Source organism: Cydia pomonella, chromosome 14 (genome assembly GCF_033807575.1).
Source record: "Cydia pomonella isolate Wapato2018A chromosome 14, ilCydPomo1, whole genome shotgun sequence".
NCBI lineage: Eukaryota > Metazoa > Arthropoda > Insecta > Lepidoptera > Tortricidae > Cydia > Cydia pomonella.
In genome coordinates, this window is record NC_084716.1 from 19823900 (window position 1) to 19944559 (window position 120660).

Below are 120660 nucleotides of genomic sequence, written 5' to 3' on the forward strand. Positions count from 1 at the left end.
AAAATGAATTAATTATGTCGTAAACAATAAATTCGAGTGATTTTAGCTTCGAGCAACTCCGGGAAGGGAATCGGCATTCGCACTATTTCCACTCTGCCGAAGCGCATGCCCAACTGGGCATAGCGCGGTGTGTTGTGACTCGTCCGTACATAAGATGTGTGCAAGATTTGTCTTTGACGTATATCATTTTATATGTATTTGTGTCATTACATATTGGATGTTGTATGTAGTGAGTGAGAAGTGCGACTGAGGGCAGGTTCCCCCCGCAAAAACTGGCAGAACGATTTGTACGGTAAGATATCGCTGGCGCTCCTCCCTTAGGTGTCAGAAGCCGTTGTTGCTCGAAGGTATTTAGACTACATACCTATAAATATCGGTAGCAGAGTTGAGGTACGTATTACATCACGTACGTATGTATTATACGGAATGATTGAAGAGCCGTGAGTAGGAAGAAGCCTGCGCATTTAGTAAGTTAAAAGCAACTGTCTCGTAATACCAGTATTTGTATTTATAAAAATGTTTTATTTTATTTACGACATTTATAGCCACACTCTTTGTTTTATCCATGACAAGTGTCAAATTGAATGACAACGGAGTCTGGTTACTTTTGAAAAATGGTATCTTACGCAAGTGTGACATTTTATTTTCTTCAAACAACTATATACATACGTATATAGATAAATACATACTTATATACATAGAATACACCCATGACTTAGGAACAAATATCTGTGTTAATCACACAAATAAATGCCCTTACTGGGATTCGAATCCGGGACCATATATCGGCTCTAATTAACGAACACTTAATATATCGACATCGAAACATTAAGATATTGCTATCCTTGTCTAACTTACCATAGAATGTGATGCATATCAACAACGTCAAAGAGACAAGTGTATAGACAATAGACATATATTCACAGTTAAAACAAACCTTAGCCTTACGCCAATAGAGTTCAAAATTGAATACACTCAATTTGTACATACCTTGGTTCTTTTTACATACTGGCCTACATTACAACAATAACACGAAGATTGAAAGATATTTATTGATCAATATTTATTGACGGGCAATCTTTATTGACAATAACATTGTTATTGAGAGGAAAGTGGACGACCGCTTTCCTATACAAACATAATCCCCCATTTTCCTCCGATATTGACATTATGGAATATTTTTACCTTCGTTCTTTTTTGCCCCGATTTTTTTCGTTTTTTTTTAGTTACAAACAAAAAAAAAAATGCGTGTGGGATCTATAAGTTAGATAGGGTACACACTGAAAAGTACAGCCACGTCTGAAAATATTTATACGGACAAAAAGCCAAAAATATGTATACACGACCATATTGCCCATATATCAAGGTAGTGTATACATATTTTTGGAACTTTGTCCGTATAGATATTTTCCGTCCGTATACCAGTAATTGGCACCTATATCTGTAGTAGCCCAATATTGATTTAGGTACCGAAGGGTTTATGCCACTTTGAGCTAAATTTGTATTAAATCTTTCATTTCATTTTTCATTTCATTTTTCATTTTCATTTTTCAAATAGCTAACCATATCAGTAGAGAAGAAAACATACTATCATCCTTACAGTAGTAATAAGATGGATATGTTTTAAATGCTCTTTATGGTTTTTACGACAAAGTTGGTTAGCCTGACAAATTAAAAAAGTAGTAACCCGTTTTTTAATTCAAACGCCACTTATTAAATTTCATTCGTAGAAATACACTTAAAATCAAAGTTTCACAGACAATATTGGATCTTATAACAGTCTTGCTTCCACAAATGAATAATTAAGCAGGTGCGAGGGAGTACGCTAGTAGAATATTACTCACACCGTAAGAAAATATGAGTGCATCCAGTCATATACCTATCTCTTTCCCGTACATGCTTTAGTTCAGTGGGTGGGAGAGAAAACGTTTGTAGAACAAACCTAGAAAAGAATCCTTTTTCTTCTCATGCACGCTCCAAGGACCAACCGACAAAACAATGTACAACCGTCTCTCTTCCGCATATTAAGTGCGAGGAATAACTAATAAAAGAGGAAAAAACACTTACTCCTAGTTAGATGTAGTACACCAAAAACTATAACCATCTCTTCCTCGCATGAAAAGATCTATAGTAAAAGTGCTGATAAGGAAAAGTTGGTCAACCATATCCGTCTCCTTCTCGACATAAGAGGATGTGAGCGAGATCCGTAGAAGAGGAGATTTTACTACACTGTTCCGGAGTCGACGCTAACCATATAGCCTAGTAGAGGCTAACTAACCCTAGTCGTCTCCCTCTCGCATATGTAGTCGTAAGCGGGTGTGAACGAGATCAATAGAAGAATAGGAGACGTTCTTGAGCTGTGCCGGAGAGTAGGCGCCAACCGCGTTTAATGTTCAGGTATTGGATGATGGCGCGCACGCAGATTAAGATACCTGGAAGAAAATAATAAAATAAAAACATTTATTTGTAGGTAAATTAAGCTTATACCTTGAAGCCTTGGTAGCCTAGCGGTAAGAGCGTGCGACTTTCAATCCGGTCACGGGTTCAAACCTCGGCTCGTACCAATGAGTTTTTCGGAACTTATATACGATATATCATTTGATATTTACCAGCCGCTTTTCAGTGATGGAAAACATCGTGAGGAAACCGGACTAATCCCAATAAGTCCTCGTTTCCCCTCTGGGTTGAAGCTGGGACGCCGTGTGACAGAACATCATCATATCTTACCGAAAGCCATGATGAGCCACCAGAGCCACGAGTTCTCGTGGCTGGCGAGCTCGGTGGAGTGCTTGACGATGAGCGTCCACTTGGCCAGCGACAGCCCGAAGCCGGCCAGCGCGCCGTAGCGGGACGCCACCGTGTGGCAGAAGCACATCAGGAGTAGGAACCCGATCCAGTTGAAAAGGAATGCCACTGAAATGGAAGATAAATGTTTTCACCACACTAACTGGTAAAGGCCCTCTTGATCGTTCAAAAACTAATGAGAAAGTTGAATTTTATCCACATGTGGGGCAAAGCAATCAGATGCTAATTTTGAGAATCCTTATGTTAGCTAGTAGAATTGACTTTTAAATGATGATTTTGAATGATTTGTTTTATTACGTTCATTTGGATTTGATTTAATTTGTTTTTTTTTGTAGTTCATAGTTAGTAGTTTCCTCGCGTTGATGTGGTGAAAAATTTTGTGTTTCACTCGGAGGCAAAGTTTGTTTAACCCTCGTGCCTCGAAACCCTCGCAACGCTCAAGATTCCAGTTCTCGAAACACTCACTACGCTCGTAGTTAATTCTGGTATCTTTCGCTTGCTCGGGTATCAGTATTAGCGCGAGCGGTTAAACAAAAACTTTGCCCCATTGTAAAACAAATAACTATTTTTCTTGAGTATAACCCTGGTTATGCTTGATAAATATTATGGTTAAGCGAAGAACCCTTTGCGGCGTGGCACCGCTGAAGTTTTGTATCGCAATATAGGTGATCCGCCTCGATACATTAAGTGACATTTGACAGGTAACAAAATGTAAAACGTTGAAAGTGAAGAATTGAAGTCAAGTCACACTTCGGTGTAGGCGAAATTACGTTATAGTGACATCGGCGAAACCAAATGTTCTTTATACGAATATTTGCACGCTACATTGCCAATTTACCAGCTATATTGTTTTAAGTGGTTTTATTGACATTCAAACTCAACATGTTATAATTTATTTTCCAACCGTCGTTTACCAATTTAGACCTTATGAGAGATTTCAATGGGGTTGGTTTTCTTCAAGAACGTGTAGTTAAAACTTTGGGCAATTTACAGCATGATTATAAAAAGTAACAGCTGTTAATATAAATTAAATGTTTGTTTAGGTATACAATTGGTTTAGTACCAACAGAAAAGATCAACTCATCTTTGCTTTCAATCGTAGTTCGTTTTACGTTACTACTGTTTTTTTTTACCACCCTTTTGTCTCAAAGAAAAATAAACGTTAGCTGGTCATTAGTTGCGCTGCGTCTTGTTTTTTAGGGTTCCGTTGCTCGACAGGAAAAAACGGAACCCTTATAGGATCACTTTGTTGTCCGTCCGTCCGTCTGTCTGTCTGTCAAGACCCTTTTTCTCAGGAACGCGTGGAGATAATAAGCTGGAATTAATATCAAATACTCAGGTCTACTTGTCCCTTGGAGCTGTGAAAGTTCTAAGCCAACGGAATCAAAAGATACAGCCGTTTATGCCGCAAATTTTCGACACTCGCAAGGGAATCAAAACCAACAGGGTACTTCCCACGAACTCAGAATCTTGAAATTTGGTACGAAGCAACGTCTTATAGCACAGATAAAGGAAAAATTGCGAAAACTGTAAATTTTTAGTTACATCATATAATAAAAATATTTTTAATAATTGATATGACTCGATTGTCGTGATGGGTGAACTTTTACTTATATACCTACAGGTTTGTACGGAACCCTCGGTGCGTGAGTCCGACTCGCACTTGACCGGTTTTTTTTAACCAAAGTGTCAATCACTACAGTTCGTTTTTTTTTAGCATAAGAAAGAAGGTAAGCGATTTTGTCGTGTCTTTGATTTGAAAAACACTTTTCAAAAATATGTCACAATTATAAATCATGTAAGATCATTTACAATATTTTGCTGTTATAAGTAATAGTTTCTGATGAAAAAAAAACGTTTTCAATAAAAAAAGGACTATATCTTTTCGAACGTCCGAACGGAGGAAAACGAACATTTAAGTGTTATCCATCATTTTTCTACGTGTTTGCTGCCGTTCTTCAACCCACCAACGTAGCGGCAGCTGACGTTCACGAGGCTTCATTGTACATCTTTAACTATTTTACAAGTATTTTATAAAAGTCAGCACAGGGGAAATTGTGACATTAACCTGAGGCGGGATCTAAGAAGTTAGACAAACATTGTTTTCTTCCTATTTCACAAAGTCTGAGTAAAGTATTGGATAGCAAATTAACAATAGTACACTGTGCAACGAGAGTCTATATATTCACGATAGCCGCAGGAATTAAAGACTCGAGTAACAATATTCTTGCCTCCGACAATACTTTACACACAATGTTTTTCATCACACTTGCGAAGAAAAAACTATTTTTTAAGCAAAATCATTCTTAAATATCAAACATTCAAACAAACAAAATCAAATCAAACATTCAAACAAATTTTATCAAATTTCAAACATTCGTCCGCCATATTGTCATGTTTTGATAAGTTACGCATAGAAGGCACAGACTTATCCGACATTCAGCCTCAATTGAACATTGTATAAAATTATTTTGAACGGCTATTAAATTAATCAAATTAAATATTTTAAAACATAAACACATATAAAATTATTAACTTTATATTTTAAAACTAAAACTCATTTATGCTACTTGGTCTGTATGGAAGAAAACTATAACTCCCTAGGGAGTTATAGATATTTTTTCACACTCCATAACTCCCTCGGGAACAAAATAGGCCTTTGTCCTTCAGTACACCTGCATGAAAAAGATCTTTATGCAAAACTTAGCACTTTATCTACCATTTAAGCTTATTGGAAGATTGTGAAACGCCAACAATGACATTATTCGTCAGCTAAGTGGCAAGTAGTTTATTTAGGACTTTACTTGGACATTATGAAACAGACCCTAAGGGAAAATAAATGGATAACTGACTCACCGAAGAACGAAGTAAGGAACATGACATCAGTGCCAAGCAAGCTGTTCTCAGGGTCCAGCTGTTCGCCGGGGCCTTCTGCAGGCTCTACTGTGACAAACGCGGCGAACGTGGGGAGGGGCGGCGGTAGGGGGCCTTGTATCTGTGAAACAATATAAAGTCATTATTTATTCCCGGTTATTTATGGTCCCGGGTTCAAATCCTGGTAAGAGCATTTATTTGTGTGATAAGCACAGATATTTGTTTCGGAGTCATGTATGTTTTCAATGTAGTTAGGTATTCATAAATATTTATTTATTTTATATATATATATATATATATATCGTTGTCTAAGTACCTACAACAAAAGCCTTATTAAGCTTACTGTAGGACTTAGTCAATTTGTGTAATAATGTCCTATAATATTTGTTTATTTATTTTAATGTTATTGCACAAAATACAAGAATAATGTACAAATTGCGGACTTAATGCGTAATGACATTCTCTACCAGTCAACCAATGGGCTTAACCAGAAAGAATGCGCCTCTTTTATGCGAGCGGTGGGCTCCTGTTTTGAGCACGTGCCAAAGCAACATAGTCGTTTAAAAAGCGGCTGTATCGTGGTGGTGTTAAGGTTCAAATCTATGTACATGAAACATGGTTTGGTAATGTAGGACGATCGACCACCTCAATGTAGGCGAGCGCTCATATTATTATATAGATTTGAACCTTGAATCTTGAAACCACCACAATACAGTCACTCGGTCACCAGTTACGTCAACCAGACGTTTCGCGATTTCTCCAAAAAACTTGTGCGCACTGGGACCCCATGGACCTAAAGTTTCAATGCCCAATGGTACAAAATGGTACTCTCTACCAAGGCTCTTATATTTATTACGTTTCAAAATTTCGGCGCTTTCCGCCGCTTCGCCCGCTTTTACATTAGTCCGTTGGAGGTGGGACGGTGCCAGTGTGTCTACACAGGTAGCATCCCACACTAACATCCGTCCCAAGTTCCAAGGAACTAAGGACACCCCATCAGGCATCTTGCCATCATCCCTGATTATGCCAGTCGGCTCAAGAAGAGCAGGCACATTGATGGTGGCAAGAGATCGAGGGATTATGTCATTAAGTGACGCATTTCTCTAAAAACGACCTGCACTTTTTTTGACAAGATAAAATTATTATTATATGTGAATTGTAATACGCATACCTGTTGTATCCCGTCCCCTTCCATCTGCTTCTCTCTCTGCACTTCCTCGTAAGTGGGCAGCTTCGAGTTGGCCGCCACATCGTACGGCGGCGGAGCCGAGAAGTCGGCCTGCGGCGGGGGTATGTCTTGTGTGTTGTCTGAAACAAATATATGTAACTCTAAATGGGAAGGCAGGTGGAAGGTAATGGACATAAACGCACAACGCTTATGAGGAAAAATGACGGAGTACGTGAATGCTTCACCACACACCCTCCTCATTTTCCTCTCTCAATATTAATATTATAGAAAATATGTTTACGCATTCTGATGTACAATCATGCTCCGTGACAGTTGAGCCATTTAGGTAGCGTAAGTACTGAACAACTAGTTTAGCTAGGATCCTAAATTGCTCAACCATGTTTTGACGACCGGTTTGGCCTAGTGGGTAGTGAGCCTGCCTACGAAGCCGATGGTCCCGGGTTCAAATCCTGGTAAGGGCATTTATTCGTGTGATAAGCATGCATATTTGTTCCTGAGTCATGGATGTTTTCTATGTATTTAAGTATTTATAAATATTTATGTATTATATATATTGTTGTCTAAGTACCCTCAACACAAGACTTATTGTGCTTACTGTGGGACTTAGTCAATTTGTGTAATAATATTCTATTTTTTTTTATCGCGGAGCGTGATAGTATTCCCTTCGATCGAGGCTGCAACCCAATATCAACCTTTGTACATTCTGACAAGGTTCTCGATGACGCGCCGCGCATTTCTGGCGTGGCGTTCAAAGTGTTAAGGAAAATAAATAAATAAATATTTGGTGACAATCTTACACAGATGGAGCTAGCCCCAAACTAAGCAAAACTTGTACTATGGGTCCTAGGCGACGATATACATACGTATATAGATAAATACATACTTATACATAGTAAACACCCATGACTCGGGAACAAATATCTGCTCATCACACAAATATATGCCCTTACCGGGATTCGAACCCGGGACCATCGGCGACATAGGCAGGGTCACTACCCACTATACCAGACCCGATCGTCGGTTGAAAACCCCAAGGATATTCATATTCATATATTTTATTGCGCCCATGATCATTTTTACATAGGATGGTATTAAAACATTATAAAGTCGGTACAGTCACGTTTGATTTGATATAGATACGGAAAAAGTGCCAAAAATATGTAAGCAGAACCTTTATACGTGGGCAATAAGGTCGTGTATACATATTATAGGCACTTTGTCTGTATCGATATTTTCAGACGTGACTGTACATGATACCCTGTTAGGGCATGGCAATAATACTAATGGTGACTATTTACAAGAGTTATTCAAAAGAAATATTCACATAATAGCTATTTTTGTCATTGTATTTGTTACCAAACACTATTTTATTGATGTTTTGTTTGCGTGTACGTGAGATACTCGTAAATCGCGTAACAAAGAGGTCACGTCAGGATGACGCTTACGCACCGCACCCTTTCCTGTTCGTCATCAATGTCATCATACAGAGAGACATCATTGTATAACATGAAACATGGAACTAAATTGATTTTAATTTTTAGTGGAAGCAATGATGCCCCGATTGGTGACACACAGGCTGTGTGACACAGCACAGATACTAGCATTACTCGGTTAACACACTGATGCGGATCTACATGCCGCTCCGGATGTCTGAGCGAGACAGCGCTATACACATATGTAGCGATGTCCCTCTCGCACACCGGAGCGGCGTACGGGTCCACATACATTGTAAAGACCGCCTAAAATACCATTATACAAAAAAAAGCATCCTTGTTTGTAACAGCACATACTTTCATTAATATACTCTGACCATGCTAACTTTGCACAAACGTGGTATTGGTAGTAATAAGTTTTTGGCAAAGATTAAATTATTGGTACAAGGTTCTATGACTGACTGTACTTTTCTTACCACAGACTAATACTATTCTAATAAAAACCCCAAACACAATTAGGTTGCCTTGTTTCATTACAGAGTTCCAATGGCCACCTCCTGTCTCCATATCAGCTCGATGGTACTGTAATATTACATTGTCACCTGACTTACATATGGATCTAATTAAGCTAAGATTTGACTCACACTAACTAACAAACTTACATACGTACTAACACGGCAAGTTAAATAAATGCTTGTAAAAATTCTTACATATAAGCTACTAGTATACAATGTATCATTATAAACCTTATTAGAATATGCAAAGGTTGATATTACACTCTAACCATACGCATCTGTTAGAGTACTTGGCGGTCAAAATGTTAAGATTTTTTATATTCAGCAGAAAGAACTAGAGAGAAGAATAGTGAATGGGTGGAGTACTGGTCCCTGAAAGATGTCTTCAAAGATAAACAACTCCACTCTAAGACAAAGGGTAAACTATTCAACACATGTATTCTTCCTGTCCTAATGTATGGTAGCCAAACCTGGGCCCTGACAAAAGCTACTACATCCCATCTAGCATGCTGCCAGTGCGCCATGGAGAGGAGCGTGATAGGTGTACAGAAGACTGACCGGCAACCAAACACCCTAATTAGGAATAGGACGAAAGTCCAAGACATTAGAAGACTTAAATGGAATTGGGCCGGCCATATCATCCGAGGCACAAACAAATGGAGCAAGCGAGTCACCCAATGGTACCCAAGAGAGGGAGAGAGAGGGGTGAAGAGACCTCTAATGATATGGGACAATGACATCGCGCAGGTAGCTGGCCGTACCTGGAGCAAAGTGGCAATAGATCGGAGAGAGTGGAGAAGATTGGAGGAAGCCTTTGCCGAAGGGCAAGCAGGCAAAGAATACAAAAGATGGGAGATAATAGACGGATAATTTCTTTGTTCTTTAAATAAAGGCTATTTTATTTTATTTATTATATCTTCAGTAATCACGCACAAGGATGGACATATGCAGTGCCGGATTAAGACATTTTGGTGCCCTAAGCATTTCTAGACCATGGTGCCCCCTCATCAAGATTACATTGAATTTTATTGGTAAATTGAGTGACGTTTATTGCCGCATTACTGCTGAGAATAGAATTTTCAATGCGTCACATCATTTTATCACGGAAATTGACAGTATTGCAGCAGTATTGTTCCAAGAGTAGGTAAGGTCAAGTGTAAGCAAATTCGAAGACCGTGTTTTGCATAAGTCCGGAGGCCAAGCCAACCATTGTCCAAGTGTATGCGAAGACGTAAGACATAGGCCGTTCTCCGCAGGGTTTTGCAACCTCTAGAGCTTTCCTGCGAAGCTCATTCATGTGAGGCCGAGCTTCAGTAGAGGCTTAGCCATTGGCCATTGGTTCTTGTCAGAACCAGTACCAATGGCAACAAATGTCTTAAATAGCAAATTATTGTTTACGAAAACGGGACTTAATAGGGTACGGTTAAAAAATAACCTCTGACTAGACGTTTCAAGGACGGCGTTGTCCCCATGGTCTCGGAGAAGACTGTGTAAAGTCGACATCATTATTTTGACGTTGGAGGTAATTTTAGAACTTAATCAAACGCAATTAAGTCCCGTTTTTTTTAATAATAATGTGTCACAATTAGGCCAATACCATTAGATTTTATCGACTTACAAATACGTGTAATCCAAGTTTGCTCCATTCCAGGAGGTGTGCATAAATGTTTCCTTATTTTCAGTTTTTTTGCTTGTACCTAAATCGAAAACGGTACGGCCGACGGAAAATCTGTTCTAATTACGAGTATTATTAAAATTGATATCTGAGGATCCGAAATGTAATTTAACTATGTTCTTACAATAAAATATATTGATTGATTGATTTAAGGTAAGTACCTTCGTAGTAAATTGTAAAAAAAGGTCGACATTTTTTATTTTTTAAAAAATCATGTTAATGATCCGAAAACGCTTTCTTAACAGTGTCTGATCCACCAAGTGCTATTGTAATTGATAATGGGTTCCTTCTACATCGAGTGGTTTGGCAATCCAAAGGAAAAAATTATCTCCTAAGGATCCCAAAATGTTTGCACACCTCCTGGGATAGAGCAAACTCGCATTACACGTATTTAGGATCAAATAAATGTATTAAAACAATTTCCAGCTTGCTGGGAATTAATTCCTCAAAACGCTATTTTAGGATCTAATTTAATTGGCCATTTAGGCCAACAGTGTTTTTAAAGGCAACTTCTAAGGCTGAATGCGCGGAGCGTTCGATCGGCGCTTACGGATGAGGCCAAAGGTCGAGCTGGAAGAAAACAAGGCTTGAATTTGACCAATGGCGAGGTATGAATAGCTGGACGTCCGGAGCAGGGATCGGAACCGGTTTTTTGCAAAAACATCGAAATAACCATATATTTCGGTTTATTTTATACTCTAAATGTAGGACTCAGTTGTGTTTTCAGATAACGACTTCGTATTATTAGATTGCCTAATTAGAAATGAAGTAATTAACAAAGAACGAAAAAATACCGTTTTCGTTCCCATACAAAAAATACCGGTTTCCGATCCCTGGTCCGGAGCCTCGGATCGCGGCGCGTTATCGTATAATACAACCAATGGCGAGGTGTGAGCAAGGCAGCTCAGCTGCGAAAGAGGACAGCATGGATTTGGATCCGTGGCCAAGCAAAAGTGAGGCAGTTTGCATAAAGTAGAAGGCCTGGCGTCGCATAAGACCTAACGCCGAACTGCAAAGGAGTGGCTTGAAATCAAACCTATGTAATCCTACTGCTCGGCCTTTGGCTTAACTCGAAAGCGCAACTTGATAAGATGCTTTTGTTTTTCGGCCTTTGCAGGGCCCTTTATTACACTTTGACAATTAGGTCGCAGGATCGCGGCTCTGCAGCACTCGGCCTGGCCGATACATCTGGTGTGTAAGAGAGCAAAATACGCTACAAAATCGGTAATCTACGTCGAGAAAATCGGGTGGCCACAAGCCCGACGGTAAAATTTTTTGGCCATGAACTTTGATGGCCTCCGCGTAAGGTTGGAGATGTGCTTACGTATTCTCACTCTCTTACGACCCTTCGTTATTAGATGGGTACTTGCACACGTATAAAAAAGTTTCGTGTACATAAGTACTACACTACGACTGCGATGCTGATGCAGCCTGCGCGTTTTTTTTTCCTACGATTTTGGTGCCCCCCTAGACGTGGTGCCCTAAGCAAGTGCTTATTTTGCTTAATGGTTAATCCGGCACTGGACATATGGCCATGCGTTGGCCAGACAGAACAATGTCAGAGACAAAAACCACTTTACAGACTAGCATACACTGCACCAAAGAGCGGCTTAGAGAGCACTGGTGAAGAGTGTCCTCAGTCGTCACATCCCGCAGCCATCAGGATACGACAAGGAAGATCATAATCATAATCACAATATTTAGTGATAATATAAATTACAGCAATCATTTAAATATTCCTTTCTTAGTGTTAATGTTTCAAAAGTATCTGAGTTGTGCATGATGATATTATGTAAAGTACGCCAATTCTTTTTTTTTCAAAGCATTCTGATTCATCCATCCATCTGATTTACAACCTTATTAACGAGGCACAAAGTCGCATTTTTAACGTAAATCTACTGAACGTTATTTTATTTTATGCTACGGTTTGTAGAATTGAATTGTTCTTGCTCATGAAAGGGACAATGTTTACTAAACAGGGTGATTCATATCTAATGCATATGTAATACGTATCGATGAAAAATCGATTACAATATTATCAACGCAAGTACTAAATCGCTGATAAGAAAAACATAAAACAAATTTGTAAATACTTACTCATATCGATGAAATGTGGCTGCATATTGGAGTCTATTGACGCTGGTAATATGACTCTTAAATGCGCCGGCGGGCATATATTATCCCCTTGAGGATGGTTCTGTAAAATATTAACCATTTCACGTCACATAATGCACGCAAATAAGTTACATAAATAAATTAGTACACACAATCACAATCGTCACCAATGTTCACGTACCATTTTGTTATCGTCGAACATGCGGCAAATCGGTTATAACTGTAAAACTAGAACAATACTTTGAGCTAGTACACTCCAACGTAGAATTGTCTGAATTATTGTAGAAGTTATAGGACTTTAATATTTTAATCAATCACTAAACGGCGTACAATAATCGGCCAAACACCTCAATGTACTCTATGTACTCAGAGAAGGGTCGTTCAAATTGTAACTTAAGATTATTTTTCTGATGGTCTTACAATATTTTTTCGTAATTTCTCATATCATTGGGGCTCAATATATACCAACTAATTTACTATATATTATACATACTATTATATTCACTTGATCTCCTTAAATAGTTCAAATTTAATTTCATATTTTGTTTATCAAGTACTTTAATAACAAGTTTTAGAACGTGCAAAGTAAAATGTCAATATTGTTTTTGTGTTGCTACTTCAAATAATCTTGTTTGTATTTTTCTGCTACAACTCTTTAAGAATTGTATGTCTATGCTTTAAGAAAATCATTCACTATCCAACTTTTCTTATAGCTCCTAGTGAGTATTATATTCTTTGCTCAGCTCGTCTCGGTAAACCAATGAGTAATATAAGTAAGATAATAAGATATGACAAACGAATGATAATGAATAGTAAAATATAAATAGAAAACGGTTGCTCATTGAATTTAATCTCAAGAAGGTTTGATCTTAAGGTCTTTAATAAGTGATACATTTTTTTACATATATTTACATTTTTTTTTCATTTATTCACTTTTACAGCAGGATAGTGAATGTCTTTCTTCATCATGAATGTCAAAATTGTCAAAATCAAATGATGGCGGATGTATCGGATCTAATCATCAATGTGGGAGCTCGTTTTATGCATTAATTCACTATGAAATCTGTATTAATGGTGGCTGAAAAGCCATCGTTGGCTCAGAACTTAGCTAATATATTGAGTAATGGAAAGTGTACCACTAATAAAGGTATGTGTGTGTCATTAGTGTGTGTATATTTGTACGCTGACGGCATGTCCAGCAATTTTCTTATTAAGTAAATCTTAATTTCTAGGATCAAATTCTGCATGTTCTGTTCACGAATGGAATGGTACATTTAAAAATGAGCCGGTGCATTATAAAATGACCTCTGTATGTGGTCATGTGATGAGTTTAGACTTCACGGGGAAATACAATAACTGGGATAAGGTGGACCCGGTGGAGCTGTTCAGCTGTAGCACGGAGAAAAAAGAAGCGATGCCGCGTTTGCGGATTCCGGCGTTTTTAGCCCAGGAGTCCAGGGGCTGCGACTACCTTGTGCTGTGGCTGGATTGCGATAAAGAGGGGGAGAATATTTGTTTTGAGGTTTGTTTTTACTTTTAAGGTTTATATTATATCTCGAATGTAGAATACACATTATTATTATATATGAATGCACAGACAGCTTATAGCTGATAATTGCACATTAATATCCTACACTTGTTTTGTCCATTTATAAAATGTTTCCTAAATATACAGTCTGTTTTCAAAAGAGTTCACTGAGGGTCAAACACATGATAATTTTTCTTTACAAATATAAGGTATATTTGAATTTGTCTGTTTCCAAAAAAACAATTGGGAGCATGCATGTGACAATTCTGGACTTGCAGGAGTTCATAGGTTATATTAGCCGCTTACTTATGGTAAGGTATAAAAAAAAGTAAGATATTAACTGTCTTTTTTATGTGTCATGATTTCCCTTGTGTTCGTTTCCTTTAATTCTTTTCTTTTAAATTTCTAACTAGAATCTAGCATTATCAGATTTTTTTTTATTTCAGGTCATGAGTTGTGTACAACCATACATGAAAGGAGACGTCTGTTCCCCAAACGTGACCTATAGAGCCCGGTTCTCGGCCATTACGGATAAAGACATCAAAGCGGCCATGTTGAATCTGGTGCGACCTAATGAGAATGAGTCCCGCAGTGTTGATGCTCGGCAGGAGTTGGATTTGCGTATTGGATGTGCATTTACACGGTTTCAGACTAAATACTTTCAAGGTAATTCAAAGAAAACTTAAATCTGTGGGAATTCTTCTTTAACACATTAACTTACAATGCTAGTGTTAAGATTTGTTATCCCTCAAACATGGTCTCAAGCTGAATCTGAAAAATCCAGACTCAAGGTTTACCAAAGAGCTCTGTGTATATAGAGAATGTATAAAATAAGGTTTATAAGTTAAATAAGGCATTATGTGTCTGCACTGTGTTTTTTCTCATATCTTAACACATTCACTGCCAGGAACCCACCTGGTGCACGCTCATGAACTTTGTTCAGATGCCGGACAACCCGCTGGGCAGGTTGTTTTGTACGCACAGCTATAGACGACCGGTTTCTGGGGTAGTGCGCCGTTTTTTGTCTAGCAGTAAATGTGTTAATTTCTCCCGAAAGATCATGTTTACCACTACATTTTGCAATTAAATATATCTTTATCGTTTACTAAGACCTTGTAGGTAAGTCCTAAGACATGTGAAATTAATTTACAGAATAATATAAAAAGGCAACATTAATAATTATTATATTTGAAAACTTAATGCTCTAAACTAAAAGAAAGAGGCCATTATGACTGGATTTATTATTATTATTGGGGTTTTGTGGGCTCTTGAGTGCCACGTCGACCAAGCAGTGATCTATTATGACAGCCCTTTAGAGTTCATTACTAATGCCCGTTGAGTCCAGGAAATTCCAGATTCTTTGGGCTTGGGTAATGTTCTGTACCTCATAGGGTTGCAATACGTGTCGCCCTAAATGGGTACTTCTTTGTGACATTAGTGGTCCACAGGAACAGAGAATGTGCATTGCATTACTGCATTTAGATGTAGAATATGGTAGAAGCTATAAAAATTATCTCATTAGGCGGGTCCACACAGAGCGAGCGAGCACGTATGTGCGAGGCAATGTTCTCACACACTAACCGGTCAGTTTAGACGTGCCTCGGCCGAGGCTGCGCGCGCGTTTTCCTCGCCTGAGCAGGCGGCCTTAGGCGAGGCAAGTCTACACTGGCCGTTTTATGCGCGAGGAAATTGCCTCGCGCGTATGCTCGCTCTGTGTGGACCCGCTTATTAACCTCATAAGGCTTAATGTCCTTTTTGAGACTGTGACTGCATTTAGATGGTCTTAAAAAGTACATTGAGCCTTATGAGGTTAATGAGATAATTTTATGTAGTTTCTACCATATTCCCTATTCTACCCTGATAAAATATTCCATATGGGTCATAAACGTAAGCATGGCAGGCCCACATGTAGAAAAATATTTCTTAAATATTTCTTTTTTGACGACCGTTTGGCCTAGTGGGTAGTGACCCTGCCTACGAAGCTAATGGTCCCGGGTTCAAATCCTGGTAAGGGCATGTATTTGTGTAATGAGCATGGATATTTGTTCCTGAGTCATGGGTGTTTTCTATGTATTTAAGTATTCATAAATATTTATATATTATATATATCGTTGTCTAAGTACCCTCAACACAAGCCTTATTGAGCTTACTGTGGGACTTAGTCAATTTGTGTAATAATGTCCTATAATATTTTTTTTTTATTACAGGAAGATATGGTGATTTAGACGCCTCCCTAATATCGTACGGGCCATGCCAGACCCCGACCCTCGGTTTCTGCGTCCAACGCCATGATGAAATCCAGACATTTAAGCCAGAAACATACTGGGTGCTGCGAGTAACTGCCTCGACGTCTGAAGGGAGAGAGCTGCCGCTAGAATGGAAGAGAGTGAGAAGTTTCGATAAGGACATTGCTAATATGTTCTTGTCAGGGATCAAGGAGATTAAGGAAGCTCAGTAAGTTTAGGTTCATTTCTTCTTCTTCTTCTTTAGTCCTTCTCTACCCTTCGGGTGTAGGCCTCCTTCATTTTATGCCACTCGTCACGGTTCTGTGCGACTTGGAGCCACTTCTTCCCCGCAGTCCTTTTGATGTCGTCGTCCCAACGCATCTGGGGTCTACTTTGAGGACGTTCCTCCCCCCATGGTCACGACTCCAGTAGACATTTGCTCCACGAATCGGTTTTTCGTGCTATATGACCATTGGGTTCATTTATAACTTTTAAAAGTTCCTGACTTTTTACTACAGGATTTTTTTTTATACTACGCCGGTGGCAAACAAGCATACGGCCCGCCTGATGGTAAGCAGTCTCCGTAGCCTATGTACGCCTGCAACTCCAGAGGAGTTACATGGACGTTATCGACCCTAATCCCCACTCTCGTTGAGCTCTGGCAACCTTACTCACCAGCAGGAACACAACACTATGAGTAGGGTCTAGTGTTATTTGGCTGCGATTTTCTGTAAGGTGGAGGTACTTCCCCAGTTGGGCTCTGCTCTAGATCTGGAATGACATCCGCTGTGCTGTGCCCTACCACACAAAGCGAGATGACATTCACAATGCCCATACCTCTCTTTTGGACGTAGTTTACAACTCAGATATGAAATAAGTTATAATAAAGAATGTAACAAAAATAATGGCGATCCGTTTAAGTAATATTCGGTGTATTAGAGGTCCCCGCCACGCCGGCGGAGGCACGCCGGGTCGTCAAAAAAGTCATGCCGATCCATAGATGGTAGGATCGTATAGATCTACTATACTATACTATTTATTTATTGCATTCATGTACAACATACAAAATAATATATATATGAAACATGAACCCTAACAGGGTGTAGCAAATTAGTTATTTATATACATCTTAATACTAAATACATACTAGTTTTAAATATTTCAAAATAACAATAACAAAGAATGGAAACAAATGAACATAACACAAAGGCAACTCTAATTATATCTATAATCTACTCCTAAATAGTACATTACGATACAAGTGCGAAAAATAGGAAATTCGAAACGAGTGGCGATAAATTAAAACACGACCGAAGGGAGTGTTTTAAATCGACACGAGTTGCGAATTACCTATTCGCACATGTATCGTACAACGTTTTACAGTACATATGGCCCTTTAAATGTTCGACACAGTAACATAATATGCTACTTCTCGCACTAGTGCTATAAAGTAGCCCCATATGTACTGTAAATAATATTTTTTTTCTTCTAAAAATTCATCTATTGAGCAGTAGGCTTTATTTATTAGTAGTTGTTTCAATGTATTTACAAATATGTGGTATTTTACTTCTGATTTAATGTTATGCGTCCGTGAGGGACAGAACATACGCAATGCGATAAAATTAAAAACACGTTTTATAGAGTTGTGCCCGCTCGATCTTTAGAAAGAGCGCTCCGATCTCGGTCAAACGAACTAGTTCGTTCTTTTAGTTGCTTTAGTTCAGGAGCAAATCTCGAGATCTGATGAGGATGATTAGGTATGTATCTTGCTGTCGCTCGCAAATAAATAGAGCGAGAGCGCGAGAGAGCGACTTTCTTGACCTTTACTTATTCCGATCATTGGCTCCCGACCGATTTGTTAATAGGTACCGACGTACCGACTACAGAGGGCCTACCGCGAACCACGTTCGACGTGTTGCCTCCCTGTCATACTTACGTACGAATTTACAAGTGCGATAGAGAGGCAACACGTCGAACTAAAGGACCGAGACCGATTAAGAGCGCTTAAGATGAACGTTCCTTTCGGTCGGTGGTGGGATTTCGTTCCTTTTAGTTCTTCGGTCCTGACCGACTCAAGCCTAACGTTTTAACATTCCTGGTAACATACCAAAAACAACCTACGTAATTTGGTCGGGTTATTTATTGCCCACCATAATTTGCGGTGGGGGGTAAAAAAGAACCGGACGTGCGAGTCGGACTCGTTTCGGACTTTTTGTTATAGCAGCAACAGAAATAGGTCATCTGTGAATATTTCAACTGTCTAAGTTCTATCATGGTTCATGAGATACAATCTGGTGACAAACAGACAGACAGACGAATAGCGAAATCTGAGTAATAGGCTCCCGTACTGTGACAAGGACAAACAATAATAGCGCTTTCTCTGCTACTCCTATTAAAAGTTCCATAAATGCATCTCGTTCGGTTATCTAGCCCCTCCCCCATTCATCTCTATATTATTGTACCTCTATGCGCCGATCTGAAAATTTCAAATTAAATTAGAAAATCCATTGCGGCAACAAAGTTCATGTTGTCGGCAACAAACCAACTTAAACTAAATAATAAAAATTGGTATACAACAATCGATCAAATTAAAGCTGGAACCAAGTTATCTTTTGCTGATTGATTATTTATTGGTGTTGGTTAATTAATATTGTTGTTGGTTAAATAATATTGTTGTTGGTTAAATAATATTGTTGTTGGTTAAATAATATTGTTGTTGGTTAATTAATATTGTTGTTGGTTATATAATATTGTTGTTGGTTTAACAGAGTAATACAAGTCCAGGCTAAAGAGAAGGTGAAAGCGCGGCCGACGGCTCTGAACACCGTGGAGCTGATGAGGGTCGCTAGCGCTGGATTGGGAATGTCTCCACATCAAGCTATGCAGGTATTCACGTTTTTAGGGTTCCGTAGCCAAATGGCAAAAAACGGAACCCTTATAGATTGGTCATGTCCGTCTGTCTGTCCGATTATGTCACAGCCACGTTTTTCTTTAATATGATCAGGGAATAAGTGTGAGTCGGTCTCCCTCGGTGGGCGAGTAAACTAAATGGAAATTCAAATATTTTTTCCTTCTCTAGGTGGCTGAGCGGTTGTACACTCAAGGTTATATCTCGTACCCGCGTACTGAAACCACGAGCTACCCTGAAAACTTCGACTTGATGTAAGTCTTTGTCTTAACCTGCCAAAAAATTGTATATTCAAAATAATTTTTAGACAGTTGAAACATAAACCTCCTTATTCATAAACGTGTACTAAAGTTACGATGCCGCTAATAATCGTTTGTCCCGCTCCGACGTATTGGTATGATGGAAAGGAACAAACGATTATTAGCGGTATCGTAATTTTAGTAGACGTTTATGAATAAGGGGGAAAGAGTTTATTGATTTTAAATTTAATTCATTACCAACTGGGGTCTATTTTAATGGCTTTTATGTATTTTCATTTTCAATTGTGTTTTTATTTTTTTTCTAACTTTGTACGCATGTGTGTGTGCTTCGACTTAGCATTACTTTTTTTTTTGTATACTTTGTAATTACTTGTGAGTTCCTGTAATTGGCTTTATGTATTAATCTTGTTGTCCTATTGCAAGAAGTGTGATATAATATATGAAAAACGTTGTCGCCCTGCCTGACACTGCTTGTATAGTCTGTAATAGACTCGAAGGCCAATGATGATGATGATATAATATAGAGCTTTTCAGTCGAGTACTGTGTTTAGGTCACTAAGTTTGCTGGGTTGCCTAAGTAGGTAAGAGATTAAAAAGCATGATTATATCACTATTTTATACAATACTTTTTCTACGAGTCAACTAAAATAATGCTTTTTTTACTTTAGAATTTAAATAATTTATAAAAATTTGGTAAGTATCTCAGTAAGTAGATAAAAAGATAGTACAAAAGACATCAACGCACTTCTTATTCATTAAATAATGGCGCGTTGATGTCTTTTCCTCTTGATCGCGGTGACATGTGATTGGTCGAATTCATTATAGTTGTCTATAGCGTTTCGAAAGAAGTCATTCAGTTGAGTTGGGAGCCCATATTAAAAAGTATGCGATTACAGTTTGGTATACGAAGTCTTAATCCAACCCATTAAAGTCAAACTAGTATTTTATACAATCTTAATATACTAGAGAGCTTTTCAGTCCAGTACAAGTGTCCAGAAAAGCTTGATTATATCACTATTGTATACAATACTTTTTCTACGAGTCAATAAAAAAAAAATTAAACTAATAAAAACATACAGGTAAACAAGCTAAAAGTATATAGCTATTTAAGAAACGCGAGCAGCCGCGATACCTTCATACTCGTCCGCGCCCCGGCCACCGGGACCCGGCGGGGTGGTCGGCGACACCTCGTAACTCATGAGGCCCTGGTACTTGCTCTGCGCTAAATTCAATTTTTAGACAGTTTTTTCTCCATTTTTGGCAACCGTAGCCTATGGAAACTAACAAGCTATGGTAAGCGGTTCTCGTAGTCTATGGATGTTGCTATATTAAGGGTGTCACATGTGCGTTTATGACTTATGAAAGTTATGAAGCAATTGTTTCTACTATACAACCTAACAGAAATAATTAATTTGAGCTATCGTTTTGTTTCGTCCTTTTGATCGCGGCGAGCTATGATTGGACCATTTCATTGTAGTTGACTAAACCGTTTCGAAATTAATATTATAGTTGAGTTGGGAGCCCATACATTAAAAATAACCCACAGTTTGGTATACGAAATCTTATTCAAACATTACAGTCGACGAGTAGAAAATAGTACATTACGATACAAGTGCGAAAAATAGGAGATTCGAAACGAGTGGCGATAAATTAAAACACGACCGAAGGGAGTGTTTTAAATCGACACGAGTTGCGAATTACCTATTCGCACATGTATCGTACAACGTTTTACAGTACATATGGCCCTTTAAATGTTCGACACAGTAACGTAATATGCTACTTCTCGCACTAGTGCTATAAAGTAGCCCCATATGTACTGTAAACTATATTTGGAATCGTTCTAAAATATGTCTTCCTCCGGCAGGGGCACCCTCCGGCAGCAGCAGAGCTCCAGCAAGTGGGGCGCGGAAGTGCGGGCCCTGGTGGCGGCCGGCATCAACAAACCCAAGAAGGGCCACGACGCCGGCGACCACCCGCCCATCACGCCCATGCGGCCCGCCTGTGAGTCAACCGACATATTGTGCCATAGAGTCTGGCTAGCCAAATATCGTTGACAGATATTTCCATCTTGTATCACCAATTGGCTATGATTAAAAAAAGCTAAAAGTCTGTTGTCAATTTATGTCATTCATTCAAATTGTTCGCGGTGTATAGATTAGATTAGATTAGATGATTTATTTCACGAAAGACAATTACATAATAAATTTGCATTGATGTCAAAAATATAAGAATTTCTATCATGATCGTCAAAATAAAATAAAAATAATAACAGTACTAATGAAATAAAATTATAGCTCTAATAAGGAGTTTATTTTAAATAATATTAATAATGAATTAATGACTATACTGAGTGAGGTCCGCAAACTGTTATTTAAGCTCATAAATAATTACGATCATGTGCGAAGTCGACGTGAAGCATTGTATAGCGAAAAACTGCTATGTTTACAAGTCGTAAACAATTTTATCTACACACATATCATAAACCCTCTATGATGCCTCCAAAATACGTAAATAATGGCCAACATTACGATTAACTGTTTTGTTACAACAAATTTCTTATCTGTGATGATGTTGTAATTGCTTCATTACTACATCAAAATCGATGTGGTTATACATTCAAATTTGGAACATCTCGGAAAAAATAAGCAATTCGATGTGACCTCTATTCTAATATCAGTCGAGATGCCTTTTTGTTCGAAATGAAATGTCAGCTGCTACAATTTTGACATATCTCGCATGTTAGTTTGTATCGAATGATACGGAAATAGGCCCCCGACTCTAGTTTGTCTGTGAATTAAAAAAAAAAACGAATGCGTGACATGCGTGAAAAAAAATTAAAAACTCGTGTATTTTAATGCCTTTTATTATGTAGCAGTCACATAAAGTACTATAGTAGGTTGGTACTCTACTAGTTCAAAGATTTGCCTATAACTTTGATTAAGTACGTGAATTTATTATTTGATAAATTAAACTTTTTTCTGCAGCCGAATCGGAGCTAGAAGGCGACATGTGGCGTATCTACGACTACGTCACGCGGCATTTCATCGCAACTTTATCTCGCGACTGCAAGTACCTGAGCACCACCATCACCTTCAAGATAGGCACTGAGACCTTCAGCTACACCGGCAACACTCTGGTGGACGCTGGCTACACCGAGATCATGCATTGGCAGGTCAGTTGCATCCCTCATTTCCTCCTAGAACATGCAGAATGTGGAATGAGTTCCTGAGGTATTTCCTTTGCGCTACGACATGGGATTCTTCAAGAAGCGGGAATTTAGGCTTCGCAAGGGTCGGCAACGCTTAAGTGGCTCTTATGATGTTGCTTACGTTCATGGGCCACGATGACCGCTTCCCATCAGGCGGCTCGTCTGCTCGTTTGCTGACTATACTATAATATAAAAAAAAACACCGCTCCGCCAAAAATTAACGAAATTCAGTTTTAGATTCTTTCGCTTGCTCGGGTATCAATATTAGCACGAGCGGTTAAACAACGTTGCCCCCTTGTAAAACACATAACTATTACAGGCTTTCGGCAAAGACGAGTTCGTGCCTCTGTTGTCGGTGGACGACATGCTGCGCGCGCACGAGCACCGCCTCGTCGAGTGCCAGACCTCGCCGCCAGACTACCTCACCGAGTCTGAGGTAAGCTTCCTTCTGACTACCTCACCGAGTCTGAGGTAAGCTTCCTTCTGACTACCTCACCGAGTCTGAGGTAAGCTTCCTTCTGACTACCTCACCGAGTCTGAGGTAAGCTTCCTTCTGACTACCTCACCGAGTCTGAGGTAAGCTTCCTTCTGACTACCTCACCGAGTCTGAGGTAAGCTTCCTTCTGACTACCTCACCGAGTCTGAGGTAAGCTTCCTTCTGACTACCTCACCGAGTCTGAGGTAAGCTTCCTTCTGACTACCTCACCGAGTCTGAGGTAAGCTTCCTTCTGACTAGCTCACCGAGTCTGAGGTAAGCTTCCTTCTGACTAGCTCACCGAGTCTGAGGTATGCCTCCTTTAGGCTACCTCACCGAGGCCGAAGTACGCTTCTTTAGGACTACCTCACCGGTCTGAGGAATGCAACCCTTTAGACTACCTCACTAATCTGAGGTATGTCTTCTTTAGGCAACCTCACCGAGGCCGAAGTACGCTTCTTTAAGACTACCTCACCGGTCTGAGGAATGCTTCCTTGAGACTACCTCACCGAATCTGAGGTACTTATGTCTTTTTTAGGCTACCTCACCGAGGCCGAAGTACGCTTCTTTAAGATTACCTCACCGGTCTGAGGAATGCTTCCTTTAGACTACCTCACTGAATCTGAGGTATGCCTCCTTTAGGCTACCTCACCGAGGCCGAAGTACGCTTCTTTAGGACTACCTCACCGGTCTGAGGAATGCTTCCTTTAGACTACCTCACTGAATCTGAGGTATGCCTCCTTTAGGCTACCTCACCGAGGCCGAAGTACGCTTCTTTAGGACTACCTCACCGGTCTAAGGAATTCTTCTTCATGCTACAATAGGTATTATTGAATATGTATTGTGTCTCAGGTGATCACCCTAATGGAAAAACACGGGATCGGCACCGACGCGTCCATCCCCGTGCACATCAACAACATCTGCCAGCGGAACTACGTGACCGTCGGCAGCGGCCGCCGCCTCGTGCCCACCAACCTGGGCATCGTCCTCGTCCACGGCTATCAGAAGGTATATCCTCTATAACATTCGTTTCATTTGTGGATTCTTTATTGCCCTAAGGGGACATCCATTAATTACATCACACGTTTAGGGGGAGGGAGGGGTTCAAGAAAATGTGACATGTTGTGACAAGAGGGAGGGGGGATTCACAAACTTTGTGACGTCACTTTAACTTCATCAGTATTTATTTAATTTTTTTATTCGTTGTACGGTACAGTTAATTATTTAATTTTCTTTCCTAATCGGTTTTGTGTTATAATTACCTACTAATATTTCTTTTGGCAAAAATATAAAATATGAATAGTACCTAATTCTCATCGCCGATTTTGTTGAAAAAATTGCCAAAAAAGTAACGGCACACCAGGCGGGGGAAGGGTTTGCCAAATGTGACCAACTGTGACAAGAAGGGGGAGGGGTAAAATTAAATAAATACTGATGAAGTTAAAGTGACGTCACAAAGTTTGTGACTCCCCCCTCGCCCTTGTCACAACATGTCACATTTTCTTGATCCCATCCCTCCCCCTATACGTGTGATGTAATTAATGGATGACCCCTTATATCTTCACCAATGTATTCTTCAAAGTATTCTATATTTTTGTATGATATTGTCGTAGATTTAGCGTCGCCGTTCGTCATAATACATTTCGGGGTTCATTTGTAAACCAGTTTTTCTACTTTCATGATGTAAAGTTTTCAAGTTTTTCAACATGTACACGAGCTCGTCTTGGTCTTTTGTCGTCAAAACTATATCGTCTGCGAAACTCAGGTGATGAAGCCGTTCTCCATTTAGAGAAATACCACAGTTTTGCCAGTCTATTTTTTTTTATACTACGTCGGTGGTAAGCAGTCTCCGTACCCTATGTACGCCTGCAACTCCAGAGGAGTTACATGCGCGTTGCCGACCCTATACACGCCCCCCCCCCCCCCCCCTCGTAGAGCTCTGGCAACCTTACTCACCGGCAGGAACACAACACTATGAGTAGGGTCTAGTGTTATTTGGCTGCTGTTTTCTGTAAGGTGGAGGTACTTCCCCAGTTGGGCTCTGCTCTAGATCTGGAATGACATCCACTGGCTGCGCCCTACCACACAAAGCGAGATGACATTCACAATGCCCAGTCAATAGTCTTCGAAATATGTATTCTACGAGAGCAGTAAATAATTTGGGCGAGATTGGGTCTCCTTTTCCTACGCCACGTTTAATTTCGAAGTACTCTTTCTTTTCTAATTTAATTAGACACTCCCCTGCTGTATATTTCTGAAATAATATTTATAAATTTGCTGTCGACGCCCTGCTTTATAAAAATAAAAACACACATTTTTGCAAATTAACTCTGAACTTAAACGTACTTTTACTCATACCCCGAAATTAACGGAATTAAAAAAAAACGCGGCGTATACAATACATATGTTTAACGTTCCTTTCAGATCGACCCAGAACTCGTCCTACCAACCATGCGTTCAGCCGTCGAAGAGCAGCTCAACCTCATCGCAATCGGTCGAGCCGATTTCCAAGCAGTCCTAGCTCACACCACCGAGATATTTAGAAGAAAGTTCCAATATTTCGTCCGCTCCATTGAGGGAATGGATCAACTGTTTGAAGTTAATTTTTCATCACTAAAAGCGAGCGGGAAAGCACTTAGCCGATGTGGAAAATGTAGACGTTACATGAGATATATACAGGTACATTTGAGTCTTATTTACAAAAACTTATATCTATATTCTGAAAGCGGTGGTAGCCGAATGGGTATGACGTCCGACTTTCCATCCGGAGGTCGCGGGTTCAAATCCTGGCTCGTACGGATGAGTTTTTTCGGAAATCATGTACGAAGTGTCATTTTATATTTACCACTAGCTTTTCGGTGAAGGAAAACATCGTCAGGAAACCTGCATACATCTGCGAAGAAATTCAAAGGTGTATGTGAAGTCCCTAATTCGCATTGGGCTAGCGTGGGGACTATAGCCCGAGCCCTCTCGCGCATGAGAGGAGGCCTGCGCCCAGCATTGGGACGTATATAGGCTGAATTATTGTATATATATTATATTCTTGTCTCACCAAAAGAAGGATCCAGAACTTCGTGAACAGTCGTCATCAGATATCGGACCGGCCAAGGTGTTCGGGACATGAAAACAACTTGTTCAGATATTTTTGAGCGCCTAGGTCGCTCCGGTATATCTGATAGCGGCTGTACCAAATAGGCACAATGGTTGTCGATTTGCGGAAAATGCATTTACGCATCTCACCCCCGGGCTAGGGAAGCCCATTGGGGGGTGGCTCGTGGGACTCGCTGCACCCGTAACTCCCTCTGCTAGCCGGAGGGAGGGGAGGAGAATGCCCACTACCATCCCCTGCGGCGTTACCCTCTTTGCCGTTAGGGGAGCGTCATGGGATCGCTTGCGGCATTCTATCCGATGAAAAAGAGAACCAGGACGCTTGGCTCTCCTCCCAGACGTGCAGAGCCGTTCCGTGTGGACCCCAACCCACTGGCTCCACGAGGGGGGGGAACTAGCTGTTGGCTACTATGGCTAGGGTATATTGCCTACCTCTCCTCCCTCCGCCTACGCCGGAGTGGTAGCGCATCTGCTTTATCTTCGTGGACAGCTCCGCTGCTTCCTTTTGGGAAATCACGGTTTCGCAAGAGGCCTCAACTTCCTTCCGTGCCCTCTTGCCGCGCAACATGGCCGACATGAAGTTGTGCAGCGAGAGGTCCCCACTCTTGATTTCCGCGGCCACCACCATGTTTTGGCGTTCCACAGCCCATCGCCTGCACGATCCAAGTGTGTGTTGGCCTCGTAGCCACATTCTCGGCAGATTTTCGTTGGCTCCCTCTTAACTCGAAGCAACCGTGACCGGTCATTACCTACGTCAACCTGTAGCCGGGCACCCCGTGTTCTATATCGAGCGAATGACGGGAGGAGAGCCCCTATACTGCAGACTCCATAGGAAGAGTCCTCCAGGTCATTCTGCCAGCGGTCCAATGGAATGAATACCTTACCAAACTATAATAAATGATATATTCCAGGCGAAGCCCACCCGCCTGCACTGCTCGCACTGCGACGACACGTACGGGCTCCCGCAGAGCGGCTCGGTGCGCATCTACCGCGAGCTGAAGTGTCCGCTGGACGACTTCGAGCTGCTGTCCTGGTCCACCGGCACCAAGGGCAAGAGCTTCCCGCTGTGCCCCTACTGCTACAACCACCCTCCCTTCAGGTTAGTATTTTTTATTTATTTTATATATATATATATATATTTTTTTTTTTTTAATTGATAGAAATGTTTACATGACATTACAGTTGAACCAATGCGTCACGAAACTTAGACTAACAGCAATAATAATTATAAGCATTAACAATTATAAAACAATAATGGCACATTAACTAATTAAATTGGAACAGTTGAGCACCTAGCATCCATCGCCTCACAGAATCTCAAGCATTCACTATACAGTATGGCACAGGGCACTGCTCTCACTGCGACACGTACGCCACCTCCTGTCTCCATCATCAGATCAGCCTGATGGTACCATAATATTGCATTGTCACCCGACTTACATATGTATGCAAATTTTCAGCTTAAATTCAAGGTCAAATTTAACTTGCAAGATTTGACTCGTACAAACATACATACTTACATTACAAGTTAAATAAAATCTTGTAAAAATACTTAGTTTGTTGAGTCATTATCACGGCGAACTCGCAATTGTTTTAAGCACCATAGACCAGTAGTTCCCAAAGTTGACTGGGCTCCGAACCAAGTACAAAAACTGCCAAATTTGAGATCCAATTCTTTATATTTTTTAGAGATTCCACTTATTTATTAGGGATTGAAAATTATTAACAAAACAAACAAATACTGTTCAAAAAAACGGTGATCTTCGCTAACGCTCGGTCAATTATTAGAGATCGAAAAACAGTAAATAAACGATCTATCTTAGCATGTAATCCGTTGATAAAACAGAGCTGAGGCGAAATAAAATCAATCATTTACATGTATGTGCCCGCTAGCACTAACGATCACAGAGCAAAGCCTCGGACAGACAGAGACATGGCGAAACCGTAAGGGTTCCTAAGTGTCTACGGAACCCTAAAAATTATATCGCTTTTTGCCAAAGACACGTCGTTTTGCCTCCACAAAGCATTTCCGCTACATACCGGGAAATCCATGTTATCAGCTACGACCGTAGCTCAGCAGTTAATGTGTTAACTATATGATGATCATATATTATTTTATTGTAATCTAAACAGTGCAGTTAATTGACCAATTGTACACCTTATCATATTGACTTAGGGACTGTAGTTGGCCATGTAACTGTACTGTACTATATCTACTTGCTAAGTTAATTAATAACTATATCTATGTAAACAAAAACGTAAGCAAATATTGTCCTTTATTACTGAATAAAGATACATGTTTATTATATATATTTTACCAGGTAGATCGCTTCACCCGAACCACGCGCAAAGTAGGCGCGCAGCTCAAGGGGACGACCTTTGCCCTTCAAAAACTGTTCCGCCCAGTGGGCATAGCCGAGATGTCATCAAGGCCCAATAATTTCCTTACTCATTAGATTGAGGCACGACGAGCGCGTGCATGAGCTTCGCCTTATAAAATTACGATAACACAACGATAGCGCCATCTAACTGACGTGCAGAGACATCTAGCGGGGAATTGGGGAAACTTTATACTGTTGTTTGTTAGATGTGTATTATCGAGGTTTACTGGCGCTATACATTAATGCCTCGATTATTGTCCTTAACACAATCACTGCCAGCGACCCGCTAGGCGGGTTCTCTGTTCAGTGTTTCTTTAGTTGATAAATAGTACATTACTGCAGCGGCCGGGAAAGAAGGGCTTGTCAGCCGAATAGGTATAGACTGAGCGTAGCGAAGCCGGATAGAGATGAGACTGGCAAGCCCTTACTCATCAGCAACCCCTTACTGCGCCTGTAGTAATTAATGTACTTTTTCATCACACTTGTTCGAAAAAGATCTTATTTCATGCAGGTGTGCTGAAGGACAAAAGCCTATATTGTTCCCGCGGGAGTTATGGATTGTAAAAAAAGCTATAACTCCCTAGGGAGTGTAGTTTTTTTCTTTAATTATGTCACTTATTCATTAGCATAAATGAGTTTGACTTTTAAAATACTGACGTTTATAATTTGATATTTTTGTTTATAGTTAAAATTATTTAATTTGATTAATTTAACAGCCGATTAAAATATTTTTACATACTCATAATTTTCAATCGTGGCTGAATGCCGAATAGGTCTGTGCCTTCGATGCTTCACCTGCCAAGAAAATACAAAATGGCGAACGAATGTTTGATATGTCACCTTATTTAAGAATTAGTTCGCTTAAAATTTAGTTTTTTCTTCGCAAGTGTGATGAATAACATTGTGTGTAAGTCCGGGGGTAAGAATATAGCAAACTCGGGTCTTTAATTCCCTCCAGACTACGGCTGCCGGGAATTACCACTCTCGTACCCACAGTTTCACTTACCCCCCTCGTTGCACAATGTACTATTTTTATTGTGTTTTTTCCGCCTTTTCTTTGCTCTGCAAATATTGTCTGAAAGAGACCGGTTATTAGCGATAAAACCATCATTAGTTTACCTCTGTTTATACCAGTAATATTGTCTTGTGTGCAAGGTAAAATTTCTAGCCGAATATTTGGCTATTCGGCCGATGGCTCCGCCGGATATTCGGTATTCGGCCAAGCCACTATTCATTGCATCTTTAGTTCATATTATGTATAAAGCCGATGAAATTTTAAATTTTAAAAAATTCTAAATGGGGGTTTTCGGGGACGAAAAATCGATCTAGCTATATCTTATCTCTGGGAAAACGCGCATTTTTGACTTTTTTGATGTTTTCTGTCTCCCAGATATTGTTAAAAAACGCGGTATATTTGTCATTTATGTAGCTTGTACATGTTGTTACAGGGACATGAAGAAGGGCTTCGGTTGCAACTCGTGCACGCACCCGACGTGCGCGTACGGCGTGAACTCGACGGGCGTGTCGGGCTGCGTGGAGTGCGAGCACGGCGTGCTCGTGCTGGACCCCGCCGCGCCCAAGTGGAAGCTCGCTTGTAACAGGTCTGTACCGATGGTCTGTACGGCATGAACCCGACGGGCGGGTCGGGCTGCGTGGAGTGCGAGCACTGCGTGCTCGTGCTGGACCCCGCCGCGCCCACGTGGAAGCTCGCTTGTAACAGGTCTGTACCGATGGTCTGTACGGCATGAACCCGACGGGCGGGTCGGGCTGCGTGGAGTGCGAGCACGGCGTGCTCGTGCTGGACCCCGCCGCGCCCAAGTGGAAGCTCGCTTATAACAGGTCTGTACCGATGGTCTGTACGGCATGAACCCGACGGGCGGGTCGGGCTGCGTGGAGTGCGAGCACTGCGTGCTCGTGCTGGACCCCGCCGCGCCCACGTGGAAGCTCGCTTGTAACAGGTCTGTACCGATGGTCTGTACGGCATGAACCCGACGGGCGGGTCGAGCTGCGTGGAGTGCGAGCACGGCGTGCTCGTGCTGGACCCCGCCGCGCTCAAGTGGAAGCTCGCTTGTAACAGGTCTGTACCGATGGTCTGTACGGCGTGAACCCGACGGGCGGGTTGGGCTGCGTGGAGTGCGAGCGCGGCGTGTTTGAAATATTTTTTTTCCACGAATAAGGTAAAATACTAAAATCGTTTTAAATTATAAGTCCAAATTGCAAATTAAATATTGAAACATGGGTAATTTCTTATCTAAAAGTTTTAATTAAAATTTAAATTTCACTGTACTCACAATTCGTTATTTTCCAGATGCGACGTTATAATAAACGTGTTCGAAGACGCAATCCGCGTGTCGGTGTGCGAGCAGCAATGTTCTCTATGCGGCGCGCAGCTGGTCACCGCGGAGTACAGGCCGGAAAGGACGCCGTTGCCGGCCGCTCTCACGGAGATGACTGGCTGTCTTTACTGCGAGCCCGCGTTCAGTTCACAGGTACGTAGAATATAATAGTACATTCCTACAGAGGCCGGGACGAAAGGGGTTGCCGGCCGAAGACACAGGATAGGTCTGAGGCGGGCAAACCCATATTTCCCGCCGAGGTATGAATAGTGCTTTTCTCAAACATGCAATGAATAATAATAAAAATAGGATAATGATGATGATTGTTTCATGTCCTAATGTGATAGGTTATTCAGTGCGTGGGGTATTGAAGGGGAACAAAAATCTGATTATTTGGGCGCTTCGACGCATGCCATTACGCTTTTTTTTATTTTTTGTGTTTTTTATTATTACTTTGAGGTCTCCTAAAGGGGAACAAAAATATCTTCATATGGCTGTATCTCCTAAACCGTGCGTCGTAGCGCAAAAATAATCAAATCCCATCAAAAACAATACTTGTCAAAAAAACCAAGTCTCGCAACTCAGTTGTTCTGCGGTAAAAAGTTGTGAGATCCATGTAATACCAAGTCGGTTATTAATTTATTCAGTCTCTACTTAAGCGACTTTCTGTCTTAATACGTCCAGTCTCTAAGACCACGATCGTGGTCCATAACAATTGAAAATCAATTGTGTCTGGAATCTCCGTACTCGAAGCATTAAGTTGTTACGTAATAATTAACAGCATCTTATAGTGACGCATATCAATATTAAAATTCTTTAATGTTTTATATAAATATATTGAGACTTGGCCATCGTACCCTGAAGCGGTGGTGGCCGAGTGGATATGACGTTCGATTTTCAATCCGGAGGTCGCGGGTTTAAATCCTGGCTCGTACCAATGAGTTTCGGAACTTATGTACGAAATGTCATGTGATATTTACCACCAGCTTTTCGGTGAAGGAAAACATCGTGAGGAAACCTGCACACATCTGCGAAGAAATTCAAAGGTGTATGTGAAGTCCCCAATCCGCATTGGGCTAGCGTGGGGACTATAGCCTGAGCCCTCTCGCGCATGAGAGGAGGCCTGTGCCCAGCAGTGGGACGTATATAGGCTGAATTATTATAATTATTACTGTGTTTTAATGCCTTTCATTATGTAGTAGGCACATAGACTACTATTGTCTATGGAAGGTAGAGTTAAGGAACGCAATCTCCATAGGCAGAACTTATGCAAAAGTGTCCCGTGGTCAGCTACGAGTATAAATAATAGTTCCAAACCTCTCCAGAGTAGCGCTAGAGTAGCTAAGAATCTAGGCGTTATTGACGGAGTGAAGTGCGCTGTCTACGATTTGTTATTTTTTTCAAGTATTCTAGGTATTGTAGCGCTACCTATTTAAGGTTTTTTGATGACACTTTTTGGTATACGGAGATTCCATTCCTTATCTCCACCTTCCGTACTATTGTCATAGAAGGTTCTTATCGTCGGTGCGAATAAAAAAATCGCTATGTGTTTTTTTTATGATTTTTTGATTATTTCATATTTTAATTCCTTTTTTAATTCCCCGTCGACCCATTAAACACTTTTTTTGATATCTTTATTAGTTTAAAAAATAACTAATTCCGCTATGTGCTCGCAGAACAAAGTTAGGAAGAAAAAAGTAGTTATGTGGTATTTGGCACATAGCGAATTTAAATGCACTGTTTTCCGTCGAGGGTCATGGCAATATGTTGCACATGGCGAATTTTTGTGGAGTGAATTACCTACCGTAGTCCTCATTTCCCTCTCTGGATATTAAAATTATTGAAAATATTTTGACACTATTTGTTGGACATAAACCACAGCTCTGCCCCTACGTTAGAATTATTGTGAATTTCTAATTATTATAAGATTTAGGAGTATTTAAAAAAAATGAAATCTGTTTATTTGTTTCTGTCTGTTTGTAAATATATAGGTAGCCTATTTGTCACATTATTTAAAAAAATAGAAAAAAGTCAAACTTAGGGGTATAGATATGGTTAATATACATCAAATTATTTAAACATATTTTACAAAATATCAATATCCAGAGAGGAACCGACCGTCCCCTTTTCTCTTAGGAATTTAAAGTTCCACCCCAAGTACCTCTTAGATACGTAAAATTAATAGGTGCATGATTCCAACATCAACACCTAAAATTTCTAAATGTAGATTTGTGGACCCGTGGCTAGAACAAGTGCCTGTTGTCCCTAGTCATTTGTAGACGAGACAGTATTTGGACATATGTTGAGAGAACCTTTTTGGGGTCAGTTACACGTAAATTATTTATTGAAAATTTAAAAGAAAAGAAAATGACTAATTTCAAACCGAGGAAAGATTAATGTGATCCATGCATAGGCTATAAGGAAGATAATGTACCCCAAGAAACCTACGATTTACACATTCTTCAACGGTTCTAGTAGTCACAATGGACATGCAGAGTGCCCTTCCCTGCCCTAAGCTCTTGGTGTCTGAGCAACAAACTGAACGATGAACAGAAAATGGCAATACATAACTAACTACATGCCCTATGTCAAAAAAGATAAAAAATATCTATGAATATATATGTATAGCATGAAAGACAAGGCGGTGTGTGTGCAACTTGTTTTGTGGCTGAACAACATAACATAATGTTGTATAACATAACACGACTTCTTCTTCTTCCTCTTTGTCCTCGCCTTGTCCCATTTCAGTTGGGGTCGGCTCTCCTAATCAATCTTCGCCAGGCCATTCCATCCTGGGTCGTCTGTGGATCTAATTGGGCTAACTTTAGATCTTGGTTTATTTTAGATGTCCACGTGTCTCGGGGCCTGCCTCGTCCGCTCGGTCCGGTTTCAATGTCAAGCACTGTTCTCTTTTGGGCGTCTCATTCCATGGCCGTACCATCTGAATCTCCACTCACATATTTTCTCCGGAATTGGTCTTAAATACTCGGAAAGTATGTACTCGTTTCTTAGTTTGTCGAGCAGAGTAACGAATTTTTATTTCTGCTACGTGCAGTTGATCTTTCTGCTTCTTTTTAAGGGGCCAACATTCCGCACCAAATAGCAAGGCTGGTCTGACCGCAGTCTTGTAGACTTTTCCCTTTACCTTTTTCTCTCCACTTTATCCATCCGGTACTGATGCGATTCGAGACGTCGGGTTCTATGGTTCCATCGCTAGCCAGGATAGAACCGAGGTATTCAAAGGACGACGGAAGGACCTTTGATAGAGGAGTGTCCTGCATATGTATGGTTGCGTTGCTCGGAGACTTTGAAAAGTTACAGTGCATGTACTCCGTCTTATTTCTGCTTATTTCCAGTCCAGCATTTTTCAGTTTCTCGCCACTGCTCTAGTGTTGACTCCAGTTCTTTCAGGTCTTTACTAACAAGTACTATATCATCCGCATACAGAATGTTCCATGGTGTTTTTTTTTGGATATCAACAGTGAGGTAGTTGATAAATTAACACGACACTGCTTATAAAAAAGTTTACCTCATATCTGATGGTTGTTCTTCCTAGCAAAAGAAACAAAGTCTTGAGCATTGCTTTGTCTAATTTTTTCGGCTTCTTCGAGTACCTATCAAAATTGAAAAACTCATATTGGAGAAAGGCCACACTATGATGGAAGTTGACAGTGTCCAATTTGAACCTAAAATTTATTAATTTAACATAATTCAAACCTCCAATTTATTCACCAACTGACTAGGTACATAACCTGCATGGGGCACGCAAGGCCTACTCAATCTTACAATTATAAATTATTTAGATCCCATATTTTTTTATTATTATGAAACTTTGCCAGATAGTTTCTTGAGTATTATGCCTGATAAAAACAAAATGCGACAAACCGCCACATTCAAGCTCTTACCACAACGAAGACATGAATAGAATGAAGCTAATGAACCAGTAGGTACCATATTTATTATACTCGTCCAAAAATTGATCCAGCGAGATATAGTGGCTTACAATCATTAAAAACATATATTATATAAGTACACAAAGTTTACCATTACTTTTACGATAATCTTAATGTGTAAAAAATGTAAATCAACTTGAGTTTTTATAATAATAATATTATTAAATACTAAAAAAATAAAGTGTGGTTTGTTCAATGATTCTGAATAAGAATACGGGATTTCTTAAAATAAATATAAATTATATATAGGTACCAGGTATCTGGATTTATTCCTCTAGTTTGAGTATATATCTTACATTTGTTCTGACAGTAATGATACTTTTACTGATTTAAGTAAAAAAGGAAAACTTCACTTGTAATTAATAACTAAAATACTTTAAAATGATAAAAATCAAGCAACAAAACTTGTATTAACTCATTATAATATCCGCTATGTAACATCTCCTGTGCTACAGAACGTTGGCAACAAATCGCCATGTATCAATTTCGCACATGACTATTTTAAGTGAACCAAACTTAAATCGCTATGTAGCCAAATTCTGGTTTTTAATTCCTATAATAAATTTCTACGAAAAAACTGTTTGTTTTCTTCATGTTTACCATGTAAAAACTATAGATCGTTTATATAAAAAATAAAGGTGTAACAAATATGATACGTACAGAGAAATAAACAGTTTTTTTCGTCTCCTGAAAAGTAGCTCAAAAACACATAACGATTTTTTAATTCGCACCGACGTTATGTATCGTGTTCGCGCGCAGTTGGAGAAGCACCGCGCGGTGGCGGCGCGCGCGCCGGCGGGGCGGGGGCGCGGGCGCGTGGGCGGCGGCGGCGGCGCGCGCGGCAAGCACCGCCCCAAGCCGCCCAAGGACAAGATGGCGCAGCTCGCCGCCTACTTCGTCTAGGTATACTAACACCATTTACACACTTACATCATTATTTTTCTATCGTATTTTCTCGGAAACGTTCGTAATCGTCACGCTATTTCAGTCAACCTCAGTACAGATGTAGTGAATAATCCTTTCCCATTGTATTTTCTCGGGATCGTTCGTATTTTTTTTTATACTACGCCGGTGGCAAACAAGCATACGGCCCGCCTGATGGTAAGCAGTATCCGCAGCCTATGTACGCCTGCAACTCCAGAAGAGTTACATGCGCGTTGCCGACCCTAACCCCCTCCCCCCCCTCGTTGAGCTCTGGCAACCTTACCCACCGGCAGGAACACAACACTATGAGTAGGGTCTAGTGTTATTTGGCTGCGATTTTCTGTAAGGTGGAGGTACTTCCCCAGTTGGGCTCTGCTCTAGATCTGGAATGACATCCGCTGTGCTGTGCCCTACCACACAGAGCGAGATGACATTCACAATGCCCATACCTCTCTCGTATGTCATGCTACTTCAGTCAACCTCAGTAAATTTTGTACCGAGACTGACTGAAATAGCATGACACATTCGTAAGTTTCCGTGAAAATACGATGGAAAATAATTATTCGCTCGCAAAATATTAATCTGTAATACGTCTCCTAGGGTCATTTCGCTACTTTCCGTCCAGCTGTAATTTTTGTCCACTTGACGAACTTGAATATAAACCTACCTTACCGCACACATTTGAATTTATTACAATCCTTAATCTATAATACAGTCACGTCTGAAAATATCGATACGGACAAAATGCCAAAAATATGTATACACTACCCTAATATATGGCCCATAATGTCATGTATACATTTTTTTATGTTAGAAGAGGCAAACAAGCAGACGGATCACCTGTTGGTAAGCGATTACCGCCGCCCATGGACACCATATTTTTGGCACCTCGATCGTGTTGATGTTTTCGTACATATATTTATAATAACAATGATTTTTCTCAAGTGGCGAATTGAAAATAAAATAGTTTTGCACCAAAACTAAAGCTGGGCGGAAACTAGCGCATACATCGGGATTTTCGGTGCAGGAATGTTTGACATTAGCCAAAGAGAAGGTATCAACTTTAAAAAACAGAATGTATTCTAGCAAGTTTCTACCTAATGAATAATTAATTAAGAAACAAGTTAAATTAAAAAAAATATATTTTATTTATATCTAAGCAAACTTTGTTATCAATTGAAACAGTTTTTTTCACCACACAAACGCTAGGAAAATACTAACTGTAAAACATTAAAAATCAAATACAAATGAAAGTTATTGAATGCCTATCGTTCAAAATCATCATTTGAAAGTTAATTCTCCTCAAAATTTGCATCAATTTTTATTCAAGTGTTTGAAAGATAAGGAACTTTAAGAGCTTGTGAGGTGAAAATAAAATGTATCATAGGATTCACAAGGTGTATTAAATTCGCATAGAGGTCGTTATTCATTAGGCATAATATGACGTTTTTTCAGACTAACCTATCTGTTTATCTCTACTCTTACTCAAATCATCCCCGCACCGAAAACCCCGATGTATGGCAATGACTATACGCTAAAAATAGTAACGATGAACTCGAATACGTGATCAATTGAATTACCTTATCATTATCACATTATTGCTATATAGTCTCATTTCCAGAATTAAAAACATTAAATGGACATTTCCGAGACGCGTACGGCCACGACTGAAAATATAGAAACAGACGACAAAGTGCCAAAAATATGTATACACCTTAACTGATGAGCAATAAGGTCGTGTATACATGTTTTTGGCACTTCGTCTGTATCGATATTTTCAGACGTGACTGTACATATTTCGTGCGGCGTTCAATTTTCTACAATTTAAGGTACTTTTATTTATGTGGCTCCCTGCCATCCTCGATCATGTTTTACACAGATCTGCACAAGTAAAATAAAAATCATTTTGTGCTGTCATTTTACTCTTCTAATTCTGAATTAAAGGAAGTAGAATTTTGCCAATAGATTGATTTTAATCTTCGAGCAACACCGGCTTCCGACACGTCGGAAGGGAGGAGCCCAAGCGATATCTTACCGTACAATTCGTTCTGCCGTTTTTCGGACGTGCACACAGTCGCACTTCTCACTCACTACATACAAAACTCAATCTGTAATGACGACACAAATACATAGAAACTGACACACGTCAAAGACACATATTGCACACCTCGATCTGTTTTTCTGTACGGACGAGTCACAACACAAGTTGCGGAAAGTTTCCAAAAAGTTGAAAAGTTCTCGAAAATTTCGTGAAAATTTCACAGAAATATAAGAAATTTCCTTTTAATGTTTCGGAAACTTTCAATCCCCATACGAAAATGAGAAAAGTTTCTGAAACTTTCCTATGGGGAAAATTTCGTAATTTTGGAAAGTTTCCTTCGGCACATCAGTAGTTGGGCATGTGCTTCGGCAGAGGGGAAATAGTGCGAATGCCGACTCCCTTCCCGGCGTTGCTCGAAGATTTTAATTAAACAATGGCATTACAATATTTGTTACTAACAGATAAATTCTGCTAATAAATCTTTATATTAACTCGTAAGTTCGCAGCTGGTTATATGTATAATTGTGTACCCCTAAATTATTTAAGTTTCGTGTTTTTATGAAACAATTTGTTTAAGTACAGGGTGGCCAAATAAGAAGTATACATTTTGTTTTTAAATTTTAACTGTATTAAGTTCAAAAATTATTAAGTATTGTTTTAAAAATATATTCTTCAGGGTTGGCAAATTCATGCGAAACATAATGTCTGACATATGTCCACCTCTAACAGCAGGCAAATGTAAGCCCTTATCATCCCAAATGTTCAGCATCTATTCGCACATTTTTGGCATTATCTTAGTACATTTGTGTCGAATACTCGGTTTTAACACTTTTAACTGTTTAAATTTCATCAGCTCGTTAGCATAGACACGTAATTTTAGATAGCCCCACAGAAATAAGTCGCGAGCTGCAAAATTTGGGGAATTTGGGTGCCAATCACAATCACTTTTTTTCAAAATTAATCGAGCAAACAACGTGTTTTAAACAACAGAAACATTTGACATAAAATTGCTTGCTGCTAGTGGTAGACATTTGGCAGAAATTATCTTCCGTATACAATTGCCAACCCTGAATAATATATTTATAAATAAATATTTAATAAAAATTTGTCCACCCTGTATAACCCTAACTATCGCATTCGGCATCCTTTCTGTGATCCTAATCAACCTTTCATTTAACCTTTTGAACGCCAAGAACACCTAAAGTCGTCGTTACTAGTCGTGCACAGCGCCAAGGACAACTATAGGTGTTATGGCGGACGGTGTCAAAGTAACCTTCACACATTCAAGTAAGGCTTACATTCGCTCGCTTGCGCCCGTGACCTTGGCGTGTAAGTGACTTTTTGACGTGTAGCGTTCAAAAGGTTAAAATATGTCCAAACCGGAACAGTCAAGTGCAAAAATATGTATCGAAAGAATCGTCTCATAAATATGGTACTACGCTCTTATTACACTGGAATAAGATGCTGTGGGACATATTTTTGAGTAAGATGTGTACACCCATATTTTTACACTTGACTGAACAATGGATTAGACGAAACAGAAATTAACTTTTTTGTGTAAAAACTAAATTTTGACACACTTCAGGAGGATAAGTGTAATGAATTTTCAATCAAGTCAAAAAGTCGATTGTTATTTACCTTAGATACGTTTTGTATTTATTTTATACTAGTTTATTAAGTTAAATAAACATGTTTCTAACTTTTACATTCGTTTCTTTTTAACCCCATCCCGTAAATTTTGTAAATAAATACAAGTACCCACCCTTACCGGTTGTAAGTCCACCATTTTTTTAATACTACGTCGGTGGCAAACAAGCATACGGCCCGCCTGATGTTAAGCAGTCTACGTAGCCTATGTACGCCTGCAACTCCAGAGGAGTTACATGCGTATATTACACACACCACACACTATTATTGAGAAAGTTCACTACTTTCAACGAGCGACTGATAAATATTATAATTAGTAAGTAAAAATTAAATACGTCAGTTCCAATAAAGTACAGTCGAGTACATAAATATTAAGATGAAGAAACGTATACATATTTATGAACTCGACTGTACAGTGTAGAGTTGTTAAATTTTAAAATATAAAACAAATTCACATTGTATAATTTATTTACAAAAAAACATATCAAAATATGACCACTTCGCTTACATCATATAAAAATATACATCCAAAAATATCAATAAAAGTTCAAGCTATAAATATGAAAAATACAATTTATATTAGAATACAATACCTACAACAAATTTTGATTACTACATGCCTGCGACCAAATCCAAATCATACTTTTTAATGGGTTTTCACATCGAGGTATTGACTGGATTAATCTCTCATTCAGAAAATTATAATGGTGTCATAAATGTCACCCAATACATGTCCTTCTTCTAGGTTCCTCGAGGTATTTGACATATAGATCTGTATATAGCTCTTTTACGTCTGGAACGGGGGCCGCCTCAGCAGCTTTCTTTGCTTCTGCACATAGTTTCTTTGCATTCTTGTTAATTTCCTGAAGAGAAAGGAGAAATAAAGCAAATCAGGGATTGGAGACGCTTTAGATGTCCTGTTAACTGAAATTATTATAGACTAACGATTCGTGCAAGCGAAAATATCTTCGATCATCATCAAACGCTTCTATGTAACTATAGTAAACACCCCTATAATGGAACTGGCACCAGTACTGGGATGGTATAGACAAATCCTGTGAAACAAGTATTTACTATCAGTTTTCTCGCTGGCAACATTTTACTGTAAACAAGAGCCAAAGAGCTGCTTAAGTTTAATTTTTCATTGATATTTGTTAGTTTTAAATTGAATGGCGCCATACATCCCATGACTGGAGCAAAAAACTATAGTTTTAACTTGTTTATAATATTGCAACCAATTGCAGTAGCTTTCATTAAATACATAGAAAACATAAAGGGGAAATATTGGACATTCAACTTTTAAAGCGTTAAGCGGTAGAAATTTTACAGGCGTCGATGAAATATCAAAAATACACCAAATTTTCTCTTAAATGTCCCATGATTGGTGCCGTTAACATAGATGCATTTGGTTGATCACAGCAATTAACATTAGATTGAAACGATTCACGCCCAAGAACAGTGAAAGCCGTATTTTAAAGAAGCCATGGTCCAATCTTGCAAAACTATCGCAGTTGGGGCGGTATAGTTGACCAGAATTATTGTAAGTATACTTATAGGAGGGTTTCGGCTGAGATTTACGTATCTGACGTTTCGCATCAAGGTCAATGAGACGGGCGTCCGTTCCTTACGCTCACCTTAACACGAGAACGCCATTCTGGCCGCTGAGAAGCATACTCCTTCCATTTTCCAGGTGGTATTGGTGGCGTTAACATAGATGCACTTGGTTGATCACAGCAATTAACATTAGATTGAAACGATTCACGTCCAAGAACAGTGAAAGCCGTATTTTAAAGAAGCCATGGTCCAATCTTGCAATATTGAAATGATCCACGCCTAGTCTGAAGAAGGTTGAGCTTCGAGTAATGGTTGGTTTACTGGTTCTCACCTCAATTTCATCCTCAGTCGCGAGCTGTGTGTCCGCGAGCGTAGCTTTTAACTGATTAAGGGGGTCCCTGGACTGCCGGACTTCCTGCACCTCCTCGCGCGTACGGTAACTCGTGCCCGGGTCCGACATGGAGTGTCCGAAGTAGCGGTAACATTCGAATTGGAGGAGTATTGGGCCGTTACCGGCGCGGCTGTATTCGCTCGCTACCTTGGCTATCTCCTGAAGGAAAAAAACGAAAAATTAGTTGACAGCTCTGCCGATATCAAACTTCATCTCAATCGTTACTTTGTATTATGTGTTAGTAGTATATACAGCAAAAAAAACTGAGCTAAAGATACTCTGCACCCAACTTGCAAGACGATTAGGAACGCAACTTTGAACAGCTCTGGTAAATCTTCGTCTTAGCGATCCCTTCTTAGGTATATTGAGTACATCTTAAAGCCGTGTCTACTTTGGCAACCTTATTTCGTGTATGGCCAGGCCCAGGTGCTAGTTTTTACCAAAGCGATTACCATCTGATCTTAATCCTGGGTCAAAATAGGCCTTATTGAGAATAGTCAAGTTTTCCTTCACAGAAATTCTGCTGGTACCAAATTATGTACGCTGCGTGATCTGATGATGCAGGCGTGAGGAGAGTTACAGGGCTGCTCTACTTGAGTAAACGGTTACGCCCTAATAGTTATGATGTCCATGCCATCGACCTTGATCCAAGACCCTGCCCGGGTTGTATGGAGGATACTCCAGGATGGATGGAGACCTTTTGTCCGCGGTACCCATGCCGTATAGCTGACACTAATACTAGGCATAGATCTATGAGAGAAATATATATATATATATATTAGGACAATCGGAAAGTTACATTTATACTTTGTGTACATTGTATTATATTTAATTATATGAAATAGGTACTTGAACTAAAACAATTTACGTTTATATATATATATATATATATATATATATATAAACGTAAATATATATATATAAACGTAAATTGTTTTAGTTCAAGTACCTATTTCATATAATTAAATATAATACAATGTACACAAAGTATAAATGTAACTTTCCGATTGTCCTAATACCTACCAGATAATAGAAAAAAAAAATACAACATATCCGATAATTATTGAAACAGACAGTAATGTCAAACCTGCTTACTGTATTACTACTTATTGTATTTTTTTTTTCCTGTGAAGACTAGTAAATAGAATTTAAGTATGGCTCATGATTTCATTTTCTTTATGCTGTTATTATGTATGTTAACATTATGTACTTAATAATGAACCTCCAGGTCTATGATTCTTAAGTATGTTAAATACTCTACATTGTACTTCAAATCCATTTGTATATGTGACTGTTTGTGTTCTAAACAATTTAAAAAAAAAAAATATATATATATATATAGTCATCCATGCCGTAATCGGCACCGGCGACCCTGGCTAATTACAAGCGTAAGCTCTGATATGGCTTGCAAAGACAAACTTACTTTTAAAAACTCTATCGCAGTTGGGGCAGTATAGTTGACCAGAACTATTGTAAGTATACTTATAGGAGGGTTTCGGCTGAGATTTACGTATCTGACGTTTCGTATCAAGGTCAATGAGACGGGCGGGCCTTACGTACGCTCACCTTAACACGAGAACGCCATTCTGGCCGCTGAGAAGCATACTCCTCCCATTTTCCAGGTGGTATACCGCAGGCAGTTAGGTGTCGTTTAAGCACATCCTTGTGACGTAGGTGCTGCCCACCTTGCCTAAGAGAGATATCTAAGAGACTACATGGATGAACTAGTCATACCCTAGTAGTAATCACGTCCATGCCATCGGACTTGATCCCAGGGATAACCCTGCCCGCCTTATAGTACTCCACGCTGGATGAAGACCTCTTGGCCGCGGTTCCCATGCCGTATAGGTTATTCTCGCACACGAAAACCACCGGCAGCTTGAGCAGTGCCGCTATATTGAACGACTCGTATACCTGGTCAATGGTATTAAGGTCACTACTAAAAGTCAAATCAAATATAACGTAAACTGAGATCATAAAAGCCAACATTGTGCCTCTATGAGGAGAATTTAACAAGAAAAAATATAAAGGCTACCCCACAAGCCCCACATACATCTGAATACAGATCCTGGATACCTTACGGCTCTAATTAAAGTCAGATCAGAATGCCTAAATCACCGAAAATCGGATATTTACATTTAAGTAGTTCTAACTTCTGAATATATTCAACCATGAATATTCAGCGGCGGTATCATGGTTCCATTTTTATCACTCGTCTCTATGCCCGTCACTTTCGCGCTTACATACTTGTTAGAACGTGACAGGTATGGTGACAAATGATAAAAAGCCGACCATCTTAGACCTACAGGATTTGCGTTAATCATGATTTTATCGTGAAATCCCAAACGCGCTTAAGCGCAACCAAACGACGTCTGTAAATTGTCTGTGCTGGTAAAAAGAGATTAATATTATTCAATTGAGATCACCTGTCCCTGATTGGAGGCCCCGTCGCCGTACAGGGCGAAGGCTACGCCCCCGTCGTCGGAGTACATATGTCCAAAACCCAGTCCGATGCCGAGTGGCACCTAGGCAGGACAAACGCAAGGATAGTAAAATTGATTGGTAAGTATTCAATCTGATATTTCAAAAAAATCTGAATGGCTAAAGGAAGAGAAAGGAGAGGAAGGATTGCTGTCTAGGATGTGAATAAAGTGATATATGAGTGAATTACGAGTAGCTCGCAATTTGGGCAATAATTTGGCAACATTGCCCGAGTCACCCCGAGTTCACGAAAATTGGTAACAGAATTTTATTTATATAAGGAGATGTCAAAGCAGCGTACAAATATTTTTTTACCACACAAACTGGTAATGGCCCTCTTGATTGTTCAAAAACTAATGAGAAAGTTGCATTTTACCCACATATTATGTGGGGCAAAGTAATCAGATGCAAATTTTGAGTTGTATTCTTATGTCACCTGGTAGATTTGACTTTTAGATGATGATTTTGATTCATATTTTTTGTATTTGACACGTCCATTTGGATTTGACATGGTTTGATTTTTTGGTATTTTATAGTTAGTATTTTCCTCGCGTGAAAATTTCTGTGTTTCCCTCGAAGGCAAAATTTATTTAACCCTCGTGCCTTGAACCCTCGCTCGTGGTTCAATTTTGGAATCTTTCGCTTGCTCGGGTATCAATATTAGCACGTTTAACCGCTAACAACAACTTTGCCCCCTTGTAAAACAAATAACTATTAGGATTTGGGGCCTAAAAGTGCCTAAAGGAGACTGATATACCTCTACGACCACTATTCCCTGGCCGCCATAGAAATACGGCGGCACGTAAATTTGCATGGAGCCTTTTTTGCCTCCCGATATCCCATCAGCTTTGCCCGCAAGTTTTGACATCACAGTATAATGTTACCTACCTGTCCCCCGACTATTCCCTGACCACCATAAAAATATGAGGGCACATATATATATACATGGAGCCTCTCTTGCCTGCCGATAGTGCCGATATCCCGTCAGCTTTGCCCGCAAGTTCTGACATCACGGTATAATGTTACCTGTCCTCCGACTATTCCCTGGCCGCCATAAAAATACGGCGGCACGTAGATATGCATGGAGCCTCCCTTGCCGGCCGATATCCCATCAGCTTTGCCCACGAGCTCCGACATTACGGTATACGGTCCGTTCTTTTTCAGTCTGTTTTGGAACAACATGGCGAAAGCTGTAATGCAAATTTAACAATTTAGCAAACTCCGGCAGAATTCGACCTTGCGACCATTGGAAAACCGGTCCAAACGCTTCTGCCAACTGAGCCACGGAGTCCTACCAGCTGGGTGCGAATTTTTGGTGCGAGAGTTGGAATTCGTCTGTAACGATGTGCTAACCCATAACAGAGAATTTTGAAATAGGAGTGGATTGTCAAAGAAAATTTTGTAGCCACAGTAATTTACTGCCATCTTTCGACACATGATTAAAACTTTTACAACTCCATTTGACTTCCTTACTGTGCGCTATAGGGACCGTGCGCATTGGAGGGTCTGCCAGCTTGTGGCCTGAATCGGAAACATAAACATGTACATTGACACTTCACGCCAAATCAAGGAATTTACCGTTCTCGTACGTTTTCTTGTGCATCGCACAGGTTCTGCCATCTTGTGGGGTACATTGGAAGCATAAACTTTACATTTACACCTCGCGCCTATGCTGGTCCCTACATTTTATGCGGAAATTCATAAAAAACTTTATCTATCGACGATTTAACTTTAATGTCGTTAATAAAATATTATAGACTTACCATGGCATCTGTAAGAAGTGATTAGATTATCAGCCGGCTTCATATTCGCGACTATGCCAGTGCCCACCGCCTCCGTGCCAGCGTAGAGATGGCAGAACCCAAACACCTTCTTCTCCTTATACAGACTCGCGATTTCAGTCTCCATGCGCCGTATGAGCACCATGTTCTCGTAAAGTTCGAGAGCATCTGCCTTTGTGATTTTTACTTCGGTAGGAATTTTTCTTGCGTCGAAACCATGGACTTCTGGGAGCTGGGGAAGTTTTGCGGTTTAATAGGTACAGTCAAGTGTAAAGATATATGTGTGCACACAAGTTGCTTAAAAATATGTTCCATAGCCCTTATGTCGGCGAATTAAGAGCTATGGGACATATTTTTGAGTAAGTTGCGTGGACCCATATTTTTAGAATTGACTTGTACAGTCATGGACTTTAATTGTTGAGCCATTCGGTTGTCAATATTAACGGTATGAAATGTCCAATGTAAACTCTAAAAGGACTCCGTAACTGTACATCTCAGGTCGTAAAATTGTGTGTTCGTAGGGTCTATCTATTTCTGAACAAGCTCGAAACGCGATGGATAAAGGTTTACATACTGAAATTGGCACTGTGGCTTCAGCAGCATATTGTCGGATCGGTGACTGTAACAAATTAATTTCGGTAAAATGGGTAAGTTCTATTGATATGATATAAAAACAAAAGTTAAAGGTAGGTACAGTCACGTCTGAAAATATCGGTACGAAAAATGTGCCAAAAATATGTATACACTACCTTAATGTAGGGGCAATAAAATCATGTATACATATTTTTGGAACTTTTGTCGTATCGATATTTTCAGACGTGACCGTACATGTTACCAACCTGTATTTCATAGCCACTTAACAAACGCATACTAAAGTAAGCACCTATATTACTGATTAAATTTTCTTTCTGTAAAAAAAAAACGAAATAATATATATACCTATGCATGTATCTATAGTTCCCTGGCCTCAAAACACAGCCGGCTGAGTGGTGACACGATGTTTGGATCCTCGATGGCTTTACGTGGACAGTGTTGAGGGCTCGGGCTGCCTAGATACACTGATATCAGCTCCAGGAACCGATGGAAGCGACGCGAGCGCGATGGAAAGGCTTTCTAGTCGTGAATAAAGATAAAAATAAACGCGCTAGTTTATATATGTATAAGAACTCAGAAAGTGTAGGCTCTGTAACCGACGTCAATAAAAAAACTAGAAACAGCTGTAATTGTACATTTCGATGCTAGTGCGGAAAGTATGTCATTACTTTCCGCGCGTGTAACGAACGACGTTTTTTAATATAGGTTGCGAAAAAATAAGAAAAACAACAAGTGCTTTTTTATGCATGTTTTATAAGACACAAACAATTGTAAATATAAAATATTATACTATTATTATTTAAGTATCGTTATTTACGATTATTTGTGTATATCGTATATTTAAATTGTATGAAAACAATATCGAATGTTGCTTTTGGAAACTTAAAACATTCTTACGGTAAGAAAAAACGCCTCTGCTTTGACAGTATCGGCAGCTATTCCGTTCCATTCAGACAACTTATTAAGAACAGTTTTTCAATATTCAATATTAAAAAATAAACGTGTTATAATGATGAAGAGGTAAGTAATAAAATATGAAATATGCTTGTATTTATTATTTTTACATTAACAGTAGTTTTTTATATTGATTACGACTTTTAAAGGAAACTAACATTAACACTCATCAAAAAGTAGTCATGAATTGGAACAAGTGGAAAAGTAAAAAGCACTAGTTCGCGAAATCCAACTTTCCGCGCGCTAAACAGCTACGTAAAGTAGCACTTTTTGAGCAACTGTACTAAAAAGATATTTAAAACATAAATACCTCTTAGTCTCAAAATTTAGCTACCTTCTTATCTAGAAAATGTCCGCGCAACTGATTTACCGACCGTCTGAGATATGTTTTTCCATAGTAACCTACATGGCTTTTCGCTAGTCTTAGTCGCATGACCGACTAAATTGAAATGATCTGATTACTTCCTGTGTAGGTTTTCGATGGTAGATAATTAAATATACAAAACAACAACAATGTATACCTACTCACCAAAACATATTTTACTAAATCTTTGAACTTGCTATGAAACTGTTTGCTGCATCTACCTAACATTTTATTTGAAATTTAGATTTAAATTATTTAGCAATAAACTGTTTGAAATGTTATGAAAGTGTCAATTTAATGTCAATGAAAAAACTTAAAGAAAAAAACATAAATGGCAAGGAGGTCCCTTGCGCTTAAACCGGAATTAACCGGTTTTTTGCAAAATTGTGTGAAAACAAAATCATTGCGTATAACTCTGTATCTTTAGGTATATAAATAAAAGTAAACAGACAATTTCTACATTTTTGGGTACTTATAACATTTATTGGTTAACCAACCAAATACAAAACCGCCTGGATCTGTGACTGAACTGTGATATATGTACATGTATAGTACCGAAGGTATATACATGGGCACGTATCACGGCTGATCGCTCGGTCAGTGAACTCGCGGGTAGGTTAAGATTTTCATTATTTTATTCAATGTCATAATTTGGTGGTAGTTTTACTTTTCTTCCGAAATACATCTTTCAATACGAACGGACGTGCAGTTGCCTTTTTAATTAGATATTCCCGTGTTCCTTTCCTGGCTCCTATATATTTCATTTGGCGACGAGGATGGGATGCGCAATTCGAGTTGGACGAGGCATCTAAACCATATACGGTGATCAACACACATAAAGGCTTATATATGTATAATAGGCTTATTTATGTGCTATCATCGAGTCCGGGGATATTTCAAAGGAAACTAGAACAACTTTTTGCAGACTTACCGCGAGTAGGCGTTTTCCTGGATGACGTAATTATAACAGGAGTAGACAGGGAGGATCATTTGCATACATTACATCAGGTGCTAGGACGCCTCGAGAAATTTGGGTTGAAAGTAAAGAAAGAAAAATGTTCTTTCTTCGCGGAATCGGTGACGTATTTAGGGTTTCGTATTAGTAAACAAGGGGTTCACACGTGTCCAGAAAAGGTTAAAGTCATAAAGGACATGGCGATTCCGGCCAATGTAACCGAACTTCGCTCATTCATAGGAATGATTATGTACTATGGGAAATTCGTTAAAAATATAAGTATGACGTTAACACCATTGTACAAATTATTAAGGAAGGGGGCTGCGTTTATTTGGACCAAGGAATGTACGGAAGCGTTTAATGCCGTCAAGCGTTGTTTGGTTTCCAGTTCGGTGTTGGCGCACTATGACCCTGAACTCCCTTTATGTCTAACTACAGATGCGAGTTCGAGCGGCGTGGGGGCGGTGATTTCGCACCAGATGCCAGATGGAACAGAAAGGCCTGTTGCGTACGCGTCCAGAGTGCTCAATGCGGCGGAGGTAAATTATTCTCAGATTCAAAGAGAAGCTTTGGGAATTGTGTTTGGTATAAAAAAATTCCATCAGTATCTCGAAGGTTTTTGCTAAGGACCGATCATAAGCCGTTGGTTTCCATATTTGGAGATAAGGGAGGTATTCCATCGATGGCCGCGAGCAGACTACAAAGATGGGCGGTAATTTTATCCGGTTACCAGTATGACATAGAATATGTGCCTACGGACAAAAATGGAGCTGACGCATTGTCCAGGTTACCTGTGGGAAAACAGGCAGCGGATAGGACAGAGGTAACATATGTACAATTCGTACAGGATTTCTTACCAATTACTAGTGATCAAGTCAGAACCAATTTAAAAACAGATGATCCACTAAGAAAAGTGTTTATGTACTTACAGTCAGGGTGGCCGGCGAAGTGCGACGATCCAGAGCTGCAGCCGTATTGGGTAAGGCGTCACGAACTGTACTCAGAAGCAGGATGTATCATGTGGGGCTACAGAATGGTGATACCCACGGCGTTAAGAAATGACGTTCTGCGTGAGCTGCATATAGGCCACTTTGGAGTGGTTAAGATGAAAAGTCTCGCCCGGAGCTATGTTTGGTGGCCCGGCATCGATGCTGAAATCGAGAAAACGTGTCGGGAATGCACCACATGCGCTTTGGAAGCACCGGCCCCTGCCAAAGCTGCACCACAAGCTTGGCCATATCTCGAAGAAGTTTGGAGTAGGTTGCATATGGATTTCCTAGGACCCTTACACGGCATGACCTATTTAGTGGTCGTGGATTCATCGTCGAAATGGATCGAAGTAAAACAAATGACGAGGACGACGGCAGATGACGTCATCAGAGTCTTAAGGGAGATATTTGCGCGTTTCGGGCTACCCAAGATGATGGTATCGGACAACGGCCCGCCGTTCACGAGTGGAGAACTGACCCAGTTCATGCAATTTAATGGCATAAAACAAACGTACTCTCCGGTGTATCATCCATCTTCAAACGGAGCAGCCGAAGGTGCAGTAAAGCTTGTCAAAAAAACCATTTTGAAGGCGCTACGGGATAAGCAAGACGTGGACGCTGCGCTCCAGTCATATTTACTGGCGTATAGGAACTCTATTCACAGTAGCACGGGCGAGTCACCGGCGAGGTTGCTACAGCGAAGAGGTCTGCGCACCCGACTGGATCTTCTGCGCGCCGACGCCGGCGCCACGGCGCACGAGTGTGCACGCGCCGCGCAGCTCCGACAGCGCGAAAATGCAGGGGGCGTCTCGAGGTCGTGTAGTGTAGGTGATAATATTTGGGCTAGGAATTTTAGCAAAGGGGAGAAATGGGTTAGCGGTACGATCACGGAACAATTAGGTTCACGTAATTATTTGGTGCAAAGGGAAAACGGTCAAATTATTAAAAGGCATATAGATCAGTTACGCAATAATTCACGCTTAGCTATAAGGGCGTGCCCAGCGACGGACTACGATAACCATGAGAACTCTGAGCCGTGTGCGCCACCGGAGCCCGCCTTTGTACCACCCCCTCCGATACCTAAACGTGTGCCAGTGCCCGTAGAAAGATATGGTGATCCCATATTATATTAAGTACTTATTTGTAATCATAGAATTAGTTTGAAATGTAAAGAATAATACGGGTTTGTACTTTCTAGATAACGATACCTACCTATTTAAGGAATTAAGTTCTGTTATTAATTTGCTATGGTAATATGTAATTGTTGTATAGTAATATATATATAGTGGGAACGGCTTGGCCATGTCAGTCTTATTAGTATTCGCTTAAGGCTTAATTTTATCTGACCTGGAGGAGAAGTTTTCACAGAATCCTTACTAGCCATATTAGTACATGGCCAACGACCGTATACGATGTAGTTTTAGTTAAGTGGTAGGGTGTGATATATGTACATGTATAGTACCGAAGGTATATACATGGGCACGTATCACGGCTGATCGCTCGGTCAGTGAACTCGCGGGTAGGTTAAGATTTTCATTATTTTATTCAATGTCATAATTTGGTGGTAGTTTTACTTTTCTTCCGAAATACATCTTTCAATACGAACGGACGTGCAGTTGCCTTTTTAATTAGATATTCCCGTGTTCCTTTCCTGGCTCCTATATATTTCATGAACGACCTGACTTTAACATGCTTTAACCTACATTATTTGATCATGTAATGTTTTCATCTACCCTCAACTGGCTTAAAGAGCTAAAATACCTAAAGATACAGAGTTATAGAGTTGGACCACGCTAAGTTTTCATGCCAAATGCTACGTCAAGTACGGCGCTCTATGGGGTATGTATGCATTGTTACTGTCAATTCGTTGCAAATTCCGCGTGGTCCGTCTTCATGTGGTTGGCATATTTTACGAGTACTTGTAATAAAATGACAAAGTGATTTATATATTTTTATTAATAATTTAATTACCCTTACAGACATATCAACACGTGCAACATAATAAATAATCATGTGCGTTTTCTTTTGTTACTAATTGATGATCCGTTTTGGCAGTTAATCTTACGGTGGATACAATCGTAAAAATGCTATTGTCCTATTCACCATACAGATTACATAGGAAACAATAAAATAATGTAGACTATGTTTAATAATTCGTTGATTATTTAACTATTTCTAAGTACGGTAACCCAGAGTTTGTTTAAAATGTAGCACAGAATGTTAGATCTTCAATCCTAATATACATAAATATGGATTTATACATAAGTATATACAATAACATAAGATAACTATATACGGTATTTATCACTTACTCATCACATTTGCTATAAATTCTTCTACAAATAATGCTTTGTACAATAAAGTGCCATCAAAAAGTAACTGTGTAGGTAAAAAGTCGATATTTGTTTACGATTTTATTTGATATATTTTTAACATAATTATTTAAAAGTGTGCTAAGCATCGCATTAAACATAAAATAAAAAACAAAAAAAAAGTTGAATAAAAATAGTAGAAATTCAGTTTAAAAATGGTTTACGTATAAGAAAACTCGGTAAACATAATTTGCATTATGCTCAAGATTTGGATTCGTTGAAATCTATCTCGGCTTTGTACGGAGGAGATATATCTAACGGCAAAGACATTAAACGTCGGTTGCTTCAAAAATTTACCGGTTCATAACCGGTTAACCTTAAATATGGCGACGACAATCCCATAGAGAAATGTCAAAGGTAAAATCGAAATTAAAAACACTTGTACAATTGCACTAACCGGTTAATATTAAACCGTTTTTAAGGGCCTTTGAAGCGACCGACCTTTAGTGATTTTCTTTGCCATTTTAATGATCAGTTGGGACATAGTGCCATGGAGCATGGCGGTAGGGTTAGAGGCCCTTCCTTGCCTTCACTTGCCCCAACTGATTACGTATTTGAACATTCAATTGCGCATCCTCGGCATGACCTCGACGTGCCTGAGCGGCGCGTCGGGCCGCAGGCCGCGGATGAAGGGCTCCGCGTTGTTGCAGTAAATGTCGCCGGCTAACTCCTCGACGCCGATCTCGGGCTCCGACTTGGCTTGCTTTGTCGCTTCGTCCACTTCTGTCCGGACTTTGGCGTCGATTTCCTAGATAAGATAATGATTTATTTCCTTAAACATGGTACACTAAGTTGGTACATCCTAAAACATTATGATAAACATTAACTCCCCAAATAAGCATTTTAAGCCGTCGCGTACTATTGGGTATAAGTTTTAGACCGGTAGGCCTAGCACATGATCGGCGCGACAGTATCTCGCGGCGAGATCGAATACCCATCTTTTACTAAGTATGTTAATTAAAGAGGGACGGGTAGTCTCGCCGCGAGATACTGTCGCGCTAATCATGTGCTAGCTCGGCTGGTGTTAAATTTGTTGATGAAAAACGAAATATTTGCTTTGATATTGTATATAATAGAATATGTATATAATAAAATATAGTCTGGCAAGCCAAAAAAAAGCCATTTCAGTCAGTAGAAAAGGAGCAAATTTAAAAAATGTAGGCGCGAAATGTTATCATCCTATATAAAATTTGAATTTTGCACCTTTTTCTACTGACAAAGTTATTTGACATACTAGATTCACCCAGTTTAAAATCTAGTAAACTAATATATAGTACACCTATATAAAAATAGTACATCAATATAATACTAGTACAAACTCATCAATCACAAAAATATTTCTGAGCTACAGTAAATAATTGAAACCGGTTTGGCAAAATAACCGGTTTTCAGTAATCCTACGTGGTTATTACATTGGTGTGTGAGCGAGACAGATAGCGATGTCCCGCTTGCACACTGGGCACATCTGCATCCAATGTAAATACCACCTTAGCTCTTAGCGTCCTAAAACATACCTTAAGCTGGTCGGGGGTCACAAGCTCGTTGGTGAGAATCTTCTCCTTAAACGACGTGATGGGGTCCCGGGTTTGACGGACCTCTTGGACCTCGTCGCGGGTGCGGTACGACGTGCCCGGGTCCGACATGGAGTGACCGGAGTAGCGGTATGTCTCCATTTCCATTACTAGTGGACCTAGACAAAAAAATAATAATTTTAGTTGATTTTTGTTGGCAGTACGAGTCTTAATAGACGCGTAAGCATTGAGAAATATTTTAGACGCAAATCGACAACGGAAATAATCGCCGTTCGGCACTTTTTCTAGCGGCGCCGGGTTTTATGTTGTTGAGAATTTTACGCAGCATTACGAGAGACACGTAAAGTCGGATACTACGTCACGTTATTGTGTTTATTGTCCTGTCTGAGTTCTGAAATAACATGATTTTAGATATTTTTTTATATGTGTGTGAATGTGTTATTTGTATCAATCAGTAGCCTGGCTTACCCTTCCCGCTGGTGCAGTTATGTATAGCGTACCGCGTAACCTGTGTTCCATGTTATAGTTGAGATGAATGGGATGATCCTGTGATTTTTCCCTTCAAGACGAAGTAGGAAGACCCTCTGTAGGTGCCAGGGATCGGAACCGGTTTTTTGGAAAAACTTTGAAATAAACATATATTTCGGTTTATTTTATACTCCAAATATAGGACTCCGTTGTGTTTTTAGACAACGACTTCGTATTATTAGATTGCCCAATTAGAAATGAAATAATTAACAAAGAACGAAAAAATACCGTTTTCGTTCCCATACAAAAAATACCGGTTACCGATCCCTGGTAGGTGCCTTGGAGAACAATGTTGGCAGTTCTTACCCTTCCCACTGGTGCAGTAATCGATGGCGTATCTCGTGGCCTCCCTGGTGGCGAGGACGTCCATGCCGTCGACCCAGATGCCGGGGACGTAGTCGCCGCGCGAGTAGTACTCCGCGCTGGCTGAGGACCTGTCCACACTCGTGCCCATGCCTGGGGGACAAAAAATTTTGGTACGAAGATGTTACGATAAATTCTGTTGTAACATCTGCTGAATTAAAATGTAAATAACCGGTTACAGACGTTACAGTACAGTACATATTTGCCTGAGGAACAAAAAAATTTGGTACGAAGATGTTACGATAAATTCTGTTGTAACATCTGCTGAATTAAAATGTAAATAACCGGTTACAGACGTTACAGTACAGTACATATTTGCCTGGGGAACAAAAAAAATTGGTACAAAGATGTTACAATAATTTCTGTTGTACAGTCAAGTGCAAAAATATGTATCGAAAGAATCGTCTCATAAATATGGTACTACGCTCTTATTACACTGGAATAAGATGCTATGGGACATATTTTTGAGTAAGATGTTTTTACACTTGACTGTTACATTAAAATGTAAATAACCGGTTACAGTACAGTATATCTTATATTTAACCGGTTTCTTACTTAGCTTATAAAAACGATACATTTAACCGGTTAAAGATGTATAAATATCATTACATATTAATATGTAACTTACTGATTATGATATCATCCTAAAGTTATTCATTCATCGGGTACAAGTTAAAATTTGTCTTTTTTATGCAGAAAGTTTTGGGTTAACCATTTGAACGCTTTATGTCATAAACACAAACATCACTCAAACGCCATGATCCCGGGCGCAATCTAATATAAGCTTTATTAGAAGCTTAAGATACTTTTGTACTCAATGTATAAATATTACTGTCTCCCAATTTGTGCCGCTGTGGCTTTAGCTGTTAAGGTACAGTTGTAAACTGAATAAATAAACAATAAGCCTTACTCGAAAGTGTGAAGGTTACTTTGACAGCGTCCGCCATAACACCTTGTCCTTAGCGCTGTGGGCACGAACGTTCTTGGCGTTCAAAAGGTGCAAGTGGCAAAGTAAACGGTTTCTTACCGTATCCGTTGTTCTCGCAGACGAACACACACGGCAGGTCCCACAGCTTGGCGATATTGTACACCTCGAACAACTGGCCTTGGTTGGCGGCGCCGTCGCCGTACAGGGCGAAGCAGACGCCGCCGTCGCCTTTATATTTGTGTGCGAACGCCACGCCCGCGCCTAGGGGGCCCTGGACGAAATTTAAATCGGTTTATATTAAAAAATGTATTACGGATGGCACAAGACTTCGACTGTATCATGACAAATACAATAAATCATTGAAGCATTTCCTAATAGGTATCCTCTGTGAAAGCTACTCGTTTAAATCATTTAAAATGCGATGAAACAGAAGTTTGGCTTTTGAAATCTTAATATAAACTAATTGGTGACCGAAGAGCTGGCGGCTTCTTCGCACAACGTATCAGCATTGCGATACGACGAGGAAATGCCGCCACCATCCTTGGGGGCCTCAAGGGCCTATTTTAGATTCTAGCTAGTTATTAATTTGGTTTAGTATTTGTACAGTTACTGTAATTCCTCTGTATACATATATATTACGTAAATAAATCAAAGTAGTATTAAAAAAATATACTAAGTAAAAGGTCCAAAACCGGTTAATTTTTCAAACCGGTTTCATGCCACCTATGAGGATTTAGATAGTAGAACTAACTTTGCAACCAACATTTTTATTTATTTGTAATAAGGCAGCAATCCTTTTATAACCGACTTCAATTTCATAGAAGTAGGAGGTTCTGTATTTGGTTGTGGCTATTTTTTTATGTTTTAGGTTATGATACATACTTATATTTGATATTGTACTGACCTGAGCTCCCACAATTCCGTTTCCACCATAGAAATTTCTTCCGTAAAGATGCATAGAGCCACCCTTTAAGGAAAAAACATAATTGTGTTAATTCAGAATATAAACATTCGGTTGTTAACTAGGGTAATGTGAAGAACTGTAATTGTCCAGCTTTGGCCTTGTATTCTATAAGATTTTCTCGTATTTACTGTGGCAACACCAGCTCACAGTTGGAATTTGAATATTGCTCTGTCATAGACACGTCAGAGTCAGTGTGTCATCAACCTACCACTAGTTAACATCGTATTTCGTCGTTCTCGCTAGTTTTCGCAACTTATTGAAAGCACTACTGCCAATCACGTCTCTAGCATTTAGACTCAGTGTTGTGTGGACGAAGGACACCAGGCACATCCGCGAAGTGGAAAATCCGAGGTCTAAGTTGGACGACTCAAGGTAACGGTTCTGAGCTTACTTCTAGCTGGCGACAAGGACAGCCAGAATCACCACCAGCGGTCTTCAACGGCGACCAACGATTCAGCCCCACAACTCCCGGACTGAAAGGTATTATGCGTTTAAAATTTTGGGTCCAGTCCCCGCGAAGTGTACGGGCGGCTGGATCCGTAAGGTCTGTGTGATGTTTTATATCTCTAATGAATTAATTATGTGACACTGGGATGATGTTGTGTTGTTATGAAAGGTGATGGTGGTAATGAATGTTAAGATATGAAGATGGATGGTGTAGATGAGTTGTTATGTGTTGTTGAACTTTTTTAAACTGTTGATTATGGTCCTGGATAGATTGCAAAATGAGGTCAATGTACTTTCTCTGCTAATGAGGTCTGGGAGGCTGTAAGGTTGAATTTGGAGATTATGACAGATGATTTCATGATTGAATCTTGCTATGCTGAATTTTGGGCATGATCGTAGAAGGTGGTCTATTGTTTGTGGGGTGTTTCCGTCACAGGGGCAGAGATCGTCGGTGATAATTTTCATTCTTTTTAGGTATTTCTTGTGGTAGCCGTGTCCGGTGAGAATTTGGGTTAGATGGAAGGAAATGGTGGTCTTGTTCCGGAGCTCTTTGATGTGGTTAAGAGTTGGTAGCCAGTTCTTTAGGTGCATTCCGGTGGTAGAGGTGAGGTAGTCATTGCAGTGCGCTTTTTGTGTTTCAGTTTTACAGAGGTGCTTAATGTAGGAGATGGGAAAGTGGTCAAAGTCGGGTGCACGGTGGAGAGTGGCGGCGTTTTTGGCTTCCTGGTCCGCTTCCTCATTTCCAAGCAGTCCTGCATGGGCCTTGATCCAACAGAACTGTATTGTGCCTCCTTGTGTGATTTGGTGGATTTTCCGATGAATGCTGTTGACTATGCGGTTAGTGCTGTTTCTATTGGCAATTTCCTGTAATGCTGACAAGGAGTCGGAAAACACGGTGCAATGGGTTATTTGGAGGTGGATACATGTTTCGCAGGCAGTGTCTATGGCTACGCATTCGGCTTGGAATACGGAACAGAATTTATGTAGCTTTTTGCGTTTGATTGTGTGTCGGCCATCAGGGTGGTGTATTATGACTGCTGCTCCGACCCCTCCGTCATGTTTGCTCCCGTCGGTGTAGATTCGGTGCATGTCTATTGTATTGTATGGTTCGAGGTCTGTTGCACTGTGGATTTTATTAATTTTGATGGATATCCTGTCCGAGGGGTGGAGAAGTTGCGCTGGTGGTATTCGGGTGTCCAGAGTGAGATCAGTGGGTAAGTATTTGCTGATTCCACTCCGTTTCGTTTTTTCGACTTCAGCTACTTCGTTTAATTTGTGGTGGAGCGGCGTGAGGTTCGCTAGAGCTATGGAGGCGATGGTGGGCAGCGTGCGGAAGCCTCGGATGATTTTTATTGCGAATCTACGTTGTAGGCTGAGGAGCGCTTTGGTCACTTTTTTGTATTTCGTTGCACTACTCCATACTTCGGCACCGTACGTTATAATGGGTTCGATTGCGTAATTATAGATAATGGAGACATTTTCTGCATGTACTCCCCATGTTGAGCGGATAATTTGGCAGAGTTTTGCATACATTTTCAAGGCTTTTCCGATGACATATTCGCAATGGTTGATAAACTTGAAATTTTGATCGATTATAATGCCGAGGAGTTTGAAGTTGTTGGAAAATTTGATTGGGATGTTATCCATGGTAATATTACAAGTTTTAGCTTTAGGCGTGCATGTCATCAGTTGTGTTTTCTGTGGGCCGAATTTAAGGTAGTTTTCGGTGCCCCAATTAGAGATAGTCTGAAGGATGTGGTTGGCATTAGTTTGTAGTTGTTCGTTATTTTGGGCGGTGCAAATTAGGAGGATGTCGTCGGCGTATGCTTGGATGTAGTTCCCATTTGGTAATTCTGTATCTAGGAGGTCGTCCATGATTAAGTTCCACATTATTGGTCCTAGCACTGAGCCTTGTACGCAGCCTCGGTTTTGTATTTTGGTGGCAGTGGCGTCGGCGTAATTGAGTACTATTTTCCTGTCCTGTGTGTAACTTTGGATGACATTGTATATATTTACCGGACAATTGATGTATTGTAGTCTTCTGAATAGGGCGGGCCACCACGCGTGATCGAAGGCGCCTTGTATATCCAGTGAAATAGCTACGACCATCTTTTTGTGGAGTTTTGCCTCTTTCATGATTTCTATTGCATTTATTATTGCATCTGTGGTGGATTTTTGTTCTTTAAATCCGTATTGTTTGGAATTTGCTATGTTGTTGATGTACATATGATAAGTTAATCTCTTGGCAATTAATTTTTCGTATATTTTTCCGAAAACGTTCAGTAAGCCTATTGGTCTGTATGAAGCTATATCAGAATAGTCTGCTTTGTTGGGCTTTGGAATAGTTTTGATGAATGCAATTTTCCAGTATTTGGGAAAATAACTTAGGTGTAAACATCGGTTCAAAAGTCTGGTGAAGATTATTGGGTATGTCTTGATGAAGTGGTGACATATGTCAGGGGTAAGATGGTCTATTCCGGGTGCTTTTTTGCTGTTCATAGATTTGCTGACTTCGATTATTTCTTCTGGGGTAAAGTCACTGTCATTGTTATTATTAGAATAGTATTGAGTTGATCTTCTAATGATCTGGTGTTGATGGTTATCATTAAGGTGATCGTCATCTGGGAAGAATTTATCCATAAGTGCTTCTGCTGTTTCTTGACTGGAGTTTGTGTATTCAGTTGGGGATATCTTGAGTGTTGTTGGAGGCTGTGATTGGGGTAGGTCTTTAAGCAGTTTGTTGGTAATATTCCAAACGTGTTCTTGGTTTTGTTTAGAGCAAAATTCCCGGAAATGTTCTGATGACGATTTTAGAATAGCGTTGACGTATTCTACTCTGGCTTCTTGTTGTTCTTTAATTACGTGTTCTATGTTTTTATTGCCTCGTTTTAGATCTTGCGTCCGATGGTGTAGGTGTATGACTCGTTTTTTCAAGTTGGTGAGTTCGTCATTCCACCAAACCGCGCGCCTGTATTGGGTTTTTCTTCGGAGTGTGGCATCGCATGCACTGAGAATTATGTTAGAGAGATAATTGATGTATTGATCAATGTTTTCAGTATCGAAGCTTTCAACATTGGGATTTTCAAGACTGGCTGAGTGCATTTCTTGTTTGATTTTGGTGATTACCTCTTCCCAATCTGCCTTTTCAGTGCTGTATCTGTAAGTTGTCTTCGTGGTATTTTTTGATAGCTTTGCACTTGTCATGTTGTACGTAAATGTTATAGCATGATGGTCCGAGGATGGTGAGGCATCGTAGTTGATCTTCCAGTCTTGAATGAGAGTTAATATGTTTCCGGAAGCCAGCGTAAGGTCTATGATTGATGTCCTAGTTTGTCCAAGTGCGGTGTTTTCAAAGGTAGGGTTAGATCCGATATTACATACATTGAGGTCGTTGGCTATAATAATATCTAGGACATCTGCACCTCTTTGGTTATTTTTGCTGGAACCCCAAGCTGAGTGCCAGCCGTTGAAGTCGCCACAGATAATTTGCTTCGCATTTTGGTTTGATTGGAGGTATAGTTCCAGGTGATCCAATGTATTGGAAACGTCCTCTTCGGGTTCTATATATATGCTTGATAGTAGAAGTTTTGAGTTTTCCATCTTTAATTGAATGGTGCAGAGGTTGGGATTAGAATGTTGAGTAATTCCGAGGTAAGAGCCAAGATTGTTTTTAATAGCAATGCAAGCTTTTACTCTATTGCCGTTTGATGGTGTCTGGTAAATATTGTATCCAGCTATAGGGCTGAGGGTATTATTTTTGCCGACGTATGGTTCTGTGATAAAGGCTATGTCATAATTATTCGAAGTCAGATATTGTTTGAATTCATGTGTGGCCGCATATCCTCGGCCTAGATTACTCTGTATACATTTGAGTTGGTTTTGGGTATTTTGGGACCGTAGGGCGTTATTATTGGCTGTAGTCTGTGAGAGAAAGGTAACTTCGCCCTACACTATTTCACATTTTAGTTTTAATTTAATATTCTAATTTTAATATGTCACAACTTTCTTGCTCAACCGGCCCCTAAATTTCATTCCCTATCGCCCCCCTTTTTCGAATTACAGTCCACTCTCTCGCTATTGAACATTTTGGCCTTCGATCCGCATAATTTGAAAAGTGACCTTTGGTTTTTCGTTTCTCGTTGTTTGTTGCTTATTCAAATTTGTTTGGTCATATCATTTGTTTAATTCAAAATTTAGGGTACACTTATAAAAAAGTCGAGGGTAAGCAAGAAAGTTGGTGGCCGTGTAGTAGTGCTTTTAGTAAATCATTCGTTCACTCGTGGTTAATATTGCTGGCAACATTCTCATAGTTGTCAAGGGTTAACGTCAACTGTCAATGTCACTAGTATCAGTCAGCAGTACTTCGTTGTTATTGAATTAATTTTGCAATTAAGTTTGAGTTTTTCGCCGTTTTAGTGTTTTTAATTGCACTTAAAACAATATGAGTGTACATGGTGATAGTGACACGGATCCCGCGACAGTAGACATGTTCCATGTCGCGCGAGGTTACGCTATTTTTCGGTTAGAAAATATTGAGGGTTCCGATTTGAAAGGGTATGATGAATCAGACATCAAGGATATAGAAAAGGACTTTCACAAAGCACAACTACGGATTTTACGTCCACTGAAACCTGAAAAACGTGTGGAGGAGTATGAAGTCACCAAGGAATTTGAAAGTAAGCTAAAATCCGTAAAATGTAGGTTGAGACAAATGGCTAGAAGTGAAATAAGTGATAAGCCTGAAGTGAAATCTTTAACGCTTGGGAATAATTTAGCTAAGCTTCCAAAAATATCGATTACGCCTTTTGATGGGAAACTGGAAAGTTGGGTGTCTTTTAAGGAGCTTTTTGATTCCCTTATACATAGTCGGAGCAATATTAGTAATGTGGAGAAATTGCACTACCTTCTATCAAGCGTTCAGGGTTCCGCACATGATTTAATAAAAAGTTTTCCTTTGTCAGGTGACAATTACAGCAGTGCATATGAAACACTGTCCAACTATTATGATAGGAAGAGGCAAATTGCTGTCATGTACTATGAAAAACTGCTAAATTGTGAGCCAGTCAAAACAAAAATGGATTTGGAAAGGGTTTTTAGAACTTTTAATGAGAATTTAACTATTTTGTCAAAATTTAACCTCCCCGACAAGAATTTTATGTTATATTATTTGCTTTGGGCAAAGTTAGATGTCGCTACCCGAGAAGCATTTGAGTTACAACTCGCTTCCAATACTGAAGTTCCAAAGTTTGAGGAATTAAAAAACTTTATTGAAAAGCGGAGCAGGGCTTTGGAAAACTCCAGTGTTAGTGTTAGGCCTCAAGTTCAGAATGTTAAACCGTTAACCAAAAACAAAACGGCCCTTGTCGTTTCGACTACATCAACACCAAGTTGTGTTTTTTGTTCGGGTCAACATAGTCTCGATAAATGTAACAAGTTTATAAATCTCAATAATGATGGCCGGTTTAATTTTGTTAAGGAGAAGGGTTTGTGTATTTTATGTTTCTCAAATGCACATAGGGTGAAAACTTGTCGAGCTTCTCGCTGTAGTGTGTGTAATCGCTCGCACCACAACTTATTGCATTTCACAAAGAGTGTGGAAGCTCCCACGGGCACAGAGATTGCCACTGCACCGTCTAGCAATGGCATGAGTAGTAGTACTAATAACACAGTTTTAGCTGCTATGGCGGGAGATAATACAATCTTCTTCGCTACTGCCCAGGTGTTAATTCGGGACAGTTCTGGTGTCTTCCGCCCAGTGCGGGCGCTCTTGGATGGTGCTAGTGCATGCAATTTCATGTCAAAATCCTGTGCAGAAATGCTAGGGTTTGAAACTTCTGGACAACACACTGTGTTTGGCATTGGCAATTCGCCATATCAAACATTTGGCGCACTATCATGTGAGGTCAAGCCAATGGGAAATGAACCCTCTTCACTGAGTACTAAACTCGAAGCTTTCGTTTTGTCGCCGGTATGTGCCGACCAACCTCCTCAACCTGTCGATTCGTCGGGGTGGTCGCACATCAGGAATTTATCGCTGGCTGATCCTGGTTTCGCCCGTCCGGCGCCGGTGGACCTGTTACTTAACGCACAGGTCTTCGTTTCGTCGTTGTTGCCCGGTATACGGCGCGGGGAGCCTGGACAGCCTACTCTGTTGAAAACCATCTATGGATGGGTCGTTATGGGTGAGTGTGACGGGAGTCAGCTCACAACAAGCGCTCTCGTATCGTATCGTAACAATAAAAATCATTGTTTTTTCGTGTCGAGTCCTTCGCAGATTTTGTCGCTTGATGATTCTATAAAAAAATTTTGGGAATTAGAAAACGTTAGTTCTCCGACTAAACCTTTCGTATCTGAGGAGGACCAACGCTGCGAGGACTATTTTCTTGAAAAATACTATCGCAATGAAGAAGGCAGGTTCGTAGTTCCACTACCATTTGTCGATCCCGCGAACAAACCTACCTTCCTCAATTCGCGTGAAATTGCTCTCAAGCGGCTCACGTCGTTGGAACGCAAGTTGAACTCCAACCCCGAGTTCAAAAGGGCGTATGTGGAATTTATGGATGACTATGAGGCTCGTGGTCACTTGGAAGAAGTGGAACCTCCTTCCACAAGTGAAGGCCACTTCTATTACATACCTCACCATGGAATTCTGCGCGATTCCGTCACCACTCCTCTTCGCGTGGTTTTCGACGCAAGCGCTAAGGACGCCAACGAGGTGTCTTTGAACGCTACTCTTCTCGCTGGGCCCAAGCTTCAGACCAACATCTTCGATCTGCTCACACGTTTTCGCTGGCATGCCGTCGTCTTCACAGGTGACGTGAAACAGATGTACAGGCAGATCCTGGTCTCTGATGAAGACGCTGAATTTCAGCGCATTTTGTGGCGCCCTTCTGCTGTCGGTCCTGTGCGCGACTACCGTCTTAAAACGGTAACCTACGGGGTTTCTGCTGCGCCATTCCAAGCTCTTCGTACAATGGCTCAACTTGCCAGTGATTCTGCAGCCGCATACCCAAGTGGTTCAACTGTTCTCGCTCGTGACATCTACGTCGACGACGTCGTCACCGGAGCGGATTCTGTCGAGCAGGCGCGTTCGCTTCAGGCGGACCTTACGAAAATATTGTCGTCGGGGGGTTTCCACCTCAGGAAGTGGACCTCCAATAGTAGTGAGTTCTTGGAGAGTCTTCCGTCTTCTGACCTGTACTCGGAAGACTTTAAACATTTCGAAGAAATGACTGACATTTCTCTAAAGATATTGGGATTGCTATGGCAACCTCAATCAGATTCTTTCCGGTTTCGTGTCGCCGCTGCTCCTAACGGTCGGTGCACCAAGCGCACCATTCTGTCGGAGATAGCTAGAATCTTCGATCCATTAGGTTTCCTCTCGCCTGTAACATTTCTCGCCAAGTATCTGATGCAATTGCTTTGGGTTTCGGGCGTTTCCTGGGATGGAGATGTCCCGGAAAGCATCAGGCTGGAATGGCAGGAATTCAAAACTCAACTCTCGTCGCTGAGTGCTGTAGCTGTGCAACGCCGTTTAGTCGGGAAATTCGACGTGCTACATCTCCACGGATTTTGCGACGCGTCAGAACGTGGCTTCTGTGCCGTAATCTATTGCCGTACCGAAACTGAGGAGGGTGACGTCGACGTACAGCTCGTGTGTGCTAAGTCCAAGGTCGCGCCATTGCGTAAATTGTCGGTGCCGCGTCTCGAATTGCTCGCAGCGGTTCTGCTGTCTGACTTGATGGCTTCGGTCGTGGAGGCTTTGAAGCCTTTCCACTCGGTAGACAGAATCTTTGCATGGTCGGACTCAAGTGTGACGTTGACCTGGATTAAGTCGTGTCCGTCCAGGTGGAAAACGTTCGTGGCCAACCGTGTGAGTCATATCCAAGACGTTATTCCTCCCGATTCTTGGCATCATGTCAGAACCACTGACAATCCAGCCGACTGCGGATCGCGTGGTTTGCTTCCCCAAGATTTAGTCAACCAAACTTGCTGGTGGAACGGGCCTGATTGGCTCAGGCACCCCACTGAGAGCTGGCCTAAGTCAGTGCTGATGCCAGATAGGGACGTTCTCCATGATGAGCAAAAGATTACAGTCCTCGTAGTGTCCAATGACAATGCACTAATCGACAACTTACTGGAGAAGTTTTCGTCGTTAAGAACACTTCAACGTGTTTTAGCCTATTGTTGTCGCTTCGCGAATAACGCGAAGAACCGAAAAACGGCCGGGAAGTGGCTACGCGGTCCTTTAACATCTATCGAAATAAAGCAGGCACTCATGGTTATTGTACGTTTCGTGCAGCAGCGCAGCTTCGCTCAGGAAATCGAAATCATTTTGAACAATCATTCGAACTCTCTCCCAAAAGCGTTCAGAAAACTGTCCCCATTCATGGATGACGCGGGTCTCTTGAGGGTGGGCGGTCGCCTGTCGCGAGCTTCTCTCGACTTCGACGTGAAGCATCCTTTGCTTCTACCTCGCGACAATCGGCTGACCTTCCTTCTTATCGATGATTATCATAAGCGATTCATGCATCCAGGCATCCAAACACTTCATAACTTGCTAGCGCAACATTTCTGGATTATGTGTCCGAAACGGGCTATTTATGCAGTTGTATCGAAGTGCATGAAGTGCTTTCGGGTGCGGCCACCGGGTGCTCCTGCGCCACTCATGGGCGACTTACCATCGTATCGAATATCCAAGCTGAAGGCTTTCTCGAGCGCAGCGGTTGACTTTGGTGGGCCTTTCGACATCGCTCTCGGTCGCGGACGTGGTAACAAGACGTACAAAGGTTATATTTGCGTCTTTGTCTGTACCGCAACAAAGGCCATTCATACCGAGCTCGTCACCGAGTTGTCCTCGGATGCTTTTCTCGCCGCACTTCGGCGTTTCGTCGCTCGCCGTGGTCGGTGCAGCCGGTTAGTGTCTGACCAAGGTAAAAATTTTGTCGGTGCGAACAACATCCTGCAACGCCTAGTGAAGGATGCTGCCGCACACCATACAATTCACTTCGAATTCAACCCGCCGGGTAGCCCACATTTTTCAGGACTCGCTGAAGCTGGAATTAAAGCTGTTAAAACACACTTGTCGCGTGTCGTCGGGAACCAAAGGTTGACATACGAGGAATTCTCGACGATCTTAGCCCAAGTCGAGGCTTTACTCAACTCCAGGCCACTCACTCCTCTCAGCACCGACCCCAACGACCTGTCGGCCTTGACACCGGGTCATTTCCTCACCACGGAACCCCTATCGGTCGTACCTGAGGAAGACTTCTCAGACGTTCGGGTTAGCCCTCTCCAACGCTGGAAGTTGCTTCAGAAGATGCACCAGGACTTCTGGAACAAATGGTCGAAGGAGTATATGCATACTCTCCAGCAGCGGATGAAGTGGCACGACAGACACCCTAACGTCCAAGTTGGCACACTTGTGCTCGTTGTAAACGAGCAGACGAGCCCAATGAAGTGGCCCCTGGGTCGCATTATCGACACACACCCCGGATCTGACGGGATCTGTCGTGTGGTTACTGTGCGCACTGCCACAGGGTTGTACAAACGGCCTGTGGTCAAGCTGTGTCCACTACCTGCGTAGTCGCTTTAATGCGCTACATTTGTGTTGTCCATTCTTCGTTTAGCTTTAATATTATCGCACTTGTTTCACTTTTATTGTTCTTTTCGCTTAGTCAAAATACAAATGCATTTTGGTGGGCGGAATGTCCAGCTTTGGCCTTGTATTCTATAAGATTTTCTCGTATTTACTGTGGCAACACCAGCTCACAGTTGGAATTTGAATATTGCTCTGTCATAGACACGTCAGAGTCAGTGTGTCATCAACCTACCACTAGTTAACATCGTATTTCGTCGTTCTCGCTAATTTTCGCAACTTATTGAAAGCACTACTGCCAATCACGTCTCTAGCATTTAGACTCAGTGTTGTGTGGACGAAGGACACCAGGCACATCCGCGAAGTGGAAAATCCGAGGTCTAAGTTGGACGACTCAAGGTAACGGTTCTGAGCTTACTTCTAGCTGGCGACAAGGACAGCCAGAATCACCACCAGCGGTCTTCAACGGCGACCAACGATTCAGCCCCACAACTCCCGGACTGAAAGGTAACTTCGCCCTACACTATTTCACATTTTAGTTTTAATTTAATATTCTAATTTTAATATGTCACAACTTTCTTGCTCAACCGGCCCCTAAATTTCATTCCCTATCGCCCCCCTTTTTCGAATTACAGTCCACTCTCTCGCTATTGAACAGTAATACATACATAAATACAAGCAAAGAGAATTTGAAATAGAGGTGGATTGTCAAAGTAAATTTTGTAGCCACAGTAAATTTACTGCCATCTTTCGACACATGATTAAAACTTTTAGAACGCCATTTGACTTTAATCCTTATTCTTTCACTGATAGGAGTTAAAATTGTTAAATATCAAAAAGTGGCGACATCTACATAGGCCAAAGCTATGCCGGCATCGGCGGAACATTAAACTTTTCCAGAAACCAGAAAAGAATAAGCTTTGTTATCTATTTTTTACGACTAATGTGAGAAATTGTGGGGAACAAAGAGCGATGACAGCGCTCAGCGTGGTAAAAAGATGAAATTTCGTGGGTTTAACCTTTTGACCACCAAAGACGTCATATGACGCGCGCGGCGACAGCCCAATATGAACCTTCATGCATACCGACAAGGTTCACGATTACACGCCGCGTACGATAGGCGTGGCGTTCAAAAGGTTAAATAAATTAATAAAGGTTAGATCTATGATAAAGAAACACATGCTTAAAATGCGAAAATAATGAAAATTTATACAAAGATGAAGTGTACTGTATAATTAATTCTACACGCCTAGACTCCTTAACTCAAAAAATCTTTTTAATTTAAGATTAGTAGTTAAGTTAGAAAAAATGCATGTTTTTTTGGTATGAAATAAACAGATTAAATTTTAAATTTTTTTTTTTTTTTAAATGTTTATAATACCACACAGTTGAAGGATGGCAGAGGACAGGAGGCTAAGACAAAACAAATTTCGTGACACCCCGATTTTCTCCTATCTAACAAGTAAGCGAGATGCGCACACTTTTATAACTCGAGGGGTAAGTCAGTGTACTAAGTGTGCGTGCGAAATAGGCTTGCTACGTAGTCGTCGAAATCACAATTGGTTACTTGACAGTTTTTTGTAAATAATGGCAACGATCTTGATTTTCCTGAGGATCAAATGTCTATATGGGACTCATGGCATTTAAGCAACACAAAGGTCAGAAATGAGAGTTAAAGTCTGACGCTCGCACTCGACGATTGAAACGCCTCTAACAAAATGATAATATGATGTGATATCACATGAAAGTGGTACATTGTAGGTTGGTATTAGACTAAGTATATACCTTAAAAAGCTAAAACCCGTTCTGAGCCATGCCGGGTCCAAAGGTCCCCATCACACTAGCAGCGTTACCCCGCTGTATGGCGATGGAGACATGTTGAACAAGCCATGACTCAGAACGGGGGTCATTTCCTTTCTCCCTGAGTCGCTTGCCAAGCTCTCGGAAGAGCTCACGCGCCTCCCCCCCCCAGGGCCCGGCTGTCTCGACGGCGACGGGCACGAAGTCGTAGGTGGCTTCCGAGGCAGAGTATTTCAGGCGCTTACTTTTGGCGGCAGTCTCTGCCGCTGAGCCTGCCGACTTAGCAGTGTGTCCTACATGGGATGCAGCAAAAGTACTGACACAGGTTGCATCCCATATAAGACACCGCCCTCTCTGCCAGGGAACCAGCGTCAGCCCGTCGGGACGTCTGTTCGAGACAGCCCTGGAGGTTCCAGGAGGCACGGAACACCTACCGAGAGCATCGCTCGACGAACTATTTCGTTAAGAGAATGGTGCCTCACATTACATTAGTCTGTCCTAAATGTATGGAAGATCAAGGAAATTGCCATTTTGACCCTGAATTATTGCGTTTATGTGTATAGTTGTCATACAATTGATTTTTCAATAAAATGCAAGGAATCAAACGGTACCATTTTCTTTTCTATTTTTGAAAGACAATTTTTTTTTTGAGACTTTGGAGCCTTGTATTTTTTTATAATATCAATATAATTTTTAAATTAAACTTTTTTATAATAGATGGCTCGTTTTCTATCCATTTAACTTAACTTTGTCATAATATTCAACATGTGTCAAGTACCCAATTGTATCTAAAGCAACCCTACTTATCTATTTGCTAACTTTGTGATTTATACATTCCAATATCTATCAACTATTGTGCGCTGGTGGCCTAACGGTAAAAGCGTGCGGGTTCAAACCCCGGCTTGTACCAATGAGTTTTCGGAACTTATGTACGAAAAATCATTTAATATTTACCAGCCGCTTTTCGGTGAAGGAAAACATCGTGTGGAAACCGGACTAATCCCAACAAGGCCTAGTTTACCCTCTGCGTTGGAAGGTCAGATGGCAGTCGCTTTTGTAAAAAACTAGTGCTTACGTCAAATCTTGGGATTAGTTGTCAAGCGGACCCCAGGATCCCATGAGCCGTGGCAAAATGCCGGGATAACGCGAGGAAGAGGAAGAATATCTATCAACATTGCATTGTATATATTATGTTATAGATTTAATGATATATTTTAAATTGTATTTTTATATATAAGTAGTTACACTATTGTCTTAGGTTTAGTACCTGTAAAAATAGTTGTAAGTGTGGGAAAAAAAAAAAAAAAAAACACCTAAGCACCAGCGCGCCACCAACAGCGGCCAACAGGGGAACTAAAATATGTTGACACTTTACGCTCATACCTTGCCGCGCGAGCAGCCCGTGCGGCGGCCCGTCAGCTCGGACAGCACGCCCAGCACGCTGACGCCCATCAGGTGCGTCCAGCCGTGGCAGCGGTACGCCGTGATCACGGAGTCCACGTCGCGCATGGCCTGACGCATGCCCACCGCTACGGCTTCTTGGCCTGAGGGGTCAAATAATTTTTTTATTGGTAATATCTTCAACAGGACCTTTGATTTTGGTAATAAGAAGTAAGACCACAGAATTAGGTAATAATGCAAAGTATACAAATTTTCTAATTAGCTAGCTGAAGCAAACTTAAGGTAATCATTTGTAGTTATTGTTTCCAATATGCTGGCACTAAGATAATAGAAAGGCTGGCTGCTTTGCCCCTCTGGGTAGCAATGCTTATCCGCTGGGCGAAATACAGGCCAGCCCTCTGGTCACCCGAAGCCTCTATAAGGCGCTTTGCTAACTCCATATAAAGGCGGCGCGCGCTAGGCCCTCACGGCCCTACGGTTTCAACTCCAAACGCCGCAAATATGTAACTACTGCCAAGGTTGACATACTTGCAATGCTTGAGGCTTTCGGCCGAGGATGCGGCCGCACCAAAGTCATCTTTGGTGCCTGGAATATGGGACGGTGCCAAGGTATCTATGCGAGTAGCATCCCAGACAAGGGGCCGTCCCATACTCCAAGGCACCAACGTCATTGTCCAAAGTGTTAGCAAAGGTCTCCATTTTGACTCAGGCAAACTGCTTTTGTACATTCACCTCTACATGACAATTCTCAATCGAATCTCGTGAAATTTTTTTGAGAAGATCAGTAGTTCAATAGAATTTTTCTGTCGTTTCGTTTTTTGTAAAATGTTCAAAATGGTGGAAATTGGTATAAAAAAACTTAAGTTCCATTAGGGTCTATGACACTTAAGACTATTGTGAGTACACTGTGATAATGAGTGAACAAAGTAAGTATTTTTTGTTTTTTAAGCTTATGATATCATCCTGAGGTCTACAGCTCACAGAGCCACTAGTTCTAATTTATATGCTATTCAAGCTTTATTGAGATATTGTTAATTTTGAATGCAACATAATGCAAGCTGCTAATATTTTAACTAATCGTAAATCATAAAAAAAAAAAATATACCATTGTTAATATACTTTTACTCACCTGAGTATAAATGGCAGAACCCACGAATGATCTTCTCTTTATACAGGTTTCCGGAGGCAGTCTCAATCCTCCGAAGGGTGGCAAGTTGCGCGTAAATTTTGAGGGCATCTTCTGATGTGAGTGTGGCCGATTGAGCTGGGCCCTTATCCAATTTGTGGAGTTTGTAGGGCTGAGTGTGCAAATAAAAAAAAAAATTAACCATACAGTTAAGAAAATGATATTCACTCCTTTCCATAAGGACCACATGCAATGTGCACTAGTGGTGGTCACGAATTCAATGAAATAGTTGAGTGAAGCAGACTCAAGTAGTTGACGATTTTTACATACAAACATAATCGAAATCAAATGCTAAGCTAATGGCATGGCAGTATAGTTGAGATCAACATTCCTTTCATTCATTGATTCAACTCAACGCGATTCCTTTGACGCCAGTGCGAGCAAGACGCAAGGACGTAATAGCAAAGGCTCGAAAATGAGATGGAGTTAGTTGACATTGATTGAGAGATACTTTCGTTGATCGACAATTCAACTTGACTAGATTCCATTGACGCGAATGCCTTTTTCTCTACAGTTAAAGCAAAAACCTAGTTGACGAAATCAACTAGTTTTTCAACTAGTTGACGTTAGAGGAGTAAAAAACCTTTGTGAAATGAAATTTAAAAAGAAAACATTATTTTAGTAGATACAATACAGAACTCAAGATAGTATAGCATTCAGAATGTCATATTCATATCTATTGGATCATACATCCGACATGTGATACAGAAAGATAATATCAAGTTCAAAACAAATAATTTTGAAGGTTATGTTACATAAGTAAGAAATGTATAAAGTGAGAGTAACTTTAACTTAAGCTGCAATTTACTTCAAAAATACAAAGTTTGACCTTGACACAACACTGTAAGTTCATCTAATTCGTATCAATACATCAATAACTGTCTTTTTTAAACTTACCTTAATCTCAAACGTAGCTTCACTTTTCGTGCTGTATTTTGATTTCGTAGTCGTCACAACCGGGGTGGCCGCTTTCTACAAAATAACATCAAAATGAGATCAACAATATCAACTTTTACCAAGTATTAACTGACCATGTTAGCAGAAAGGAAAGCCGAAAAATCGTAACGCAAGAAGTACTTACTGTGATAGTGTTTCCAGACAAAAGTTTAGCGGCAGAGGGAATTAGCTTACTCATTTTGATCACTAAATCTTTTAGAAAGCCCAGTATAAATCAGTGATCCACAAATAGGACCACTTTTATTCAATTTAATTGATATTTTTTCTTGAAACACAGGCCAACCCCCGACGTATTTGATCGTGAAGAGTTGACAGATGTCATTCAGGACAAAAAGGTCACACATTTGTGACACTTATTTCACCGCTCATTTTTATGAAATTTTTAATATAATAATAATTCAATTTTTAAATACTGTTTTTAAAGAACAAGGTAAATGAATTTGTGTATGACTTTTTTTTTAAATATGGAAATACGTAAATATATGAATGAGTAATTAAATTCTGTCAGTTTTAAATAACCCTTGAATATTTTTGTGTCAATGTCAAGCATAGACATACAATATGTCAAGCGAAATTTACTGTCACACTGACTTATTGTTTCTTTTACAAAAGCTAGCTATTGAAAAATTTTTTTTTGTTTTATTGATTATTTTTGATTGATTACCGCATAAAATAAATAGTTTGCTAACTTGATTATTTTGTACATAATAAGATAAATTTAAATAATTTCTCAATCAATATTTTATCTTTTTTGGAAATGTCTAGAATAAGTACTGACAATCATATGTCAGTCAAAGATACCTTCATAAACTAGATTTCTTTGAAAATGATGCGAAAATGTCGTTTCATTGAGAAATGATGTGATGACGAATTCATTAACATTGAACGTATATAATAGCTTTGCAACAAGTAGCACTGTTTATTCCTCGGAAAAGCATCAGAGTGGTTTTTACGCGAGTGTTATTGTGAAGTGTTGAAGTTAAAACAATTATAATGGAGTTTCCACACCTAGGACGGAATTGTGCTTTTAGCACCTGTAATAGACTAGGTAAGTGACAACAATATGTTCAAGTTAAAGCATCTTCTTGGCAGTATAAATAAGTACCTTGCTTCTAGAAGTTACCGTAACTTATAATGCGTGATTTGCAACATTTCTATTTAATTCTTAAAAGACAGCTTGTTTACAATATGTTATAAGAATATTCTAAATTTTCAGATTTTCTGCCCATGAAATGTGGAGCTTGTCTAGAATCATTCTGGTAAGTTGACTAATTTAAAATATCAGCATTCCTTTCCAATTTTTACTCAATTCTATTTTTGGTAGTTTCAAGGTTACAGTTACTTCCTCTTGCATCATGTTGCATTTTTAATACTAATTAATTACTACGCTTTAGCTTCGCATGCGAAAAATAATATTGTTAAAATCATATGTTACAATACAAAAAAGTAATTCTCACCCTCTTTATGTACTGAAAACTTCATGAACATAAACATACAACCTCAATATATAACAAGGATATGACCCGCCTGATGGTAAACAGTCTCTGTAGCCTATGTACGCCTGCAACTCCAGAGGTGTTACATGCACATTGCCAACCCTAACAGCCTGCACCCTCATTGAGCTCTGGCAACCTTACTCACTAGCAGGAACACAGTACTGTGAGTTAGTTCTAGTGTTATTTAGCTGCAGTTTTCTGTAAGGTGGAGGTACTTCCCCAGTAAGGCTCTGCTCTAGATCTGGAAAAACATCCGCGGTGCTGTGCCCTACCACACAAAGTGAGCCCATACCTCTCTTTTGGACATACTTTAAAGACTTACCCGGGTACAAAACATTGTTCATCAATTAACCCGTCGATGAGGAATAAACTTTTTGCCGATTCATTATTATAGTCTTATTACTGACTTAGTCACTTTGAACAAGTATCAAGATACACCATTGAAGACCCCATGAGTAATAGTGACTTGCATTTTTTTTGAATAATAGTTTAGTAGTTCAGTAATATTCAATCATTTGAAATTCATGAGTGCTGGCACATTCCATTTGTTACACAAGCTATACTCATATCTTTTGGTATTTAAACAAAAGTAACATAATCTACCCTCAAATGGCTCCTTAAAACAGTTGAGGGTAGATGAATGAAATAATGTAGGTTAAAGTCAGCTCGTTCAGTGACAGATCCAGGTGGTTTTGTATTTGGTTGGTTAACCAATAAATGTTATAACTACCCGAAAATGTACAAATTGTTTGTTTACTTTTATTTAGGTACAGTCAGCGTCAAATACTTTGATACTAAAGATACAGAGATAATGATTTATAGTGTATATATTTGGTTACTTATCAGGTTAAAGATATTTTTATTTATCTCAAAAGAAATATTACATTTCACTTAATGAGATAAGTTGATACATACAAAAAAAAATTATAGGGAGCGTTAATAGTGATGCAAATTACATATTATTTTTATTTCCAGTAGGGAATAGTAATAACAAAATGAATACAATACTACTGCTGACATAAACTACTTAACAGGCAATAATTTCTTGCGATGTTTTTATTCCAAAGTGCGCGATTCTAAAACATGTGGCGAGTAAGCATAGTTTCCTTTGTTACCAAGGTTCGAGGCGATAACGTGTTACCGTTTGCCAGGGCCGGATTTAGGTGGCTGAAATATTATCTAAAACAAATGTTTTTAGTTTGTATTTGAAAATGTTGAAGGTTGGTGCATTGTTAATATTTGCTGGTAAATCATATTCACTTACTTATTCAGAATTTTAGAATTACCTGTTTTATAACACATTGGTTTTAACACTTTTAACTGTCTGATAACAAAACAAACATTCAATGGATATTTTTATGAACTTGGATACACTTGCACAAACACATATGTTTTTCCCAGTGAAATTATTATCATTATATTTGTGTGAAACTTGTTTTTATGATATATATGGCTATTTAAAAATCAATATTATTTATTACTGCTTGCTGTATCAAGCAGCAGTTATTTAAATACATGCAATCAAATCTTTTTGCTAACATACTCAGAATGCTATGCCAGCTGGATGGGCTAGGGGGGGAGGTGAGGGCAGTTCATATGACATGGGATGGCCAAGGGAGGCAGAGGGACTTAAGTTTGGCTTGAAATTTTGTTCTCTAGCTACACCCAGCAGCTTGGCGACGCCCATGAGATACCACTAATGTTTATTTTATTATTATTAAAGCTTTATTTGTTCTACAGTCAGTTATTTTTATTTTTTTAATTCTTTATCTTTGTTTTGGGGCTGACTGCAGATCCCATCTGCTGGGTGAAAGCCTCCTCACTTTTTCTCCACTCATCCCTGTCTTTGGCTTTTTGGAGCCAGTCTTTTCCTGCGACGGAGTAGATGTCGTCTATCCACTTCTTTTTGGGACCCTCACACCACTAATGTAGATAACATTATTATACAGGGTGACCTTAGCCATTGGACAAACCCTGAAATCCCACATAGGGTTACTTCTTAGGAATGCTCTGACGTTAATATTTTTTTAATTTGATCAAAAGATAAAAAAAAAAATTTTCGAACAAAAGTTATTTGCAATAATCAACAACAAAAAGAAACACACTGTGTTAATCTTTGGCAGTGTTTTTGACTATTTATTCGAAATATTTGATAATGATGACATTTTTAAAGAAGTCAGAAGCTTATTAGTGTTATGCTAAAAAAAGATAATCAAAAAGGTCGAAAAAGGTTCCATACTATTCTTTGAAGATATTACCTTAGGAGCTACTAACACATACAGCCTGCTCCAAAGTAAAAAATGCTAATTTGTTAATTTCTTCCAAACGGCTACACCAGTTGTTATCATACTTTGTACACTAGTTCTAAATACCCTAATGCATATGTACATTTCGGCTGTGTCCAATGGCTAGGGACACACTGTATTGTGAAATAGCAATGCAAAAACCCACAGATTAAATCCCTAGAAAAGTAGCAGCACATTATGTGAATTTTTCATTTTATATCATGATACTTTTTAAGCACTGCATTTTTTTATAGTAATAGTAGACTCTATTCTATAAAATTAAATACAATGGTATTTAAAGTAAAAGTGTGAATTTTAGTATTTGCCTTTTTTGGTACATCTCTCATAACACTTATTGAGCAGCACCTTCTGGGAGAATTTCGGAGGTGTTTTTCATAAATATAGTTTTTCTTTAAGTTTGATGAGCTTCTTAATACCTTATTAAATTGTATTTTATTTAATATTTATCGTTTTTGATCTGACTCCACTTTGAGGCAGTTACATGGAATTACCCTTCTCCCATAGAAAAATCTCTGTCAGAGGTTAGGGAGAGAGTTCCTGACTACCCAAGATATAATCCAGTTGATTGGTATAAGTTATTGATAAGATGATATTCCTAAAAGCATAAAACAAGTTGTAATAATGGTAATTCAATTGTGGCATTATGGAAAATGGTAATTGAAGATAGTCAAATTCTGTTGTTCAAAAAGATTCAAAGTACATTGCAATAAAAATGAGAAAACTCAAACAATCTCATATTCCTCAATATGATTTTTTTGTTATTTTATATTTTTAGATCTACAGATTACTTAAAAAAAATAAACTAACAAAAAAACAGATAGTTCACTACCACTTTTTTACTGAATCACTCCTTAATATTATTTATTTCAGCTCAGACCACTTTGCCTACACAAACCATGATTGCCCTGAACCGACAAGAGATGTCCAAGTACCTGAATGTCCACTCTGCGGGGCCCCAGTGCCGGGGAAGCGTGGGGAGCGACCAGATGTGGCCGTTAGCGAACATATAGACAACCAATGCCAATCTGACCCGGCTAAAGAAAGGAGAAAAAAGGTAAGACGTTGTAAATTCAGAATATACTAAATATGCAAACACCAACAACTATCATAGACTAAAACCGCGGACTGGACGTACGCGGCGCGTCGAGCCACCGCCGCTGTCGTCCAAAACAGGTTCGTTTAAGTCTATAATTTTGATCGTCCCGCTTAGAACCCGACGGCCCGCCGCCCTGCTCCCCGCGCCGCATGCGTCCAGTCTTGCAGTAACTTAGCAGTGAAAGCATACACATCCCTGCAAGCTCTTAAGCTCCATAAATTAAAAGAAAAACAGTTACAGAAAAATAAATACTATGCCATGTTCTACATGGCGTATTTCTCAACCGATTTTCGTGAAATTCTGTGAAGGGAAATTTTCTTAAAGGCGTATTTCACTCGCAAAGTCGACAGCTTACAGAACTAATTTTCAACTTTTTTTCAGGTGTACACAAACCGTTGCGCCTACAAAGGTTGTAAGACGAAAGAAATGATACCAGTAGTTTGCAGCGAGTGTACTTTAAATTACTGCTTGAAGCATCGACATACTACGGACCACGCCTGCGAGGGGCCGTTGGCGGCTAAGAGAAAACGTGCAGCGTAAGTACACTTTGTACTTTGTTTGTTCGTGTAATCTTTATTTAAAAGATACAAATTAAAAAATAAAAATCTAGATAGCCTTACCAATTAAACGTTAAACTAGCAGCTACATTGTTAGACCGGACTGGACGCAAGCGGCGCGTGGCAAATCAATGCCGTTCATATATTTGGTCGAGCGCAATGTATGAACGCCCTTGCTTTGCCGCTCGCCGCGTCACGCGCTGCTTGAGTCCAGTCCACGGCTTTATAGATTCTAAGTCATTCAAAATGCCGAAACCTGCGTTGCGGATATAAAGTTATGGTCCCAGAATAAATGTATCATTCAAAGTGAAAAATATACCTCACTCGAGGTGGGTAGATACGTTGATTATTATTTTTATTACAAGCTTTTTATTTACTTTCACCTGACCGTTGTCTGTTTGTAATCAAATCTTGCAAGTCAAATTTGATCCACTTCCCGGTTTCCGATTGAGCTGAAAATTTGCATACATATGTAAGTTGGGTGACAATGCAATATTATGGTACCATCGAGCTGATCTGATGATGGACTCAAGAGGTGGACATAGGAACTCTGTGATAAAACAACGCAACCTACTTGTGTTTGGGGTTTTTAGAATTTGCTCGATGAGTATTAGTTGCCTGTGGAAAGAAAAGTACAGTCAGCGATAAAAGCTTGTACCAAAAAGAAATTTTTGCCAAAAACTAATTTTATGGTTGCGGTCTATTTTGTACAGTCTAGGATAAGATAACGTTGTATGTCACTATTAACCGCGCTATAAACGTGTAAAATACACGAAATACTTCAAATTACTATTTTTAATTTATTTTCACCACACCAGGGGGCCTACCGCGAAAACAGAAATTCGCAAATTGCCGGGATCTTTCTCTTTTATTCTCATTAAGAGGTAATTAGAGTAACAGAGAAAAGTGCCCGCAATTGACTAGCTTCGATTAGCTAGATTCTTGGTACTTAAAAACTGATGAGAAAGTTCCATTTTATCCACATGTGTGGCAAACTAATCAAATGCAAATTTTGAGTTGTTTCCCTATGTTGGTTGGTAGAATTTACTTTTAAATTATGATTTTGAATGATAAATATGTAATAACATTGATTTTCTCAAACTTGCTATGAAATGTTGACATGACTTACTTCAAATTAGGTCCGGAAATACTACGTATCCGGTGCGATGAGTGAAGATGATATGTAAAGGAATTTCATACTGCCTTACACACCTAGGCCTGTAAGGCAACCCTCTTTTGCTTTTAAACGTCAAATTATGGCACGTTTTGGCAAAAAGCCTATGAAAAAATGGTGTCATTATGCTTTTTTTTTGTTTTTGTTTATTATTATTTCAAGGTGACCCCCAAATTAATAATAATAAAAAAACACAAAAAAAAATACATACCTAATGGCGTGCGTTGTAGCGCCAAAATAATCACATTTTTGTTCTCCTTCAATACCCTATCAGATTAGGACATGAAACAATCATCATCATCCTATTTTTATTATTATTTCATTGCAAGTTTGAGTGAAGCACTATACTCGGCGAGAAACGGACTTGCCGGCCGCGTATCCCTATTCGACCTCGCTACGCTCGCAACCCTTCGTTTCCCTTCTCTATAGTAATGTACTATTTTCGCGCGTTGGTGTGGTAAAAAATCTTATACCTTTAAACGAGCAATTCTTGTATATATATATATATTTCTGTGATCTCGGAAACTGCTCTAACGATTTCGCTGAAATTTGGTATATGGGGGTTTTTGGGGGTAAACAATCGATCTAGATTAGTCTTATGTTTGGGAAAACGCGTGTTTTCGAGTTTTCATGCGTTTTTCTTTCGACGCAGAATATGGTCGCTAATTTTGGGTTGCTGGCTTCTGTCCGTCTGGTCCAGCGGGTTAAGACGCGGACTGCTAAACGAGTATTACAGGTTCGAATCTCGCTCGGTGACACTAACTTTTTTTTTATAAGTTCAAGTTTATATATAATTTTTTAAGTTTTTTAGTTTTAGACAAGTTTAATTTAGTAAAAAAATGTAGTTAAGATTATCACCTATACACCAACATATTACAATAAATAGTATAACCGAGCAAAGCTCGGTCGCCCAGGTACTGTTATGTTTAACTGGCAACACTCAAGATTTCACTTTTCGAACCAATTTTGGAATCTTTCGCTTGGTTGGATGGGAATCAGTACGCATGAGCGGTTAAATAACTTTGCCCCCTTGTGAAGCAAATAACTATTATATTTTTTTCAACAGTGAGGCAGCCATGGTGAGGCTTCAAAGTGGACAAACGAATAAGATGCAGTTCCAAACACCCATAGCGAGCAACCCGGGCCGGGCTCGCGTCGCCACTCTACAAGACGTGCAGGCGGTGCAGGGAAATATGGTAAATATTAAACCCCTTTAAATATTTACAAAACTTAACAAATTATGTTTAAAAAAAACCAGTTAAATAAATATTATAATAATAAATAAATAATAAATATTATAGGACATTATTACACACATTGACTAAGTCCCACAGTAAGCTCAATAAGGCTTGTGTTGAGGGTACTTAGACAACGATATATATATAATATAAATATTTATAAATACTTAAATACATAGAAAACACCCATGACTCAGGAACAAATATCCATGCTCATCACACGAATAAATGCCCGTACCAGGATTTGAACCCGGAACCATCGGCTTCATAGGCAGGGTCACTACCCACTAGGCCAGATCGGTCGTCAAAATGTTGTCACTTGCTAACACAAATTCTAAAATGACAGGGCCATACGATTATCAATGGCTTGTTATATTTAAAAGTTTATTAATAACGCCGTTATAGGTCTACTGCGTGACCGAGGCGATCGGTAAGAATTTAATTATATACAGAAAAAAATACCGCACCCCCACCCCCTTAACTCCCAAGTACAGACGAAAAATTATGAATTTTTTACATAATATTAACATTACTATAAATTTTACAGTAAAAATATAATCAAACCTCTATCTTGGTAACTTTTTTTAATTAACAAAAAACCTTTCCGAATTCAGTTTGCAATTTAACTTTCCGTGTGTTTATTACACCTGAAATTTCTATGAGATTACATTAAATACACCTTTTTTCAAATAAAAGATCAATCTTTGAAATCTGTTCACATGATAGAGAATTATCCTCGAGAAACCAACAAACGTGCATTACATCGCGCAAATTAGTTAGACAATTTGCCGATAGATGGCGTTGTACACAAATATACTTAATATATGTACTTCTGTTCAAAATTCTTTCGCCTTTATAGTTACACGAGATAATTCAAAGTTTGTACGGAACCCTCGGTGCGCGAGTAAAACGAACTCGCACTTTACCGCTTTTTTTGTTATTTCCAGTCGGAAGACGAAGCCCTAGCGCGTGCGCTGTCTCTGTCTCTCCAGAGCTCCTCGCTGGGCGGCGGCGACGCGGCCGTCGCGCGCGCGCTCGCCCGCCGCGTCGGAGGTGAGCAGAACTCGCGCTGTACCGTCTGTTAGGAGGCCTAATACATCTCCAAGAGCCCTGGACTTAACTAGCTTATTCATGTGGGATGGGTTTGTGGAAGATAGAACGAGCGTGCTGAGAGAGTAGTGTTGTGCTGTTTAATAGGAGACCTAATAGATCTCCAAGGAATTAAATTGCTTAAGTGAGACTTTCTATTAATGTGGGATCGGGTAAGATTTTGGAGAGCATAATCTCTGTTATACCGTCTCATAGGAGGCCTAATACATCTCCTACAGTCCTCAACTTTCTGAGACAATTAATATAGCCTTGTAAGGTACAAGTACAAATTCAATTCAAATTTTGAGCCCTTATAGAAATAAAATAAAGTTTCAAATTAAAAAAGCGTGCTGCGTCTTACAAAGTTAAGGTGAGAATTGGTTAAAAACGCTTGAGCAATATTTGAAAAATTCATGCTGTAGTCTTTGGGGTCGAAACGGCCTCCTAAACGTGGGATTAGAAAAGTTTGTTCTGACTGAGTTATAAGCTTCAGTGATTTTTCAAATCTAGCCGTATATTACAGTCACGTCTAATAATATCAATACGAACAAAGTGCCAAAAATATGTATACACAACCTTATTGCCCATATATATTAAGGTAGTGTATACATATTAGTACTTTGTTCGTATCGATATTTTCAGACGTGACCGTGATTTATATTATTTATATACGATATATTATGATATATATGACAGTGATTTTTTTTGTAATAAAAGTGATAAAAATGACCAGTCTCTCATGAGCTATTTTCTGAATTGCTTGTTCATTCGGCAATCTCAACACGCATGCTCAACTATTATTAATATTTATTATTACGTTATTGTCACAAATACCTATATATATACCCCCTTATTCATGAAACTTTACGGGCCTGATTTAGTTAAATTATGTTTTATCCCTTTCTTAAAAATACAGAAATCAAAATGACAGATAAAGAAAAACGATTCATAGCTAAATCAGGCCAGTAACATGTTTATGAATAACGCTATTAGTGCTTAAGATGACAACTGATGTTTCACGAAGTAATAGGGAGCGTGCATGAACTGTAGGAGGCAGCACAGGAGCCGTCAGATTTTTGGCGCGAGGCGTAAATGTGGTGTTTTTTGTTCCGATGTAGCCCACAAGATGGCAGAACCTATTCTGCACAAGAAAACACGTGACGTGTACATGTGCATGTTTATGGTTCCGATTCAGGCCACAAGATGGCAGACCCTCCAACGCGCACGGTCCCTATAGCGAAAAGAATGCGCTAATATCAATAAACCTATGTATTTGATACCATTAGATACCATTTTGCTGTGATTATTATTATGCATTACCAATATTACAATAGGGACCGTGCGCGTTGGAGGGTCTGCCATCTTGTGGCATGAATCGGAACCATAAACATGCACATGTACACGTCACGTGTTTTTTTGTGCCTAGTAGGTTCTGCCATCTTGTGGGCTACATCGGAACAATAAACATCACATTTACGCCTCGCGCCAAAAATCTGACGGCTCCTGTGCTGCCTCCTACAGTTCATGCACGGTCCCTATTGTAACTGAAAATATCTTATTTAAGAGTCCACAGCAAGCTCGGTTCTGACAAACTTAACGCTCTCATATTAAAAATAATAAAATAATAAAAATAGTTTATTTACCAAATTTTTTTACAAGATTTCCTTAACCTATGACTGCCACACTAGGCTATGCCTGTGTTGTGGAGTCAGATTGCAAACAATACTAATTTGAATTACATCCTACGCTGAAGTTTTGGTTTTCTAATAGGTTACTAATACAAAAAAAAAAAAAAAATAACTAGATTGCTCTGAAACTTTGTACTTACAACTTACAACAGGATAAGGTCTATGCCTGTAATTAATTTATGTAGCTTCAGATACTAAACTTAAAAAATACAGTTTATTTAAGTTTTCCATACAAAACTTGTTTTTGCTCTATGTATTTTATTTTATAGCTCAAGCTATACCAAATAATTACAGGCATAGATATACCTGTCATCGTATGTACAGTTTCATTATAATCCAACTAAAATGAACACGAAACTCCGTTTGTATGGGAAGGTACATTCGGCCGAGCTTACTGCGGATTCCTAAGACCACATTCAAATTGTAATCTAAATATGTATGCTTTATTTCAAAATCTGTATATATTGTTAATCAATTTTGCGATGTTTAATGATACGCCACTTGTTTATTTATTATGAAAGATCACACAAATCGATCATCGATCCACGTCGATCGGTCGATGGCTGCGTATCTTAGGCTATCGATAAGGGCCCTAATGCTTAGCTTTGCCTGTTCTCTAACATTTATCTTATTTCAATCATTATAGTAAAGTCCAGTGATATATCATACCGCAATAAAAAAAAAAACGTGTTTTAAAAATGGTACTCACAGTCACGTTACACGTTTTTTTGCTTTGTCTCCACTACCCCAAGGTTGTCTGGAAGAGATTACACTAGCGATAAGACCGCCTGTAGGCACTACTATAGTTTAAGTTATATGCTTGCATTACATTTGACAACTGATATATTACTCGCTACAAATGTACCAACTAGAGTTCCCAATCGGTCGTTTTCAGGGTTCCGTACCCAAAGGGTAAAATGGGACCCTATTATTAAGACTCCGCTGTCCGTCTGTCTGTCACCAGGCTGTATCTCATGAACCGTGATAGTTACACAGTTGAAATTTTCACAGATGATGTATTTCTGTTGCCGCTATAACAGTAAATACTAGAAAACAGAATGAAATAAATATTTAAGGGGGCTCCTTTACAACAAGCGTGATTTTACTGTTCGTTTTTATAGATAATGGTACGGAACCCTTTGTGTGCGAGTTTCTTTACCCTTAAATTCTTGCCACAATGTACATACTAAAACTGGATTGTGTTGCTAACAGCTTTAGGCAGTCAAAGTCAAGCTAGAGGCCCGAATCGACCGCCACATCGTGAAACACGAGATCCAATCGGCCCCCAACCCAACTCTAGAAATCTCTGCGATGTTTTAGTGATTGTTGGTGCTGTATTTGTAACTGTATATGTCCTTGCTAGCTTGAAGTATATGTTTTACAAGACCGGTGGCCGTTCTGAATCTTCGTCATATACAAGGAGCACATATGATGATGATGATTTGTATAATTATTTTTGATCATTGTTCCCTGTAACAATCATTCGCATTCCATGGGAGAGAACTTGGAGGATTTAACAACTGGAGACTGTCTGTAATTTTCTATACAAAACAGTCTGCCGATTTTTGCGGGGGAGGGGCACATCAAATGTATGTATGTATGTATGTAATGTCTGTACATTACACGTGACGTACGTGATTATACGTAACTGTTCACGTCTGAAAATATTGATACGGAAAAAATGCCAAAAATATGTATACCCGACTTTATTGCCCATGTATTAAAGTAGTGTATACATATTTTTGGCACTTTGTCCGTATCTATGTTTTCAGACGTGACCGTACGTTAAATACAAATAGCCATGTGTGATTAAACGTCAGCCCATACAATATATATGACCATTGGCCGAGGTTTGCGAGAGGGGGGTAAGCTTTTAAAAGATAGATAGATAGATCTATCTATCTATCTTTTAAGGGCGACTCCGGTTAAATCCTCCAAGGTAGAGAAGGTTCTTTTAGTTATTCATGTTATCTGTTGTTAACCTTTTGAACGCCAAACACGCCGACAGTCGTCTTTAGTAGTCGCGCCCACAGCGCCATGGACAGCTATAGGTGTTATGGCGGACGCTGTCAAAGTGACGTTCACACTTTCAACTCATTCAAGTAAGGCTCTTGCGCCCGTGACTTTGGCGTGTCAGTGATGTTTTTGTTGATGACGTAAAGCGTTCAAAAGGTTTAGTAAATGTATACCTATAGGTACCTGTCACCATTGTCAACATGATGAATTCCTTACTTTTAAGCTTTTTAAGTCCAATATATTATCAGAAACTGACTAATTCACTTGTGCACAAAGTTATCATTGAAAATTATAAGTAAATATGCTCGATATGATAATTCCCAATTGGTATTGCAATGTTCTGCCGCCAGAGTGTAGCACCATCACATACTTATACATATTTATACACCGTGTTTTTTTTTTATTTCCGTTAATTTCAAGGGTGCATTCCTGAGCTTAAATTAAGTAACTTTCTCAAAGCAATAATTTATTTTCATCTTATAAGGCCCTTACGATATGCACTTGCTTTAGGGCCTGTTTACATATTGATTACTGTTTAGTACGAGTGTGTACATTTGCTACTAAACGTAAATACTATCTCGGACGATTGATGTTCGAAATGACATTGATATGTCACAGTTTTCAATTGTTTAGTTTAATTAAATGTAATGCCCGTGATACAACAACGCTATATGCAATATTTAATTACTTTAAATTATTTTATTTTATTTTACTTTATTTTACTTTTTAGTTAGTTAAGAACATCCATTAATAATTAGTTTTTAAGATTAACTAACAAGATTGTATGGGCTCTGTCTGAAATAAATGTTTTTATTATTATTTATTAATATTTAATTACTTTTTTTTTTATTACTATGCCATTTACTTTCCTTAAACGTATTTACCCATACCCCGGAGTTAACGGAATTCAATAAAAACACGGTGTACATACTATTAAACAGTTTGTTTACGGAGAGCCTATCGTGAAACGCGGAAATCGAAATTTCGTTATTTGTTTTTCTATCGCTCCTAGGTACATATATGCAAGAGTGATAGAGAGGCAGATGACGAAAATTGGATTTTTGTGTTTCGCGGAGAACGCCATTTGACTTTGATCCTTATTCTTTCACTGATATGTGTTAAATTTGTTAAATATCAAAAAGTGGCGCCATCTAACCGGGCATGCACCAAAGATTGTGGCGCCATCGCTCGCAACGATGCCGCCATACCTTTGGCCTTTGATCTGTTAGATGGTGCCACTTTTTGATATTTAACAAATTTAACACATATCAGTGGAATAATAAGGATCAAAGTCAAATGGCGTTTAAAAGTTTTAATCATGTGTCGAAAGATGGCAGTAAATTTACTGTGGCTACAAAGTTTTCTTTGACAATCCACCTGTATTCCAAATTCTCTTTGCAAACACTAAGACGTCTACTTTTTGTGGCATACTCCTACATTATTGGGTCCAGTATTTAGCAACGTTTTTGTGACATTTTAAGTTAAAAGGTACCTCATTGCTAGTTGGTGGTAAGTTTGACAACCGGTTGTAAGTTAACTTTTACTTGAAAAGGTCACACATGGGTAATAAGTATAGCTTATAACAGAAGAATTATGTAAAAATAAACTACAATTCAAGTGCTTATGACACAGGCATGTCAAAGTTTGTCTCACTATGCATGTTGTTTGATTAATGATTAAGCAATGATACGCCTAAATGAATAAGCGCTATATCAGCATAAGATTAATATGTACATATTATATGGTATGGTGCCGGGATAAAGAAATTCTAAATCGCCCTTATTCACAAATGACAAAGTGGGCCCTTTTCCCCTGCATCATCACATAATATTATGTAATCATTGTAAAAGGAAGCATGTACTGTGTTTGTGCGTTATCTCGTTCTAACATAAGACAATAGAACGAGTCAGTGTAAAGTTGATTGTAAATTGTGATTGTTTTACCAACACAATGCACTTTTTAAATGTTCTATTATACATTCTATGATTGTTTTAAACATATCTTACTGTTCAATTTATTAGATGTTAGCGTTAGTATAATTTACTCTTAATATTTTAAAGTTAAACTCTTGTCAATATTTATTGTATCTTAATATTCTTAATTTTATGTAACTTCTAGATTTAATTTAAAAAAAAGTTTATGCATTTACTGTATTGTCACAGTTGGTTACACTGTAAAAAACTGTGTTGGTTAGAACCTTTAATTTTCATAACCACATCACACACCAGGCTTGAAAAAATCAAGTTTAAATAAAAGTTTAATCTCAAAATACTTGCTATTCAGTTCATTTTGTCTATTAAAGTTTATATTTTGACATAATGACACGCTTGTCGATTGACACGGGTTTGCTCACCCTCGCAGTTTTCCAAAATAACAAGAATGTAAAAAAATTAAAACTGGACTTAAATAGGTTGTTTTTAGCATTAAAAATAATGCATAAATGTGACCGCGGCCGACGAATCGTCCCACTTTGTCGCTTGCCATAAGGACGAGATTTGCTTGTATCTTTATACGAATAATATAATTAATTTTACTTGACCGAGTGATCAAATCAAGTTATCACTGACAACTGTTCACACGTCTACATAGACTGAATGTATAGGGAGCGTGCATGAACTGTAGGAGGCAGCACAGGAGCCGTCAGATTTTTGGCGCGAGGCGTAAATGTGATGTTTATTGTTCCGATGTAGCCGACAAGATGGCAGAACCTACTTGCACAAGAAAACACGTGACGTGTAAATGTGCATGTTTATTGTTCCGATTCAGGCCACAAGATGGCAGACCCTCCAACGCGCACGGTCCCTATCTTGGGTCACAATGCTTGTAATTTAAGATCTTATGTTACCATATGTTCATTGTGAATAAACGATTTCATTTCATAATCTGTCAAGGCGTCTTTATGGCTAGCGACAAAGTGGGACTATTGCCGGCCGCGGTCACGGTATGAAGGTTTAAAAAAGGTAATTAACCCTTTACCAGGCTAAGGGATATATATTTCCCACATGCGGCTCTTCAAACATGTGTTCTATTTTCGATGAGTAAGTCTGACATTCGATTGTCATTTTTGAACTGTCAGCCTGGTAAAGGGTTAATAACTTCTCCGATTATCAAAAATCACATAAAAAAACCACATGTGTCCGATTTAGAAACATATTTCTGGGAGTCTTTTTCAAATTATAAAAAAAATATATAGAGTTACACCAAGCTAAGTTGGCAGCGATATTGATAGCCCAGACTGTGTAAGTGCTATTTTAAACGTACAAATTCTATGAAATTGCGACTTTTAAATAACACTTGCAGTCTGTGTCTCTCTAAAGACTCAAAGTAAAGAGAGTTAGTAACACTGTTTCTTATACTTGTATTATCAACCTTATACTGCTAGCAATAAAGTTGATATTGGTTTACCATTGCTATTACAACCTGTTTGGGTACAGTTGGTTTTCAGTCACCTATGCTTGCTGTGTTCACTTTAGCTAAGAATTACCAAGATCTATATTTTTGAGATATACATCAATGTTAACTGAATTATTGTGTTTTATTCCTTACCTCCTTTTAGTTTATGATACCCAGAGATCGGACAAATTTGCGTCATTGCTCGAAATAATGTGGACATGACTCCAAAATTAATCAAATATGTAATCATTTAATTAATTTCTTACTTGACTTAAATTTTAATTCCTAGTCAGTAAATACAAAAGTTTGTTAAAGTATAGATTTATTAAAGAAAATAATTAGTATTTTTTCCAAATTTTCTGCAGTCAGTCTATATCTTTTTACATCAAAAATATACTTAAGTGCTGAAAAACTCCGCTCGCACTCCACTGATGTTAATGGGGTAAACTTAAGTAGTTTTATAGGTATATTATTATTCCAGTATAATTCAGAGTTTATTTTCTGTTCTAAGTTGTGGGCGATAACCTCAAATCGGTATAAACTAAACAAAGAAAAAAGAAATAGACTGACTGCAGAAAATTTGGAAAAAATACTGATTATTTTCTTTAATAAATCTATACTTTAACAAACTTTTGTATTTATTGAATAGGAATTAAAATTTAAGTCAAGTAAGAAATTAATTAAAAAATTACATATTTGATTAATTTTGGAGTTATGTCCACATTATTGCGAGCAATGACGCAAATTTGTCCGATCTCTGATGATACCCAACAAGCATGTATTTTTAATACCTATTTTTTTTTATACTACGTCGGAGGCAAACAAATACGGCTTGCCTGATGGACGCCGGCAACTCCAGAGGAGATTCATGCGGGTTGCCGACCCTAACAACCCTCCCTCCCCTCGTTTAGCTCTGGCAACCTTACTCACGCCAGCAGGAACACAACACTGAATAGTATCTTGTGCCATTCGTTGCAAATAGGCATATACGAGTAGCCCCTCTGAATTTAACCCTTTACCAGGCTAAGGGATATATATTTCCCACATGTGGCTCTTCAAACATGTGTTCTATTTTCGATGAGTAAGACTGACATTCGATTGTCATTTTTGAACTGTCAACCTGGTAAAGGGTTAAGCAGATATCGTAGCCTATGGATCACATACGCGTTACAGACTTAAAATGATCGAACCACCCTATACTGCAGTTTTTTTGAGATTGCGCAATAAGACTAGATGGACAAAATAAACGTGCAAATAACGAAAAAGGATAACTTTATTCAAAAATATAATTTGGCATTTGATTAGATAATATGTATTGCTTATAAATATCACAGTAATATCGATGCACCAATAACTGGAATATAATTCTCGTCATCAAAGATCATTTGAAATAGAGGTGGATTGTCAAAGAAAACTTTGTAGCCACAGTAAATTTACTGCCATCTTTCGACACATGATTAAAACTTTTTGAACGCCATTTGACTTTGATCCTTAAACTTTCATTGATATGTGTTAAATTTGTTAAATATCAAAAAGTGGCGCCATCTTACCGGGCATAACCTAAAGGTTGTGGCGCCATCGCTCGAAACGATGCCACCACAACCTTTAGGTTATGCCCGGTAAGATGGCGCCACTTTTTGATAATTAACACATATCAGTGAAAGAATGAGGGTCGTCAAATGGCGTTCTAAAAGTTTTAAGAGCCCATCAACGTGCTCACTAGCGCCACTGGAAAAAAATTGTGATTGTTTATATTTAACGATAAATATTTAAAAAAAGGGGGCGCTACGTACTGCATTTTGTATTTAAGTACCTTTTGAATATGAATAGATGAATATGGCAGTAAATTTACTGTGGCTACAAAATTTTCTTTGACAATCCACCTCTATTTCATATTCTGTTTGATGTCATCCACGATGACGCGCAGATTTCCAAATCTAACCTCTAATAATATGACAATACGAGTCAAGGCACGCGTAGTCGAGAATGACACGATTTATTTATTTATAGAGATCTTATTTGTGATCCCGTAGCCAGCACCTTTTACTTTATATTAAAATCTTACAACCTATTTCCGTTAGAAAACCTATATAATGAATTTAAGAAAAACGTTACTGGAAAATTTACCCTAATAATATTGCTTTGAAATTAACCTGAATTAGTTGTTAATGTAACCTATTATCCTGTCGCATACTTCTGTTGTTTCTCCAATAAAAAAGAAAAAAAAATGTACCAGTGACTGTTTGTTTTTATATTCATAAAAGCTTGCGTGTTCGTTTTACACATAGTACCTAAGCTTAGTATTAAGTGCATAGCATGGATATTAAAACGTATAAATGAGCGCTATCTCGCCAACAAACTGCGACCGCAGTTTGGCGAGGAATACAGTCGTGTCACAATGTTTTGTACCTTTATGATAAATAAACTAAAAAAAAAAACTTATTTTCCGGTAAAGCTTACGTAAAGGTAGCATCAATGATTTTACTAACTATTTATTATATTATAGCTTTAAACTAAAAAATATATCTCTAAGAAATGTACAAAAGTATGGAGATACTTTTGGATTGTTTTATCCGTTATTGATGCGGACTGTCCTGGAGTGTAATATCAACATATTGTTAATAGACAGTACTTAGAGTCAGACCAAGACAAGTCTGCAACGATTTAACACTTCTATGAAATTATGACGTATAAATAACACTTGTGTGCTATCCAAATCGTTGCAGACTTATATTAGACAACCCGGTATACCATTTTAACTAATAATACATTAATAAAACTTAAATGTCACAAGTAAAAAAAAAAAAAAACTGGATTATATCTTTGGTAAATTCCTAAAAATGGTTTCTAATAGTATTTAATTTGGTCTCAGAAACTTAAAGGAAATACTTTCTTATTTTTCTGCATGGAATGTCACTTATTTAAATTAATATAAAAATGACATAAATATATTTATAATGCGATATTTCGGCATCACTTTGTGCGTCTTATATCTATGATTATAATCGGTCAAACAAGTTTGTCAGTAGAAAAAGACGCGAGTTTCAAATTGTCTATGGGACTCTTCGTGCCAAATTTTTTTTTAATTTGCCACTTTTTTTCTACTGACGGAAATAGGTTAACAGACTAATGTTACCTTGTAAATAAAGTCTAGTAAAATCATTGTAATTAAAACTTATAAATAAAAGTTTTGCTCTGAGTCTATGTAGGTCCCCAGAACGCTGGCCGTGTTACCTCGCTGGACAGCAATGTTAGCTGTCTAAGCAAATCAAATAGAAATGATTCCGTTACATTGTCGCATCTGTCATAGCAATATATTTTACAGTACATATGGTGATACTTTACCGCACTAGTGCGCAAATTAGCATATTACGTTACTGTGTCAAACATTGAAAGGGCCATATGTACTGTAAAACGTTGTACGATACATGTGCGAATAGGTAATTCGCAACTCGTGTCGATTTAAAACACTCCCTTCGGTTGTGTTTTAATTTATCGCCACTCGTTTTGAATTTCCTATTTTTCGCACTTGTATCGTAATGTATTATTTCACTTCTCATGCTCACATAATTGACATTTAAGTCGCGTGTAAGGCATAAAATTGCTTTTTATGCTCTACATAATATAAAATCATCTATTACGACCAGGGGGCCGATTTTTGAATTTCGATCGCTCGATTTCGTGTTCCTTCAATAATATCTCCACTACTAGGTATTTAAATTCTACTAATAGAATAGGAATGGGGTGGTAGATTCCACTGGATCATTTCGCCGTTTTCTACAGATTTTCGAGTTACGAAATCTAGCGCTCGACAACATGGGTCGCTTTATGCCCTAGTTGTATTTGGCGTTTGTCGATAAACTGCCCCTGATCAGCTGAGAATTATTGATGTTCTACCTAAAGTTTCAAGAATCGCGAAATTTCCAAATGAAAATTTCCTTTATGTCTCGTGCAATCTACCAGAAATTTGCGATAATTTTTCCAATTTTTTTTTATATATTATGGAAACTTTCCGCAACTAGTACATCTGTACTGTATGTCAGTAAATATGTTAGAGACTGCTCAGCAGCGCCTTATTGTGGAGCGTCCTGAACTTATGGTTGTCGTTTAGGAAGCTCGTGATGAACTCCGGCGGGCTCCGCGCCAGGAACAGTTCCATGCTCATATACCTGTGTAAACAAATGTGTTTTTAAATTAGACTACTTTTATTTCCACAGGCAAGTTGATATCGCTGGAGGCCTAGGAGGGGGGGGGGGGGCTGCCCCCCTGCCAATACCTGTCTACGCCCATGACCAAAGCTTACCAGACGCGTGCGAATTTTTTCTTTATACGCCTTAGAGAGGCGTACAGCGACATCTACCGTAAGAATATAAAATTATAGCTTATTTAGTTACCTCGCGGCAGTAAGCTTCTTCTTCTCAGCGTTAGATCGGCAGAGGTTCTTGTGCGCGTGCGCAGCGAAGCTCGCGGCGGTCCTCTCTACCAGTTTGGCTGTCACTTGCTTCTTCGGATCGTCTTCAAGAAACGGCTGAAAAAAAGAATACAACGCTAAGTCGCGGCAAAGAGAATTAAGAAGACCACGAGTGCTCACTCCATACAACGGTTTTGTTACCAAAATACTATTATTTTCGTAGTCTACATCTAGCGTCAAGTAGCGGAACTCTCAGTACTGCCACTCGACAATAGATGTCGCGGCAAACAAAAAAGTCTAATGCTCATTTTTAGCTAATATTTATCAAAAACGGACAAGTGCGAGTCGGACTCGCACACCGAGGGTTCCGTACTTTTAGTATTTGTTGTTATAGCGGCAACAGAAATACATCATCTGTGAAAATTTCAACTGTCTAGCTATCACGGTTCATGAGATACAGCCTGGTGACAGACGGATGGACGGACGGACGGACAGCGGAGTCGTAGTAATAGGGTCCCGTTTTGGTACGTAACCAGAGTAAGCGTATTAGGAGTTGAAAATAGAGTTCCGGTTGCTCTGGTTATAATATTAGAGGAAAATCGTCTTGGTCTTGTTAAATTCTCTTTGGTTGCGGTAAAGATTCATTAGGGTAAACGTGCTAAAGCTGGTGGAACTGCACCCGTTTAATAAGTTTGGGCAAAATTTTCATTTATGGATACAAGCTTTTATGTACTTTTATTTCCACAGGCAACTAATACCGTTCGGTCGCCATTTATGTATCCATGCCAAATCGCAGCTTTCTAGCACTAACGATGACGGAGCAAAGCCGCGGACGGACGGACAGACGGACATGGCGAAAAATGGTTCCTAATTGTCTACGGAACTCTAAAAACATTTTTTTTTTTATACTACGTCGGTGACAAACACGCATACGGCCTGCCTGATGGTAAGCAGTCTCCGTAGCCTATGTACACCTGCAACTCCAGAGGAGTTACATGCGTGTTGCCGACCCTAACCCCACCCCCCTCGTTGAGCTCTGGCAACCTTACTCACCGGCAGGAACACAACACTATGAGTAGGGTCTAGTGTTATTTGGCTGCGGTTTTCTGTAAGGTGGTGGTACTTCCCCAGTTGGGCTCTGCTCTAGATCACTACCACAAAACTCACCGCAAAACGAATCCACTGCCAAATCTGCGTTCTAGATATTTCCGCAGTAGCCGAATCTTCTACATTACCACTATAGAAAAAATGCCCAACACCAGCCAACCAGTGGTATATGAAGAGTATGGAGACAGCCACGTTATGTTTCAAGCCTTGAATGGTGACTCCTCCACTGGGTATGGTTAGAAGGTCTTCGGCAGTTATGTTTAGGGATAGCTGCTTGGATATCTGGTTGGGGGTCGAGCTGCTTTTGTTCCAGAGCTGAAAAAAAAAATTATAGGACATTATTACACAAATTGACTAAGTCCCACAGTAAGCTCAATAAGGCTTGTGTTGAGGGTACTTAGACAACGATATATATAATATATAAATATTTATAAATACTTAAATACATAGAAAACACCCATGACTCAGGAACAAATATCCATGCTCATCACACGAATACATGCCCTTACCAGGATTTGAACCCGGGACCATCAGCTTCGTAGGCAGGGTCACTACCCACTAGGCCAAACCGGTCGTCAAATGTAAAATAAACGTTTTATTAGTCATTCTCGCTTAAATCTATGGAAATCTTACAGTAAGGTCAAGAATGGTTGTACAGTCCAGTCCAGACAGGCCACTTTGACTGCTACAAAGTATTTGACGCTGACTGTACACGATGGAATATAAAAAATAGGTATACTTAAATACGTTCATACATAGAAAGCCCTAAGACAGTAAATGACTGTACTATATCATTATTTATTTTTATTTTTTATTTTATTTATTCCTTAAATTAACACAATAATAATTAATTATTGACCTGTGTCAAGAAATGGATTTCGAGGCGTGCACAATTGACCTTATTGGAGCTCTGGCAACCTTACTCACCGGCAGGAACACAACACTATGAGGGTCTAGTGTTATTTGTGAAACGACCTTTCCATCATTAACATATATGTCTAAGGACGGGCCTTACGGACAATAAGAATGGGGCCAATACAGCGGTGTCACGCACACGAATTCGAGCCAATCGTGCAGTCTGACGCCACAATGCGATTGGTTGATGAGTTCGCATCACACGCGCGATTGGTCGCAACTAGTTGCGTTACACTGCACGATTCGCTCGAATTCAAGAGCGACACCACTGAACTAGCGCCGTTCTTAGTGCCCGTAAGGCCCGTCCTTAGGTATACATATATTATATGTCAAGGATATAATATATTAATTTCCATATAATATTTTCCTACCTACAATGCAGACTAATTTAAGCCTAACTAACTATGACAGGAATTCTGTTTTAAATAAACCTGTTTATACAAACCTAACTGATAACTTACAATAGTTGTTTGCAAAAAGATTACAAAATTTCCTTTTGCCTCATATATATAATATAGTAAATAAATACTGCGATATTAAGAACTATAATTCAGGTGAAGCTAAAACAATAGTTATGTCTTGGTTAAAACATCTTAGTTATAATGAAACAGAACAACTAATGAAGGTTAATGATTGGTAAAATCAATGGTTTAACTTCTCGGTAGGCTTTGTTAGCGGTAAAGTTTGCCTTCAATTTCGCTTAGTAATATTACACACTTAAACACACACACACACACCACACACACAATTGCTGTCTACAACGGTTAATAATATAAATTCGTGTAATAATTTATACTCTACCTAAATTGTGATTGTTCCTATTTAGTTTAAGCCTATTATTATTATCATATAATGTTTTAGTATTAGTAACCTATTAGAAAACCAAAACTTCAGCGTAGGATGTAATTCAAATTAGTATTGTTTTCAATCTGACTCCACAACACAGGCATAGCCTAGTGTGGCAGTCATAGGAAAGGCAGTTAAGGAAATCTTGTAAAAAATTTTGGTAAATAAACTATTTTTATTTTTATTTTATTTATTTGTACTTGACATTTATTATTTCAACCTACATTTTACAACAAGGAAGTATCTCCAAAAAGTGCAACAAAAACTTGTGTGAATGACTCCGTAAAGGTCTTACGCTCACATTTGCGAAGCAGTAAAGCACAAATATGTAATAGCCCTGACGATTGTCGTTTACCTCAAGACCTGTTAAAAATCGAAAATGCATATTTTAACGAGTTATGTACGGCTCGGAGGGATTGTATTAATAAATCAATAGTCAACAGTAATAACATCAGCCGTACGTCATGGCGTGTCATCTCTGCCGAGACCGGTAAGAATGTAAACAAAGGCAATGAGCTCCAAATACTGATAAGCAAATCGGCGGAGTGAAGTACAGCGATCCGCCGTAGCTACTGACCTAAACCGGTTTTATGTTGATGCAAATAGTATAGGTAGTCGTTCGATTTGTAGCTGGCCCCGAGCGGCTAATCCTTTGTCTATTGGTAAGTAAAACCGCACGTGCCACTACCTGTAAAAAAATGGTCCGGTCACTTTAACCGGTTTTTCTTCCAAGTAGTGGCCAGATGGGGCCAGCAACAAATTAAACGACTATAAATCTATTGCTCAAACTGATATCCAATTAGCGCTTCAATATCTCAAAAACCCGTTGAGCGGTATGTACACGAATTTCACTTTAAGGACTTTTTTTTAATACCACGACGTCGGCAAACATTCATACTGCCTGCCTGATTGTAAGCAGTCACCGCAGCCTATGGACGCCTGCAACTCCAGAGGTGTACATGCGCGTTGCCGACCCTTTAAAAACCTGTACACTCCTTTTTTGAAGAACCCCATACTGTAGACCCTCGAGAAAACCTCGGAATAGCTCATTCCACAGCCGGAGCGTCCACGGTAGGAAATTCCTCTTGAACCGCACAGGCTCCTCCCGCCAACAAGTAGCAATAGTTGTCCAAAAAATTAAACTTAAAAGCTCAAACAGATATCAACGACATGTGGACACGGCTATTCGATATACTTCCATCAATCATTATAGATATTTTCACTAAACTATTGAATTATTGCGTAGCAGACAAAATTTATCTCTCCAACTTTAAAAAGGTCAAATTGTAGCCAGTGCACAAAGGTAAAGGAGATACAAGGGCGTAGCCAGCCAGTGAACTAGGGAGGGGGCAAGTTGATATCGCCGGAGGCCTAGGGGGGGAAGGGGGGCAGACGCCGCAGAGGGGCATACATTGTATGTAAATTTTGAGCTAGCTTAAGCTAAGCTAAGGATGTGTTAAAAATTATAGACCAATTTCATTAATGATTAACTTGACATATACAGATGTAGCGTAATGGCATAAAGTTGGGGACCTTATTGTATAAAATACTGCGTTATATGTTGTATGTAAATAATGTAAATAACTTGACTGCATGTTGTGCATGGCATTCAATATTGTACACCATAAATGTGGTAGACTACGGACAAGGACATATTACCAATAACATCTTTTATATTTTTACCTGTGGTCTGACAATAAATAATTTCTATTTCTATTTTTTCCCATATTTTCAATGTTTTTGACCGACTACTAAGCGATGAGCTGATTTCTTTTTTCAATAATAACGAATTGTTAAATAAACAACAATACGCTTATCAACCTGGCCGGTCAAAAATAGACGCGACGCCTGACATCATAGCGAAATTATCGTTGTTTATGGAATGAGGAGTTATGCCCTAGTGATACAGAAACTGATACGTATCTGCACACTTCGTAGAACAACAATGGCCCTCTTTTAGAGCATGAGAAATGAAAAAGATTAATCTCGTTGCATTTTAATGGATGACAAATTGTACGAAAAATATGAAAAAAGTAATTTATCAAGGCGCCAACACACTGCTGTCATAGGAGTTCTCCTCTCTACCCGATAAGGAGAAATCCATAAAAATAAAAACAGATAAATTCGGGAAGAAAGTTATTGCCTGACAGCCAGTTTATTCCAGTGGCTTATTGGTAACGAATTTACAGAAAATAATGAAATGAAAAACGATTAATAGTTACTATCCATCAGAAGCATACTATCAATGCTTTGTTTTGGCCAAAAAAAAAAAAACAAAAAAAAAACACATTAGTGATGTCTTTAATATAGAATAACAAAGAGTGTAAAAGATATACTTTTGAGCGCGAATTTTAGAAATTTATCTATATTTGAAAAAGTTATCCGGAATATCAGATACTTTTGGTGCGTTGTTTCATCCGTTACTTTTGATGCTGACTGTACCGCATAGGCAGGGTCACTACCCACTAGGCCAAACCGGTCGTCAAAAACGACGACGACGTGACGACGAGTATCTTTCGAAAATTTTACCAATTTATTTACATTCTATTCTCTCTTCTATATCGTTGGGTTCCGTTTTATTACGTTTATAAAAAAAAAGATCTAGACCGACTAATTGATTTATATATACATTTTGAGTGTCCGCTTAGTAAATTGAACAATCTTTACACTAACAAATTGATACGAAAGTACAAGGTCATAAGGTGCGACCGAAAGGTTCGGCAGTTTTTGCGCCGAAACCGAACCTTCGGCCGAAACACGATTTTTATGCCGAAACCTGCCGAAACCGATTTTTGCCTGTTTGTTTCCTAAGTTTAAATAAAATAATAATATATAAAATAAATATAGAGCCAGAGTAGTCAAATAGCAATATCTTTAGTTACTTTGCCTGCGATTATCTATTTGAAACTCACTGTATATTGTCTATGTTTGGGTACTAACTTCAAACTTCTATAACAAAAACTTCTATGCCGATAAATTGGAAGGCAAATCATTTCCTTATTCCAACTGAAGGCAAAAACTACATAATTCAGTGAACACAATACATTTAAGAAATAACAAGTTTTGCTATAAAAAATAAATTGATAACCTTGGTTGCACATTTACCCTACTTGGCTTATAAATGTTTGGAGGATTCATGGTTTCTATGCCTGATTATATCTATAGTTTGGCCCAGTGGCAGCATGGTTGCATTTTTATCGCTTGTCACTATGCCCGTCACTTTCGCACTTACATACTTGTTAGAACGTGACAGGCATGGTGACAAATGATAAAGAGCCGACCATCTTAGCCCAGGACTGTCTCATTTCAAACATAGAGATAAACATACTGTCTTTGTCTCACGCTAGTACTAGCATCCAAAAGAAAGGGAAAGGTATAGTTTTCCTAGTTGTTACTGACAGTTAAGTTGTGTTAGACAGACGGTTTGTATTATTTAAAAGCAGATTAAGAGCCCTGTTGTTGCGGGAGTGCTTTTATTCCATTGACGAATTTATTAAATATTTTACTGACAGTTGTCATTTTTAAATTATTTCAATGATAATTTGTAATTATTTTGTATTGATGTTTTGATATTTTGTATGACATTTTGTAATTCATATTTTACTATAGTATATAGAATTGACGCATGTTAGATTAAGTATTAGATATAGCCAATATTCAGACACAATTGTAATATTGTTAATGAATAAATAAATAATAATAATATTATAGGTTATTTATTACCTAAACCATAAATTAGGTAGGTAGTATATTCCAAGTTATATAGATCCTGGACAGCTATGCGTACTAATAAGTCCATATTGGAAGAGCTACGCATAAAACGCCGGTTGTCAACGATATGCCAGGACCTAATTCTCATATACTTCGGAAATCTCTCACGCCGCTCCCCTGGAGAGTTATTGTCATAATAAAGTTGAAGGCACCAGACCTCAGGGCCCTCCCCCTCCTAGATGGTGTGCTCAAATCACTGCACCTATGCAATTAAGACGGCACGAGGCCATGCGCTTGGCGAGGAATAGAAGCCTATGGAGGAACCTGGTCTTCAACAGGACATGATATCACGATCCTCAGCATTGAGGGACCGACTCAAAAGAAGATATTCAAAGTACATTAAAGCATGCTTTAAATATCCACTTCTGTATGTTTGTGTGAAGGTAGAAAAAGAAGCCATCAGTAAATCAAAACAAATAAATAATATACAATGTGTAATAATAAATAGTGGGGATTTTGGTAACGTCAACTGATTGTGAAAAAGCAAAAAAAAATTTGGACGCGAAATTTTTTTTCACTTGTACAGTCAGCATCAAAAGTAGCGGATGAAACAACGCGCCAAAAATATCTGATATTCCGGATAACTTTTCCAAATATAGATAAATTTCTAAAATTCGTGCTCAAAAGTATATCTTTTACAGTCTTAGTTGTTCTATATTAAAGACATCACTTTTTGTTAAGCTGTTACAGAATAGTAGATACTTCTGAAACGTTATTTGATCCGCTACTTTTGATGCTGACTGTACGACCTTCCCTACAGAAAAAAAAAACTTTTTTTAACTTAAAAAAATATCTTTTACTTCATAAAATTGTATTTTACGTCGTATATATTTCGTCTATTACTGGGTCAATTTACGAACATTATTATTACTAAAAATATAAAAGTAGTTAAACTTATTACCTCATTAACGAAGGGCACAACTCTCGAGTCATACACCATAAAGCCATCGACTCCTGCCTCGATTTCTTTAAGCTTTGAATCCAGAATCTTATTTATTATCTCCTTGGATCTAAACGAATAAAAACATTTTTGATTAGGCATATTTAAGAGCAAAATTGATACAACAAAACTAAGAAATTCGGGGCACGTAGGCTTGGCATCTTTTTTCTCGGCGCCTAAATAGATTATTTTCTTACGTTAAAATCGACCTTTGAAATAAAAATAATCGATAAGCATAATCCTTATTTTTATGTGACGCGGCCTGTCTGGCCTTACAGATAGTGACCCTGCCAATGAAGCTAATGGTCCCGGGTTCAAATCCGGGTAAGGGCATTTGTTCGTGTGATGAACACGGATATTTGTACCTAAGTCATGTGTGTTTTTATGTATTTAAGTATTTATAAATATTTATTTTCTATGATTATATCGTTGTCTTAGTACCCACAACACAAGCCTTATTGAGCTTACTGTGGTAGTTAGTCAATTTGTTTAATAATGTCCTATAATATTTATTTATTTCAAAATGAGAATCTAACTGTGCTAAATATTGGTATAATGGCTTAGTTTCATCGGTCGATAACTCGGTCGATACTCCCCGTAGGCGGTATAACGACTAGTGAAACTCATAAGTCGATAGGTCAGTCGATATATAGCATGCGGGTGACTTCCCGCAGGCGGTAAGGTGGTATAACGATTAGTGAAACTCATAATGGCATGCGTTTTGGAAATCTCCCGCACTCCGCATACGGGCCGTATCATCCAATGAAAACAGTTCCCTGAATGCGGGCTCTTTGGCATGCTTTATTGAAATCTCTCGCACTCCGCATACGGGCCCTATCAACCAATGAAAACAGTTCCCCGAATGCGGGCTCTCTGGCATGCTTTATTAAAATCTCCCGCACCCCGCATGCGGGGCCTATCGACCAATGAAACTGAGCCATAAGGTAGCCAAGCGGACTCCAGGCTCCTAAGTAAGAGGACAAATGAGTAATTAAGAAGAAAATAACTCACTCTCACTCTCTGTCTGTGGCGGGCGCACCCGCGCATGGCACGTGCCCACAACCACACGCAGGTAGCAGCTCAGGAAGTGCCGGGACATGTTCACGTATTTGTTACTGTATAATAAACACTCACTCTCTGTCCTGGGCTGTGGCGCCAGGTTTGAGCATAGAGGCGGCCATGCCGCCCGTGGCGGGCGCCCCCCGCGCGTGGCACGTGCCCACGACCAGGCGCAGGTAGCAGCTCAGGAAGTGCCGGGACATGTTCACGTATTTGTTACTGTATAATAAACACTCACTCTCTGTCCTGGGCTGTGGCGCCAGGTTTGAGCATAGAGGCGGCCATGCCGCCCGTGGCGGGCGCCCCCCGCGCGTGGCACGTGCCCACGACCAGGCGCAGGTAGCAGCTCAGGAAGTGCCGGGACATGTTCACGTATTTGTTACTGTATAATAAACACTCACTCTCTGTCCTGGGCTGTGGCGCCAGGTTTGAGCATAGAGGCGGCCATGCCGCCCGTGGCGGGCGCCCCCCGCGCGTGGCACGTGCCCACGACCAGGCGCAGGTAGCAGCTCAGGAAGTGCCGGGACATGTTCACGTATTTGTTACGGTCGGGGAGCAGGAATTCTTGCCGGCTGCCTGAAGTTAAAATAACATTAGTAGGCGAAAAATCCATGATTTGCTTATGCAGGGACTCCCTCTGGTCGCATAACAACTTTTGTCATATTTTTAAGTGTCACATATAATAACACTATGCATAAAATTGTAAGACATAAAAATCTTTAGTCAGAATTATTCCTGAGCATAACTGGGTTTTTGTCATAAATGAGTTATGTCATAATTTTTATAGTCATAAATTTAATTCGTATCAAATATTAGGTTAGGTTCGTTAGGTATGCACAAACATTATATGATAACTGCTATGTATGTCATCAAATATTATGGCTAAAAATGTATGACACAATATAATATGACTTTTCATTTGTATGCGCAATGATGATTATGACATAAGTTGTTATGCGTATCATAGATAATATGACTTAAACTTTTATGCAACCCAATATGAGCCCGCTACTGCAAGTTAAACATATAGTCAGGGGAATAAAGTTGAATTCGTTTTGTTTGATAATTGAACAAAACTAAAAATTCAACTCTATTCCAATTGAATATGCCGAATATGGTTTAAATTTCATCTGTTATTCTTCTTCCTCGTTTCCTCATGACTGAGGGTCGCGACCACATGAGATCGTTATTTTGTGCACCAAGGCGCTCCATTCTGCACGATTTTCCGCCTTCCTAATAATAGGCGCCTGTGTAGATCCCTGGCAGGCCTTCTTTATGTCCACCCAGCGGGTTGGTGGATGTCCACTACCTCCTCCTCCATCCACCATGCCATATATAACGCGCTTTTCGAAGTTGTCCGGCACCCGGCTACGTGTCCAAAGTAACTAAGGATCAGCTGGAGACAAATGGATGACAACCGGCACTGGATTTTTAATTCCGTCAGGATTGAAGCATTAGTCCGGCGCACCGTCCAAGAAATCCCCAACATCTTGCGCCAATACCACATCTCAAATTTCATCTAACTGAATAGATATTATAGCTAAGACCCTGAGGGTTAGGTGGATAATGCTTATTCATAAATGGTGAGTGATTTTTTGTTCCTTTTATAGTAATTTAATAATAGCCAAGGGCGTCGTGGTACAATTTTATTATATTTTTTTTATTACGAAAAGGTAAGCATTTGACCACAATCTCACCTGATGGTAAGTGCCGATGCAGTCTAGGATGGAACATGCTTACCTAAAAGATGTCTATTCACTCTCGATTTAAAATGGTCCAAGTTATAGTGGACTGGGAATAGATTTGCAGGAAGTGAATTCCACTCCTTAGCCGTTCACAATGTTCGCGATCCCATGACGCCTCCCTCCCGAAACGGCATATTGTGGGAAACGCATGTGTGGGTTTAGTGGGAAGGCTCCTCCCCCTCTTTCTCAATGGGAGCCGAGAGGTGTGAGTCCCACATACCGATATACCCCCCAAAACCACCCCACCTCAGGCCAGGGGGCGATGCGTTCCCACACCGAAAAAACAAGTATGGCTATTTTTGAAATTGCCGCAATTTTGTGGTGATAGAACGCCAAACTGTGTATAGGTAATCTGATAGGCAAACTATAGGAACCAAAGATCACCTTAAAGAAAGATCAATAATCTTCAGTCAAAATTGCAGGTTAACGTTAGATAGGGCAATATATTAATCTTACTTAAGTAAAAATACTAACCAAATTTATTAATAATAGATGCACAATAGTCCCAGATACCACAATTTAGTCCCAAAGAATGTTCTCGTAGAGCATAAAGAATTTCTTCCATTTCAAATGTGGAAACAATATTCTCAATTAAAACACAGGCTTTGATAGTTCCCTGAGGAATGTCTAGCTGTTTCTGAGCCCAAACAAATATGCTATTCCATAGTTTGGCTTCACCTGCGCCCTCTAGTTTTGATAGATAGAAGTAAGGTCCGCTGTTAGCTTCGTGAAGCTTTTTTGCATTGTGGTACATAAGGATTGCAAAGTCCACAAGTGGTCCTATTGCTTCTTTGCCATCAATCTGAAAATAATATGTATTATTTAATTATATCAAAGAAAATTGATTGTAATAGAATAGAGAAGTAAAATCTAAGAAAAAAATGTGCCCCTTAGTTTGACATCCAAAACAGATGGCACTGTACTGCGCCATATGCTTTGCGGTCACTGAATTATCAAATGTCAAATTTTGACAATCAGAGTTACTGCAAGAAGCTGCACGGCGCCATCTCGCTTACCTGTCAAATTCGAAACACTAAATTGTCTTAGATTTTAAGCATCTTACGCAATCAATGTATGCTTATATTTAACTTTCTTACAGGCTGTGCAAGTGAGCTGTGGCGGAATATCGGGGCAATGTTTTGACGACCGGTTTGGCCTAGTGGGTAGTGACCCTGCCTACGAAGCTGATGGTCCCGGGTTCAAATCCTGGTAAGGGCATTTATTCGTGTGATGAGCATGGATATTTGTTACTGAGTCAGGGGTGTTGTCTATGTATTTAAGTATTTATAAATATTTATATATTATATATATCGTTGTCTAAGTACCCTCAACACAAGCCTTATTGAGCTTACTGTGGGACTTAGTCAATTTTTGTAATAACGTCCTGTAATTTTTTTTTTTTTTAGATGGAATGATGGCTCGATGCAATGGTTGTTAAGGCCATTAAGCTTGCCTTTTGTACTTTCTTGTATTGTGCAATAAAAGTTAAATAAATCATATGATGATGATGATATCAGCATTGTCACATACTTGACTATTGTCCCTTTAAACACCACACTTATTATATATAAAAGATTCAGAGATGCAAATGTTACACAAATATGGCTATGAATTTGGCTTTTATAATATCTGCAGTTTTTATTACTCATGCAATGCTTACCAGAATATTATGCTCAATGATATTCCAAGCCCTCGGCCTCAGCATAAGCACAGGGCACATACTGATGCTCATCGGAGCTCCCTGCAGCTTCCCGTTCACTGCCAAGTAGATGTTTTGGTAGCCTATGAGCTGATTACGCCATGTTGGGCAGTGTCCGTCATCAAAGTCTACTTGGATGCCTTGGACATCGGTTTTGAGTGCAGACACAAAATGTGCTGTGTTAGTGGGAGACACATCACCAAGATCTAAATGACGATTTCTAGAAAGATAATATTGTTGTTTAAATTATCACAACTATTCATGTTCATCCCACAATACTCAGATTTCAGGTGATTTATTGATAAATGTACATCTCAGTCATACAAAAATACAAAATATTATAAAATAAAATTAAATTAAAATAACAATACATCATATGAAATTGCAGACATATTGTTATATTATTTTTATTTACAGGGTTTGAATAGGATACTGCAAGTCTAATGACTATTCTACAGATGCTATGTACAGTCAAAAGATTTAATTTGTGGCCCATTTGGGTCACATACTAAATGTTTTGACTGTACTACATAAAATACACCACTAAAAAATTGTAACATATCCTAACATAAGTAATAATTACCATAATACATAATATGATATGATAATATGATGCTTCTTAGCGATAAGACCGCCTGTTGTTACCTAACTTTTACGTGTTTTTTCATTTCCTGTCTATTTTTAAATGTATGGTGCACAATAAAGAATATTTACTTACTTACTTACTATGATTACTGGATAATTAACACATTCACTGCCAGACAAAAAACGGCGCACTACCCCAGAAACCGGTGGTCTATAGCTGCGTACAAAACAAACCGCCCAGCGGGTTGTCCGGCATCTGAACAAAGTTAACGAGCGCCCACCAGGTGGGTTCCCGGCAGTGAATGTGTTAATACTAGTTAGTTAGTTACTTAAGTTTTACTTACTGAAGTCTCAACGGCAACGGAGCAATAGTCCACGATCGGTCCAACCTCTCTGGTGATTTCCTAAAGTCCAGTTTTGGAGATGACTGTAACTCCACCGCCCTTTTTTGTCGGTTCTCATACAACTGGTTGATTTCTTCATCAAACTCCTTGTGTAAATTAGCTAGAAACTCTAAGGCTCCGGCGCTAAACACTTTCTTTTGTACATCTTCTAACTTTGGTGGAGGCGATTGAAGAATAATAACGTGTGCCATTTTGTATGTTTCAAAGGAACGACTAATTCTTACGAAGTAGCCCAGTGTTATAGTCTTTCTCCATTAGACAACAACTTATATTGAAGTAAATACATTACGAAGGTCAAAGTTTGTTTCCTTATCAGTTTTTTTATTAGATTTCTTATCTCCTGTCTCACCTGTCTGTCAAATCAATGTCAAAGTCAAATATGTCATGCGTACTGTCAAGATTTGAAAAAAAAAGAAAATAGAACTTTTCTACACGAACATACCAGCGATAAAGGTATTCTTAGTCTGTTGGACATCAATTAAGGGCTCTATAGATTTTGTCTTCGATTTCGATCACGATATCACTTCGATTTATCAGCGTCTAACTTTATAACTTACTTTCATTATATTTCTAATTTACTCGCATCTCACTTTGTTAATAAAAGTCAATTATGTATACCCATTATGTATGCCCGTAATGTGGTACTGTGTGGTTCGGTGTGGTTGTGGTTGGCCATTACAGCAGGTTTTTTTTTTTCATTCATTCATTTCATTCGTCATTCAATTTTTCCACCTCACCCCGCACCGCCCTGCTCTTCCCTCCCGGACAGTCCCGGACAGGCGCATACGTAGTGATTATATGCTCTTTGAGGCGCATGGGTGCATCTCAGCAGCCCCAGCCCCAGCCCAGCCAGCATCTTCAATCGATCAGATCGAAGCAAAGGTTTTGTTTACGTTATATTTGGCTTTAGTGGATAACAGCAACAAACGCCATTATACGTCAATATAATTTCGATGTAAATCAACACGAGGCTGGCATAATGGAGTCAACAAGCGAGGCTCCCGAGGTAAAATTTAAACCGATTAAGAAGCGAAACCTTCGACAGCGTATTAAAGACGAAGAGTCCGACGATGAAGAGCAGATTTTGGCAAAGTTAGAAGAGGCGAAGGAGCTACAGAAGCTTCGAGAGCGTCCCAACGGGGTGAGCGTCATAGCGCTTGCTACGGGTCAGAAAGTTACCATAGAACAAGAAGTGACATGCAAAGATCCGTTTAAGGTGAAAGCGGGGGGCATGGTGAATATGCAAGCGCTGAAAAGTGGAAAGGTTAAGCAGGTGGACGATGCGTACGACACTGGAATAGGGACGCAGTTTTCTGCCGAAACCAACAAACGAGATGAAGATGAGGAAATGATGAAATATATAGACGAGCAGCTAGCAAAACGAAAAGGTAACATGTTATTGATTTTTAACAATTTCTCGTTTATCGTGTATGATTTGAACCATAAAACTTCTGTGCAACAGTTGCAGCTGTCAACATTAAAATTGTAAGTGTATTTAACCATGTTAGGCCTGAAGTGTGGTATCCCTGGTCACCCTCCCATACTATATTTGTACGGCAGTGCTTAATTAAACAAACATCTTTTTTAGGGTTCCGTACCCAAAGGGTCGAACGGAACCCTATTACTGAGACTTCGCTGTCCGTCCGTCCGTCTGTCGCCAGGCTGTATCTCATGAACTGTGATAGCTAGACAGTTGAAATTTTCACAGATGATTTATTTCTGTTGCTGCTATAACAAGAAATACTAAAAACAGAATAAAATAAATATTTAAGGGGGGCTCCCATACAAGAAACATAATTTTTTTGCTGTTTTTATAAATAATGGTACGAAACCCTTCGTACGTTAGTCCGACTCGCACTTGCCTGGTTTTTTTCGTCCTGTTACCACCTGCTGGGGTGTAGGGCTCGAACCGTTTTCTTCCCCTGACTTCAGTCTTGGGCAGCTTAGGTAACCTCGTTCCACCCCATCTCCAATACACCCAACTCTTGCTCCAAGTAGATTTAGGGTGAGCATGTTTCCGTTTTCCGGGCATCTTCCAAGCCAGGGCCACTCTGGATTGGTGGATGTCAGGCTTTCTGAGGATATGCCCAATCTAATGCCATTTGCGCATTTGGACCTCCTTGTGTACAGGTGTTTGTGCATAAGTGAGAGTTTGTGATCTAGTTCTGAAACATAAAAATGACATAATTCATTTAAAAACACATATTCCATGGTTACATGAATATAAAACAGACTTGAAAAAATGTATGGTTTACATGTGCCTGATCTAGGATTCCCTGTGTATCAGGTGAGAAATATGGCAAACATTGTTCATGAAAATTAATTTTCAATTGCTTATATGTGGTGACCTTATTTGTCTTATGTGCTCCATCTATAATTAGTTCAGAGGGTCTGTGCAGTTTTTAGTAACACTACTAAGCTTTGTTTTATATTAATTTGATTACTAACATACAATTTTTTGTTGCAGAGGGACGCAACAATGACAACAAAGATTCAGAACACAATGACTCACTCAAATATTTATCACCAGAAGAAGCTGCTTTATTATCCCTGCCCGAGCACCTCCGTGTCTCCTCCACACACAGATCTGAAGAAATGCTCTCAAATCAAATGCTCAGCGGCATCCCTGAGGTCGACTTGGGCATTGATGCAAAAATTAAAAATATTGAGGCCACAGAAGAAGCTAAAATGAAACTATTATGGGAAAGACGGAATAAAAAAGATGGCCCTTCACAATTTGTCCCCACAAATATGGCTGTAAATTTTGTACAGCACAATAGGTTTAATATAGATAGTGATTCAAAGAAACGGAAAGTTGAGAAGCCAGAGGCTCCAAAGACTGCTACAAGTGCTATAGATGAAAGTGTAGATAAAATTGTTAAGAAAGCCAAAGGTGAAAGAGCGACTGATGATTACCATTATGAGAGATTTAAGAAACAATTTAGGCGGTACTAAAAGTGACTATTATTCCAGACCTATTTTTTAATCCTTTACACAAATTAGCTTGAATTCCAAATAATCAAGATGAAATGTCTGTAGAAATCTATGTCTATATCTTGTATATTATGATATACAAAAATACACACATCCTTAAACTTGTGTGTAGCAGGGCCATTTTTAGGTTGAACAATTTACGTATACATATGTTTTTGAATGATAATCACATATATTTCATATATCTGCCGTTTTTCACATCTGGTTGACTACGTCTTTTAAGTTTCATCTTTATAATGTTTATGGTTGTTTTTGGGTCAAATTATCTTTTTCTCCTTTTTTGTCTGTGGTAAAATTAGCTTTTCGGGTTTTCTATCACTACGGAGTCTTGTGAAAATACAAATTGAAAATTCTTTTTTTTTGGTCAATTATTTCAGTTGAAAATATTTAAAAAAGTCTTGTGAAAAAGTCTATCTATAGTCAGAAACTTGCTTCATAGCCTTAATAAGGTGTTTGTTTCTTATGTTTATGGAATCTTACTTCAGGGCTATAACCGCGAAAATGGAAGTTCGTCAATTGCGGGCATTTTTCTCTGTCACTCTAATTACGTTTTAGAGAGAGTAAAAGAGAAAGATCCCCGCAATTTGCGAGTTTAGGTAGGCCCCCAGAGTTAGGGGTAGTTTGCGTTGAAATCATTGCATCGAGTGATTTATTTCGTAGTTATTTGTGAAATAAATAAATTGAGTTGATTGACGGCCAGGTGAGGAGATAAGTACCTCTCTGCATACTAATTTGTATGCAAAAATGGTCCCTCTTTTCTCTGTAGCTGATTGTACCTAATAATATTCTCTTTTGTTAAGAAAGATCATGTGAAAACGGTGTTGTAAAGCACATTTCTCTGAATAAGTGTATGATTTTCTCTTGTTATTGTTTAAATTGGTTGTCGTTCGTCCAATGATGTAAATAATCAAATTACATATTCAGTCAATCTTGGCGTTTCTGTCAAAATAAATTAAATCATGTTAATATTTTTTTACTAAAATTGTCGTTTAATGTCACTAGCAATATTATGTCATGGTAGTTAAAAAAGGGTAATTTTTCGTTCTGTCATTGGTCTAATTGGTTTTGGTATATCAACATTGCTTTCTTTCCTTCGTTCATTTGTGTCAAAATAAATTAAATCATGTTAATATTTTTTTACTAAAATTCTCGTTTAATGTCGCTAGCAATATGACATGGAAGTGAAAAAGGAGAATATTTCGTTCTGTCATTGGTCTAAATGGTTTTGGTATATCAACATTGCTTTCCTTGTGTCTTGTCAAGAAATAATAATAAGCTTTTAAGCTTCATAAATCTTAAGGAAAATATTGGGATAAAAATACAGATAAATATATATGCGGCTTCAACATCTTACGAAAAAAAATAATAATACGGTCACCTGGGCAAGAGGAAGTAGGAACACTGGGCCAAGAGAAACCATTATAGGCATTTTTATTATTGTTTCTTTTGCCCCGAGTAAAATACTTATGTTTCATGTTTTTCTTACCGCACCTGACCTTAATTAAAAATAAATTACAACTAAAGAATCAAGTAAATCTAATAAATACTGATTGAGTTCATGACGCGTGGGCACCCAGGGCGGGTAGTGCTTATACTTGCCGCAAAACTAACTGGCCACTGAGATCATAATGCTATCTCCTTTACCCTTCTTAAGACCAACCAAGAGTGAAAGAGATGGCATTTTGACCTGACCGGCCAGATAGTTTTGCGGATAGTATAGTTAGGGTGATAACTCATTTTACTTGAGTATGAAAAAGTAAATTACCTTGACCGACTTACATAAAACGGCCGCCTGCGAAAGTCCGCTTATAACGCTCTTCCTGAGATTGCTTTTTCCGTCAATTGTGCCCTTACTTTTATTTATTGTTATTCTCTGAAGTTGAATCATTTTAAAACCATTCGTGTAGCAGTAATAGAGGTCTTTAACCCTTAAATGTTCACTCTATGATCGCACAGGTTTTTTTTAACGAAATTTTCAGTTTTAGGTTCAGTTGAGGTAGATTAGAGGAAATAAAAACGAAAAAAAAATGGAAATAAGATTTTAATGTTTTTTTTAAAACGTCACTTAGAAATGACAGTGCCAACTTCACCTTACGTCATATCTAACTTAAATACGTCACATGAGACGGACATTGCCAACAATAACTGCACACTGTCGGCATTGGAAAAAAAAAACAAAAACTTAAATAATCCTCTACAAACAAAACGTTTTAAAATAAAATTAACTTGACACTACTACTGAGATCAAATTACAATAGGTATATTATCATTAGGTATTCAATAACATCAAGTGAACATAAAATATGACGGCCTCCGTAAATGAACATAACAAGAGTTTCTTTGGTTAAAGTCTTAACAAAACTATAAACTATTTTTCCTTATGATAACACAGAAAGCAATTCTTTTTAGGTCTAAAACACAGCCGGATATCGCACTTAGAGCACATGACTGTAGTTTTTCCGATTTTGCACAGACGACATCTGCCTTGGGATGTAAACACAGCAAAGTGATCGTAACAATCAAGACGTGCCTCATTGACTGGACGTGGTTTGAAAGGCCTAGAAATTGTAGCAATTCCAGGAGCAAGTGGCGCTCGTTCGATCTGTGACTTTCCGTCAGTTTTTATCAGTGCCAGAGCAACTTGTACCCGAAACTTTTTCAGAGACAAGTTACTCTCACCAAGTTGCTGGCAGTCTCGTCGATGCAACAACCAGCTGTTATTTAACGAAATATCCAACGTTTGAGAAAATATCGACAAGTACCATCGCCTCGTTTTCATGTGGATCCTGTATAATGCGGTTAACATGTCTGCTATATCAACTCCTCCCATGTGCGCATTATAAACTTTAATGGCATTTGGACAGGACACGGCAACTTTTTTTTTCTCCTTCTTGTCATACCTCTCTATTGTCGTTACTGGATCTTGAGCACAAAACGAACTGGCTATGTTTATGCATTGATTGTCAACCCATTTTGTGACAGCCAATCTTTTTGCATTGTCACACAGTACTTCGTATGATCCTCGTCCTTTTTTTTTCATGTCTTTGTCGCTGGTCGTACGACAATTTTGCAGTCGATCTTTTCTTATTGTGCCCAACGATAATATTCCCATTTCGTTGCGTAAGTAGTAAATCAATTCCAGAGAAGTGAACCAATTGTCAAAATAAACAGTACACAAAACTGGGTGTGATATGGTTTTGCACAAGTGGACAACTGTTTTACCCCCAACACCAAGGTAATCTTCTTCCCACTCTGTAAACCGAGCATTCCGAAATGTGTTTGCGCCATCATATGGAAAGAAGTCATAGACCATACCGGTTTTGCCAGCTCGGACCAGAAATTTAAACCCCCACTTGTGAGGCTTCTTGGGGTTATACTGTTTTCTATTGCCTGCCTTTTTTCCTTTATAAGGAATAATCATTTCGTCTATAGCAAATGATCTCTCTTCTTCTATTTGCAGGCATCGTTGACGCACATGTTCGATCACGGCTGAAACTTTGTGATAATTTTCAGTTTTGTCAACATTTGTGTTATCACAAAAGTGTAGATAACGCTTGATACATCTATAACGCTTGAGAGACATGACAGATGCTATAGGTTCGAATCTTAGATCATTACTCCAATAATCTTCGACTGCCGGCATATCAACGATTCCCATAATAATTTCAATACCCAGGAAACTTTCAATTTCTTTTTTTGTTACACAGATAGATTTACCGCTTTCTTGGACTGAGTAAAGATTCGTCATATCCACTATAAAATTTATGAGATCCTCAGTGAAAAATGATTCAAAATATTGGCGTGGTGACTTTACTTCAAATTGCTCTGCGAACTGGGGATCAGCATCAACTTCAACCGTGCCTGTATATTTAGTTTTTTTAAAACAGAAATCTAATTGTTTCATCTTACGCTTCCTTGTACTTATTGGGTACTGTGGGTGGAGGAAGCATTGGCGACGACCCCGTAGTAGTAGCTGCTGGTCTACGTCGTGTCCTTACACCTGATCTCAAACGACCCACGGAATTTGGTGCTGCTGCTGGCGACACGGGGGCTATGAACGGAGATCTACTCATACCTGGTGTTAATGGGCTATCCACAGAAGTCATTAATGGTGTTTCTGGTACTGTAAATGCTGGTAAAGATGGAACGTCCTGGTCAAGCGGAGAATCAGGGGCTAGAATTTGTGGTCTATTCTGGTCTTCAGATCTGACAGATGTTCTTGTATCTTGCCCTGTTTCATCATCGTCGCTGAGCACGTCTAGCAGGTCAAAGAGTCCAGGTGACACACTTCTAGGATAGGAGAAGAGGATCTTCTTTGACCTCAAACGTTGCCCCGCCATATTACTGTAAAAATGCAACGGATGTTAGCAACACACCATAATTATTAGTCTCTAAAAGTTGGTACTGTCCTTTATAAGTGACGTTTTTGAGAACCCCCTAATTCTAGCGGATGTCTGCAATGTCCGTTACAAGTGACAAATAAGAAACACACAATATTTAGTACTATACTGGCAATGTCCGTTGGCTGGTTTTGAACTGTCGCAGCCTCTTGATCCTGAGTTCTCTCACCAAAATCAAGCACGTTAATTGTGCGAGTCACGTAATTAGTCATAACGGGATTGGACCAATCAACATATACTCCAAAATCGGGGAATCTCGCCTCAGCAGACACTCTAAAAGGTCTCTTACCAGGAAAATTTTGTTTAATAGATGCACGACCAGCAGTGGTAGTAAATCTCTCCTCCATGCAATCATCCAAAGCGATCAGGACATTAGCTCGGTTTAGAAATTTACATGTTCGGAGTAATTCGTGATTTTCAGACCAATTAATATAACGTGGACCTTGATTTGTCTCCATTTCACCATATTGACGCCCTTGAGAGAGTTGCTGACTTGGTGCTGCCATACGAGTTTCTAAATTTTGAATACTACAATTTACAATTTATTGTTTTGCTCTCTCATGTGGGGACTGTATGCGTGCACGCAAAAGCCACGTATCTTCACGAATTTCATATTCATTAATGTCCTCTAAAGCAGCTTCTCTATACCATTTTAGGTGCACGCTGCAATAAGATTTTGCCAGTTTTAACTGGTATGTTCCCAGTGATATCAAAATCACTCCCTCAATCGTGGAAAATCCTGTATATTATTAGCGACCAATCAATTATTTATGGAGATTTCTCAGGGCACAACACCGGGTACCCAACAGGCGCCCTGAACGCGCTGACGTAGGTACTCTTCAGCGCCCGCCACAGCTCGCACCGTCGTTGTGACGTACAACGGGACGTCATAAATTTTATGACATAAAAGGTTGCAAAAGAGCACGACTGCTCATACACCGCGAAGAGAATTGATGATGACCACCGCCATAATAACGGAACTACTTCACCGAGCGGAAGAATAACAATTAGTAACTGAAATCACAAAACTTAACATGAGAGTTAAAAACATACACTCGGCGTCACGGAAATCGCACACCCACGGATTTTTGTTTCAAGTCGTTATAAACCTTATGTTGTTGAAGGTAAATGTTCAAGCTTGGAGTCTTGAGTGTTAAAAAATAAAAATCTTAGATACTTTTAAAAACTTCTAATTCGAGTTCCACAAAGGTACTTAAGCTTAATAGAAAAATGTTTGGAAATGCGTGTGACGTGCACATGAGCGCGTATCTCAGAGCCAAGTGAGCTCGCTAGGCGTCTAGAGGCGGCGAGGGGCGCGGCAGCTGGGCCAACTGGTTTATTGGTATGCAGTCCCCGCTTCCCCTTCGTTGGTAGGAGCCTCAACAGTAAAGTATGAGTGTGTGGGTTCATTTTAAAGAGAATTTAACACTTCATTTACAAACAATGCATATATTATTAAAAATAAATAAAAATCGTATATTTATGCAAAAAATCAACAAACTAAAACACAATAAAATCAACAAATATTGGAATGCAAATGCCTACCTAATACTTAACTTTAAAACCTAGTGTTGCCTCCTTTAGCCTTAATTACTGCCTCCATGCGAACCTTCATGGACCTCACGAGAGTCACGATGTGCTCTTGAGGAATAGCATCCCACAGGAGGACCTAAATCCCATAGAACGTCATTGAGGACAATGACGGCATCTGGAAGCTGTTCCAGGGTCGCAGGTACAGGATCACGTGACCGCACCTTCCGTTTTAGCTGATCCCAAAGGTATTCTATGGGATTCAGGTCCGGACTCCTTGCTGGCCACTGCATAGCGGTGATCCCAACCTGATCAAGTTAGTCCCGAACAATCAACGCTGTGTGGGAGCCGGCTTTATCCTGCATGAATGTGAATCCAGGACCGACAAATATGGCGTATGGAACCACATGGTCCTCCAGGATATCTGTGATGTACCGATGAGCAGTCATGGATCCCTGGCCTCGACCAACACAAACGAGCTCGGTTTTGCCGGGGAAGGAAATGCCACCCCAGAACATGCAGGATCCTCCTCCGTATCCGACGATTTCTTCAAGACAGGCCTGTGAATAACGTTCTAATTGCCTCCTGTACACTCTTCTGCGTCTATAGTTGCAGAAAAGATACCCTGGCCTCATCGGAGAAGAGGACAGTCTTCCATTGGTCGACCGTCCAATCCTTTTGTTCGCGAGCAAACTCACGTCCGATTCGACGATGCTCTGCCGTCTATTTGGGACCCGTAGCCGCTCTATGGGGCATGATCTTCTTCTCCCGCAACCTTCTCCTTACTGTAGAGACGCTTACCACCGTTCTCCGAACTCCTCGTGACTGCTGCTGCAGCTGGGCAGCGTTGGATAAACGGTCCCGCAAAGGCGTCGACACAATAAAGCGGTCGTCTCTCTCGGAAGTGCCGCGTTGTCCTGTAAAAAGTGCAAAGTAATGAAGTGCAATTCTGCAAAACGTTGTATTAAAATCAAATGAATTTGAAAATGGAATTCTGCGTTATAAAATTTAGGGTATATATTTACATTCTTTTTTTTCTGAGATAGCACAAAATCTTCGGTTTTACACGCTATTACATATGGACCCCGGTCATAAAACCGCGCGTACTCACCCCACGGGTCGTCTCCGCAAAAAAGCGCCTCGTGCGGTCATCGAACCCAGTATAAAAAAGTTTGCGGTCCAGACACAAAGGAAGGTCGCTCTTCATTAGCTCTTTAATGGACCATAAGCTCTTCCAGGCGCTTCACGGATCGATCTGCTTTAAGCAGAATGACTTCATTAACTTATTCATATAAATTAGGGTAAAATTGCCTTATAAGCTCTAGTTCCCTCCTGACTACTCCATTCCTTAGCAGTATTTGTCATATTATCATAGTTCCAACGAACTCTCCCTAAAGAAAAATAGCACATACTCAACATTTAAAAGCGTAACTCATTCTCCAATCTTCTATAATCGGTAAGTACTGGCTCCAGTTTTTGATATGCCGTTCAGCTTCGGTGGTATCCATTTTTCCAAGGTGATTTCGGTGAAAGATTGCGAGGAGATGTATACTGGTCAACTTCTGATAAGCGACTGATAAAAAATAACCGGTTACACCGGTTTTTATTGGTCTCAAGGGGGCACAACTCGTGCATATCATAACCATGCAAAATGCCATTTTGTACAAAAACTGCAATAACTTAAAAACTACGCAAGCGAAATCGTTGTCTTTTATTGGTTTTTGTAGCTGAATAAATTCGTAATAAAATTTCATTTAAAGTTTTACTAAAATATTTCCCGCTTTCCGGAAAAACGACCAAAAGTTAAAAAAATGTTGCTCGAGTCGATTTTTTTATCGCGAGTGTAGAACTTTGAAATGGAATAAAAAAAAAATATTCTGTTTAAATTGACATGAAATTAACTTTATTCGATAGACGATCTTCTGGCATTATAATTTAAATATGACTTCTGGCATATGACCGCCACGGTTTTTTTTTATAGCTCGAACGTAGTCTAATCTGGAGGTCCAAATTTCGATAACTTTTTCCAATATTTGTGGCCGTATATCGGCAAGACGAATGTTGTCCTCCAAGTGGTCAATGGTTTTGGGCTTATCGGCGTAGACTAGCGATATCACATATCCCCACAGAAAATAGTCAAGCGGCGTTAAATCGCACGATCTTGGAGGCCAATTCACGGGTCCGAAACGTGAAACTATGCGATCACCAAACGTTTCCTTCAATAAATTAATTGTGGCACGAGCTGTGTGGCATGTTGCCCCGTCTTGTTGAAACCACAGCTCCTGCAGATCATGATTGTTCAATTGTTGAACGAAAAAGTCAGTAATGGTGGCCCTATAGCGGTCACCATTGATGGAAACGTTCTGGCCAGCATCATTTTTAAAGAAGTACGGACCAATTATTCCACTGGTCTGAAAACGGTAAGTACTGGCTCCGGTTTTTTATGTGCAGTTCTTGTGTAAATTCCCCCGGTGGAACTTCTATCATTGCATTTGTTAACTGTATTCTTAACACAGTGCGACCCTTTTTATCGAGATAAGTCTGACGCGCAAAACTATTCGCCAGTCTTCGTGGGATGAAGGATAATAACTAACCCTCGCCTGCTGGTTGCACCGCCATTCATTCCTTCGTCGCTATCGGCGCCGAATAGTTAAGTATCAGTGGTTTGCGGCTTCACTAGAGTTAGGTTGCGGAGAGAATACTAACCAGCTTGCTCGAGCTCCCCGATGTCGAGGGCTTTGATTATTTCTACTCGTATTTTACGTTCATGCCAGCCTTCGAAGGCGGCGGTGGCAGTGACGGCATCTAATCCTCCGATGAGGCTTAAGGGAATAACTCTTCGGCATTGGACGAACTTTTCAAACTGAAAAGATAATAAATATATATCTAATAATTTGCTACTTCCATGTAGCATAATCTTGTATCCTTCTTGCTCCATACGTATAGGAAACAGAGCTTTTGCGTTAATTTTAAAGAAGTGTACGACTCTTTTAGGATATTTTAAATTCCCAAGTATGCTATCTAACAATTCTGCGACTTCTGTCCGCCACCATTTTGCTTGAGGCACGTAATTCCAATGACATTAAAATATCCTGAATAAATGTTTGACTTGTATTCTTTGTTTGATGCGATCAAGCTTCACGGAACAAGCCATCTCGAGCTGTATAACTTAATCTTGTAAACATATGATTAAAACTTGGAACGCCAGTTGACTATCCAAACACCAATCAAGCCTCCAGTTACGGCCGAAGACCGGTTCTGAGACTGCTCCAAAGCCAACTGAATTAAACTGCCCAGTTCCTCGCTTTACGGAAAGCATTCCTCGTCTAAACTCATCCACAACATCTTTCGGTAATTGAATCATGTCTTGCAAGTAGAGAGATACTCCACGGACATAATTAAAACCCTGTCGTGGGCTGCGGCTATGGCCGTCATTTTTGTTACCCCCGAGTCTTGTGTCGCCTGGCCTACCCTGTCCCGTCTAAAACAATGCATGACTAAGCGGCGCGTTTTCATTACACTGACGTGGCTCTGCTCGAACAGCGTGTTTTTGTGGGGGACAGGGTCTGATTGCAGCTCCGATTTCCTGCACCAAAATCGGTAGCCCAACTTATAAGAAGCCTTTTGCTGTTTCTCCCCATAGGTTCCTTACAAATTGGGCACTTTACCTTTTTTGGTAATAAAAGCCACTCCTCGGCAGCTTTTATTGCTAACTCCTCAGTCGCAATAGTGGCTGCGTAATTCCATAAACTGGTATTACGCGCCAAATCAAACAGATGCATTTTCAAACAAAACAATAACAACGAACAAATAACAATAACAATCTCAAATATAACAACTATAAAACTTTAACACGTCCACACAAACAAACTTTAACACGCCTACAATTTAAACTCAAAACCCCTAACTAAAACAAATACCTTAAAAACCCCGACAAAAGAAAACTACCAAAAAATATTAAAACACCAAACTAGAACCCAAAACAAAACTAAACCCTAACAAAAGAAAACTACCAAAGAAATTGAAAACCCGAAACTAAAGAAATTAACTGCCAAGTACTACGAAAACACCGAAAATTCGAAGAAATTAGTATGGAAATTTCATCGATATTCGCGCGCTTACATCACCTCGGTTCAGGAAGAGATGGGGAGTGGTGGGGGGTTTTCGCGGTACGCATTAAAGCGCGAGGGCACCATGGTGCGTGGACGTGCGCTGCGTTCCGATTTTTAAGAAATAAAAACTTGAAATTAGATGATAGATGCTAATATCTTCGTCCTACCTTAGCCACGATTCTGTTACACATATAAAACATGTTCGAATCTCCTATGTCTAAAAAAACTCTTATATTGTCTTCCGTTATTACTGTTTCATATGTGTGATAATCCCCCGATCGATCATATCAGGAAAAACAGATAGCGATGTCAAGAGTTCTATCAAGTCGTTGTAAATTGTGATGAAACCTTGCCGGTTTACATTGCCGTACTGACAAAACATATGGCTATCATATTGCAAATTCAAGTTGTACGATGTAGTCACGAGGAGTAGTAAAGTGTTTCCGACCTTTTCCAGACAAATTTGTAATTCCGATTGTTTCAAATTTTTTGCAGATGTGTTGTACTGCTCCAATGGATACTTCGTATTTATTAGCGATTTTTCTAAAAAACTCCCTTTTGCCTATTGCGAATGATGTGATTTAGAACATCAACTGAAATTGCTTTCCTGCCATATTTTAAGTGGTAAAATTTGCGGTGTAATTAAATATTATTTATACTTCTATCACGCAGTGAATATAGCTCCCGAGTATAATTATTGTGACGATAATATTAACACTAGCTTCTATTTTGGAATTAACCGATAGGAATCTGGACTTATTATTTATATTGTACAAGCCAATTGACAAACGCTTGAAAATAAATGAATTTGGATTTCATTATTTACTTTTCGTAAGTTTAAAAGACTGAAAATTAAACGATCTCTTCACAAGTAAAAAGTTTCGATATGTTGTATACTAATAAGTTACACGCGGTTTTGTAAGTGTATGATTTAATATGTCCAGTACTGTATTTATTGCACATAAATTCCATGCCGCTTCATTATCTTTATGAGTGAGGGCGTTGGTTTTTTGTAGTGAAGTATTGCAAAAATTATATTGTCTAGCATAGCAGAGTACTGAAGTGGAAGACAGGCTATTTGGTAATATGTAGCAGCTAACGATCCGAAATTTCGTCTAAACCTGATTTTATGGATGTGTCACTAACATGAGGTAATTCTTGTTCTGATCTAAAATTTCCCTATTTGTTGAGTTACGTACTGTATTATTTGTTCAAGAATATTATTAGCTGTGTTCATATTCAAGTCACTATAACGTATAACCAAGTAGCTAAAATATTCTAAAGAAAGTTATCTAAAGTTTCTCTGTAACTGTCGTTTATTGTCCTAAACTGTTCTAGTTCGGGGCTACTCAATGTATTAAAGGGCGAAATGATGTCAGTGTCATGGTTGACATTACTTGGGTTTAAGTGTTTTCGAAAACTTTCAACATTGTCCTTTAGCAGTATCCAACTGCCTGACACAATTAGAACGACGCCACATCGTGTCAATTTGCAGTCATATTCTTATTATTCCTTCAAAGCGTTTATAAAAGTGGCCACTTGGCTGAATTTTTTATCGGATGGGAGTTGAATTTCGTAAAAATATTACTGGATAAATAACCACAACTGTTCACACTGTCCCAGATGTATCATGTTGTCACATTGACACCGGAGTTAGGTCAACTCGAGTGGCACCTAACCAGTCTCCAGTAAAAGTTGCACGGTTGTGGAGTTATTACCGAATTGAATAATTTTGAGAATCTTCCCCTTTGTTTTAACATTTTTAGCACCAGCGTCGATTTGGAAAGTTCTTATCAATAGTTTTTTTGTGTGTGTCAAATCATGAATAGTTAATTTAGAAGTGCGAAGGGCTACTTTTGTCAGTAACTTACATAAGTTACTGACAAAAACATTAATTACAACTTTTACCCTCTCCCCAAACCAACAAATAACGTCAATACTGGTTGACACTATTCTCCTTTAGAGCGTATTGGTTTCGCGTAAACTTTGTCCTTTATACATCTCCAATAAGAAAATTTTTGTGGGTTTAGATCTGGAGAACGCGGTGGCCATAAAATATCGCCCAATTCATTTCTCGGGGAATGTGTCGCTTTCGTCGCCGAGGTGCTTACGGGCTAGCCGAGCGTATAAGTTGAAATATTCTTAGTACTCGTAATACTTTTATGAATAAGTATGAATATTGTACTTTTAAGTATAAATTATATGATACTGTCTTCAGGATTTGTTTTAATATGGATTGAATCGGATAGATTTTTTGACGGTCTACGTTTATTCATTGTTATTTTGCATCTCATAATTTTCTCGAGTGCGCAATAATTGATTATTCTGTTTATGTTCTGTAATTATGTCA

At 39.3% G+C, this 120660-nt stretch overlaps 7 protein-coding genes and 1 non-coding gene across 11 annotated transcripts; 3 read left to right on the top strand and 5 right to left on the bottom strand.

The window, feature by feature from the left end:
• Nucleotides 1–900: 900 nt before the first annotated feature.
• On the bottom strand, nucleotides 901–12976 carry LOC133525127 (NEDD4 family-interacting protein 1-like). Its single transcript, XM_061861382.1, has 6 exons — nucleotides 12788–12976; nucleotides 12589–12688; nucleotides 6851–6987; nucleotides 5662–5800; nucleotides 2728–2913; nucleotides 901–2432 (listed from the first exon to the last, which is right to left on the bottom strand). Exons 1-6 carry the CDS (start codon nucleotides 12806–12808, stop codon nucleotides 2329–2331), a joined length of 687 nt encoding a protein of 228 aa, XP_061717366.1. The 5' UTR covers nucleotides 12809–12976; the 3' UTR covers nucleotides 901–2328.
• Nucleotides 12977–13529: 553 nt separating this feature from the next.
• LOC133525128 (DNA topoisomerase 3-beta-1) lies at nucleotides 13530–39656 on the top strand. The gene is made up of 15 exons (XM_061861383.1): nucleotides 13530–13753; nucleotides 13839–14128; nucleotides 14581–14800; nucleotides 16342–16588; nucleotides 19128–19245; nucleotides 19439–19521; nucleotides 21392–21528; nucleotides 22512–22699; nucleotides 23055–23171; nucleotides 24063–24218; nucleotides 25635–25889; nucleotides 27230–27417; nucleotides 30148–30300; nucleotides 31008–31188; nucleotides 35748–39656. The coding sequence occupies exons 1-15, from the start codon at nucleotides 13663–13665 to the stop codon at nucleotides 35889–35891; spliced, it is 2568 nt and encodes an 855-aa protein (XP_061717367.1). The 5' UTR covers nucleotides 13530–13662; the 3' UTR covers nucleotides 35892–39656.
• LOC133525363 (U12 minor spliceosomal RNA) lies at nucleotides 28637–28784 on the bottom strand. The gene has a single exon (XR_009800564.1). It is a non-coding gene; the product is annotated as a U12 minor spliceosomal RNA (small nuclear RNA).
• A 394-nt stretch (nucleotides 39657–40050) lies between the features above and the next one.
• On the bottom strand, nucleotides 40051–48012 carry LOC133525129 (uncharacterized). 4 transcript variants are annotated; one of them, XM_061861384.1, is made up of 9 exons: nucleotides 47885–47985; nucleotides 46647–46715; nucleotides 46382–46426; nucleotides 45790–46039; nucleotides 45053–45216; nucleotides 43972–44070; nucleotides 43280–43459; nucleotides 41486–41704; nucleotides 40051–40463 (listed from the first exon to the last, which is right to left on the bottom strand). In XM_061861384.1, exons 1-9 carry the CDS (start codon nucleotides 47945–47947, stop codon nucleotides 40320–40322), a joined length of 1233 nt encoding a protein of 410 aa, XP_061717368.1. In that variant the 5' UTR covers nucleotides 47948–47985; the 3' UTR covers nucleotides 40051–40319. The 4 variants fall into 4 exon arrangements, with proteins under 4 accessions (XP_061717368.1, XP_061717371.1, XP_061717369.1 ...); XM_061861387.1 differs by lacking the exon at nucleotides 46647–46715 and adding an exon at nucleotides 46747–46920 and having other exon boundaries at nucleotides 47885–47949; XM_061861385.1 differs by lacking the exon at nucleotides 46647–46715 and having other exon boundaries at nucleotides 47885–48012.
• A 3589-nt stretch (nucleotides 48013–51601) lies between these two features.
• Nucleotides 51602–72169, bottom strand: LOC133525153 (pyruvate dehydrogenase E1 component subunit alpha type II, mitochondrial-like). The gene is made up of 9 exons (XM_061861416.1): nucleotides 71864–72169; nucleotides 71680–71754; nucleotides 70726–70894; nucleotides 69579–69739; nucleotides 56291–56353; nucleotides 55486–55657; nucleotides 54402–54551; nucleotides 53550–53725; nucleotides 51602–52783 (listed from the first exon to the last, which is right to left on the bottom strand). The coding sequence occupies exons 1-9, from the start codon at nucleotides 71915–71917 to the stop codon at nucleotides 52598–52600; spliced, it is 1206 nt and encodes a 401-aa protein (XP_061717400.1). The 5' UTR covers nucleotides 71918–72169; the 3' UTR covers nucleotides 51602–52597.
• A 412-nt stretch (nucleotides 72170–72581) lies between these two features.
• LOC133525130 (AN1-type zinc finger protein 2A) lies at nucleotides 72582–81962 on the top strand. The gene is made up of 6 exons (XM_061861389.1): nucleotides 72582–72787; nucleotides 72956–72998; nucleotides 76412–76595; nucleotides 77019–77173; nucleotides 79435–79564; nucleotides 80554–81962. The coding sequence occupies exons 1-6, from the start codon at nucleotides 72733–72735 to the stop codon at nucleotides 80689–80691; spliced, it is 705 nt and encodes a 234-aa protein (XP_061717373.1). The 5' UTR covers nucleotides 72582–72732; the 3' UTR covers nucleotides 80692–81962.
• Nucleotides 81963–89047: 7085 nt separating this feature from the next.
• On the bottom strand, nucleotides 89048–105641 carry LOC133525132 (malate synthase-like). Its single transcript, XM_061861391.1, has 8 exons — nucleotides 105215–105641; nucleotides 104247–104505; nucleotides 103061–103388; nucleotides 101243–101417; nucleotides 99744–99852; nucleotides 93371–93625; nucleotides 92187–92320; nucleotides 89048–91961 (listed from the first exon to the last, which is right to left on the bottom strand). The coding sequence occupies exons 1-8, from the start codon at nucleotides 105463–105465 to the stop codon at nucleotides 91844–91846; spliced, it is 1629 nt and encodes a 542-aa protein (XP_061717375.1). The 5' UTR covers nucleotides 105466–105641; the 3' UTR covers nucleotides 89048–91843.
• A 430-nt stretch (nucleotides 105642–106071) lies between these two features.
• Nucleotides 106072–109313, top strand: LOC133525131 (splicing factor C9orf78). Its single transcript, XM_061861390.1, has 2 exons — nucleotides 106072–106662; nucleotides 107742–109313. The coding sequence occupies exons 1-2, from the start codon at nucleotides 106254–106256 to the stop codon at nucleotides 108227–108229; spliced, it is 897 nt and encodes a 298-aa protein (XP_061717374.1). The 5' UTR covers nucleotides 106072–106253; the 3' UTR covers nucleotides 108230–109313.
• Nucleotides 109314–120660: the final 11347 nt, after the last annotated feature.

Excerpts from the sequence above, each read along its gene's own strand:
- LOC133525130 (XM_061861389.1), top strand. The coding sequence starts at position 72,733 with ATGGAGTTTCCACACCTAGGACGGAATTGTGCTTTTAGCACCTGTAAT. Across the intron at positions 72,999-76,411 it reads GCTTGTCTAGAATCATTCTG|CTCAGACCACTTTGCCTACA; the intron begins GTAAGTTGACTA and ends TATTTATTTCAG. Across the intron at positions 77,174-79,434 it reads GCTAAGAGAAAACGTGCAGC|TGAGGCAGCCATGGTGAGGC; the intron begins GTAAGTACACTT and ends TTTTTTCAACAG.
- LOC133525132 (XM_061861391.1), bottom strand. The coding sequence starts at position 105,465 with ATGGCACACGTTATTATTCTTCAATCGCCTCCACCAAAGTTAGAAGAT. Across the intron at positions 101,418-103,060 it reads ATCTATTATTAATAAATTTG|GCAGCCGGCAAGAATTCCTG; the intron begins GTTAGTATTTTT and ends TTTTAACTTCAG. Across the intron at positions 92,321-93,370 it reads GGCAGTGGATTCGTTTTGCG|CCGTTTCTTGAAGACGATCC; the intron begins GTGAGTTTTGTG and ends TCTTTTTTTCAG.
- LOC133525127 (XM_061861382.1), bottom strand. The coding sequence starts at position 12,808 with ATGTTCGACGATAACAAAATG. Across the intron at positions 6,988-12,588 it reads GCCACATTTCATCGATATGA|ACAACACACAAGACATACCC; the intron begins GTAAGTATTTAC and ends TATTTGTTTCAG. Across the intron at positions 5,801-6,850 it reads AAGGGGACGGGATACAACAG|ATACAAGGCCCCCTACCGCC; the intron begins GTATGCGTATTA and ends ATTGTTTCACAG.
- LOC133525153 (XM_061861416.1), bottom strand. The coding sequence starts at position 71,917 with ATGAGTAAGCTAATTCCCTCTGCCGCTAAACTTTTGTCTGGAAACACT. Across the intron at positions 69,740-70,725 it reads GTTCTGCCATTTATACTCAG|GCCAAGAAGCCGTAGCGGTG; the intron begins GTGAGTAAAAGT and ends TTGACCCCTCAG. Across the intron at positions 56,354-69,578 it reads CGGGCTGCTCGCGCGGCAAG|GGTGGCTCTATGCATCTTTA; the intron begins GTATGAGCGTAA and ends TTTTCCTTAAAG.
- LOC133525128 (XM_061861383.1), top strand. The coding sequence starts at position 13,663 with ATGAAATCTGTATTAATGGTGGCTGAAAAGCCATCGTTGGCTCAGAAC. Across the intron at positions 19,246-19,438 it reads CTCCACATCAAGCTATGCAG|GTGGCTGAGCGGTTGTACAC; the intron begins GTATTCACGTTT and ends TTCCTTCTCTAG. Across the intron at positions 30,301-31,007 it reads TGGAAGCTCGCTTGTAACAG|ATGCGACGTTATAATAAACG; the intron begins GTCTGTACCGAT and ends GTTATTTTCCAG.
- LOC133525129 (XM_061861384.1), bottom strand. The coding sequence starts at position 47,947 with ATGTTAGGTAGATGCAGCAAACAGTTTCATAGCAAGTTCAAAGATTTA. Across the intron at positions 46,716-47,884 it reads ATTTAGTAAAATATGTTTTG|AAAGAAAATTTAATCAGTAA; the intron begins GTGAGTAGGTAT and ends TTTTTTTTACAG. Across the intron at positions 46,040-46,381 it reads AAGCCACAGTGCCAATTTCA|CTCCCAGAAGTCCATGGTTT; the intron begins GTATGTAAACCT and ends AAACTTCCCCAG.
- LOC133525131 (XM_061861390.1), top strand. The coding sequence starts at position 106,254 with ATGGAGTCAACAAGCGAGGCTCCCGAGGTAAAATTTAAACCGATTAAG. Across the intron at positions 106,663-107,741 it reads GCAGCTAGCAAAACGAAAAG|AGGGACGCAACAATGACAAC; the intron begins GTAACATGTTAT and ends TTTTTGTTGCAG.